The 136,483-nt window shown below is 54.5% G+C and overlaps 8 protein-coding genes and 1 long non-coding RNA gene across 11 annotated transcripts; 3 read left to right on the forward strand and 6 right to left on the reverse strand.

Annotated features, from left to right (window-relative positions):
• Nucleotides 1-4,558: 4,558 nt before the first annotated feature.
• On the reverse strand, nt 4,559-17,324 carry TGM2 (transglutaminase 2). Its single transcript, XM_017822839.1, has 13 exons — nt 17,149-17,324; nt 14,873-15,052; nt 12,354-12,596; nt 11,281-11,399; nt 10,406-10,534; nt 9,743-9,923; nt 8,641-8,776; nt 8,420-8,523; nt 8,054-8,293; nt 7,630-7,902; nt 5,897-6,057; nt 5,610-5,746; nt 4,559-5,362 (listed from the first exon to the last, which is right to left on the reverse strand). The coding sequence occupies exons 1-13, from the start codon at nt 17,156-17,158 to the stop codon at nt 5,206-5,208; spliced, it is 2,070 nt and encodes a 689-aa protein (XP_017678328.1). The 5' UTR covers nt 17,159-17,324; the 3' UTR covers nt 4,559-5,205.
• Nucleotides 17,325-24,952: 7,628 nt separating this feature from the next.
• On the reverse strand, nt 24,953-36,191 carry KIAA1755 (KIAA1755 ortholog). The gene is made up of 14 exons (XM_017822554.1): nt 36,097-36,191; nt 33,043-33,243; nt 31,298-32,597; nt 31,031-31,189; nt 30,366-30,489; nt 29,929-30,046; nt 29,663-29,749; nt 29,445-29,561; nt 29,023-29,121; nt 28,622-28,770; nt 27,687-27,825; nt 27,294-27,416; nt 26,499-26,690; nt 24,953-26,418 (listed from the first exon to the last, which is right to left on the reverse strand). Exons 1-14 carry the CDS (start codon nt 36,097-36,099, stop codon nt 25,432-25,434), a joined length of 3,798 nt encoding a protein of 1,265 aa, XP_017678043.1. The 5' UTR covers nt 36,100-36,191; the 3' UTR covers nt 24,953-25,431.
• Nucleotides 36,192-45,883: 9,692 nt separating this feature from the next.
• BPI (bactericidal/permeability-increasing protein) lies at nt 45,884-54,840 on the forward strand. Its single transcript, XM_017822556.1, has 15 exons — nt 45,884-46,031; nt 46,984-47,098; nt 47,624-47,752; nt 48,186-48,341; nt 48,729-48,792; nt 50,701-50,764; nt 51,229-51,320; nt 51,485-51,661; nt 51,885-51,944; nt 52,052-52,219; nt 52,510-52,577; nt 52,823-52,865; nt 53,226-53,289; nt 53,795-53,871; nt 54,491-54,840. The coding sequence occupies exons 1-15, from the start codon at nt 45,917-45,919 to the stop codon at nt 54,536-54,538; spliced, it is 1,440 nt and encodes a 479-aa protein (XP_017678045.1). The 5' UTR covers nt 45,884-45,916; the 3' UTR covers nt 54,539-54,840.
• A 999-nt stretch (nt 54,841-55,839) lies between these two features.
• CDK5RAP1 (CDK5 regulatory subunit associated protein 1) lies at nt 55,840-64,294 on the forward strand. Of its 2 annotated transcripts, XR_001876146.1 has the most exons (14): nt 55,840-56,066; nt 56,653-56,756; nt 57,231-57,265; nt 57,963-58,063; nt 58,201-58,411; nt 59,191-59,311; nt 59,593-59,823; nt 60,068-60,165; nt 60,277-60,332; nt 60,447-60,577; nt 61,433-61,582; nt 61,985-62,125; nt 62,238-62,385; nt 64,205-64,294. XR_001876146.1 is itself a non-coding variant. In XM_017822837.1 (13 exons), exons 1-13 carry the CDS (start codon nt 56,012-56,014, stop codon nt 62,316-62,318), a joined length of 1,515 nt encoding a protein of 504 aa, XP_017678326.1. In that variant the 5' UTR covers nt 55,840-56,011; the 3' UTR covers nt 62,319-62,393. The 2 variants fall into 2 exon arrangements, 1 of the variants encoding a protein (XP_017678326.1); XM_017822837.1 differs by lacking the exon at nt 64,205-64,294 and having other exon boundaries at nt 62,238-62,393.
• Nucleotides 64,295-69,742: 5,448 nt separating this feature from the next.
• On the reverse strand, nt 69,743-77,882 carry LOC108501059 (BPI fold-containing family B member 4-like). Of its 2 annotated transcripts, none has more exons than XM_017822592.1 (13): nt 77,760-77,882; nt 76,720-76,917; nt 75,949-76,057; nt 75,499-75,678; nt 75,000-75,405; nt 74,460-74,564; nt 73,867-74,013; nt 73,525-73,588; nt 72,855-72,915; nt 72,116-72,207; nt 71,953-71,995; nt 71,188-71,241; nt 69,743-70,392 (listed from the first exon to the last, which is right to left on the reverse strand). In XM_017822592.1, exons 3-12 carry the CDS (start codon nt 76,055-76,057, stop codon nt 71,210-71,212), a joined length of 1,239 nt encoding a protein of 412 aa, XP_017678081.1. In that variant the 5' UTR covers nt 76,720-76,917; nt 77,760-77,882; the 3' UTR covers nt 69,743-70,392; nt 71,188-71,209. The 2 variants fall into 2 exon arrangements, with proteins under 2 accessions (XP_017678081.1, XP_017678080.1); XM_017822591.1 differs by having other exon boundaries at nt 69,743-71,028.
• LOC108501049 (BPI fold-containing family B member 4-like) lies at nt 77,444-82,764 on the reverse strand. Its single transcript, XM_017822573.1, is given in 10 exon segments — nt 77,444-77,554; nt 78,794-78,847; nt 79,140-79,352; nt 79,689-79,780; nt 80,065-80,125; nt 80,658-80,718; nt 81,311-81,454; nt 81,612-81,716; nt 82,263-82,478; nt 82,613-82,764. Coding segments are annotated over 10 exon segments (1,209 nt in total).
• A 1,517-nt stretch (nt 82,765-84,281) lies between these two features.
• On the reverse strand, nt 84,282-84,804 carry LOC108501082. The gene is made up of 3 exons (XR_001876126.1): nt 84,763-84,804; nt 84,563-84,639; nt 84,282-84,314 (listed from the first exon to the last, which is right to left on the reverse strand). It is a non-coding gene; the product is annotated as an uncharacterized LOC108501082 (long non-coding RNA).
• A 14,040-nt stretch (nt 84,805-98,844) lies between these two features.
• Nucleotides 98,845-104,114, forward strand: LOC108501050 (protein TENP-like). The gene is made up of 16 exons (XM_017822574.1): nt 98,845-98,866; nt 99,471-99,587; nt 99,836-99,929; nt 100,216-100,323; nt 100,474-100,611; nt 101,027-101,072; nt 101,290-101,350; nt 101,583-101,674; nt 101,775-101,951; nt 102,262-102,303; nt 102,431-102,595; nt 102,889-102,956; nt 103,261-103,306; nt 103,529-103,592; nt 103,690-103,766; nt 104,046-104,114. The coding sequence occupies exons 1-16, from the start codon at nt 98,845-98,847 to the stop codon at nt 104,112-104,114; spliced, it is 1,386 nt and encodes a 461-aa protein (XP_017678063.1).
• A 3,580-nt stretch (nt 104,115-107,694) lies between these two features.
• On the reverse strand, nt 107,695-120,982 carry LOC108501062 (BPI fold-containing family B member 4-like). Its single transcript, XM_017822596.1, has 17 exons — nt 120,972-120,982; nt 118,748-118,872; nt 117,991-118,120; nt 117,101-117,215; nt 116,515-116,619; nt 116,113-116,268; nt 114,471-114,534; nt 114,017-114,080; nt 113,493-113,584; nt 112,302-112,475; nt 111,584-111,637; nt 110,923-111,090; nt 110,744-110,811; nt 109,602-109,644; nt 109,070-109,133; nt 108,660-108,736; nt 107,695-108,110 (listed from the first exon to the last, which is right to left on the reverse strand). Exons 3-17 carry the CDS (start codon nt 118,100-118,102, stop codon nt 108,087-108,089), a joined length of 1,380 nt encoding a protein of 459 aa, XP_017678085.1. The 5' UTR covers nt 118,103-118,120; nt 118,748-118,872; nt 120,972-120,982; the 3' UTR covers nt 107,695-108,086.
• Between the last annotated feature and the right edge of the window lie 15,501 nt (nt 120,983-136,483).

Genomic DNA, 136,483 nt, shown 5'->3' on the forward strand with positions numbered 1-136,483 from the left:
ATGTTTTATACTGATTTACAAATCTTCCCTTAAAGGAACTATATTTAGCACTGCTCTCACAAAGCCGTGCAGGGGTTGGGCACGTGGCGCTGTGGGAGCAGGAGGGAGCTGGTGCGGTTCCTCCCGGTGAAAACCACCTTTGTGTGGTGGTGTAGGAACTGGGGTGGGGTTTTCAAAGACATGAATGTGACAAGGTACTGGCTGTCCTTCCTTGCCTTTGAGAATCGAGTTTTTGTTGTTTTTTTAAGAACTGGAACAAACACCTCTGAAAATATGTGGCTGTTAATGCAGCTGTCTGTGCAGTTTAGTGCCTCAGCGCACCGGTGCGTTCCCCTCGCTGCGTGCTCAGCAGGGATTGCTGTGTAACCAAAGAGTGTTGGCTTACACACCTGCACAAGGTGAGAACTCACTCCTGGCTCACCAGCAGGTCAGTCTGTGAGATCCCAGGTTGTGATGGTCATCAGGAAGGGCTGGCAGAGCCTCAGAGTGCCGAGGGAGGTGGGAAGTTGTGCTGCCGGCATTTCGATGGGGGTGAGATGCTGTGGGCTTCATCCATCTGCTTATTTGGGCCAAATGTTGTTATGTTCCCTGGTCGGTTCCAAACTTCATGTGTGTTTATCTTTGGGATTAGATAGAAAAAGCATAAAATGTGCCTCATGCCATCTGAAAAAAAAAAATGACCTGATAAAACGCTTGGGTGAAATGTCACTGCAGACACGGCGCCGGTCTGCTGGACTGAGGCAGGGACACGTATTTGCCAGTGATTTCACTGGCTTTGGGATGTGCCACAGGCATCCACTGCCTCTGTCCTGTCTGCTGGAAGGCAACAGTAGGTAGGAATTGGTTTCTTTATTTGTATTTTCAGTAGTGTCTTTACATAACAACATTTAGCCAGAAGTTTAATAAAGGCCAGTGGCCTCACAGGCCTCTGTGGGTGCTGGAGCAGATGAAACCGTGGTTGTGCTGGTCCAGAACGTGGATCAGTGCTCCTGGCTGTGAGATACCCAGGGCAGTGGGCAGGGGGAAGGCATGGGGTGGAGGTGAGCTTCACCTGGGAGAGAGCAGCAGCACTGGGAAAGTGCCCCAAATCCTGTGCCAGGCATCCCCTTGTTACTGATCTGCCTGGTTTCTGCTGCCTGTATCAGTGAAGCAGCTGTCCCAGAGAGATCATCTATCCCACTGATGGCCACAGCAGATGACAGCCATCGACTGCTGCAGGGTTTGAGGCTTTTTGTGTGCTGTCCAGGGAATGGAAGAAAGGATGTGTTAAAACAGGACACCCAGTTGCCTCGTGTTTCCTGGGACTGAGTTAACTATGAAACATTTTTCTTCACCCTAAACTCTCTGTGTGTGTGTCTTCACAGTTTTTCTGATGTTCTTCAAGGGAAGATAAATGTTTGTCTTGGGAGACTGAGAAGCATCAAACAAGTGTGGTGTGTTCTGACCAGCCCAGCAGGAGGAAACACCCAGGATCTCCTCTAGGAAACCCCAGGAGCAGGCAGGGGATTCCAGGGACCAGCCAGCATGGGGCAGCCCCTGGATGGGGATGTTTAAAGAAAATGAGCACTTTGGGCACAGAAATGCCCCCTCAGCAGAGAGCAGCCTGAGGGGCTGGTGTTCTACATCCCATCAAGGCTGGATTCTGGGTTTGCAAATCCATGTCCCTTGTCTCAGGGATGTGATGGGTTGCAGCCTGGCTGGCTCGTGGTGGCCCAGTGTCACGCTGCTGCTGACAGAGCAAATCTGTGTGACAACTAATAGTTAATCAGAAACAGATTTAGGGTCTTGTCAGTTCTTTTTGGGAAGAGATAAGTCTTGTCCCTTCTTTCTGACAAGAGCTAAGTCTTATTTCTTCTTTCTAGGAAGAGACAAGTGGCTGACTGTCAGCATGTCGCTCTGCTGCCAGCACCCAGCTGGCTCTCACCAGTCCTTATTGGTTTGTGTGTCAGCCCAGCCTGCTGTGAGGCGCAGGATGGGGACCCCAGGGAGGGACGAGCCAGGGGCTGCTCCCCTGGGAGGCTGTGTGAAGGGAACAGGCAGGCACAGAAAGGCTCTGGGAGTTACAACTCCACAGGATGGCCATGCTGGAGGAGGCATCTCTCCGTGGTGTCTCCTGCTCATCCTGTGGCTGTGGAAAAGAGGGTGGCTTCCTGCAAGGGCAGAGTGGGACCTCCTGCCGTGTGGGGTTTATGGGTCTTTCTCTCGCTGTTTGGTGGTGCCTCAGGTGTCTCGTTGGCTCAAGGAGGGTAGAAATGTGTCCATGTGTGGGGGAGGAGGGAGACCTTTGGAGGGACAGCGGCGTTTGGAAATCCCACAGATTTGTTCCTGTGGAAGCTCTGATTTATGGGAGTTTGTTCTAGTTTTGATCCATCAGTGAAGGTAAGTTAAAGGTCCTCAAGTCTAAAATGAGTTTACAGTCAGTTCTTGGCAAGTCAGCATCTCCAGCGAGCCGAGGTGTATCCGTAACCTCCCTGACATGTGAATGCTCCTGCCTGGCTTTGGCACTTGGGCTAGTGCTGAATTACAAACCCTCCCACACAGTGGATGCTGGAAATATTTAATTCATAATTTACTGCTCGCGCAGCAAGAGTGTGAGAGGGTCTGATGGATGCAATGTGGGACCACATCAGTGACCCGGGATGAGCACAGGGAGATGAAAGCAGCACAGGACCATGTCAGTGATCCAGGATGGGCACAGGGAAGCTGACCCCAGTTCTGTGGATAATGGAGGACAAACCTGAGAGCCAACCCCCGCCGCCAAACCGTAACCACAGCGTTTGGAGTCCGTTCCGAGCTCGTTTCTCGTCGGAACAGCCTTGCTCTGCTGAGGCTCAGATGGATGGGAGTGACCTTCAGGAATAGCTGTGCTAATGTTTATTTTATCAGGACCCGGCTCTGAAGCAGTGGAGCTGCTGGTTATTTTTAACCCAGGCGCTGAGCAGCTGGAGGCCTGGCTCAGCAGAGCCCAGTAACAAATGCTCTAAAGCAGGGCCGTGCATCATCGAGGGGCTGAGGAATGTTCCTGACAGGGAAGGCAGTGCTCATTGTGCCATTAACTCCTTCGGGGTTCTTTGGAACTCCCTTTGCTCTTGGGACTGATGTCTGGAGGGTTGGTGCTGCCAGAGCTGGGGGCTGGTGTGGCCCCCACTGTTCGCCCTGCCTGCAAGAGAACCCTCATTCCCATCCCTCCTGGAACTCCTACCCTGTCCCCATGCCATGGGGTGACCGTTCTGTCCCCTGGGAGAGCTGCTCATCATTCTTCATCACTCCCTGGGCCAGACCTCCCCTCTGACCCACTGCACCCCATGGGGGTCCAAGCCCCCAGCTGCCTTTTCTCGTTGCGTTTGAGAAAAGCAGGACAGGGAGATGTGGTGGTTAAAGCTCCACAAGGTAGGGGGAAATGGATCACATGGTTCTCTGGGAGGGTTGTCTTGAAAGGTTTTGTTGGCTAAATGATGTGCTGCTGTGCATGAAGCCTGGGCCCAACAGTGCCCATCCCAGACCAGGGGTGCCCACTGCAGTCCCACACTTGGGAGCTGGGGCTGGGACAGAGCTGAGGTGGGTCTGAGCTTGGCCTCCCATGGGGGAAGCAGAGCTGGGGTGTGGGGAGTTCTGGCCATGAACCCCAGTTTGGCTCGTGGGAGCAGCGGCTACGCCTGGAGTGCTGCGTGTGGAGATTTTATCTCATCCTAAAGATAAACACAAAGGGAAGCTGGAGGACAGGCTGTCCTGGGTGGGAAATGCTCCCAGCTGCCCATGGATCATGGGCGGGATGGGAGACGCCAGGAATGTCAGGGTGACTGGGACCATTCAGTGTGAGCAGGGTCCCCTTGTCCCACAGACTGTGTCCCTGGGCTGGTGCGTCCTCTCGGCTGGGGCTGTGGGACCCTCAGCCGGAGACCACCAGTTCTGTAACGGTTTTTGTGGTGTTTGTTTACAGGAGCAGGAAGGCTCCCACCCTTTTTGTGGGGAGCAGGCTGGAGGACTGTTCTGGCATGGGAAGTGTTTATCTTCAGTGGAGCCTCGACCCCAGTTCCAGGCATGAGACAAATCCACACTCTCCTCCTGCATCCCTGTGCTTGATCCAGCTACCCCTTCAGCCACTCCAGGCTGGGTGGACAGCCCTGCCCAGAGCCTGGGTGTGCAAAACCCATTGGTTTGATTACTGTGGGTAGTAACAGGTAACCAAACAGGGATCTCTCTCCTGTTCTCTGTGCACAGTAGCAGCATGGAGCCATTCCTGATATGGGAGAAATGCCCCAGGAAGGTGTGGGGTGGCTGCCTTAGGGGCTGAATGCACCTTTACCCCACACCATCGATGCTGCCAAGTCGTGCCATGGGACCAGGAGAGCCACTGGGGTCACCCCTCTTCCTGACCCCTGAGCTGCAGAGCAGCCCAAGAACACCAGGCCAGGCCAACTCGGGGCAGAGGGGATGGCCAATGTGGGGCTGCAGTGCCAGCCATGGCAATGCCTGACTGCTGGGCACCCACTTGTGCACTGGGCAAGGAGCAGCTGGGTGCTGCTGTGGGGAGAGGAAGTGCAAGAAGAGCCGTGTCTGGCTTTAAAAGTGAAAAATAGAATTTTTATTCAGTGCTTGCATGGTTGGTTCGTGTCAAGGTAACGTCCCGTCCCTCCCTGCAGTCTCTGCAGTGCCAGGACGGTTATGGAAGCCAACGCCTGGCTGTACCCAAGCAGCAGGTTATTTGCAGTAAGTATTTATAGGTTTGTTCTGTATGTATATATGGTGTACAGACAGCTTTGTGCTCACAGTATACAATCTCTCTCTACCGAGCTGCAGTCAGAGAATTGCGACGGCGGGTGCAGTCGGGGCTGGAGGGGGTCGTTCTGCTGCTGCCTCTATGAAATGGGCTCTGGGGGCCGGGGCTGCCAGCACAGCAAAGAGGAGGGGGCTGCACTGGGGTCCCGGCTGCGCCCAGTGCTGGGGGACAGGCAGGACAGGGATGTTTCCACCCCACAGGGTGAGGGAACAGCGGTGAAGCGAGAGGCTGCCCCTGGAGCCCTGCAGTGCCACCAGCTCCTTTATCCTGTCCCTGCTCCCGGGGAGGAGCGTGGCACCGCTGCCGCTGGAGCGGGGTCAGGCTGGGCTCCGGCAGTCCTTTGGTTCCCTGGGACCATCTTGGGCTAAAGCGAGTGGGGGGCCAGCGAGGCAGGGTTTCTGCAGCTCGGGGACCACGGCAGCTGCTCACATGGGCTGAGGCGCGATGATGACGTTGCGGTAGCCCTTCACCCCCCTCAGCTGGTCGCTCTCAAAGTCCACCATCAGCTTCTGGAGCCCCGACTGGTGCGGCATCAGATCCAGACGGAACTTGGCCTCCGCCTGCGGCTCCACTGGCTCCTCACTGTGGGAGGGCAGGGGGTCAACAGGGCCCGTCACCCTCCTGGCCCCCTGTCACCCTCCCTGGACCTGGGATCCCTGAGGGGTGGCCAAGCCCCTTCCCCAGCGAGGTGTGGTGTAGGTATGCTCTGAGTCCACAGGGAACAGCCCTGACTCCTGCTGTGCCTCAGGACCACCCTCCCTGGGGATTCGAGGCACAGAAATCCACCCCACTCCCAACATTCCAGCCAGGTGAAGAGGGAAAAACTTACAGCTGCTTGACCCGCTGCCCATGGGTGAGGCCGGAGCCCTCCACCACGAACACACAGTTGCTCAGAGGCACTTCAAGGGGGTTCACCATGCTGATCTCTGCCACCAGCTTCCGATTCTGCATCGGCTCTCCTAAAATCTGCAAGTAGGAGAAGTTGGACCCCCAGCACCCACTATTCCTGGGGGCCATGGTGCTCCCCTGCCCTGGGCCTGGTGGGATGGATGCAGGTCCAAGGGGATGCAGCCCTGCCCCCCAAAACCAGCCTGGGATGGGAGACTGGACCCTCACCCTGATCTTGATTGGCGGATTCTCAACATAGACATCCCTGACAGCCACCATGACGTCGCTGGTCTGGTGATCAGTCAGGAGAGCCACCACCTTGATGAGGTTGTCCTGGGTCAGGCTGTCCTTGTACTGCTCGTACAGGATGCGCATGGGCACCCTCTTCTCTGGAAGGGGAAGCAGAGCAGGGTCAGCACCCACAGCACCCCCAGCCCGGTGCTGGCAGGCACCTTCTGCTGGGATGGTTTGGGCTCCCCAAGAGCTTCTTGAGGCTCCTTGCAAGGATGGGGGAGCTGGGGTCCCTGCAGGATTGGGACTCCAAACCCAGGTGCCAGAAGGGATGTTGAGGGTGTGAGAAGGAGCCATGTCCTAGGGCAATACCCCAGCACTGTGCCTGCACCAGGATCCCAGAGGGACTTTGCAAGCCCTTGGCAGCCAATGTGGGCAGCAGGAGACAGCCTGGCTCCCTGGCAGCTGCCTTCACTCAGCCCTTAGCTGTTGTTTATCCCAAAGTCCTTCGGGGATGGAGCTGTCTGGAGCTGAGGGGGAAGGAGGCTGAAGGGAATCAGCTGCAGAGGTGCCTTGGCAAGGAACCCTGAGCGACTGTGACCATGGAAAATGGAGCCTGCCATTCCTGGGGCAGGGCACAAACTGCCGTAGCATCAAATGAGGCCATGGGGAGAGGAACAAGCCTGGCTCCCTGCATCAGCACAGAGCATTGGGGGGCCCTAATGGATGCAGTCTGGGGAATCCTGAGGTCTGTATTCTGAGACAGCAGCTGGGGGCAGAAGCTTCAGGAGCTCATAATTAAAGCTTCAGAGAAAATGACGTCCTTTTGGACAGGAACGTTAAGGACCCCAGAGGCCAGCAGTGCTCCTCTAGAGCAGGGTGGGCACACGTGGCCCCCCCGTCCCCATCCAGCCCTACAAAAGGCTCTGAGCAGGCGCTGGTACCTGCTGGTGCCTCTGCCAGCACGAGCAGGGGCACGTCCCACTCCCCTCCACAGTGTTGAGAGCCAGCACATTCCTCATTCCTGTAGCACTGCTCAACACCTGGCAGAACGCCGAGCTCTGCGTGTGCTACGGGCCGGTGAGGAGCAGGGCTTGGCACAGGGTAAACATCTGGCTGTTCCAGGACAGCAGATGTGTGGCCTTTCCAAGCCCCGAAGGGTCTCTGGCAAGTTCACATAAACCCAAACTCATGTTTAATGAGCAGATGATGATGTTCATGTGTGACAAGGGCGAGGGAAGTTCGGGGGGCCATGCCAGGACAGCTCCGTGGCTGAGTGCTGGGGGACATCGCGCCCACCCAGCGAGACACCGAGAACTTCAGCGCTGCTGGCCAGTAAACCCAGTGCCTCCCACTTCCTCCAACCTGGGAGTGTGTGCTTGGGGCTGACCCAGGCCAGTCCCACTCTCCCTGCAGTGGGAGCCCAGCCTAGCCTTGAGGTGTGTGTGGGGAAGCAGGAGGGATGCAGACGAGTGCCATGGAGTGCCCTGGGGGTGCGCCCAGCTCGCTCCCTCAGCATGACAGCGGCAGTGGCTTGTCCAGTTCCAAATGCATTTTCAGCCTCTGCCTAAGCAATTTCCTCATCCTCTCATAAAGATTAAAAATCCACAGTGGTAGATAGCTAAGGAGGATGTCCCCGAGGGGCACTGCCCACTGAGCAGCTGAACATGGGCATTCTGCTGACCCCACACGCAGCAGAGCAGCCCCCTCTCCACCAGTGGGTCCCTTACCTGACCAGGGCTCGAGGTCAATGTCGATCAAGTCCGTGAGGCCGCACTGGGGCCCGGTGGTGCCGTTGTAGCTGGTGGTGCGGGCACACAGCCTGACACTGCAGACACGTTCCACATCTGTGTTGTTGTTGATGACAGCAAAGACATCGAAGTCACAGCCCTTGTTTGCACCCTCTGACACCTTGATCCTGAGGTGCAGCGCCTCATCCTCCTCTGGGACGGACTTCTTCTCATGCTCTGCCTTCGCAAACACCCTCCGCTCCTCCTCAGACCCTGCAGTGCATGAAATTCCCATGATTCTCAGGGATATGGGAAGGGAATGGTCCAGGCTGTTCTGCCCTGAACCTTGGAGCCCTCCTGCTGCAGTTGTTTCCCAACAGCCACATCCCCCTCCGGGTGTCTCTGCCCCTGCAGCTCCCCGTACCCTCCGGATATTTGTAGTTGTGGGTGATGTCCTCCCGGCTGTCCTTTCCCACGCTCTTGGTGCTGATGTTCTTCCCCACCACTGAGGATTGGATGCTCTGCTTCTCCATCCCATCGCCCTGCACCACCCAGTACACCACATCGGCGTTCACCTCCGCGAAGATGAAGGGGATGTCGTACTTCAGCTGCATGTCGCCCTCTTTGATGGCTTTGACAGGGGCCGGCCCGCAGCAGAAAACTCCTGCAGGGAGCAGAGCCACTGTCACCACCCCCAGGGTTCAGCCACTGCAGTGGTAAGAGGTGGCTGTGGTGGGGTGACCCTGCCGTGTCACAGCACGAGGTGGATGCAGTGTGGTGCACGTTGTACCTTCGCTCTTCTCCTGGGGCGTCGGATCCAGCACCTGCCACCCGTCATAGTCACCTGCCAGGTCTGGACGGGCCATCCAGGACTCCACCCAGCAGTGGAAGTTCCTGCAAGGGAAGCCAGGATGCAGAAGCCTCAGCCTCCTCCAGCACCCACCAGGCTCCGGGCCAGGGGCAGAGGCAGCCCTGGGGATGGGCAGGCTGTGGTCCCGCCGTGCTGCTCACCAGATCTTGTCCCAGGACTGCCGCTCCTGCCCCCCCTTCTCGTTGAGGTAGCGGTCGATGGTCAGGTTGGCATTTGTGTCGTGGGCTGAGTTGTAGTTGGTCACCACCCGGGTGGGGATTCCCAGGCACCGCATGACTGTGGGGAGTAGGGCAGGGTGAGACAGGGGCCCGGATTTGCACCACTCCCGTCCCACAGAGCCTCAGGTTTGCACAGTCCTGTCCTGTGGATCCCCAGTCCTGCATGACTCCTGCCCTTCCCGTTCCCTGGCAAAGGGGTGCCCAGGGACTGATGCCCTGGGAGGGGCTGGTTCCCACACCTGCTGTGCACGGGCGAGCTGGGTGGCACACGGCTCTGACAGTCTGACAGGTTTGATATTGCAGCAGAAAAAAGGCACAAAAGCGTCTGCGAGAGCTTTGGAGGGAGAGTGCGGGCAGCCGTGCTGAACCCTGGATTTCATCTCCCAGCTGTCTTTCACTGCTCACGGAGCTCCCTGGGGAGCAGGGAGGCAGTTACAGCGCTTCAAAAGAAGGCTATAAAACTCTGCGAGTCACTGAATATCTACTTTAGTTTTCTCCTATTTCTCTCCTCTAAAAAGGGTCTCGTCTGTCTGTGAAACATCAATGCATGCACAGAGGCAGCACTTTTTCTTGAGGCAAAGCTGCACGAGCATGTGTGAGTGTTTCCCAGCAGCAGCCAGCCTGGAATTTTTCTCCTCTTTTTCCCCAGCCTGACTGCCCCGGTGGCTGTGACATTAATTTGATCTTGGTGGATTCGTGACTTTATTGCAAACTTGGCCTTAAGGCCACTTCCCTCCCCCTATCCTGCCCTGGCCCCTCCCTTGCTGCCTGGCCAGGCAGGCAGCGCTGATGGAAAAACCAGAGCCCTTTTCTATAATTTTTTCCCTCTATTTGCCGACAAATTAGAATAACAGAGAGCTAATTGCAAAGGAATCATTGCAGGCTGATTGCAGCCAGCCCCAGCTCTTCCCTCTGGCCACAGCACCAGGACTGGGTGGAGGGCAGGGGGCCGGGCTGGGACATGGCGAGGACACAGGTGACCCCATCCTGTGGGGAAGGGGAGGCCAGAGACATCTGCTCTCACCAGTACATTGCACAGCAGCAAAGACCCAGCACTGGCCGTACTTGACTGGCTGGCACCCAAAATCCTTCCACCTCTTGAGAATATCCACACTCCCAATCCAGGACATGGGGTTTGTCCCATCGTCGTAGGGGTCGTGCCACCGCCCTGCCAGCACCCCCCGGTCCTCGTCATTACAGTTCACCTGTGGCAGGAGAAGAGAGGATGGATGGATGGATGGATGGATGGATGGATGGATAGATGGATGGATACGCATGAGCAGGCCGGGGAGGGAGGGGAAGAGCTTTTGCCCCATTCACATGTGCTGTTGCCCACATTAGCATCCTGCATCCATGCAAGAGCTCACTGGGATGCAGTGCTAATCAGGGATGAATTTTAGAAACAAGTCCTCCAGCCTGGGAATTTGAGTGTGATTATCCCAAAGCTGCTCATGGGATGGTCTATGACTACCCCTGCCATTCCTCTCCTCTTAAAGGGCTCTTACACATATAGGAGCAATAACAGGAAAGAATGTAAAGGGGAGAAGAAACACCACAGAGAAGGAAAATGGCCTAAGTGGGGGGGTGGCAAATGCCACCTCTCTGTCACAGCTGTAGCTGGGAGGTGTTTACACCCCAGGGAACGTGGGGTGCTGGGGACACCCTGCCAGGGGCACCCCAGACTCACCATGGCGCTCACCACCCTGCCGATGTACACGGGGTCATTGCGGCGGGAGCAATCCCGGTTCTGGTCCCTCAGGTGTTTGGGGTTTATGTCCAGCATGTTGAGGCAGATGGATAAAATGTCATCCTCGAACTGGTGGAGAGCAGGGAGAAAAGGCATGTGAGGTCCCCACAGGGGCTCTGGCACCTCTCTCTTCCGTCCCTGGCTCACCAGGATGCCCCTGCAAGCAGAACTGCTGGGGCCAGGGGCTCACACCTTTCCAGGGTCCCCTCCCTGGCCATCACCCACTGAGTGACGTCCCCACTCAGCCTGCAAAGCCCACAGATGAGCTCCCGCCCTTGCTCTGGGGCTGGATCCAGCTTCCTGCAGCCGCCCAGGGGTCATGCATGGAGCTGACCTCTGTGAAAAACTACCTATTTCCCATCACAGCTGAGTCACAGCCCTTCCTTGAATTGAGGCATGGATCCTGTGGGGGCCACAGGATCCATGTCCTCACTCAGGGAGGGTGGCTGAGCCCCCCAGTGCAGGCACTGCCTTATCAGCACCCCCAGCACGGCACCGGGGAGCGCGTTATCAGGCAACAGCTCCTTGGCACAGCAGGGCCACCCTGACTAGGGGCACGTAGCTGTGGGGCCCCCAGAAGCCATGTGGAAAACCTTCCCTCGCCCTGCCATGCTTTGAAGTCAGCACATTCCCTCTCGGAAATGAGATTCCAGTTTCTTTGACCCACATCTGCACCCTGAGGTGCTGACGGCATCTGGGGGGCATGTTTGGGGGGCACACACATGACACCAGTCCCTGTGCCCTGCAGCACCGGGGCTGCACAGGCTGGGGTCAGCTGGGAGTCCTGAGGGTCCCGGGGGGCCATGCCCACTCACCTGGCCAAAGTTCCAGGGGACGGAGAAGATGTAGTCGCAGGTGCCCTGGTAGATGAGCCCCTGCTGGGACAGCACATACTCGCGGCGCTCGTTCTCGTCACGGAGGAAAACCGTGTCCTCTGTGGGGACAGCAAGTGATGGGGACAGGGCTCTGCCCCGTGCCACCAGCCCCCTGACCCCCTCAGGGCTACCCTTCCCCGGAGATGCATCCGGTGGGAAATGAGGCAACAGGGACTGGAACTGCTCCTGCCTGAAAAAACTGCTGAAGAATTTCAGCCTAGTTTGATTTGAGCTGATGGGAAACTTTCAGCGAGTTTGCGGTTTTCTCTTCATTCTTTCTCATTTCTCTGTCTTTCCTTCCTTTTATTTGATGGAGTTGGGTCTTTTCCCAGAAGGGGAGACCTCCCTCCCTCCCCTGAGGGAGCAGTGAGCAGTGGGAGCGGGTGAGCCAAAGCCATTTCACTCACAGCAGCTACTGCTGTGAAAATCAGTATTTATTGGAAATGTTTGCAGAAGGAAACCCCAGACGTCCATCCCCAGTGCTTGGCACAGCCCAGGTTGAGCAGAGCTTCCTACAGCTCCTTATCTCTGTGGACCCAGTATGGAGCATTTGAGATCCAGGAAACCACTCGGTCCAGGGGCAGGGGAGGGACGTGACAAGAGGAAAATCCCACGGCTGTTAAACCTTGCAGCACTGAGTTGAGCCTCCCCTCTGGGTTCAGCTGCCCAAATTTTACCAACAGAGTGACGTCCCTGTCACTGGAGACCACAGCTGGGTGCCTGGGTGGGAATGGGCCAGATGGGGGCAATTAGGGACAAATGGGGGCAAGTAGAGACAACTAGGGGTAACTAAGCGTGTGTCCTAGGGTGGGAGACAACTTACTGCAGGGATTGAGTGGAAATGGAAGTAAAGTGGGAATTTCTGGTTAGACCTGAGCTCAGGGCAGGGCTCGGGGCACCTGGAGTCTGCAGTGGGGTGAGATCTGTGGTGACATGCAGCCCCTCAGTGCTGGGGAGCAGCTCGTGCTTGCCTGAACCCAGGAACCCCTGGGCTCAGGAAGGTAAAGCCTCACCTGGGTGCCAGGCGTTGAAGAGCAGGATGAAGTGGCCGATGTGGAAGCTGGAGCCCTGGTACCCGGTGCAGGTCTCCAGTGTCAGGGTGTAGCGGCCGATGCGGGCGCTGGGAGGGGAGCAGAGCGAGACAGAAAGGGACTCCCCGTCCTGCTGCTGCATCACAGCACTCCAGGATGACTCCTCCGGGCAGTCAGTCATGGCAAAGTGGGACCTGGTTCCTGATGTCTCACTGGGGCAGGGCCCTGCCAGGAAGGAGGAGGTCAGCTCTCTCAGTGCTCTGGGGACCCTGGGAGCTCCCGGCACGGGGGCTGCACCAAGGAGACCTGCCTCAAACCCCCTGTTCTGTGGCAGCTGCCTGAACCTTGGCTGGCACAACCTGGGAGCATTCACTGTGTGGTTTTTCAGGTACTGGGAACACAGGGTAGCCCAGCTGTGGGGGGCTCAGGCATGTCTCTCACTGTTTGGGGCAGGACAGACTCACTCCACAGGCACCCCTGGGCCAGCAGAGCACAGGAGGTGCATGTCCTGGTGCCCAACCCAGGGCCAGGTCTCTCCTCTCAGCTGCACCCCCTCCTCTGCTCCAAGCAGAGCTGCCGAGTCCCTATGCCCACACAGCCCGGTCCTGCTGCAGCCCAGGGTGTGGGGGCTGGCAGAGCCCAGCCATGAACCCCAGACCCCTGTCACTGGGAGCCCCACTCCATGTGTGCAGCCTGAGGCGTTGCTGCAAACATCCCAGGATTAGAGATGACCTCAGTGGCCAAAACGCCGAGCCCAGGACAGCATGATCCCTGCTGGCCCTTCCAAGTGCAGCCATGGCCAAGCCACCTGCACTGAGCCAGCTCCAGACCTGCTCCCTGGAGCAGTGACACCCAGCCCAGCCCAGCAGCTCCCTGGCCCTGGCTGGCAGCCAGGGCAGTGGTGCCACTGCCATCCACTCTCCTCCACCGCAGCACAGCCCTGGCTGGTCCCCAGCCAGCCCTCGCCCACAGTGTGGGCAGGGCATCAGACCAGTCACCAAAAATACTCATGAACTCATAAGAGTGACACAGTTTCTCCTCCCGGGGAGGCTGGGCTGAGCTCACAGTGTCCTTTTGGCATGGGCCAGCCTGGCGCTGCTGTAGGGTGGGCAGCCATGGGAGCCTGCCTCCTCCTCCTTGTTCTCCTCCTCCTCCTCTTCCTCCTCCTTGTTCTCTTCTTGCCTCCACAGCCCACAGCATCCCCCCGGGCTCCAGCAGAGCAGGCTCTGCTTACACAGCTGCTGCAAAAATACAGCTCTATTCTCACTCTGTTCCTCATCCTCTCTTTCTAGTGGGAGGTGGCACACAGCCTCGGTGGCTCTGCTGTCCCAGGGTGGGGGGACAGGTCTGGCAGTCCCTGCCTTGACAGGGCTGCGGGTCCCAGGTGAGGAATGTGCCGGGGCCATTGCCGGTGGGGTGGCACTGCCACATGCCTCTGCAAGCATCAGAGCACCTTTGCCCTCTTTCTTCAAGAGCTGGGGCTCGGCTGCAGCCCAGAGGAGCCTCTGCCAGCCTGAGCTTTGGCCTGGGAGGCTGCACCCAGGGCTGCTCCTCCAGAAAAACCACTCTGGGACTGCCTGGCTGTAGCACGGCCTGAAGAAACTTGGAGAGTGGGAGTGGGTTGGCAGCCCCTGTGGGACTGCCAGGGCATGGGGGGAGCTGCTGGTTTAGGCTGAAGCCGAGATATTCCAGGTTTGGGTTTGCCACCAGAGTATTCGGTGTAGAAAAGAAGAGAGTCTGCAAGGAAACCTGGGTGCAGTTGTACTTTGAGTTCTAGACGGGTTGACTCAGCAGGACGTTGCAGACTCAAAATAGCTCTTTCCTGAGAAAGAGTTTCCTCTCCCTTTGCTCTGAGCTGGCGGGGCTGAGCCCCTGCCCGGCAGCTGCACTCAGCCCTGGCAGCTGGAGCAGTGGCCACATCCCTGGTCTTGCTTGGGGGCTGTGCTGGGGTTGCTGTATGGGAACATTTTTTACTCCAGTGTTTGCATTTCCCAAGCAACTCTCTCTCTGGGGAATGTCTGAGAGGCAGCAGGGCTGGGTGTAAAGCCCATCAGCAGAACTGCTGTGATACCCCTGGCTGAAAAGATTCACTTTGCTGATGTTTCTTGGAGGGGCAAGAGGGTTGGGCAGGTTCCCAGCCACAGCCAAGGCACTTTCAGGTGAGCTGGCAGTTCCAGTGTGCCCCAAGTCTGGCTTGGCCATGGGAGGAGGAGGAGGAGGAGGAGGAACAGGTGGTGGTGGCCCCTTGTTTTATTTCTTCATTGCTTCCCTTCCACTCCCATTAAGGAGATGAGTTTCTACCTATTTGTCTTCTCGTGACACAAAAGCTGTGCACAGTGCTGGCCTCTGCCAGGCAGGAACAGGAGGACAGGGACTGTATGAGATGAGTTAGGTCCCCTTGGCACAGCCCTCGTGGGAGCACAGGGGTGCCCTGGGGCAGGGGCAGAGAGTGGTTACACTTGCACAGCCCTCTCTCGTGGCACAAATGTGGGGGCACTCACCTGTGTCTACGTTGAAGGCAAGTTTGTCCACCCCCTCCTCGTAGCCCCGGCCCGAGAAGCGCAGGGTGATGGTGAAAGGCTGCCCCCGCCGCACCACCAGCTGCTTACACCCCATGTCTGCCGTCCGGTGCTCCCGCCCATTGCGCTCCAAGTGCAGGTCCCACGTGTCCAGCACCAGATCTGCGAAGGCAGTGGCATGTACAGCTCTGACCCTGGCACCAGCTGAGCCATGACACACAGCCCCTGGGGGCCGTAGACCATCCTGAGCCCTGGGTTGGCACTTTGGAGAGGGATCTGAGCCTCCCCTGCCCACACTGCCCTGTCCTGCCCGGTGTGCCCGGTGCAGCCTTGGGCACTGTGGTTGTGCTGAGCTCTGAGCTCCTTCCAGGAAGGCTCTGCAGGCTGGGCTTGCATCGTGTGCTGCAAGAGGGGCACAGCTTTGGCAGCCAAGCTGACAGCAACGTTCTGCCTTCCTGACCCGGCTTTGTGCTGTGTTTGTGTGCCATGGGGCTGCCTCCGTGCTATCACCATGGAGGAGGGGCACCCTATGCTGCCAGGGCTGTGCCAGGCCCATGGCTCAGGGCACCCAGCACAGGAGCAAAGCCCAATGTTCAGCTCTGCACTCGGAGGGGCTGTCACCGGGGCTGCTGTCTGTGTGCCCCCATCCCAGTCACACGCTGCTGAGCCCAGGAATGCCTGGGATGTTCCTGTGCCTCAGCCTGGCCTCCAGCAGCTTTACTGTGCTGTTACCGCTGACAAATTGGTGAGAGCAAGTGTAAGTTCAGTGACAGAGGTGTGTGATGCCCCAGATGCTGCTCTGCTCTGATCCCAGCCCAGGCAGGGCCACGTCCCCACTGCCCTGGGCGCTGCTCAGGAGCGATGAGATATCGCTCATCATCGCTTGAGGCCAGTGACCCCTGACTGCTCTGCAGTGACGCGTTAATCACTAGAATAAACAAAAGCATTCCATGCAGGAGAGCACACAGCAAGCTCAGCCTGCCTGGGGAGGCTCAGTGGGCGATGCTCAGCTTGCAGCCCCGTGCCACAGCTCTCCCTGGCCATGCCCTTCCCTGGTAGTCACAGAGCCCTCCTGGAACCACTGTGAAATGGAAACAGTTGCCCATGAGTTCGCTGTTCCCAGAGCTAAATGAAAGCACTGCTCCTGGCTCTCTGGACAAGGGGACTCTGCAGTAAGTGCCCCGTGGAGGGCAGTGGGCTTGTCAGCATCCCCACCACACTGCTAGAGCTGCTGGGACTGTCCATAACTAAGGGCAAGGTCCCTGCAGCCAGTCCATGGGGACCTTGGAGTGTAGATAGAGCACAGAGAGGTCCTTTCCCTCACTGCCTCCCCCTCTGTGAGCAGCACAGCCCTGTGCTACAGCACATGGACCACACGAGTGGAACCTCACTGACACGGACCCAAAGTCATTGTGAGTAAGTGTGTTCAGAGAGCAGAACCAGGACTCCTCCTTGTCCCAGTCACCCCAGGGTTATCATCCTCAGCACATTTAGCAAAGAGCAGATTTCTCAAAGCACAGGTGCCTCTACCTCAAACCAATGGGTGCCAAGAGATGTGCAGGGAGGGGGCTGCGGTGCTGCAAGCAGAAGGGAGGTTCCAGGCACCCAGGAGCAGGAGCTGCCCAGTGTGTTGGTATTGCTGCAGTGGTGCTGGGAGCCGGGACAGCCTGCGGCACTGTGGAACAGCAGGACACAGTGATGCCGTCTCACCCAGAGGGCCCCGTGCCCGTGAGAATCACACGGCCCTATCTCCTGGGACTCTGGGGGCAGCTCTGTGGAAGGCGGGGGCTCTCTCTGCCCTGAAGGGCCACGCATGAAGGATTCCCGAAGACTGGAAGCTTTATTTATGCCTGAGCCTCCAGAAATCCCCATAACCTGTCAGGACGTGGGCACACGCTCCTGGCCCAGCTGTCAACTTTCCTTTCCCGGCAAAGCTTTAAATAGCACCAAACTTCACTCCTACGGGTACTGGCGTCACCCGGGCCAGCGGAAAGTCGAGAGGGAGGGAACGGCGCAGACCCACGCGGACCCCGCACGGACCCCGCTGGGCTTGTTGCCGTCGCCCCGCTTTAGTCTTTCCCGTTCCCCATCGCCGTGACTTTGTCGGAGGGTCAGGGACCGGCTCCTGCACCGAGCGAGCAGGGAGCGGCGGGATGGCACCGAGCGCCGGCCGGAGCGGAGGGGGCGCGGCCGGTCGGGACTTCCCGCGGAGCGGGAGCGATCCCGACACGTGCGGGGGGATCGCCCCGCGGTCCTACCTTCGGCCATGGTGCCGGCGCGGGGGGTGCGGGTGCTGCCGGTGCCGCTGCCGCCGGTGCTCGCTCGGTCCCGGTACCTGTCCTGTGCCACCCGCAGCGCTGCTCGTGCCGCTCCTTGTCCTGGTCCCGACGCCGGCGGAGCTGCCCCTCACTACCCGCCGACCGGCCCCACCGCCCGTCCCATTTATCCCGCCCGCCCCCCGCGCCCCCCCGCGCGGCCGGGCCGGCGGAGGGAAGAAAGGGAAAACAAAGTTTCCAGGAAACGCGGCGGTTTTAGGTCCCACCTATTGAAAATAACCACTCCAGAAAAAAAAAAAAAGGGGGGGAGGAAAGCCGCTGGCCCCGAAGCCCCCCGGGCTGGCTGCCCCCGGAGTCCCCCGGGACCCCACAGCCCCCAGTCTGGAGCTGGCCCTACTGCCGATCAAGAGGAGGGGAGAACAAGGGGGCGGAGAGGGGCCGCCTGACTCCCAGTGAGGTGCCAGGACTCGGGAGTGTTTTCTCCTTATAAAGTTCTCTCCCTCCTCTGGCCCCATCTCCACCCTGGCCAGTCCTGGTGGGATGCCTCTGTCGGGAATCGCATCCCCTTTCCGCAACTGCATCCCTGACAGATGGAGTCTGGAGGGAAAATGTGTTGAAAACTTTGCTGCTGGACAGCAGATATGTTGGAAACGGAGCTGTTAGCTCTGGGATATGAGTGTACATGTGGCAGCGACCTGCACATTCCCTGGCAGTCCCTGCCCCACGCACTGGCCATCCCTCTCCTGCCTGGGGCTCCCTGCCCCATTATCTTGCCAGTGGTACTGCCTGGGGCTGCTTGGCCTGGCCTGGCCCTCCCTGTGTGTCCCAGGGGTCAGCCAACACACTAGAAACCACTTGTCAAGAGCAGAGGGCTGAGACCCCACATCTCCATGGGTTCTTGGAGTTTGGGAGTTCACCCGTACCTGAGCATGGCTTGTTACGAACAAGGTCTTGAGAAGTTTCTGGACCTCTGGAGTGAGTTTGTTCAGTTACTGGTTTTCCTTTATGTGAGTTAAGCTGCCAAAGGCCAGGAGCCAGGATGGGGGGTGTTCCTGGGAGAGCCCTGCACTGACCCTCCTTGTTTGGCCCTTGGACTGGTGTGGGACACTGCAGCCCCTGCACTGGAGGTATCTGAACACTGGGAACCCTCCTCAGCCTGACAGGTATCCTCCTGTTCCCACAGTCCTATCACCCTCTTCCCCTCCCAGGTTTGGTGGTTTGTGCGTCACTCCAGGGCTGCTGTGGGTGATGGGACCTTCTTGTGGCTGGTGATGTCCTGCAACTGGTTGGGGTCCATTGCTTGATGTACTCAGGATCACCTCACAAGGCCCCCACACAGGTTGTGCCCTATCCCAATGTGCCCTGTCACCCAAGCACGTGGTGCAGCTGAAACTGCTCTCCCCACACTTGGGGTGGTCCTGGCAAGGGGTCCCCACAAGTGGGCGATGCTTTCTGCTCAGGCATGCTGGGGTACTGTGTTGGGAGGGTCTGCAATGAGACAGACACCTCCTCCAGCTCTACAAAGGGGTTTTTGGTACCAACAGACTTGGTAAGGTCAGAGCACACCAAGGGCAGAGACAAGGAGAAGCCCCATGAGCGGGGGGCTCCTGGTGTGTCCCACTCTGAAGGCACAGGGCTGGTTTTGCAACAGCACTGGCCTGCAATGCAGCCATGGCCGGGGGGAGCCCCCTCTTCTTTCACCATCCTTGAGGGAGGCAGGGAGAGAGGTTGGAGTGAGAGCAGCAAATCCTTGCTGAGAGAAAGCTCGGGACAGCTGCTTTCAATGGAAACAACTCATGTGCTGCTCCACCATGTACGTGCACGGGCTGGGGGTGTGCAGGTGGTGGAGGGGGGGCCTTCGCTCATCTCACATGCCCTGAGTTGGCCCTGCTTCCAGGGCTGCTTCCTGGGCAGAGGAGCCTCTGCCACCGGTGTTGACAAGTGCCAATGTGTCCGGGCTCGTGCTGGGGGGTGCTGGGTCCAGCTCTGCCTGCACAGGCCCGCTCTTCCTCCTGTACCTAGCGCGAACTCTGGATGAACTCCACAGTGGAGGAGCCGCGTTGGAATGCGTCGTTTGCTTTAGTTAATGTGTGACAAACAGCGAGGACACTGTTGGATGTGGAGCAGCAGGAAATGGCCATTTCTCACTCGGCTGGGAAGCAGAGCAGTTTGTTGCAGGGAAGGGTGTTGGGCTGTGTGGGACGTGTGGGACCAGGCAAGCCAGGGGGCCTGGCACTGGGCAGGCTGTTGGGACTATCTTCTGTCTGGCTTCTTGGCCAAGCAGAGCAGGAACGACTGACAGTGCCTATCCTTGCTCTGGCACCTCGGGCAGAAGTGGCAGGAGACAAGTGCCTGGCTGTCCCCAGGGGCTGTCCCCCAGTGCTGTGTTCTGGGGCTGTCCCCCAGGGTTATCTCTCTAAGTCTGTCCACTCAGGGCTATCCTTTAGGGGCTATCCAGACTTGGTCCCAGCATGAGGAAACCTCCCTTGTTTTCAGTTTTAGTGCCCACTTCACTCACACCACATATCGCAGAGGCATCTGTCTGCCCAGGCACTGGAAAATGTTGCCCACGCCACACTGCTGGTATTTTTACTCTCCTTACTAAGACAAGGTTGCATTAAGAGGGTGTTTGCACTGCTGAAGCCCAGAATAACTCCTCATTTGCTCAAGGTGTTCAGTGCAGGACTGCGACTTCCCTTGCCCTCGCCCCGCTCCTGGAGCTGCTTCAAAGCGTGCCGGTCCCTGCCGTGCTGTCCCGCACAGGCAGAGCCGCTGTTTGCTCTCCTGGGTGTGTGCTGGGGAGGCTGCAGCCCCTCCAGTGCCCGCACGTCCTGAGTCAGTCCCTTGTGCAGGCAGATAAACAACCCTTGAAAAGGGACAGTGTCTGCTCTGAGTCGCCCCGTTAAGTCGTCAACTGACTTCAACAGCTCTGCCCATCTCCTGCGGTGCCTCCCGCCCCGCCCTCAGCAGAGCCGCTGCTCCTGCAGCTCCCTGAAGCCAGGGAACCTGTGTTCTCCTCGGTGGAGAGCTCGGCATCATACCCCCTCCGTAAGGGGGTCGGCAGGGCTGGGATGTGACTTTGGGAAAAGGTTAAAGGGTGAGACAATGTCTTGTGCCCATGATGACTGGAGCATTTGGGGCTGGGGCTGGGGATCCTGGCATCGAAGATGCTGCAATTGCCCCTCTCATGCCAGAGCTCTGATGTCTGACCATGGAGAAATATTTCCAAGCTGGGGGGGAAAGACCTGTAGCTGCTCCATTTGTGGTCGGCTGAGCCAAAGTGCTGGGCAGCAGCCACAGACAGGGTCTGTAAGGGCACTGCAGCCTGGGGTGAGGGAGGGTGGGGCTGGTGATGGCATCACGGGCATTTTGGGCCAGGTGAGCCGCTGGCTTGGTGCTGGCATTGCTCCAGGTTTGGAACTTCAGTTGCCACAGACAGCTCTGGCACTGGGCCAGCAACTTGAGCAAGATGACTCGGTGCTGTGCAGGGTTCCTGGGATGGAGGGGTTTGGAGCCGGCATAAAGGGGGGCTTGTTCCCAGCCCTAGGCAGCTGCCTGCCAGGCCAGGCGGTGCAGGGAATGGGCAGCCTCTCCTCTGGGAGGAGAAGTGGCTTTTTAAGGAAAAGCAGACTGTTTTTCCACCTGGCCCCACAGGAAGGCCCGGTGTGCTCTGATGTTGCAGCCACAGGGTAGACACAGCCCTGTGAGGTTGAGGCATCCTCTGTTCATGGGGCAGGGGGAGGGATGTTCCAGCGGTGTCGGACACAGTCCCAGGCTCTGGCTCACTGCTCACAGCACATGCCGAGCCAGAGGCTGTTCCCGAAAAGTGCAGAGCCTGGACCAGCATGGCCTGAAGGGACAGGCCAGCAGCTGATAACCAGCTTCTCTGGGGAGTCCTGGGGCAAGGTATCCCATCCCTCTTCTAGGGGGCGTTCAGGAGGAATTTGTTATGTCACAATCTTTGTTCTTGGGCCAAGTCTGTGTTTTTATTCAAAAGAAACGAGAAAGAAAGAAGCTCTCGAAAGTCTCTTGGTTCATTTGGTGTCCAAGCTCAATGGGGGCAGGAGGGCTGGGGGCTTCCCTTGCAGGGCTCCCCAGAAAGCCCCTGGAAAATGGGTCCTGTGTCAGACAGCAGTGATATCTTCTGGGGAGTTGGATTCTCAGTTGTGCCAAGTCTTTCCCTGCTGGTGGCCCCTGGATGGCCACATGGCCAGTCCTCCTGCAGCAGGGTCCCACAGTGGTCATGGGTGGGCTGCAGTGCTGCAGGATGGGCTTGTGTCCAGTGCCAGGGCAGCCACGAGCCAAACACAATGTTTTGCAAACTGGTCTGGTGGTACCTGGTGCGAGCTGAATTCCAGCCTCTGGCTGTCATTTCCCAGCAGTTTGTTGGAACCCCCCCAGCCCTTCCTCCTCAGGGTGCCTCTTCCCCCAGGGCTCCACTCCCCGGTAATCCCTCACCACCTTCAGAGTGTGCAGGCTCCAACAGGTCTGCAGGGGGAAACAAGAGGGGTCTGTGCTCCCCAGTTGGTGCATAGCATGTTTGTGCTCCTCCATGAGTACACAGGTCCAGATTTCATGCCTGAAGCTGACGATTCCCCCAGGACTCACACGTGAGCCACACGTGGCCCCCGCTCAGGTCGCCTGTGCCCAGCTCTCCTGTCAGCAGCTTCCCAGGGGTGGGTGTCTGCCAAGCCCCTGGGCAAGCACTGGCACACTTTTATTTTCCATCCATCCCTTGGGATGCAGCACAGCTGGGATTTTGGAAAGCAGCTGGGTTGGCCTTGTCCTGGCCAGCTCAGATCAGGCTGAGTTACGTCCAGCCCTTGGAGTTTGACCCTTTGGCGTTACCCTTCAGCCTTCCTGTTTTCCTCTGGTATTGCTGGCTTCTTTGGTTTCCCATTTCTTACAGCAGTCCTGCAGCTCCCCAGAGCACCAGCAACCTTGGCTCAGTGATGGGTGAGACCTCTGTTTGCTCTGCAGGATCAGATAACAAAGGGGATAAAAAAGTGGACATCTCTCCTCGCAGTCACTTCCCAAAGCCAGGACAGAGCTGGTGGCTTTGTGCCACAGCTCAGCTCCCTCCTGCACCCAGGGCTGCCTTTATATTTACTTCCTGAAACCAGAACCGCTGCCCTGGCTGCCACCCGGGAGGACAAATCCAGGCATGATGGCATTCCTGCTGTGGCAGGGGCCAAATCCCTGTCCCGTGCTTCCAAACTCCAGTGGCTGTTTGAGGCCGAGCCCTGATGCCAGGGGCTGCCCGGACAGGAATGGACCCACAGCAGCTCCACTGGCAACCAGAGCTGCCGGGGGGCCCATATGGGGGGCTTTGGGATGTCCCACATGCTGTTGTCACTGCTTCTTTGCCTCATCACCCATCAGCCACGTTTCCTCCTTGCCTGGGACAGGGCACAGCTGTGGCACACTGTGGGAGTGTGGCAGCCCCAGTGACTCTTGCTCTTCCTATTCTTTCCTTCCTCTTTCCTCTGTCTCTCAGTTGAGCCCAGTGACCCTCCAGCCCCCGTAGTCTGTAGGGAAGGGCTTGATGGGAATCTGGCAGTGAGGAGGAGGAGGAGGAAGAGGAGGAGGAGGAGGAGGAGGAGGAGGAGGGGGAAGAAGAGTGCAGTGGATCGGAGCTCCTGGCTCAGTGCCAGCCTGGGTACCAGCTGCTCTGCTGGAGCAGGGTGTGAGGAGCCATGGGGGGATGGTTGCCCCAGGAACTGCCATGGGAATAAGAGGGTTGTCCCTGGGGCTGGGGTCTGTGCCTGACTCATGGGCCCTCCCCTTCTCCAGGCTTTTTCATCTTCTGCATCCATCATTTATGAACTTCTTTCCTTTGGAAAAAAGTATTCCTCGGGGCCTTGCAGGAGCTCCCCTCCAAGGCTTGCCTGACCACCATGCCCTGAGCCCCAGCACTGCTGGACCCCCACCAACCTGGACCCCTGCCAGCCCCTGACAAATGATTTTGCCATTTCATGGGGGGAAGGAGACATTGATTAACTCCTGTACTTGCCTTTCTGGAAAGGTTATGGTTTAATTGGTCAAACTTGGAGTCGTAAATCATGTGCTGAAGGATCAGCAGAGATAAGAAAATTTCTGCAGAATGTTGCAAAACACTTTTTGGTAGGCAGAATCCAGCTGTGCCCACCCAGCTGTGGGGGCTGAGAACAGCCAGTGTGCAGGGCTCTTCCATGAAAATGATTCACCCTCCAGCCAGGGGCCGGAAATTCCCCCTGTGTTATCAATTAATCTCAGGACTTGCAAAATATCCTTTTTTATTTTACTTTTGTAAAAAGAAAACAATAGGAAAGCCAGTGTTTGCTTTATTCAGAAGAATCATAATTCCATCTGGTTTGAAGAATGATTCAGCTTCTTACTGGGAAGTGCTATTCCCCCAACCTAAAAACTGTAATGGGGTTGGGATGCAGCAGATCAGCTCTCAGCAGAGCAGAAAATCCAGCGAGGGAACTGTCAGGCCTGTCTTAGAGTGATGCTGGAGGGAAAAGAGATTTTTGGCTCTTGTGATGTGCTGTGTGCCATCCAGGTGGGCATGGCTTGCACTGGCCACATGTGTGGGGATGGGGAGCGGGCATGTAAGGCTGGCACAGGGATGGGGACCAGGGACACGTCATAACAGGAAGAGCTGAAATGTCCTGGCTGGGTGACCCTGGTGCCATTCAGGACATGGCATTATTGGAGAATGGGACAAAGACTGCTGGCTCATCCAGGACATGCAGACGTGTTCAGGGTGTCTAAGACAATGACTTTCAAGCCAAAAAAGAATGGGGTGGACTCAGCAACCAGGATTTCAGTGGAGGAGGGACAGAAGTGCCAGTAGTGAAATCAGGGTTGAGCTGGGGAAGATGGAGTTCAAAAGAACTGAAAGAAGTAGTAAAGGGCAGACAATGGGCAGGACTGGGAGTGGTGACAGGCAGGAAGTTCTGTGACGGTGCAGGGCTGGGGTCGACCTTCCGACGGTTAATGATGCGTTAATGACCCAGACAGGAGGAGCACAGTGCCGCAGCCTCCAGAGAGGAGCTCAGCGGGGCTCGGCTTCGGGATCTGGCAAAAACAAGACTGAGGGGGGTATGAGTGATGCTCAGCCGGACTGGGATGGGCGAGTGCCCTTTGCCGAGGAGCAGCATCCTGCAGGGCGCGAGCCATGACCACACCGGGCTGGGAGGAGGAGAGTGTTTTTCTGGAACAGCCTCCACGGGAGAGATTGCTTCTCCTCCGATGTCTCTTGATTAGCTCATGCTGCCGCTGCCCAGGGGGCGGCCGGTCAGCTCCTGGCCCCGACAGCCGGGGTCCCGCCTGCCTTTGCCCGCTCCTGGGTGCCCAAACAGGCGGTGCATGGCAGGGGGGACGCGCCCACGGGGATGGGATCTCTGGGGAACCCAGGCTGCTTTGGACTGGGATCAGCAAGGTCGCACCCAGCTCGAATGGGTCCCCAAGGCTCCAGGGCAGTGCATTCCCAAAACAGAGTAGGGAGGCTGGGCAGGATGACACCATCCTCGACGTACTGGGAGGGGGAACCAGAGACTGAGGCACTTAACCCTTACAAAAGGGTCCTTTGAGCAGGAACAGGGTGCTGGCAGCAAGCAGGAGAGCCAGGCTGTGGGTGCAGCCCATGTTGGGGGCACAGGGGGCCTTCGTGGTGGCACTGGCTGCCTGTGGGCACTGGGCTGGGACGGTGGGAGCAGCTGGAGCCCAGGTGAGCAGCCCAGCACCTGGCTCTCAGCAGGACATGACTTCTTGCTCTTCTCCACGAGGAGCACCCCAGGTATTTCTCTTCAGGTTTATTAATGTTAATGGCATTAGTCCTGTGTTAATGAGCACACAAACACATCGATGGGGATCAGCTGGTGCAGGGGATGGTAAAACCACCCGGAGGAGTGGGGAGCACAGTCAATGGCAGGAACACCTCGGCACAGGTCTGCACTCCCCTGGGATGCTCCAGGCACAGCTGCTGACTGTGGGAACCTTCCCTGCTGCCCAAGATGAGGCTGGCACTGGTAAGGATAAAGGCACTTTATGGGAAGATTGCTACATGCCTGGTAGATTATTAACAAATCTCATGAGCTGCTGATGGGGTTACTGCCAATCCACAGCAGGGAGAGCACTAAGTATAGGGAACCAAAGATTCTGGGACTGAAGGTTGGGTAAGAGTCCCCAGCATCCCACTTCTGAGTGTGGGAAGTCCCATCCAGTTGGTGATTGAGACTTCCACAGCTGGACAGGAAGAGCCTCAACTGGAGGGACTGGTTACTTGGCATTTGCTTTAGCTAGACTCTCAGTGTGGTGGTTCTCCAGGTAAACAATCTGAGGGGGCTTTTCAGAGGGGCAGGGTGGTCTGGGACTCTGAAGATCCCGGGGCAAAGCCGAGCTCACTGCTGGGGATTCTTCCACGGAGTTCTGTGAGTCTGAGTCCTCAGAGGAGAAACTGCTCTGGCTGGAAACCTGAAAGTACTGGGCAGCTTCTGCTTGTGGCCCTGGTGGTGGGCCAGGTGTGCTGGGATCCGAGGCAGTCCCATGGGGCACAGCAGTGGGATGTGCCTGGTCAGCACCTGGAAAGCGCATCCAGGGAGGCAGCGTGAAGGGACGCCTCCGAGGGGGCTGGCTGCGCTCCGGGGTGAGGTGTCCTGCGGCTCCCAGGCTGGCTCCACTCTCGGGTTTGGGCAGGGGGGTGTCAGCAGAGACACGGTGGTGAGAGGTGCGGGCACCCTCAGGCCCCAGCTGACAGCAGGGCTGTGGGGAACTCGGCTCTGCACCCAGTGTGGGGCCAGGAGCGGAGTTGGCCCAGAGCTGTCCTGGCCCCTGGCGCTGTCCTGGCCCCTCAGGGCTGGGTTGTGGCTGCTCTGCCACCCCCTGACCCCCCAGCACTACTGGCTCGGGGCTGGCGGCTGCTTTGCAGACGGGGGCTTCTGTGTGAGGGGCTGCAGACTCTGGGCTGGGGGGGCTGGAGGAGCCTCCCTGCCTGTCGGCTTGCACTCCCCAGGCCTCCTGCAGCTCCGCCAGCATCTCCTCCAGGACCTGCCGGGTCTCCTGGTACCTGTGCCGTGCCTCTGTCCAGGCTGCCAACCCTTGGCTGCTCTGCATCCTGCGCACCTGAGCTTTCATCTCCTGCAGCTTCTCCAGGCCAAACTCCATCGAGAGCTTCTGGAAGGATCTCTGCAGGCACCTCAGTGCCTGGCCCTCCCCACGCTGTGCCTGGGCCGAGCACTGCCGGCAGTCCAGCTTCAGCCCCGTGACCTACAACAGGAGGTGAGAGCAGCTGGTTTTGTTTCCACCAGCAGCACCAGGTCCTGCAGGGGAAGACCCGCTGCACCCACCTTGTTGGAGAACTGGGCAAGCTCCTGCAGCAGCTCCCATTCTGCCTGCCGCCGCTCCAGCTGCTTGGAGAAGCTCATCAGCTTCGTCTGGAAAAGGGCTGCAGCCACCTGGAAGGCATCTGCCTCGGGAAATGTTGCGTCTCGGACCTCAGCCACTTCCCGGCACAGGGTCAGGCCGTGCTGGTAGCGAGCCTGCAGGGATGGCAGGAAGGAACAAGCTCCACATTTGGGAATGGTGCTGGCCTGGGATGTGTGTCCAGGGTGAGGCGCTGCAGGTCAGCACTCAGCATCACCATCACAGCTGGATGGGAAACACTTCTGGGCAAGTGAGAAGAAACAAAGGGAACAGAGATTCTCCAAACTTCTGCTCTGCCCTGGCTTGGCTCAAAATGCATTAAATGCACCTCCTGTTCCAGGTGGGATCACTGTGCCTTGTTCTCCCTGCGGTGTGTGTGACTAAAGGGCCTCCACACCCAGGGGAGTGGGAAGAACAGATCCTCATCACCATGTTATTTGTTGTCTGATAGATGCCCAGGCTCTGCAGGACAAGGGAGCTGCATACATGGAGTACAGCAGGGACTGGGGACAGCAGTCCCAGCCTAGCACACACTAAGGAATAGTGCAGGCACTCTCTCACTGGAGCAGGGCTGCCTAGAATCCCTGCAGTGTTAGGCTTGACAACTGCAGCTTGACAACTTCAGTGTGACCCGACAGCACAGGGACACCCACTTCTGCCCAGAAGCCTCATTCCGAACCCAGGGAACGTGTGTTACGGAAAAGCCTCTCCAAGCATACCGTGGCCTGGGCCAGGAACTCATTGAAGTGCTTGGCAGACCCCTGGCAGCTGTCGGGGCTCCACTCCTCGGTGCCCATCTCCTGCAGCCGCGCTGCTGCCTCCCCGTCCAGCCAGCACCCGAGCTGTGAGACAGTGGGACAGGGGTCAGGGGGTCAGGCAGGACTGGCCACGGCAGCAGTGTGGCCACGGCACCTCCCCTTCCTGCCCGGGCATCCCAGCCCAGGCACACCCACGCACAGTCACTCATAATGAACATCAAAGCTCAGGCTATCCTGCTGTTCTCCAGGCTTCCGTCATCATCGGAAACAAAGGAAACACGCCCAGAACACTCAGCCACGGAACACCAGAGAGGACAACTACAACTTGCAGCACTCCAGGAACGCCCAGCTCACCTTGCTAAACTCGGTCTCGAGTTCCCGGACCTTTCGGAGGAACTCCAGGCGCTCCAGGCAGCTGTTGGATTGGGACACCAGGTCATGAAGCTCTTCCTCCAGCTGACTGTACAGCCCCTCAGCCAACTCCATGCCAGTCCTGGTGGTTGGGAGGAGAGGGGCTGTCAGTGCTGGGTGCTGCTGGGTGGGCTCAGGGATGTGTGGGGTGGAGGGGAGCAGGTCTCTCAGTCAGCTCCTGACTCTGGTCCTGCACACATCTGGACAACTCCCCATCCCATGGAGCAATACAGAAGGCAGGGACCACAGGATGGGAAAGCATCATCTGTCAGTGCAGCCCAGCCCCGCGGAGGGAAGGGAGCAGGAGGGAGCAGTGGGATTAGTGCTGCCACTATGCACGGACAATAGACCAGTGTGGAATGGCTGGACCAGTGTGGCATCACCAGATGAGTCTCACCAGCAGCATCACCCGACAAGTGCGACATCACTGGATGAGTATGGAATGACCCGACTGTGGCACGGCTGGATGAGTAAGAGCATGGCTGGATTACGGCATCGCTGGATGAGTATGGCACGGCCAGACAAGTGCGACATCACCGGACGAGCACGGCATGGCCGGCCGAGTGCAGCACGGCCGGGACTTGGCCCCATCTAGTGGCTCTTCACAAGCCCAGCCCGAGGCATCGCAGCGCAGAGACGGATCCGTTCTGGCCTGAAGCAGGAGACCCTCCCAGGGATCTGGCACCTTCCCCAGTCAGGATGGGGGCCATACTGCTGTGCCAGATGCGTGCTCTGGTCTTGCAGAGCAGGAGGGAGCACGGCAACAGCTTGTGCTCATAGGGACTGAGCTGACCCTGGGGAGGTGGCTCTGTCAGCTGGCAGAAGCTGGGGGTCCCCACCACTGGCACCCCTGGACCAGTGAAGCCGCCCCCTCCTACCTGACGTGGTCGGAGGCACAGAGGCGGGCGGCCTCCCTGCGCAGCCTGGCCAGCACGAAGCCCCCCTCACGCTGCACCCGCACCAGCTGTGGGTCGCTCAGCACCTTCTGCATCAGCTCCTGGTGCCTCCTGATGCCCGCAGCTGCATCCTGCGGACAGAGGGTTGGACAGATGTCTTACCCGAGACCTCACCTGAGGCCTCAGCCAGCACAGGAGGGGTACCTGGGGCTGCATCCCAGGGATGAGCAGAGGGGACAGGGAACAGCCCCATGGCCAGGAGCAGCCAGTCTGGGAGTGGTCATGCCAAGTTTTGGGCAACCAGGGTGAAAAGTCGCTGTGGCTGCACTCCAGACAGGAACCTTGGAAATGTCCCCAAGCTGCGGTGCCACCATCCCTCTTACCCGTGTCCCTGCCAGTGTGTCGGTGCTCCGCAGTTCCTGGATGCAGCGCTGCAGCAACTCTGATGCCTGCCTGAGGCTGGCCGTGAAGGGATGCAGCTTCTGGGGGGGGGACACACAGTGGGTCAGTGGGAAAAGCTGCCCATGAGGAGGAAGAGGAGGAACAGTGCCAGGACAGAGCAGGGAATACTGTGAGGCACTGGGTTAAAGCTGAGGGGGAAGGGAGTGTGGAGACAGATGGGCAGCTGCAGGCAGGAGCAGGCAGCAAGGAGCTGCCCTCCTGTGCTCAGAGCTCTCCTTTTCCTTCCCCTCTCCCAGACCTTCCTGTTGCTTTTCCAGGGGTGTGTGTGGGACATGTAAGACGCGGTGGGGACAGAGGGGCATGGGGGAGGTGAGGCGATGGCTAATGGCGTGGTGACAGACACCTGGAAGAATTGAACCCACTCGCCGTGGCAGTAGGGGAAGGCACCATCCAGCTCCGGGGGCAGCTGGGAGCTGTCGACATGGCGGCCCAGAGCCTTCAGCGACGTCAGGGTCTCCACCTGCAGGCACAGGGCTCATGAGGCTGGTCCCTCCCCAGGCACATCCTGGAGTAGGGAATAACCCCCTCCTGCCCCAGCCCACGGGGCAGGGACAGGCTCACCAGCACCCCGGGCAGCCTCTCACGGTGGGCGACCAGCTCCTTCTCAGCCAGCAGCAGCACACTGTGGATGCAGCCCGGTGAGACGCTCTGTGGGAGGCAGGGAAGAGTCACCAGGGCAAACCCCACACTCAGCCCTCGGACTCGCTGTGGAGCCCATTTCCCAGTGAGCTCAGGCAACAGGCATTGGGAAATGGGCTCCACAGTGACAGCCCATTTTTCTGGCAGGGACACCTGCCCCAGGCACAGGCACGCAGAGCCCAGTGTACCTGGATGGAGCGGAGGGCCGAGAACAAGACGGGAGCGGGCGGCTGCTTCCTGGCATCCACCACGACCGTCAGCCCCACGTCCTTCGGTTCTCGCCTCTCGCCATTCCTCACTTCTCGCCTAGCGAGGGGAAACACAGCAGGAGCAGATGGCACTTGAAGTGTGGGTCCTCCCCTGGGGCAGGACCTGCTCAAAGCCCCCTCCCACACTCTGCACCCCCAGGCAGGCAGGAGCCCACAGCCACAAGTGGTGATCTTGTCCCTGTGGGATGCCCCAGCCAAAGGCTCAGAGCATGTGCCTCTGACAGGGGCACGGCCCAGGGTCCCTGGGGATCCGCCTAAACCAGAGTTTGAGGGATGTTGGGCATTCATCTACTTGGCCAAGGAGCCCCGAGCCAGGCAGTATCTAGGGATCACTGGTAGGTCCTGCTGGCCCTTACCTGGGGAGGGAGCAGAGGTAGAGTATGAGCCTCGCCAGCTCAGCAGTTGAGCACCACGCAGCCCCCCAGGCGCTGCCACTGGTGGTCACCAGAAGGAGGGCCCTGCCCAACCTGTCCGAGCTCCCTGCAGGAAAAGGGTGAGTGACCCCTCCGGCAGCCACCTGCCAGCCCTGAGCAACCCACAAGGGGCCAGGGCACCCACTGGTGCTGCCCCAGTTCAGCTCGGGGGCCTGCCATAGTGCAGCCCCTCTGGTCCTTCCAGAGGGGCAGAGCCAGCCTGGGGGGGCTCTGGACATGAACGCCTGGCATTCCAGAGTTTCAGGGGACGTTTTTCCTGAGAAAAAGGTGGAGTTTGTTACTGTTTTTTGGTTCTTGGGAAAAGGAAGGAGCCAAATGTTTAGTGTTTGGCAGCTAAAACTGAACAGCTTCACTAGAGAGGAATGGTGTGGGAGGGTTCGGGGCGGCTGGGACCAGGGCAGCTGCTCTGCTGCCTGCATTTATGTTTTTAATATTTTTGCCAAGCTGAAAGGAAATTTTCTGCTTGGGGGATTTCTGGCCTCCAGCAAAGCCCTGAAACCTTCCTCCAGAACACCCTCTCCAGCAGCCCGCCGTTTCCCTCTGGAGGCCTCTCCCGCCATCCCCTGGGATCGAGGTGCCGGCAGTACCTGGCAGGCAGACGATGCCAGAGCGGAGCAGCCCCGCGTGCAGGTCCAGCCAGGTCAGTGGCTCCCAGCCAGCAGGGCTGGTGCCAGGCACAGGAGGACCATTCTTACAGCTGGTGCTTTCCAGGGAGCGTTCCTCCACGGGGGCAGCGGCATTTGTACCTGTGCACAGGGATGGAGGAGGGAGGAGCTGGTGACATGCAATGAGGCAAAGGAATGCCAAAGCCCCAGCAGTGCCTGATCAAGTGCAGCAGCCCCACGGGACGGTACCTTTCCCAGCTGCCCTGGCTCTGCCCATCCTGGGTGAGTAGATGGCTGACATCTTCTTCCAGGCCCCCTCATGCTGGCTGGTGGCTCTTTCATCTGCAGGGGCTGCCCCGAGCCGAGCACCCTTCAGGAAGGAGAACTTGTGGCTGGAGCCTGAGGGGAGCCGGGGGCTGCCCCGCTGCGCCAACGCCTCCGCTGGCACCCTGGGAGTTGCTTGGCGGGGCTGGTGGCTGAGGAGCGTGGGGTTGCTGGCCCCCTTCCCATGCTGTGCAGAGGTCTCACAGTGGGCAGCAGGGGGCAAGTCGGGGCTGTAGCCATCTGGCTCCTCCAGGATGGCTGCCATCAGCCCGGGGCCGAAGCTCACCGGGTTCTGCAGTGCAGCCAGGTAGGAGTCACGGTGGCGGCACCTCGGGCCATGCAGCCCTGGCTCCTGGCTCAGCTTCCTCCCCAGGCATGGGCTGCAGGGACTCTCCTCTGAGCTCAGTGCCCCCCCACAGGGCCAGGCATCCGCCCCCAGTCCCCCATTTCCCCAGGGGAGCATCACCTCAGCCGCAGCCCCCATTGTCCCTGGTGGGCAGGTGGGCAGCAGGGGCCTGGTTAGGACATGCAGCTGCTCCTGGGATTGCTCCAGCAGGTTCACGTACTCCCCCTCCAGGTTCTGGCTGATGATCTCGCAGAGGCTGGGCACGGCCAGCATGGATGGCTTCTTCTGCAGCCCAGCCTGCTCCACCTTGATCAGTCCCGGGTATCGTCCCTGGCTCGACTTCCAAGAGGTGGCCTTGCAGCCTGGGATGGTGCCTGCAATGTTGCCATAGGGCACAGGGACATTTGCCGTGCTGTGGGGCACGGGCGTGCCGGGTCCTGCTGGCTCGGGTGCAGTCTGAGGAGCAGGTTCATGCCGGGCACCTGCGGGCACACCATCGGCTCCAGCCCTGGGCTTGTTGACGAACTCTGGCGTGGCAATCCGGCTCCACGGCAGTGGGGTAACGCCGTTCTCGGTGGCCACCAGGCAGGTGTGCAGGGGGTCCCCAGCCCAGCTGCTGTTCACCTCCTCCAGCCACGCCTCAGTGAAGAGCAGTGCGTGGGCGGCCTCGGGGACCGGCGTCTCCTCCACCGAGCGCAGGTCCAGGGAGAGGTGCTTGACGGTGACGCGCGCCGAGTGTTCCTCGCAGGGCTCCGCTTGCAGGTAGAAGTCCCCGGGGCGCAGCAGGAGGGGGTTGAGTGGTGCCAGGTGCACGACCACCTTCTCGTGCAGGCACAAGGGCCAGCCTTCATGGAGAAAGATGCGGTTAAAGTAGGGAGCCTGGGAGGGAGGAAGAACACAGCGCGTGAGCGAGCCCTGCCAGCCCCACGCCCTCCCAGCCGCCCCACGCGCTCTCGCTGCCCAGCTCTGCGCTTCCCGCTGTAGCGACAAGGGATCCCAGTGGCACAATGGATGTCCCTCAGCCAAGTCACCACAGCAGAGCTGTGCAAGCCCACCCTTATCCATGGCTATTCCCAGGGTGTGGAGTCTCCCCACGTACTTACGGGGGGAAAACCCCTGCTTGAGCCTCTCTAGGAACAAGACAAGGTGACCCCAGAGGGACTGTGTGTGCTGGTGCATTCCCAGGGAGCTGGGTGTGCATGGTCCCCTCTGTGGGGAGGGGATGGGACAGGGAGGGAGCCATGCAGGCAGGATGCATTAGGGCAAATTTCCCATGTCCAGGAGCAGGACTCAGGGGCACTGCAGTGGGGGCACAGGGGCTTACACAGGCTGCCTGCCGCAGGCGCTCGAAGAGCCGCTTGGCCGGGATGAGGAACTGGAGCAGGCAGCAGAGCCCATCACCCTGGTAGCTGGTCTCCAGCAGCCGAAACACCTGGCCCAGGACAGTCGGGGCTGTGGCTTCAAAGGGTGGGTAGAGGGCCTGGAGAGCACTCTGCACCGCTGCATCCAGCGACCTGGCATCCTGCTGCAGGGAGGAAAGTGTCACTGGTGGGAGAGCAGCCCCGCAGCAGGGATGCCATCCCCCCCCAACCTGGTGCCTCTGCCCACCATCCCACACTGCACTACACTGCTGCCAAGGCCCTGGGATGCCCACGCTAGCAATGCTGATGAGCTTAGGGGGCTGCAAACCTTCTTGGGCTGGAAATGGGAGGAACTGGGAGTGGAGCATAGTGAGCACAGCACAGGCGGGGTGTGCAGCATGGCAGGTCCATTTCCCAGTGATTAAGGAGCCCAGGATGAGCTCCCAAAGGCTGCCAGCCACCTTGCTCGGCCATCAGCCACGTGGAGGTGGAGGAGCCACAGCAGCCGAGGGGTTAAGCGGAGTCAGACCAGACAGAGCTTGGGGATGTGCTGGGCTCCTAAGTTCGCTGCAGGAATGCAGCAGATGGGAGGAAGGACAAACATCTGAAGATGGATAGGGTGTTTTGGTCCAGACTCATTGCTGAATTCGCCAAACTTGAAATTACTCCTGCAAGCATTTTCTGGGAAGCGTTCTGCTGTGTTGCAGCCCCCTGAGCTGCCCCAGACTGGGTGAGGACACTGGGTCTGTGCCACACGTGAACCAGCGGTTCCCAGTTCATTCTCCCAGTGCTGCAGGAGCTCTCGGCTGCTTGGACCCAGCTGGCACCGCTGCTACATGAGGGGAAGCCATCCCATGGCTCCTGTGATGCCCTGGCTGTGCTCCAGGCAGTATGAGGGTGACTCTGGCACACTTGCCAAAGGGACCCCATTGGTGAGTTGGGAAGAGGAGCATCCTCCAAGCATCTGGGTCCGGCACTTCAAGCAGCTGCAGTTCGCCATCAACCCTGTGCTCCTGTGAGGGCACCTGGGAAGTCCGGTGGAATTAGCTGAAGGTGGGATTAGCTCAAGGTGAGCATTAGTTTCAGGCAACTAATCCCTGGTTCAGGAGCCCATGCAGAGACAAAGGGGCCCTGGCTAATTCAGCTTAATTAGCTTTAATACGTTTTAGCTAAAGCACTTTGCAGTCATGCTTGGTTAATTCTTCTTGACTTTTTCTCCGTGTCTCCACGCAGGAATCTCTGCCCTTGCACCTGACAGGAGAAGCCACAGAGCCAGGCAGAGCAGGAGGAGAGCCAGTCTCTTCTCAGGGCCCTGATCTATTAGTGTGTTCCCTATCCAGGCTTTCTGCCACTGGACCTTTCTCCTCACGCTTGGTCTTACTATGCACAGTTCCCAGAAGGGACTGGAGACCTTTCTCTGGAAAATCTCTGCTGCAGGGCAAAGCACCCCACTCCATGTTGCTCCAGTGGAACCCTGGTGCAGCCACCTGATCCCCTGTGCCAAGCCCAACCAGGCACCCACCACCCCTCTGTCCAGCACTGCTGAGCTCAGCTTCTTCCCCATCCCAACACCGAGGTGAGGAGCCACCATCTGCAACAGCACAGGGGCATCCATCCACCTCCAAATGCTGCCATGAGAAATGAGCCAGCACTGCCCACCCTGCCTTCGACAGTCTTTTAAATCCTTCCAGGGATGGTGATGACTCCACCAGCGCCTGGGCAGTCTTTGCCAGAGCTTGACAGCCCTTTCAGTGAAGAAGTTTTTCCTAGTATCCAATCTAAACCTCCCCTGGCGCCACTTGAGGCTGTTTCCTTTCCCCCTATCACCCAGGACTTCATCCAGCGGCAGGGACCGTGTGAGCCAATGTCAGGAGAGAACCAGGGACTGATGGAGGCACCAGACACAGGACGGGTTGTGCTGGGGAATATTTTGGCCTGGAATGACTGACTAAAAATGTTTTCATGGAATGTCACAAAGCACTTTGTCACTGGGGGAGGCTTTTGGGGTAACCATGGTGCAGCAGCTCTGCGTTCGTGGGCGAAGCCGCATCCGGGCCGGACAGGAGCCCGTAGGAATCCAAAAGCAGCCAGTTATCCCAGTCCCTCCACCCGCTGCGAGGGAGCGGAGCTGGAACAAAGGCATTAGGGAGCATAAGGAGATTTACATTTGCAAAGCTATTTCCATTTTAATAAGCCAAAGTGCTGTTAAATAGAGATTGATATTTCTCCCCAAATACCCATATTTTTAAAGTGGTTTACATCAACAAGTCAGGCTGGGCTTTGGGGTTTTGGTGCGGTGAAGTTGTTTAACCCGTGCCCAAAGCCACAGGGTGACTCAGCTCCAGCTCCTTTCTCCCCCCTGCTCAGGAAGGAGCGAGGTTTGAGCCTGGGACCAGTCCTGAATACCAATTCCTCTCTCTCTCCAGCAGCTCTTGCTGTCACCGACTTTGGCAGGACGAGATGCAAGCGCCCAGCCCGGCCTGGCAGAGCGGGATCTCTCTCAGCACATAGCCCGGGGCAACGGCACGTGCCGGCTGCGGTGACGAGCCAGTCGGCCCCGGGAGAGTCTGCTGAGCGTCCCCCCCACTGGCACAACTCACGCAGCAGCACCCACTCGCTGCACTCCACCCCCCGACAAACTTTGCAGGGAAGTTAAACATCGCGGGATGCAGCCCCGCACACACCTGCCCAAGGGGCCACGGCCACGGCCACCTCCACACCTGATCTCCAACCTCGCACTGATCTCCAGCCTCGCACTGACCTTCATCTTTGCACGCACCTCCACCTTCACACCCACCTCCCTCCACCTTCACACCCACTCACCTCCACCTTCACACTTGCCTTCGCACCCACCTTCACCTTCACATCCACCTCTGCCTTTGCACCTCCTCCCACCTTCGCTCCCGACCTCCCTCAGCTGTCGCTCCCGGTGCCCACCCCGTGCCCCCCCGGTGCCCGCGGGGCCGGCAGCCACGGGGAGGGGCAGCGGCAGGGAGAGGGATGCCCCAGGAAATTACCATGTTTCCTAGGAAGTGGCGGAGGGGCCGGGGGCCGCGGCACCGGCCGTCCCGTCCCTCCTCCTCCTCGCCGGGGCTCTCCGGCCCGGGGCTCCCGGCCGGTCCCCGCTCCGCGGGCGGCTCTTCCCGGCGCCGGCGCCTCCGGAGCCGCGGGCGGGGGCGGGCAGCCCCGGCCCCCCCGGCCCCCTCCGCCCGCCGCGCCTCTTCTGGGGGAAAAAAAGAAGAAAAAAAAAAAAAAGAAGGATAAAGAAAGAAAAGACTAAGAAAGAGCGAGCGGGGCGGGGCGGGGGAGGGGAGGGAGGGGGCTGGCGAGGACGGCCCGGGGAGGGCGGNGTCCTGCTGGCTCGGGTGCAGTCTGAGGAGCAGGTTCATGCCGGGCACCTGCGGGCACACCATCGGCTCCAGCCCTGGGCTTGTTGACGAACTCTGGCGTGGCAATCCGGCTCCACGGCAGTGGGGTAACGCCGTTCTCGGTGGCCACCAGGCAGGTGTGCAGGGGGTCCCCAGCCCAGCTGCTGTTCACCTCCTCCAGCCACGCCTCAGTGAAGAGCAGTGCGTGGGCGGCCTCGGGGACCGGCGTCTCCTCCACCGAGCGCAGGTCCAGGGAGAGGTGCTTGACGGTGACGCGCGCCGAGTGTTCCTCGCAGGGCTCCGCTTGCAGGTAGAAGTCCCCGGGGCGCAGCAGGAGGGGGTTGAGTGGTGCCAGGTGCACGACCACCTTCTCGTGCAGGCACAAGGGCCAGCCTTCATGGAGAAAGATGCGGTTAAAGTAGGGAGCCTGGGAGGGAGGAAGAACACAGCGCGTGAGCGAGCCCTGCCAGCCCCACGCCCTCCCAGCCGCCCCACGCGCTCTCGCTGCCCAGCTCTGCGCTTCCCGCTGTAGCGACAAGGGATCCCAGTGGCACAATGGATGTCCCTCAGCCAAGTCACCACAGCAGAGCTGTGCAAGCCCACCCTTATCCATGGCTATTCCCAGGGTGTGGAGTCTCCCCACGTACTTACGGGGGGAAAACCCCTGCTTGAGCCTCTCTAGGAACAAGACAAGGTGACCCCAGAGGGACTGTGTGTGCTGGTGCATTCCCAGGGAGCTGGGTGTGCATGGTCCCCTCTGTGGGGAGGGGATGGGACAGGGAGGGAGCCATGCAGGCAGGATGCATTAGGGCAAATTTCCCATGTCCAGGAGCAGGACTCAGGGGCACTGCAGTGGGGGCACAGGGGCTTACACAGGCTGCCTGCCGCAGGCGCTCGAAGAGCCGCTTGGCCGGGATGAGGAACTGGAGCAGGCAGCAGAGCCCATCACCCTGGTAGCTGGTCTCCAGCAGCCGAAACACCTGGCCCAGGACAGTCGGGGCTGTGGCTTCAAAGGGTGGGTAGAGGGCCTGGAGAGCACTCTGCACCGCTGCATCCAGCGACCTGGCATCCTGCTGCAGGGAGGAAAGTGTCACTGGTGGGAGAGCAGCCCCGCAGCAGGGATGCCATCCCCCCCCAACCTGGTGCCTCTGCCCACCATCCCACACTGCACTACACTGCTGCCAAGGCCCTGGGATGCCCACGCTAGCAATGCTGATGAGCTTAGGGGGCTGCAAACCTTCTTGGGCTGGAAATGGGAGGAACTGGGAGTGGAGCATAGTGAGCACAGCACAGGCGGGGTGTGCAGCATGGCAGGTCCATTTCCCAGTGATTAAGGAGCCCAGGATGAGCTCCCAAAGGCTGCCAGCCACCTTGCTCGGCCATCAGCCACGTGGAGGTGGAGGAGCCACAGCAGCCGAGGGGTTAAGCGGAGTCAGACCAGACAGAGCTTGGGGATGTGCTGGGCTCCTAAGTTCGCTGCAGGAATGCAGCAGATGGGAGGAAGGACAAACATCTGAAGATGGATAGGGTGTTTTGGTCCAGACTCATTGCTGAATTCGCCAAACTTGAAATTACTCCTGCAAGCATTTTCTGGGAAGCGTTCTGCTGTGTTGCAGCCCCCTGAGCTGCCCCAGACTGGGTGAGGACACTGGGTCTGTGCCACACGTGAACCAGCGGTTCCCAGTTCATTCTCCCAGTGCTGCAGGAGCTCTCGGCTGCTTGGACCCAGCTGGCACCGCTGCTACATGAGGGGAAGCCATCCCATGGCTCCTGTGATGCCCTGGCTGTGCTCCAGGCAGTATGAGGGTGACTCTGGCACACTTGCCAAAGGGACCCCATTGGTGAGTTGGGAAGAGGAGCATCCTCCAAGCATCTGGGTCCGGCACTTCAAGCAGCTGCAGTTCGCCATCAACCCTGTGCTCCTGTGAGGGCACCTGGGAAGTCCGGTGGAATTAGCTGAAGGTGGGATTAGCTCAAGGTGAGCATTAGTTTCAGGCAACTAATCCCTGGTTCAGGAGCCCATGCAGAGACAAAGGGGCCCTGGCTAATTCAGCTTAATTAGCTTTAATACGTTTTAGCTAAAGCACTTTGCAGTCATGCTTGGTTAATTCTTCTTGACTTTTTCTCCGTGTCTCCACGCAGGAATCTCTGCCCTTGCACCTGACAGGAGAAGCCACAGAGCCAGGCAGAGCAGGAGGAGAGCCAGTCTCTTCTCAGGGCCCTGATCTATTAGTGTGTTCCCTATCCAGGCTTTCTGCCACTGGACCTTTCTCCTCACGCTTGGTCTTACTATGCACAGTTCCCAGAAGGGACTGGAGACCTTTCTCTGGAAAATCTCTGCTGCAGGGCAAAGCACCCCACTCCATGTTGCTCCAGTGGAACCCTGGTGCAGCCACCTGATCCCCTGTGCCAAGCCCAACCAGGCACCCACCACCCCTCTGTCCAGCACTGCTGAGCTCAGCTTCTTCCCCATCCCAACACCGAGGTGAGGAGCCACCATCTGCAACAGCACAGGGGGATCCATCCACCTCCAAATGCTGCCATGAGAAATGAGCCAGCACTGCCCACCCTGCCTTCGACAGTCTTTTAAATCCTTCCAGGGATGGTGATGACTCCACCAGCGCCTGGGCAGTCTTTGCCAGAGCTTGACAGCCCTTTCAGTGAAGAAGTTTTTCCTAGTATCCAATCTAAACCTCCCCTGGCGCCACTTGAGGCTGTTTCCTTTCCCCCTATCACCCAGGACTTCATCCAGCGGCAGGGACCGTGTGAGCCAATGTCAGGAGAGAACCAGGGACTGATGGAGGCACCAGACACAGGACGGGTTGTGCTGGGGAATATTTTGGCCTGGAATGACTGACTAAAAATGTTTTCATGGAATGTCACAAAGCACTTTGTCACTGGGGGAGGCTTTTGGGGTAACCATGGTGCAGCAGCTCTGCGTTCGTGGGCGAAGCCGCATCCGGGCCGGACAGGAGCCCGTAGGAATCCAAAAGCAGCCAGTTATCCCAGTCCCTCCACCCGCTGCGAGGGAGCGGAGCTGGAACAAAGGCATTAGGGAGCATAAGGAGATTTACATTTGCAAAGCTATTTCCATTTTAATAAGCCAAAGTGCTGTTAAATAGAGATTGATATTTCTCCCCAAATACCCATATTTTTAAAGTGGTTTACATCAACAAGTCAGGCTGGGCTTTGGGGTTTTGGTGCGGTGAAGTTGTTTAACCCGTGCCCAAAGCCACAGGGTGACTCAGCTCCAGCTCCTTTCTCCCCCCTGCTCAGGAAGGAGCGAGGTTTGAGCCTGGGACCAGTCCTGAATACCAATTCCTCTCTCTCTCCAGCAGCTCTTGCTGTCACCGACTTTGGCAGGACGAGATGCAAGCGCCCAGCCCGGCCTGGCAGAGCGGGATCTCTCTCAGCACATAGCCCGGGGCAACGGCACGTGCCGGCTGCGGTGACGAGCCAGTCGGCCCCGGGAGAGTCTGCTGAGCGTCCCCCCCACTGGCACAACTCACGCAGCAGCACCCACTCGCTGCACTCCACCCCCCCGACAAACTTTGCAGGGAAGTTAAACATCGCGGGATGCAGCCCCGCACACACCTGCCCAGGGGGCCACGGCCACGGCCACGGCCACCTCCACACCTGATCTCCAACCTCGCACTGACCTTCATCTTTGCACGCACCTCCACCTTCACACCCACCTCCCTCCACCTTCACACCCACTCACCTCCACCTTCACACTTGCCTTCGCACCCACCTTCACCTTCACATCCACCTCTGCCTTTGCACCTCCTCCCACCTTCGCTCCCGACCTCCCTCAGCTGTCGCTCCCGGTGCCCACCCCGTGCCCCCCCGGTGCCCGCGGGGCCGGCAGCCACGGGGAGGGGCAGCGGCAGGGAGAGGGATGCCCCAGGAAATTACCATGTTTCCTAGGAAGTGGCGGAGGGGCCGGGGGCCGCGGCACCGGCCGTCCCGTCCCTCCTCCTCCTCGCCGGGGCTCTCCGGCCCGGGGCTCCCGGCCGGTCCCCGCTCCGCGGGCGGCTCTTCCCGGCGCCGGCGCCTCCGGAGCCGCGGGCGGGGGCGGGCAGCCCCGGCCCCCCCGGCCCCCTCCGCCCGCCGCGCCTCTTCTGGGGGAAAAAAAGAAGAAAAAAAAAAAAAAGAAGGATAAAGAAAGAAAAGACTAAGAAAGAGCGAGCGGGGCGGGGCGGGGGAGGGGAGGGAGGGGGCTGGCGAGGACGGCCCGGGGAGGGCGGGGGGGCCGGGGGCCCGCTTCCCTGTGCCCGCCGACGGGAGCCCCCCGTGCGCTCCCGAGTTGCGGATCCCCCGGGGGTCTCCCTGCGTGCCCCCGCCGGCGGGTGGGAGCGGCCCCTGGCAGGATGGGATGGGATGGCGTAGTGTAGGGAGCGTAAGACCCCCGGAGAAAGAAGCCCTGGGGGGTGGCAGGAGGGGCTGCACTGGGGGTCCTCCCACAACCCCTGCAGTCCCCTGGCCCCCGAGCAGCTCCAGACAGGGCATCCTGGAATACACCAGGAACATGCAGAGCTGCATGTGCATGTGTGTATATAAGTGTGCAGATGTGTTCATACATGTAATGTCTGGGGCCATTTCCTTCTTTTCCAGTCCACCCCAGTCAGGCAGAGTTGGTGTGATCCCCAGCACTGGTCTGCGTCCTGGATGGATCCTGTGGCTCCCAGTTCCCATTCCTGAGTTGCCCCAAAAGTGCAGCAGCAGCACAGTGAGTGTCTCTCGGGGGACTTTGAGCTGTTCCAATGATGGGAAGGACCTACTGAGGAACAGGATCGTGGGATTCAGATCCTGCTGAAGTACAGAACTGTACAAAAACAACCAGCGTAAGAGCCAAAGCCACAGATTTGGTGTCTCCTCAGGCAAAGTGCTGCTCTGCACAGCTCTGCCAGTTTTGGACACAGACAGCTCTCCCAGCCCCAGGCATGGTGGGCACAGACAACTGTCCCATCCTCAGGCACAGTGGGCTCAGGGTTCCCAGCTCTGCCAGCCCCGTTCACGGTGTCCAGCACTCTTAAACCCTCTTACTCAGGCTGGAGTCATTTCCACTGTCATGTTCGTGGGAATGGGCTTGAGGCCGGGGCCAGGGCTGGGAAAGGAGACAGGACTAGGGCGGGTGGGGCGGCCCCGGCGTGGGCCGCAGGCTGCCGGGGCAGTCTCGCTAACGAACATTTGTCCAGGGATCAGTGAGCGGCCAAAGGACAGGCTGTGAAAACAAGCCGAGACGGGAGGAGGTGCAGCTGGGCTGCTGGCGTGTGGGAGGGAGGACGGCGCCAGCGAGGCCTTCGCGTTTGCTTCCCATTTCCTTGGGAGCTGGCGAGAGCCCTCCCGTCACCCACATGGATCACGAGTGCTGCGAGGGCTCAGGCACCAGGGGTTGTGCAGGTGGGCAGAGGCTTGGCCGTGGGGACCGGGCTGGGTCGCTGGGCTGAACTCACACACAGCTCCCTGCAGGGCTGGCCCTTGGCTTCCAGCGTCCTACCCGGGATCCCCAATGCCAACTGGGGCCAACTGGGCAGCTCCTCCTCCCCACCAGCAACCGATTCCTCCTGTAATTGTGTTAGTTCGCTTACCAGCTTCAGGCTTTTTGTGGTTCCTCTGAGAGCAGGGGAGCGTGAGCTCAGGGCTGTGACCTTCTTTAATTGTGTAGTCACCTCTGAAATGAGCCCAAGAACTTGCTTTGGCTCTCGTGCCTCCTGACGGGCACCAGGCTGAGGGCAGGGAGGAAGGCAGTGTGACTGACCGGGTCCTGGCACCAGCACAGTGGATCAATCCCTCTGTGGCACTGGCAAGCAGGAGGGGACAGATGTGGAGCTGAGCCCAGAGGGACCCCATCACCTTGGCACCGAGAGCAGCAGCTCCCCACCTGCACCATGGGGTGCCTTTTGCCAGCTGTGCTGAGCTGGGCCACCCTATGAGGGCACTGAGCATGGCTGGGTCCAGCCCTGCATCCCCCAAAGCATCTCCCCATCCCCTCCTGCCAGCCTCAGACAGTAAGGCTCAGAGCTGGGAGTCAGGCTGTTGCGGAGCAAGCCCACCCAGTAAAAGGCAGAGCTCTTTGGGGCCTCATGGGTGCCCCTTCCACCCTGGGGCCCCTGACCCCATGAGGTCACCCTGCTCTGCTGCTCCTGTTCTCCATGTCCTGTTTGTCCCGAGCAGCTGTTGGGACAGGCTTCATGTGGCCTCCTGCCCTGTCCCTCTGCCGGCACAGAGCCACCATTCAGATCCCCCCCGGGCTCTGCCCGAGGTCACCATTCCTGCATTTTTATTTTTACTTTTCTGCAAAATCAACCCCCTTGGCTCTCTGCATCCCCCCTTGTCTCCCACGAGGCTCCCAGACCCTGTGTCATGAGCTGGCATGCTGCGAGAGGAGCCCGCCTGTCTGGGGGAAGGCAACCCTTGGCGGGGGGAGAGACACTGACTGCAGTGTCGGTCCCAGGGGTCCCCTGGGATGTCACTGGGATGTTGGGCTGGAGGGAGGGTAAGGGCGGTGAGCCCAGCATCAGGGTTGGTCTCTGTGGCTGGGCTCCTGGTGGACCCTATGTCCCCACACCCAGGGTCCTTGCCTGCTGCTGGCCATGCCCTGCAGGGGCTGTGTGAGCTCTGGGGTCCCCGGGTGTCCCCGCTGACTCTGTTTGATGAAGTGGTCAGGGCTGGCGTCAGCAGCGACCCCATGCTGGCCTGGAGCCCTCCCAGCTTCAGGAACAGCTGTGGCTGGGTCACGCTGAGCCTGCAGCTGGGAAAACAACCATGGAGGAGCCCCCACATGTCCCCCAGATGTATTTTTAGATGCTGCTGGGTCAGAGGCTGTCAGGGACATGCAGGTGACAGTGGGCAGCATCAGGCTGGCAGCAGCACCACACATGAGGCAGTGGGCAGGAGCTGCAGCTCCCCACACCTCGATGTTGACAGTGTTTCTCTGAGCTCTAATGAAGTGCCTGCTGGTCTAGGGATGACCACAGTGGCCACAGGTCCTGGTCACAGCCCAGTTCTGTTGGTGACAGTGAACTCGTCCTGGCTGGAAATGGATGTGGGAGGTTTTATTTTGAGCTGTTGACTTTTCTTTCCAAGTTCCCTCCAAACCCATCCGGGCTGCTCTCGCTTTCCTTGCCGAGTCCCCGGGTTTTCCCCGGTGTTTCCCCAGCCCACATGCGCCTGCTGGTGAGCAGCTGGTGAGCAGCAGCAGTGCTGCCTCTGGCACCGGCACACGCCGTCGGGGGAATTCCCGGGGTGATTGTGGCACCGCGGGACACAGGTGTGTCCGGATTTCCTTGCAGATGGAAAACGTGCCTGGATGTCCTTGCTCACCGAAGCAGCACTGCCCCAGCCCAGCCCCTGTGTTCCCTGGGGAATCCTAGCACGTGGCTGCAGGGTGGTTTGGGCCATTGTATCATGGGAGAGATGTGGAAAGAGCTGGGACAGGATGGGGAACCGCCTGCACGTGCCGAGGAGTGTGTGGGGCCACAGGGAACTCTGGCCTGGGGAGCAAGGGGTGTCATGGGGACAGCGGGGAGCGGTGTCCTGATCTGAGCAGGGGACAGTGGCAGCATAGGAAAGAGAATTCCTGCAAGTCCTTGCCCTCCTGGGCTACTGGCTCCCATCTGACCATTCCTTCTGCAGCAGCCAGGGGGGACTGGCCTCTCCCCAGCAGAGGAGCCCTCATGCTCCTGGAATGGGCAGAGAAGCTCAGCAGGAGAAGCCTCTTCCCATCTGAAAGGCTGGGTCAAACAGGGCAGGATTTCACGCTCAGTTCCTTCTGTCATCCCTTGCAGGAAGCACTCCTGGGAGCATCCTGTGTGTCAAACTTTAGATGTGGTTTTGGCTGTTCCTTGCCAAACACGGGAGTGTTTGGTTAGGGTTCGGCTCTTTGCAGGCTTTTTTCAGTTCAACCTCAAAATTTGCTCAATTCCAGGAGGAAGACTTCCTGGTTTTGCTTCCTATCTGTGCTGCTCCCTATAAAATTTCATTTCTCCTCATGGAAGATGTTCTGATTCCTCAGTGCTCCTCCTGAATGTCTTGACTGCTGGTCTGAAGTAGCCCTGTTGAGGTGGGGTGTCACCATGGGAGATTTGGGTGCTCATCCTCTGAAACAAGCCAGACTCAGCAAAGAGCTGGTGATGGGTGACAGGAAGGATCATGGTGCTGTGGACGATGTGAGTGGGGATTTGGCCTTTCACCCTTCAATTCTGCCCTTGCCTGCTTCTTTCTGGGCAAAAGGAGCTCTGGCCAAAAGGAGCTCTGCCCATGGGCTCCTGGCTCCCAGGGATAGATTGGGTTGGCACTGAGGATCACAGCCTGTGGATGGTGGTGGGTGCCTGTGGAACATGGCTCTGCCCAGGACGGTTTGTCCCTCTCTGAAGGCGCCATCCTTGCCATGTCCCTGTTTCCCTGCCCTGGGTCTCAGAGCTGACAGTGACTGCAGTGCCACTTTCCAAAGCTGTAGCCACTCATACAGGCCTGGTGGGCATTTGCTGGGCATCTGCCAGGCAGCCTGCAAGTGACCTCACCAAAAGCTCATGGGAAGAAAGGCAGAGGGGAACCGAGTGCGCTGGTCTCTCCATCCCTGCTCTCCACATGCCGGGTTTCTCCAGCACAGACACTCAGTGCCCTGTGGCCCCATCCCTTGGGGTCTCCTGGGGCTGCAGCACTGGGGGATGGCCGTGCCATGCCAGGGGCTGTGCTTGAGCAATAGCTGCATTTCACAACATCCTTGCTTGGCTCAGGGATGTTGCCTCTGGCAGCCAGGACTTCCCTGGATCCAGCATGAGATCTGCCTGCATCAGCAGCTGCGGGTTTCCTGTGCCTGGACCCCAACAGGAAATGAAAGTAACTGAATCATTTCTTCTTCCCTCACCTCTGTCCTGCAAGGAGAGATCAGCCAGCCCAGCTCTCCCAGCTGAGGGCCACGGGGTTGCTCCCCCCTTGCCCCTACCTGCCTGCACCCAGCTCCTGCTCCTGTCTCCAGCCATTGTGATGAGAGCTATGACCTGTCAGGGCCCCAGAAGTGTTGTCTTTGGGGCTTGATCCTGGAGTGGTGGATGTCTCCTCTTGTGCATGGCTGCTCTGTGCTGGAGCCCTGTGCCAGAGCCTTGGGGTGCAGGAACGTGTCTCTGTCAGGCTCTGCTGCCAAACCCAGCTATGCTCCACTGAGCACCTGCTGCTGCTGCATGCAGGGATTGCTGGCACTGACAGAGAGCTGGAAACTGGGCTGTTGCCTCTCAGTTTCCACTGCCCCTTCCCTGCCTTTGATGAGAGGCACCAGCTGTGCCTCTGGGTACAGGTGCCACGGTGCCAGTGGCACAGAGGAGCAGGGCGGTGGCCGAGCAGGAAGCCCTGTGGATCTGGGGACGCCCCGTCTGGCTCCACACACCTCCCTCTCCAGAGGTTCCCGTTTTGGCAGGGATATAAAGGTGGCGTGGGCAGGGAGAGCACAGCACTGCGGGAAGCCAGGATGGGACTGCAGAGCCTGGCAGTGGCTTGTGGGGCACTGGCCTTATGCCTGGCACTCACCACAGCCACCAACCCCGGCTTTGTGGTGAGGATCACCCAGGCAGGCTTGGACTACGGTGGGTTCTGCTTCTGATTTCTCTCCTTGCAGATGTGCTGGTGGCAGAGGGGTAGAGCTGGGCCCCCTGTGAGAAGTGCAGGGTCCTGGGGCAGGATGGGGCTTCTCAGCCATGGGTGCCCCTGTGGAGAGCACAGGGTCCTGGGTCAGGATGGGAGAATCCTTGGATGGGGTGCCGAATGCGCCATCGCCCAGGGCTTCCCCTTTTACATCCATCTGCCCCCCTCACCCCCCAGCTTGATGGAGCCTCTGCAGAGGGGACTAGATCTGTGGGGTCTTGGAGAGCTGCACGCAGGTGTTGAGGGAGGGGCTGGTCCCATGGCACATGTCTGGGCAGCTGAGCCATGAGCCCTGGAGGAGTGAGCTGTGGAGGAGAGAGGAGGTGGGGAGCTGCAGGGTAGGGAAGTGACAGAGATGGATGGGCCTTGTGCTGGTTTTATGGAGGCAGGCAGAGCCCTGGCTCCAGCAGAGCACAGTTATGGATTGAAATACACTGTGTGAGAAACAGCTCATTTAGCTGGCAGCTCTGCCAGCCGTGCGGGAGAGGACGTGACTCCCCTTCCCAGACAGAGGCAGGGAGGCATCAGCACCCACTGATGCTGTGCTACTCCTTAGGACACAGGCTCCATCCAGCTTTTCCTGCTGGCACTGAGCATGGAGCAGCCTGGAGCCTGGGACCTCCCATGTTCCTCACACAATGCACAGCCTGGAGAGCGAGGACTGGGACCTCTTTCTCCTTTCTGTGGCCACCACCTTGCCCTGGGGCTTGCAAGCAGGACACCAGACAACCTCATCTGGGTGCTCACAGGGCTGACTCTGTAGAAGGAGACTAACTTTAAAGCCCACCTGAGAGGTGGAAAGCATCACCTGGATGATCCTTCCTCTGCATGCCCAAAGTGCGCTCCAGCTCCTGTGGCAGCGGTGGCAGTGATGCTCTCCCCGTGTCCCTGCAGCCCATCAGCATGGAATTGCGATGCTGGAGAAGAAGCTGGCTGAGCTGACGCTGCCAGACATGTCGGGTGACTTTCGTGTCTTGCGTGTGGGAAAGGTGCACTATGAGCTCTCCAGGTGAGCCCTGCCAGCGCCCAACCCAGGTGATGGGCAAGGGGGAGGTGGTGGTGGCAGAGACCTCCTGGAGCAGCAAGGAGCATCCTGTCACCTCCACAGCTCCCTGAGATGTTGGCCCTGTCCCTGGTACAGGCAGAGATGTTCCTGCTTCACCCTCTGCCCGAAGGGAAAAGGGAACTGGGGTGATGGTACTCTGGGTGCGGGTGGAGTTTGTGAAATCGAAATCCTGGTGGTGGAGGTGGCCTTGCCTGTAGGACTAGGGCCCCTCATCTCCACACAGAGGAGGAGCCCAGCCCCTGTGGATATCCCAGCTCCCTGCTGCCTCCACTCCTGCTACACAGGTTTTGGAGCTGCTGCCTGGGTGGCTGCAAGGACCACGTTCCTAAAGGCACCGCTCTGCTCTGTGTGTCCCTGCCAGGCATAGCTTTGCTGCAGCAGAACTGGAGCTGGGGCACTGCAGTGACTCCCCAGCCATGTGCTCCCACCACTGTAACATGACTTTTCTTTTTATTCATTTATTTTTAGACTGCGCCTTCGCAGTTTCCACCTGCCCTACTCACGGATTTCCCCCGTCCCCAACGTGGGCCTGCAGGTTGCCATCTCCAACGCCTTCGCCGAGCTGGATGGGGACTGGCGGGTGAAGATGCTCTTCATGTGCGTGCCCAGCTCCTCCCCTCCCTGCTTGGGTGCTCACTCCGTGTCTCCCTCTCTGGATCTGGACAGGTTTTTCCTCCTCTCCCTCTCCCGTGTGTTTTGGGCAGCTGTCACTTTGCTGCCCCAGATATGACAGATAAAACAGGGTGGGAGGCAGGAACGGGACACATGATGGCAGAGCTGCGCATGGACTCTCAGGTCTCTTTTCCACCTCCCCTACTTGCTCTCACTCTCCTCTATTTAAATGTTACCTCTCCTACTTTATGTGCCAGTGAAATTTGTTTTCTCTGAGTTTAACAACTTTCCCGGTCTCCTCTGGATGCACCATACAAGGAGTCCGAGTTAGATTGATCCATCCCAGAGCTGATTTGAGGTCCCTTCACCAGGCCTTGGCATTGAGAAACATCCCTTTCTCATCCTCCTCTCCCTGCAGCCGGGACCACGGCTCATTTGACCTGAAGGTAGAGAATGTCTACATCAAAATCAGCCTGAGGCTGGGCAGTGACGCCACTGGGAAACCCACCATCAGCACCTCAGACTGCAGCACCCGCATCTCCAAAGTCCGGGTGCTTTTTTCGGGCAAATTTGGGTACGTAACTTCACTGGGAGATCTGGAAGCACTGTGTGTTGGCCCATTTGCTGTGGGAATGTAGCCCTGCCATTGGAATGTGGCCCTGGTGCAAGGAGTAAGACGTTGGCATATCTGAGCTTGCCTGGTCTTAAATCTGGCCTGAATTTCTCCTGCTGTGGCTGCACATTTAAGGGGGTTAGGGGCGGTTAAGGCAGATACCAGACTTTTGTGGTTTACCAGCAGGTCTGTTTGCAAATGTAAACCCTGAGGCAAAGCCAGAAGTCATATTGGTGTGGGAATGATATTCCCAAGGTCCCACATCTCTAGGGTCTCCCTTTTATGGGCACACACTTCTGCAGCAGTCCCTGAGCTAGAGACAGAGCTCCTCTCTGTGTTTCTCTGCAGGTGGCTTTACAACCTCTTCCACAGTGCTATTGAGTCCAAGTTCAAGAAGATTTTGGAGAGTAAGGTATGTGAGCAGTGTAGGGCAGGGCTCTGCGTTTTTCTGATGGTCTTTATCCCTCACTTGTAGCTGATGTGCTGGAAGGATCGAAGCAGATGCAGGGATGTAACTAGAACCAGAGCACAGGACTGTGTTGCCAATTTGGTGAAAACGGGCATTGCAGGCTCCATAGCATCATGTGTCTCAGGCTGAATTTGAAACCTGCAGCCTTTGCCAAAGCCCAATGTAATTGGTTCCTAATTAACAAAGACTTTTCTTTCCATGTGGTCAGTTAATTAGATCTTATGCCTCAGCCAAACTCATTGTAACAGAGGGAACCTGATCAGAGCTGTCCTTTAACCAGCTGTGCTCTGGAGGGCTTTGGGGAGCACTGGGGGGGAAACTCTCATTCCTGGATTTCAGAGACTTGCTGTTTTGTTTTACGGAGGGGGGGTCAGGGAGCCCTGATACCGCCGCCTGGTACAGACACTGACATGCAGGAGACCTGCAACAAGACATGGAAACAAGCTGTTAGCAATAATTACTACAAGGATAACTGGCATGAGTTACAGCCTCCCTGGATGTGAACCTTGTTCAGGAAGGAGGCAGTTGGAGAACAGGCAAATCCCACTCCTGAGGCAGATCCCATCCTGCCCGGGCACTATTCCCAATACCATGCAGTGCCTTTCCCAAGGCCCCTGGGGGCTGGGACAGCAGATGGCCTGGCAGCAGGAGCCACACTGGGACTCAGAGGCCTTTTCTGCTGTTTTGCCCCCTCGAAGGAGGGCAGCTCTGGGACTGTGAGGGGACTCTGCTGCCCTCTCTGCCTCCTCTGGGCACTCTCTGCCCCACACACATTCCTTCGTGTCTTTGTGTGAGTGATGGTGCGAGGGGTGAGGGGCTGGAGAGGGAGTGCACTGCCCTGGAACCCACCCCCCCCGCACAGCTTGGTCCCAACCCAGCCTGGGCAGCCTGTGTCTGCCTCCTGCTCTCACTGCACATACTTGGACACTCCTCGTGCCCACTCCTCGTGCCCCCAATGGTGAGGTACCATTCCCAGGGAGATCCAGCTCACAGGGAAATCCAGGTCTTGGGGAAATCCAGGTCACAGGGAAATCTGGGTTGCAGGGAAATCCTGGTCACTGGGACCAGGGCTGTGTTTGCCTGTTTGCAGCAACGAACGTCCTTGCAGGAAGCAATGGGGCTTTTCCAGCACAGACAAACAAATATCGCTGGGCACAGGGAAGAGCAGCAACCTGCTGTCTCTAAAGCCATGCCCAAGGCTCTGTCCCTCCTCCTCCCTGGCACTGCCCAGCCAGCAGCTTCATCACTGTCAGTGTGGTCACTGCCCCTCCGCAGTGCTGCATCTCGCCATCAGCTCTGTGGGCTCCATGCCTGGTCAGAGATGATGGCTGGATCCTGCTGGTAGTTTCTGTGATAATACAGCAAAAGCACTGGAAGGAGCTTTGCAGATTTTCTCAGCCACCTGCAGGACTGTGCCCCACAGTAAATTTCCTGGATTAAATCCCCACTAATGCCAGGGCTTCAGCTGGGTATGACAGCAGCAAAGGGATGTGCTCTTCTGTCCTGGCACACGGTTGTAGGAGCTCAGGAAAGCTCAGCTACAGTGCAATCAGTGCTTCTGCCCCTGTAGGGTAGGTTAACCCCTTCAGTTGCTCTGCTTTGGCCAAGTCCTGGCAGCTCACGGTTCATTCCTGCACCAGGGAATGGTATAAACCCTGCTTGTATCTTGGACACTTAATTTGCTGTCTGATGAATGGAGACAATCATCACTGTGTACTCTTTTATTTAAGCAGGCTTTGTTAAGGAATAAACCCAGCAGCAGGCAGCAGAGCAGGGAGTGTGGCCTCGGCTCTGAGTGGGGGCTGTGACCTGGCTGCCCCTGCTCAGCTCCGTGGCCTTTCCCTCACACAGGTCTGTGACAGCGTGGCCGAATCTGTGCACAATGAGCTCCAGACATACGTCCGGACCCTGCCAGGTACCAGGGGGCTGCATGGGGGTTTAGGACCAGTTTTTCTTAGCCTTTCCCAGCCATGAGAACAGCATTTTACCTTGTGCCCACTCCCCACCTCCTCGTATTCCTGCATCCAAGCTGGGAGCTGGGGAGGACCTCATCAGCAAAGACATGTCACTGTGCACTTTGTCTGGCTGCGGAGACGCCTCCAGGAGCTGTGCCCCAGGACTGGCAGGGGCTTGGGCTGCCTTAGCTGGGGTACCCAAGCCATTTCTCAGGTCCAGGAGTCCGTTTGCATGGCTGAGAAACAGCCAGGAGGAAAATGGGATTTTTTGCTTCTAAACAGAAGCAAGCACATGTGCAGCTGGTACTGAGCTGATGCACCAGGAAGCCCAGATGCAGCACTGCCTGAATGCCAGTCAGGGTGATCTGCTCTCAGATTTCCCAGCCATCTCCCTCTCGCTCACCTCTCTGCCTTGTGTTCACAGTCACGGCCAAGATAGACGCCAGGACTGGGATTGATTACTCCTTTGTGGCACCCCCACTTGCTACTGCCCAGTCCCTGGACACAGGCCTGAAGGTGAGAGGCTGCCCTGGGGACACTTGATTTGGCCGATGCTGTTGCCACAGGCGGGTGGGTAATGAGGTTTCGGTACCTGCTGCAAACATTGTTTGCCAGCCCGGGTCAGCAGCTGAGCCCCACCACTATTTACCCTCCTTCTCCAACTCTCTCCCTTCTCCCAGGGTGAATTCTACTCCCTGGCCCACCGTTCCACTGTCCCCTTCTCACCACTGCCGCTGTCCTTGCCCTCGGATCACGATCGCATGGTTTACTTCGGGGCCTCCAGCTACTTCTTCAACACAGCCAGCTTCGCCTACCACACGTCCGGGGCACTGGTCTTCGAAATCACGGATGCCATGGTGAGTGGTGCAGGAGGGATAGGGCTGGCCCCAAGCCCCTGGCAGGGATTCCATTTGCTGAGGAGCTCTGGTGGCAGCCAGAGGTCTTGGAGGACCCCCAGTGGAAGAGCTGGGGCTGTGGGATGAGGCCGGGCTGTTGAGCACGGCAGCGCGTGGGGACGGGTGGGCTTGCCAGGGGCTCTGCTGTGCCACATTGCCCCAGCGTGACAGTCTCTCCCTGCAGATCCCGAAGGATGTTGATTTCCACTTGAACACCTCCACCTTCTCAGCCTTTGTTCCTCAGGTGAGCAGTCCAGCCCTGCCTCCCCAGAGCACCTGTACACAGAGGTGTTCTCCCCCAGCAGCTCACGTTTGTGCCACTGTCCCCACTCTCTCCCTGCTTCCATGCAGCTGGAGCAGATGTACCCAAACATGCCAATGAAGCTCAGGCTGTCCACCCCCACTGCCCCGTTCCTGAATGTTGGACCAGGAGGAATATCACTCAAGCCCGTTGTGGATGTCCAGGCTTATGCCATCCTTCCCAACTCCAGCCTGGCTCCTCTCTTCGTCCTCAGCCTGGTGAGTTCATGAACAACCTGCAAATAGTGAGGTAAAGACAGAGTTTGAGTTGTGCTCAGTTCTGTTGCCCAGCTCCTGCCAGGGGAGGTGCCATGTGCTGTCCAGTGCAGTGGGGGTCCCCAACAGAAAAATACCCAAACTGACAAATGCCACATTTAATGCTGGGTGCAAACATGCCCCCGGATGGGCAGCGGTCCCGCTGTGTTTCAGCTGGTCAGAGCTGTTTCCTGGGTGTCTGGTTTGGGGTGAGGTGGGATGGTCACTGCTGGAGCTCTGTGCTCTCTCCCCAGACAGGGAACGTGTCTGCTGTCATCGACGTGAGGTCTGGCCACATAGTTGGGAGCCTGAATGTGGGCAGGTACAGAGGGGAGCGGCCACTGCTGGGCAGGGGGTGACTGGGGGTGTTTCTGTTCTGGGCTCCCAGGGACAGAGAGTGGGTTGGGGAGGTCCCAGGGATGTGAACCTGGTGTGGAGGGAATGAGCTGAGGCTGGAGGGAGCAGGATCTGCATGGCCATCAGTGGGTGGAACTGCTCCCTCCACTGGGACATCCCTGCTCCCTCCTCTGGGACATCCTCCACAGCACCAATTCTGTCCCTGTGCAGGATCAAGCTCTCTCTAAAGGACTCTGTTGTCGGCACTTTCCAGGTAAGTTATCCTTGAGCATGACCAGAGCCCCCAGTATGGAGTTGAGAGCCTGCTAGGGGCCAAGGAGAGAGCTCATTGCCCCTGCCCCACAACACGGGACCTGGGGGTGCACTCAGGACCCCACACTGTTCCTGCCTCAGCCTGCAAGGCTGGGAGAGGATGCAGAGCCAGATCCATTGCTGCTCTCACCCCCGCACTTCCTACCCTGCCAGTGTGGCCAGACAAGGCTGCTGGTCTCTGGCAAAGTGTGTGCTCATCCCGACTCCTCATCCCTTTTTCTTTTCCTAATTATCCTCCAGTGCTTGCACATCTCTTGTCCTGCAGGCTAAAGCTTTTCCTCCCCCTCTCCTCGCTCCCCAGGTGCGACTGCTGCAGTCCATAATGAACATCTTTGCTTCCGATATCCTGCTCCCCCGTCTTAATGGTAAGAACCTGCTGGGGGGAATGGGGGTGCTGGAGCAGCCTCCAGTCCGGTTGCTCCATTCAAGCGGTCCCAGCTCACTAATTAAATCCCTGTTGCCAAGGCTGATCCAGGGGTAAAGCCCACAGAGCGTGCAGGAGGTGGCTGTGAAGCAGCGGGATCCTCTTGCCACTGTGACATGCTCCCAGCAGCACACGCAATGGAAAAAATGAGCCCTATGCATATCTTAATGCTTTCCAGACCCTCTCCCCCACTCCCTGTTTCTCCTGCCTCTCCAGCAATTCGGACCAGAGCGGGGCTGGCGGCTGGAGGGGCCCAGGGGGCTGTCATGGCACAACACACAGCCCCCAGCCCTGCCGTGGAGCTTGGGAGGAATTTCCTTTGCCTGCCCTGCGAGCAGCAGAGGCAAGGAAGGGGCTGGGGGAGGAGGTGGCTGCCTTCTCTTCACGGCCAGTGCTCCCTTCACTCCCCTTCCCATCCCAATGCAGCTATGTGTTGTCTTTTCCAGCCCGGTTAGATGAGGGTTTCCCTCTGCCACTGCCCGACAGGATACGGCTCCTCAATACCTTCGTAAGGTTCCACCAGGTGAGTGAGGGGGAGCACCTGGGCCCAGCTGGGGACCATCCTGCCACCCCTGAGCCCCTGCCAGCCATCACAGCCTCCAAATCCAGTTCCCACAGCCATGCTGGGAGGGAGCAGGCAGGAGGGTGATCCCAACAGCCCAGTGGCAAACCAGAGCCACGCTTTTTCCATCTGCACGGTGGATGCCTGGGCCAGCACCACATCCTTGTCCAGTTCTTGAACCCGGGGTTTCAATTTCCCACGACACTTTTTATAGCATCTTTAGCAGCAGTGTCAGCCCCCAGCCCCCTCCCTGCCCCATGAGCAATGTCTGTTGGGATGCTGTGAGGTGGGACACAGCTGCTCCCTGCAGGGCATGGGAGCCTGTCAGCCCCTGTGGAAGGAGCTGTGCCGGGTCCTGGGGAGCGGAGAGAGCCCCTGTGGTGGGGAGCCTTAGGGAGACCCCAGAGGGGTGTCACCACAGTGGCTGTGAAATGCCTCCAGAGCCTGCCAGGGTGAAAATTAGGCACAGGGGCTGGCAGAGCCATGTGCCAATCCCGTCTCTCTCCTGGAGTATGATGGGTGCTGGGGAGTACAGCTGCCAGGGCTGGTGTCAGTCCAGCACTTTCTCTCTTTTTCCCAGAATTTCCTGCTGCTCGGAGCAGACGTTCATTTCCAACCTAAGGCATGAAGAGAAGGCCATGAGGGAACTCCAGCACCGAAAATACCCCCTTGACTCCTTCACCTTTCCCTGCCCCTGGCCCTGCTGCAGGAGACAAGCACCACTGATCCTGCCAGTGTCCTGCATCACTGCCCTGGCCTGGACTGTGGCCAGGGGCAGCAGCACCCCCAGGGCTGAACCCCCCGTCCCCTCACTGGGGCCTTACCCAGTGCTACTGAGAGCTGAGGGTCCCTTACCCCCAGCCATCCCCTCCCCTCCCTCCCTCCTCATCCCAGGGCCTCTCAGCAGCAATAAAGGCGCTGGCGCCGGGGCCGTGGTGTCAATGTCACTGTCTGTGCTCGGGGCCACAACGGGCTCTCTGCACTGGGCCAGGCGGGAGTGGGAGTGGGAGCGGGACCACTGGGCTCATCTGTTCCCATTGTCACAACCGTGTTGAGGCCCCATGGAATGCCTGTGTCCTGCCATCCTGTCCCTTTGCTACAGTGAAGATCCAGCGGAGAAGGACCTGAGGGTGCTGATCAACAGCAGCTGAACATGAGCCAGTGTGTGCCCAGACAGCCAAGGCCAGTGGCATTTTGGCTTGTATCAGGAATAGTGTGGCCAGCAGGACCAGGGCAGTGATTGCCTCCCTGTAGTGGGCACTGGTGAGGCCACACCTCGAGTGCAGTGTCCAGCCCCTCATTTCAAGAAGGACATTGAGGGGCTGGAGCATGTCCAGAGAAGAGCAATGGAGCTGGTGAAGGGTCTGGAGCACAGGTGCTGTGAGGAGTAGCTGAGGCAACTAGAGGGGGTTAGCCTGGAGAAAAGGAGGCTCAGGAGAGACCTTCTCACCCTCTACAGCTCCCTGAAAGGAGGTCATAGCCAGGTGGGGATAGACCCTTTCTCCCAGTCAAGCAGCAATAGGATGAGAAGACCTAGTCTTAAGCTGCTCCAAGGGAGGTTTAGGTTGGACATCGGGAAGAATTTCTTTGCAGAAAGGGTGATTACATATTGGAATGGGCTGCCCATGGAGGTGATGGAGTCACGAGTCTGGAGCGCTTAAGAAAAGACTGGACATGGCACTCAGTGCCACATGGTGGTGTTCCGTCATAGGTTGGACTTGATGATCTCAGATGATCTCGATGACCTTTTCCAACCTAAATCATTCCGTAATTCCGCGATTTCCGTGGCGGCGCCGCGCAGCAGCGGGGCGGGCCCGGAACGGCGGCGGGGCGGAACGCGGCGCCGAGGGGCGGGGAGCGGCGGCCGGGCCGCTTTGTCGGCCCACCCGGCCGGTCCGTCCCCCAAAGCGCCCCCCCAGCCGCGGCCATGCTGCCCGGGACTCGAGCGCTGCGGGCGGCGGGGCTGCTGCGCCCGCCCAGGGCCGGGCCCCGCACCGGGGCCGCCCGCAGAGCGCACTGCGGGCCGGGACAGCGGCCGGAGGGGCGCGGGGCCGCGCTGCCCGCGGGGCCCGACCTGCGGCACTTTCTGAGGGCAGCGGCCATGAGGGAGACGGGGCCACCGCCCGAGACGGGCTCTGCCCCTGGGGCCCCGAAAGGTCTGTGGGTCTGCAGGTCCGCGGGGTTCGTGGGGTCAGCCGAGCGGGGGGGAAGCCGGTTGTTTGGGAGCTTTTGGGGCCCTGAGGGAGTTTTGGCACTAGAAGGAATTTAGTCCTTGGCTCCGCACTGGTGTGTCTCCCCCGCCGTGGAGCTGGGCAGGGAGTGGGTTGTGTGCCCCCCGTCACGGATCTGGGCGGGGAGCAGGCTCTGTGTGTGTGTCCCCACCACGGAGCTGGGCAGGGAGGGCGTTCCTCTGGCACCTGCCCGCGGTGTGCGCTGGGCTGTCAGCGGGGCTGTGGCAGAGCCCTGGCTGCGGCGCCCTGGGGAGGGGACGGTTTTCATTGCACTGAGAGTTGTATCTCAGTAAGGACACAGCAGTTCCACGGCCCAGACCTGTCGCGTTGCAGAGACATGCTCTGAGCACATGGGCTTCCTGGAGTGTGTCCTTCAGTTATCCTTTGTGGGCTGCAGGTGAAGGCAACTGCTTCTCTAACTCCAGTGGTGGGATTGAAGGCTTCTTCCTATAGAGAAGGTCACAGAACAGGCTGTGGATGGGAGCTGAGCAGGTCCCTGCCTGTGTTGCAGTTTACCTGGAGACCTACGGCTGCCAGATGAACGTCAACGACACGGAGATCGCCTGGGCCATCCTGCAGAGGAATGGCTATGCCAGGACAAAGGAGCTGGATGAGGTAAGGCAGCACCTTGGCAACTCTCCTGGAGCGCAGGGCTGCGGGGGCCTCGTGCCCTGGCTGTGCCTGCAAGTCCCAGCTTTCCTCTGGAGTGCAGTCCTGCAGGATGTTGTGATTTTTGCAGTCTGAGTTCTGCGGAGTGGAGGAAACTACCTAACAAGTGTGGTAGAAAGCTGTGGGTTGTCTTTTTTCTTTAAACTGCTGGGCTCCCTCTCAGTTGGAGAGGGATTGGACACAGCAGGGTCCTCCTGACTCATCTTTGAGTTTAATTCTGTCATTTAGTGGAAGACTCTACTTGTCTTCTCTTACTTTCTTGCACCTCTGTTTGTTGAAACCCACTGTGTGCTCAGGTAGGTCTTTTTCCCTGACTTAAGTGAGTTTTATAGTCTGCCTCTTCAGGTTACCCAGGCAGGGCATGAGAAACTTATCATTTGGCTTTTATGAATTCTTCCTTTTTTGTTGCTTTCAATTTAGGCAGATGTGGTTCTCCTTGTCACCTGTTCCGTGAGGTAAGGAAACTTTTATCACTGCTGGTTTTGGACAGTTTTTAAGGAATTTCCATTTGAAAACCAAAGCAATACATGTGTTGTGTGAGGAAAAGAGTGTGCAGGTGTGAAAGTGACTATTTAGTTGAGGGTAGAGCTGGCTGATGCCATGATTTACAACATTATTTGTGCTATAAATTGCTTTTTTATGTAGTGAGAAGTGTTTGGTAGTGCAAGCTCTGTGTATATGCCATGAGCAGTGAGAGACCTGCACAGTCAGTGCTTTAATGATTTTATTTTTTAATACTCTGTTTTCTCTTGAAGTGGGTGTTTAGTACAGGGTGTCTAGTACTTCAGAAGTGTGAGAAATATAGTTAAGGTCAATTTGATATAAATACAAAGGGAACTTTGCTTGGTTTTTTTTGAATGGGGAAGATCCTGAATGCTCATTGTCACTTGCAGTGTAGCTCATACTGTGGCTACGGTACTTTTTCTCCCCAAGAGCTTAGTCTGTTTTTTCTGCAGCATAGATGCTTCCAAGCAAGTAAAGTGATAATAGATAAGATAGAGTTAAGACATAATCCCCACAACACAAATGGCTTGCCATCGGGTCCATCAGGTGGATGATTCCCTCCCTTTAGCTGAATTCTCAGAAAGTGCTTCAGGCTGGGGCAATTTTAAAGTGCAACAGCTAGAACAACCAGTTTTCCTGGCTCCCCAGGGAGAAGGCAGAGCAGGCCATCTGGAACCGGCTGCAGCACCTCAAGGCGCTGAAGGCCCGTCGGCAGCAGGCTCGTGCACCCCTGCGCATCGGGATCCTGGGTACCACCAGACTGCATTCACTGTTCCCCTCTGGCTGCACCCGCCTTTTCCGTGGGGTGGAAGCAGCTGGGAAGGGCTGTGGAGCTGTAACAGGTGGTGGGCACTGCCTCACAAGGACCGTTCTCCTTTTGTTGCAGGATGCATGGCTGAGAGGCTTAAGGAGGAGATTCTGCACAGGGAGAAGCTGGTCGATGTCGTGGCAGGCCCTGATGCCTATCGCGACCTACCCCGGCTGCTGGCTGTGGCAGAGTCTGGCCAGCAAGCTGCCAATGTCCTGCTGTCCCTAGATGAGACTTATGCAGACATTCTGCCTGTCCAGACTAGTGCAGGTGGCACGACAGCGTTTGTGTAAGTACCTTCTCCCAGTGCTTGTTTCTGTGGCTCTGGTTTGGAAATCTGCTGTGCAGAGCAGACGTGCCGGTGACAGCAGCGGCCAGGAGATGCAGTGCCTGGCTGCACTCGCTCCCGGCAGCCCAGAGACATGAATTTACCAGAATGTGTGTTTGCTGCTGCTTCACTGTGTGACTGAGTCCTGGAGAGCCTACCCCAAGCTCTGGCTGTCATGGACTTCTCTCCCTCACCTTTGGGAATGCTGGCTGCCTCAGCCTGATGCTGTGCTGAGTGATTTCTGTCCCACTGACGTCTGTGCCTCTCTCATCCCCTGCTTTCTGTGATGCTCTGCCCTACATTCTGTTATTTATTCTTCTAGTCCCCCACACATTGTAACTTCTGTTGATTTTATTTCTGTTTGTTTAGTTTTGATAATAACACTCCCAAACATGAAACCTCACTCTGCTCTGTGTGGCCATAGCATATGGCAGTATTGCTCTCTGCAGGAGAGTGGGAAGGACCTTTGGTCACTGCCAGGCTGCAGTGGAAGTCTGTGCCTTGTTCTTTTCAACTTTCTTGGGAATGTGCACAAAGAATCAGGAGGTGTTAGCTCAGGGCAAGCCAAAGGCAGGGTGGGTGGAGGAGAGTGTGAGGTAAACTGCAGAGCTGCGCCCAGAGCTGGTCTGTGTGCAGAGCTGGCTGGAGGCAGCAGTGCTGGGCACAAAGCAGGGCAGGATGCAGCATGGATGGTTCTTGCAGAGCAGTCGTGGTGTGACCTGTGCTTTACGTCTGGGCAGGTCCATCATGCGGGGCTGTGACAACATGTGCACCTATTGCATCGTGCCCTTCACCCGAGGCCGGGAAAGGAGCCGCCCCATCGCATCCATCCTGCAGGAAGTGAGGATGCTCTCGGATCAGGTGAGGCAGAGCCTCCTCCCACCTGTCCCAAGCCATGGGAGGAAGGGTGGGTTTTGGTAGCAGTGTTTTCAGTGATACATTTAACCATCTCTGCCTTTATCTGTGGAGGTAAGGTTACTCTGGGGTTCCACCACTGGTTTTTTGATTCCTCTTGTAATACTCCATGATAGACAGGGAAAGGAGGGCTTCCTTGGAAAATCCTTCGAGTAAAACCATGGCTGCCCTTGCAGCTTGTCCATCCTGCTCAGGTTATATTTTTTCTTCTCTTGTTTATTTTGTAGGGAGTGAAAGAAGTGACCCTCTTGGGTCAGAACGTCAACAGCTATAGAGACCTGTCTGAGGTGCAGTTCCAGTCAGCAGCTGCCCCGGGCCTCAGCCGTGGCTTTAGCACAGTCTACAAAGCCAAACAGGGAGGTTTGCGCTTTGCACACCTGCTGGACCAGGTCTCTAGGATTGATCCAGAAATGAGGATCCGTTTCACCTCTCCACACCCCAAGGATTTTCCTGATGAGGCAAGTGTAAAATAAACACCTGGACCTCTGCTTGCAGGCAGGGAGGCAGCTCTAAATTGTGAGATGTGGACTGTGCTGTCTTCCCAAAGGGAACGTGGAATCCCAGACTGGAAACAGCAGCTCCTGGGACAGGGATGTTGGGGCTGAAGCTTGCAGATTTGCAGCTTGCTGGCTTTTACCCAGGCATTCTTGGGACCCTGGTAGAGTTGAGCCATCTGGGACATTTCCTGGTCACTTATCACAGGTCCTGCAGCTCATCCAGGAACGACACAACATCTGCAAACAGCTGCACCTCCCAGCCCAGAGTGGGAGCACACGAGTGCTGGAGGCCATGCGGCGAGGGTGGGTCACCCCGCAGGGAGCCCTGTGCCCTGCCCTCTGATTTGGGGTGCTGGTTTCTCCTCACCAATTCGTGGGTTTCCAGTGAGCAAATCCATGTGCTGTTCATTGCAGATACACAAGAGAAGCGTATTTAGATCTTGTGCACCACGTGCGTGACTCCATCCCAGGTGGGCATTCCCTTTGGCTTCATCTGAGCTCAGCACAGCTGTATCTCACTGTCCTTTCCTGAATGAAGCATTCCCCTCTTCCATGAGGGAAGTGTACAGCCGTGTCTCTTACAGGAGTGAGCTTAAGCAGCGATTTCATCGCTGGGTTCTGTGGGGAGACAGAGGAAGATCACCAGCAGACCATGTCCTTGCTGAGGGAAGTCCGCTACAACATTGGCTTCCTGTTTGCCTACAGCATGAGACAGGTGAGTGCAGGACCTGGTGGAGAAGTCTATTATCTCTGGACATCTCACCTAACTACTCAGTGCTATTTCTCACAATAACACAGTTTTTGAAAGCTATTGAAAATCATACCCAAAGACTTGGTATAGTGGTAGATTTTTTTTTGTCGCAGGCAGGACTTGTAGGGTGTGTGGTTCTGCAAGGGCTGTTGTTGTGCCTGGGAGGCTTCCAGCTCCTCTGTGGAGTGTCAGGGTTGGTTACTGCTTGGTGACCTGGCTCTGCAGATGCTCCAGAGCGATTGCAGGGAAGCAACTCTGTCTGCAGAGACCCCGCTGCTGGTGCTTTATTTGCTCATGAGGACTGTGCTGAGGGAGCTGGGCTGGAGCCTAGCTATAGGGACTGTCAGTTGAGTTAGAAGGTATTTCCATGAGAAGAGTGGATAGTTGATAAATCCCCATTAGAATGCTCTCCAGGGTATATGATGCTGACGGGGAAGAGGACAGGAGGTTGGGAAACATAAGGAAGCAAAGGAATACAGAGCACGTTTCAGCACATGGGACTAGAACTAGAAGAATCCATTGCCTGTCCTTGTGGACAGACAGGCACAGGCACATCCCACACAGGAGCTGCAAAACTGTTTCACAGCCACTGATACTCAGTGCCCTACATCAAACCTTCTGCCTAAAAGGTGGAGCAGAAAGATGTGAGGAACTTGAGGACGCGGCTGGTGCTGAGCACCCGGAATAATTCCTTTGTGAATAAGAATTTAAGCACGTGGGAAGCCGTTGCTGGAAGAGCATCAGAGCTGGCTGGGGTCAGACAAAGCTCTGAGCTCAGGATGGGTGTTGAGGGGCCGCACTGGCTTGGTGTGTTTGCAGAAGACCCGGGCGTATCACCGGCTGCAGGACGATGTGCCCGCGGACGTGAAGAGGCGGCGGCTGGAGGAGCTCATCGCCGCCTTCCGAGAGGAGGCTGCCAGGGCCAACGTGGCGCTGGTGGGGCAGGACCAGCTGGTGCTGGTCGAGGGGGTGAGTGCCTGAAACCAAGTTGTCCTCTTCCCCTCTTGCTGGCCCTGTGCAGAGCAGTCACCACTTCTGCCCTCCCTTCTCACTTTCCCCATGTAATCCCAGGACTCCCCAAGAGTGTTTCTTCACCCTTAAGCAGACAGCTTGGTTTTTCCAGAGCGCTGAGCTGAGCACAAAGGATGGGATCAGTTAGGGATGTGTCTCTGGCCAAGCACAGAATTAGTGCTTTTGGTGTGTGTGTCACCCAGGAGCTCTGGCCACAGGGCTCTGTTCCAGGGGTTGCTTAACAGCATGGAATGTGGGTTTAACACTGTCAATAGCGCTCAATTAATTCCCGAAGCAATAAAGCCCAGCAGTGAATCAGAGTGATTGCCATGCAGGTAATGTTCCCTGTCCTCCTTCCAGCCCAGCAAGCGCTCTGCCTCGGAGCTGTGTGGGAGGAACGACGGCAACATCAAGGTGATCTTCCCTGATGCCGAGCTGGAGGATGCTGCGGACTGCGGGGCTCCGGGCAGAGCCCGGCCGGGGGACTACGTGGTGGTGAAGGTGACCTGCCTGCAGTGCTGTTCTCTAGAGCAGCTGCTGCCAGAAGAGCCTAAAATTAGAGTGGATCCTCCCCAGCCTTTCCATACCTGAAGACCTGTGTTGTTTCTTTCAGGTGACCTCTGCCAGCTCACAGACCCTGAGGGGAGTTCCACTCTGCCGGACAACCCTGTCCCGTGCTGCTGCCTGTCTCTGAGGGTCCCTGCTGCCCGTGGATGGAAGCAGCACATTTTCTCCAGGAAAAAACAAGAAAGTGTTGTCAGGTGGAGATGTATGTATATTAAAATTTATTTGTGAAATAATAAAATACATATATATTTCTGCTTTGGCTACAACGTACCCCTCGTAGATGCGTGCAAGTTCATAGGCAAAAGGAGTGGAAGGTGTGTGTGAACTTGCCAAACACAATTCCTGTGAGATCGTGTGTTTTGACTTGATCTGAGGCTTGGCCCACCCTGGCAGTGCTGCAGGTCTGTCCTCTGACTGCGACCACATCTTCTAACACAGCCCAGCCTGAGAGATGCCTGTGCAGAGCAGGTCCTTCCTACAAGCTCAGCTGAATATAGGAGCTGCAAAAGCTGGTAGTGCCTGAAAAATAGAGCTCCATTTAGCTGCTGGAGAATGGTAGGGGTACTGCCAAGGGGGACAAAGAACTGAAAGAAGAGGAGAACATTGATGAATATTTTCCAAATATTGGCAAAATGCTTGGAAAGTGGAGGCAAGAACTCGCACCGTGTTCGTGTGTTGGAATGTCACGGTGGACTGTGGAATGTAAAATGGTGTTTAGCGTGCACCAGTGAATCTGTTGTGTCTAAGGGTGAGGGAGTGCAGCCTTGCCCTCCTACTGGGGAAGATTGGATCTCAGCTACAGAGGTTTTCCTTATCTCCAGGCCTGGGGGATGCCTGGTAAGATCTGGCTACCAGCCAAGGGTCAGCTCTGGCCTCTTAAAACTTGGGGTGCAGCTTTGTAATCCAAACATGCCTTTGCTCACTGAAGAAGTGGTTGTACTGATTTAAATGGCCAGTAAGTTCTATAAGTGCCTCTGACAGTTCCTTGTTTTCATCAGCCTGCAGCTGACCCCAGCTGCACCGTGTCACATTCCAGCCTGCTCTGCAAAATTCAAACAAGGACCTGTGACCTGCACTTATGAGTAAACTGAGATGTGAGAAAGGATCACCCCCTTTCATACAGATAATCATGTCATTAGAAAAAAATCTTGTAAAAGGCTCTATCCAGTGACCAGTTTTGAAGGAACAGCTGGTAACAGAGCAGTCTTACGTGACTTTGCAGAATTTTTAAATAAACATGAAAGGGTTTTGCTCGAAAGCCTTCTCTCCTGCTCAGCTCTTTCTGGGCTATAATTGTATCTCTTTGAAAACAGCATGGTTCACTGAATATTCATTAGACTTCAAGAAACAAATACATTTTGCTTATTATCTCAGTGCTGAGTTCCTTTTCCTAGAAGTGAATCTGCACAGTCAGCATGGTCCCTGAGGGCTCTGAGGTGCTGACAGGCACATGGGAAGGTGTCTTCTGCCCAAGTTCACAAACCAGGGCCTGGTCCTCTGCTGCCCAGTGCGGGTGAACCTTTGGCATGGAAGGTTTTTCAGGAAGAGGCAGCAGTTTCGGTTGAAATCCCAAAGGCAGCAGCAGGATGTATAAGCATCACCCCTCAGAAGCGACCCATGCTGAGGCCAAGGTTTGTGTGGCTAATTAACCCTGCCAGGTAGTGGCCCAGTTTAACTGCCCTGTGGCAGCTCTTCAGCTCATGTTTCCCGGGCATTTTGGGACCGTGGCCCAAGCCAGCACCCCTGCAAAAGGGCTGTCACTCACCTTTCCCTGCTTGTTTTGACCTTCTCCCCACGAGCACCTCTTTCAAGTGGGAAATGCAGACCACGGTGTGCCCTCCCCCCTCCATCCTGCTATGAGGCCATCTGCAACCGTTTTACAATCATTATTTTAAGAGCGGGAGACTAATGAGGAGGAGAGCTGGGTTTTACATTTTGATGAGGAGGTGATAATGCTCAGTGCACGGCCTCCCCAGGGAGCCATAGCACTCACCATTTGCTTTGCCTTTTTAGTTTTTATAGGCCTCGGGAATGAAGACTGAGGTTTTAAGGCAGCAAAGCATCCATTAGGAAGTGCTTACGGTGACCTTGGAGACTGAGTCAGTTCTTTGGCGCTGCCTGAAAGCAGGAATGTGTTGTTTTTCTTGAAGGCTGGAGGTAGGATGCAGTTTCTGTGTCTCTTGTCAGATTTGCTCCCTGAATCCGGCTGTTGGGAAAGCTGAGCTCGCACCTCGTGCTGATTCTTGCGCGTTTCTGTTCCCAAGGGACGAGAGCCCTGAACTCCCCTGGACCTCACATTTCCCACGCTGATGTTCACCTGTGCCTTCTGCAGGTGCAAGTGTTGCCTTCCCAGCCAGTCGTGCCCTGGTTACACCCATGGGCAAACACCTAAGGAGGCATTTGGTGGATCAGGTTTCCCAGCACAGACCTGAAGTGCTGGGATGACATTTACTTTCCAAGCAGACGTGCCCTGAGGCACCTCCTGACACTGGGATTTCGTAAGGCACAGCCTGTGCTTTCCTTTATGCTGGCGGGGTGTGTAGGCAAGGCTGGACATCCCCCTCACACAAAAATAGCTTCACCTGGCAGAAAGGTCGCTGTCAGGGAGAAAAAGAGCCTGTTTGTTCCCCGGAGCCCCCTCACAGAACGAATCTCTTTGTGCTCGGGGAGCGGAGGCACAAACTGCAGTAGGCACTCGCAGCCTGTCTTCACTGCTCATCACTGGAATTTTTGGCCCAAGGACAGTCTCAAAACTGATGCCCATCGTTGCCTACACGCCCCTGCCCAACCTTCTTCCTTTCTCTAAGGCTCTCAAAGCAGCTTGGGCAGAGCACTGGGCTTTTCCCAGCGTCAGAGCTGGCCAGGGTGTGTCACGTCCTTCCCCAGAACCCCCAGAGCTCTGTAGTCTGTTTTCCCTCTTCATGTCATGGTGACGGTGGAGGGAAGGACGGGTGTTTTCCCTGATGGCAGCCTTGCAAGCACAGTTTGCTTCAGGTCGGCCACAGCCTCGCTCTGCTGTGGCAGGTGACAAGGAATTGCCTCTGAGCGATGCCAGCAGCCTGCCAGGCAGTGCCGGAGGGAATGCTTTCCTCCACTTCTCTCATGGGTTTTCATTTCAGCAGACAGGCTCCATGTGCCTTCCAGCCCATTCCCCCAGGCCTCCTCCTCCTCCTCCTCCTTGCTGCACCACGAATGTTTGTGGGCTGGGGATCCAGAGAGGTTTCCTTCGGTGGCTTTTCATCACCATTTCTGAAGCCAGCTCTTGGCACAGAGCTTAGGGATTTAATGCAACATAAAGAGCTTTCAAAAATGTTTTCCAGTTCTAGAATCAGATCTGTCTTTAGTTCACTCCATTCTGGAACTGGCAGCAGTTGGGTTCCAGCAGGACAGGTACAGCTGCTCCTACAGGTTCCTCTACAGCCAACAGCAAACTCCGTGCTCTGCTGGAAATGCGTCAGGCTCTCCATTGCCACTGCCTGATGCACTCCTAGACCAGCCCCAGGCTGCCCTGCAGCCCCCCCAGGGTGGCATTGTCATCTGTCCCCAGACTCCTTCCATGTGCCTGCGCCTTCCTGGAGCACTGTGGGGCTGTGACCTGCATGGCAATGACAGAGGCACCAGTGGTGAGTGGCTGCTCTGAGTCCTTGGGGTTTGTGAATTCAGAGGCTATCTCACAGTCTGTCACAGGCTCTGCTACTCTCTAGGGCCTGGGAGTCCTGTGGCTTTCCCTCCTCCCTTGTGAGCAATTTATTTCCTTTACTGACAGGCAGCTATTGACTTCTCATTCTCCTGAAGATGAGATGTCTTGTCTCATCAGGTTTAAATTAGTTTTATCTTTAGCCTTTCCTATTAATAGGCTCTCATCGTGGTGTCATTACTTGATATCTATTTTCTGATGTTTTTCATTAATGGCTCTATATCTTCCAGATATTTTTTCAAGTATTTTTTCCCCTGCTGCTGAGTTATTTAACAGTCAGGCATAGATCAGAAACATGAAGATGGGCTGATGCTGGTCAGAGACAGTGTGGAATGGCCCAGTGACTTTTGGTTGTGTAGGGCAGGGCTCTTGGGCTGTGGTGGGGCTGCACTGGGGCTGTCAGGGACCACCACTCACTCCCTCCCTGTCTCTCTGCCTCCCTCTGATCCCAGGCTGAGCTCTGACACACCTGGGGCTCTCAAGAGCACGAGTCAGTAGAGTAATTAAAATGAGGCATGAGGCAAAGGTGCTGCAAATCCTTTGGACAGCTGTATCTGTGAAAAACAGAGGACTGCTTTCCATGCTTTGTGTGCCTGGCAGGGGCTCTTCCCCATGAGCAGAACTTCCGCTAGGAAATGTAAAAGGGAATTATTTCACATTGTTTCAAGGTGGCCCCTGACTGGGGTCTCTGTTCCTGCTGGGTCAGAGCCACCTTCCCAGGCAGCCGGAGTGGGGAAGCTGCCACTGCCACCAGGAACATGGAGCAGGCAGTGCTGCCAGCACAGGCACAGGAAGGGCTGCCAGCCTGGGGACAAGCAGGGTGGCCAGCCCGGGGACAGGCAGGGTGGCCAACCCAGCCGAGTGCCTTTGTCTGTGGGGGGTTTTCTCATTGTGTCTTCAACGGTGTCAAGAGCAAAGCCCGTCAGTGTTGAAGGCACCCAGATCTCCTCAGTCTCAGTAAGACCGGGTATATTTTTTCCTTGGGCTTCATTCCCAGGAGTTGCTTGCACAGGTGAGGAGGGATGTGGGGCCAGGTCGGCCGCGTGGGGAGAGGATTAATGCAGGAACCAACCTCGTTGCCCTACATTTATTTTCTCACATTAACGAGGAGGAGAAAGGTGCCCAGTTCCTTGAGAGCAAACCCAGGGATGATGACAGCCTGATGCACAGTGACATGTTCAATAGAGCTGTCAGGGTGCTCAGGGATGCTGCTTGGGGGGGTGTTTGCTACCTGCAGAGCAGGTCACTGTGGGGATCCCACATGTCCCACATGTGGGAATTACAGAGAGGCTGCAGGACCAGTGATTTGCAGCAGCGCCTCCAGCACAGGACTGAGGGTGATTAATATTCAGTGCACTGCCATGAAAATGAACAGCCAGACAGGACTGTCCTCCTCCCCTTCCTGCATCCATGAGGACAGCAAGGGGAATGTCTGGAGCACAGGAACAGAGACAAGATTTGCTTTTGGTTGGGCTGATACAGGATTTTGAGACTAAACAAGATGCTTCATTCTCTTTTGCATTATTTAGTGTCTTTCAATCTGTTTCTTCCTTTTTTATGTCATCTTTCTGTTATTTAATTACAGGAAGTTTAAAAAATAATAGTAGGAGGCCTTGTTTGAAGCTATGAGAACCAAACAGGAAGCATTTGCAAAAACAGTTTCTCTTTAAAAAGGGGAAGTGTTCTGGTTTTCATTAAAAAAATTCTTCACATAATTTCTTATCAAAATTCTGGTGAAAAACCCTTTTACTGTTGGCAGGAAAGCTTTTCCCATCCCATGTTCAGCGTGGCAGAAGCAGTGGCAACACTAACAGCACCCAGGATGCTCTGGACAGTGGACAGATGCCCCAGGACTTGGAGGATAAAACTCCCACAGCTGGTGACATCCATCCTCAGTGCTCGTCCTGCCCCACCACTGCTCCTTACCTGGCATCTGCCCTGCCCGGGGATGGCTCCTCCATCTTCCACTGTCTTCCTGGGGCTCCTTTCTTCCCGTGTTGGGTGGAGAAGTTTGGAATAGGCTCAGACCAGCTGATCCTGTGTCCTTCCAGCAGTGGGCTGAGCTGGGGCTAGGTGCTCTCATCCACCAAAGCAGCTGACAACAGAGAAAAGCGGAGCCACAGGCATGGCCAAGGCCACTGTTTGCCTTCAGGGTTTTGGTTCTGCACTGACCTGGGCCAAGGCAAACCCTGGCTGGTGGCCCCAACCCTCAGGTTGTTGTTCTGTTGTGCAACCAGCAGCAGGGAGCTTGGGGTGGCTGCTGCAAAATGATCCCTGTGGGCAAACACAGCTTGGGGTGCTCTGGGCAGGAGAGCTGGCACCACTCGGAGCTCTGCTTGCACAGGCACTACCAGCCCCAAGCCAGGCTCCTGCCACGGGGCTCTGTCACAGGTCCCTGCAACATCCATTCCACCAGCCCTTCCACATATCCCAGCCACTGCAGGGGAACCTAGTGGGCTTAAAGGAACCTCCAGGTGCCCCCAGCCCCAGAAAAAAACCCCATCTCTGCCCTTGCAACCAGGACTTGCAGAGATCTGGGGTGTTCCAGAGTCACCTGTCCTGGCACACTGGGGCCAGGCAGTGCCAGCAACAGGGACATCTCCTGTTGCAGGCACCATTTGTTATTAATGTTGGTGGGTCAGGCTGGTGTGGGTGCTGCCACTGGCTCTGCAGGTCTCACCATGACTGTTGGCTGCTCAGCCCTCGCTCTGTGGCAGCGGAGGTGGGATCCAGCCCAATGGCACAGCAGCACCTGGAAGGGTTTGGTGTTTGGCATTTTGTCTCTAAGGTTACTGAGGGAACATTTACACCTCTCTTTGCAATCATTCACAGCCAGTAAGCCTGGGATGGGAGTTGGCACGTTCCTTAATCCTCCTCCTTCTGTTTCCTTAGGAACTGGAAACCAAAGGTGCCCAACGATGCCTTACGGATTCAATTGCTTGGGCCAAGGCACTGCCACCCCTTCTCTCCTCGCTCTCACAGCCATCAAAGGGCACCCAGAATCTGCTCTTCATCTTTGTGCTCTGAGCACATGCAGCTCACTGGCATCAAGATCCATTTCCTGGAGTCCCCAGCGTGTTGTGTTGGTGTTACTGCAGCCAGAGTGAAAGGCAGGGGGGATGCAACAGGTGCAGCCCAGACATGCCTAATGACCACATCTGCTAATGACCACATCTCCTAATGACCACATCTCCTAATGACCACATCTCCTAATGACCACATCTCAGTAGTGTTGCCACCTCTGTGATTAACTGGCAGGGCGGGGCTGACGTCGGGCTGGTTGGGGTATCAGGGTATCTCTTGCTCACAGGCTGCCATGGTGAGGTAAAGGGAGTGAGGAGCAGCAGGAGAGGCTGGGCCGAGGTTCCAGAGCACTGGTGACACCTCAGTCACCCCATCACCTTGGGAAAAGAGTGGTGGGAACCTCCAAGGTTTTTAGAGGAACGTTTAGCTGCAAGCAGGAGCCCTGGCCATGGCATTGAGGCACCAGGGAGGTGCAAACGGCATCAGGACTCCCCTGTGCCCATGAGATGGGGGTTTGGGCAGGACCATGATGGGCAGAGGCAGAGAAGGGTGTTGGTGCTGCCCACCAGGGACGCCCAGAAGGGCCAGTGTGGGCGCTGGGAAGTGACTGGTCACACATGGTTCTGTGCCAGCGGATCCAGAGGCTGCAGGGCTCAGGAATCTGGCCCTGGCCCCACCAGCTCTCGCCGTGCAGCCATTCTGCTCTGGGGCTGCGGCACAGCCAGCCCCAGGATGAGGTTTGATGCCACTGCAGCTGGAGGTTAGCTCCTGTGCCTGAGAGCTTGCAGGCTACTGCCACCTGCTCACCCCGGGGTCCTGGGGGTCCCAGCCCCAGCCTGGCAGGGACCTGCCTCGATGGGGCACCAGGGATGTGTTTGTTCATGTTGAACAGCTCCCAGCTCTCTGGCAACAGGTGGGAGCAAGAACAGGCATTGAAAGTACCAGCAGCTCAGGGACAGGGGCAGAATAAATCTGCATAAATACAAATGAGGGGAATATTATTTCCCACATTGACCACATTTCTGTAGCTACTTTAAGCTGTGAGAGGGGCCTGAGCAGCCTGAGCAGGGCTTGGGCTCAACTCAGGCCTGGCTCTGGGACTGAAGCTGCTTGTGATTCCCCACCTTCCCAGCAGACTCACCTATTCAATATTCCTCACATGCGAGTTACTCCTGTAGCTGATGGGAGAGATAAATAACAAAACCCTCACAAATGCAAAAATCCTTTGGCAGTTTGGAAAGGAACCAAGTCACGTGCTGAATGCAGACGAAGAAAAATCCTTTTTATTGTAAGGAGTAACAGAAGGGTGTGAATCAGCCTCAAATCCACCTCACCCACAATACAGCACATCCAAATCCACTCGGAGATTACAAGGCAGGATAGCGCTCGCTCTGATCAGTTCAAAGCGTCGCTGTTTGGGAACAAATCGGCTGAGTGTGCACCTGGATTAGACTGGGGGCCTTTTTGCCTCTTGAAATCACTGGAAGCAGCAAAATTCCCTTTTGAAATGGTAAGCTAATCAAGAAGCAGAAGGAGAGCAAAGACAAAGGATTTACAGCTTTTGGGTTCGGGTTCATCCCTTTTCTCCCTTCCCTTCTCAGGGGTTTGGTGCAGTTGGTGCAAAATCCTGAAATTCCTGAGGGGCGGCTGTGAGGGTACCAAACCCCTGCCTTCAGCCCAGCTGTCTGCTTCCAGCACCTGGAATATCCCCTTTGTGCTGAGCCATTACCTGGCCCAAACTCCAGCCCCAGTGAAGCTGAGGTGGGCGTGAGGAAGAAACAAGGGGTGAAGGTGTTCCCTTCGTCAGTGAGTGCCATAACAAGTGGCTTGTGGCCGTGAGAACCAGGAGAGCACAGAGGCAAGATCTGGGGTTCCTGCCTCTGTAGTCACCAGCATGGCTAACCACCCACACAGCTAACCACTGACATGGCTGATCATTGGCACAGATAACCCTGGGCTGTAAAAAGACACCAAAGTCTGAGAAGTCTGAAATATAGAGCAGAGGAAAATGCGAGGTTTTGCTGGGTTTTCTCCATTTTCATGTCTATTCTTCACGTATCGAGTCATCTTCCTCCCTTCCCTCCTCCTCCTCCTCAGGAATCGCCTGTGGAGGCACCTGGAGGGATGAGGTTTTTAGACAGCCCTGTGCTCTCCCCGTCACCTCCTGCTAGCAGGCAGCAGGGTCAGGACTCATCCCACCCAGACCAGGCACCGGCGCTGGCACAACTGGCAGCAGAGCCCTGAGCCAGGTCCCCAGGCAGCAAATCCTCCTTACCCCACGTACTTCCAGCCTGTGGCTACGGATTGCTCCCGGGATCGACACCTGTGACTGGGGGAGAGACACCCAGGTCAGTGCACTCCCTCCTCCAGGGCCCCCCAGCCCCACGGTCCCCTGGCAGCCCCCACTGCTGGGCCGGGCTTGGCAGTGTCCCATGTGCCAGTGGCCCGAGAGCCCCCGGCTTTATGGGCAGAGATGATTTAGTGCCCTGAGGAATATGGCTCTGGAGAAGCTGGGACGGCTTCCAACTCTTCCTTCCCTCCCCTGTATATTAACTTTCCATGCATATGAAACTGAAAGCTCTTCCAATCACCTCTGCAAATATTAATTAATCCTCGCAGCATCCTGAGGACCATTATTCACTCCTATTAAGCAAATATTATTAAATCCTTTTATAAGAGGTGAAGTGACTTTTCTAGGGCTGTGCAGGGCATAAGTAGGAGCGCACAGACTTTCTCTCTCTGTGTCGGAGCCACTGCTGCAGAATGGCAAAGCTGCTCCCACCTGAGCTGGGGGGATGTCTCTGAGGACCAGACACTCCAACCACCCCCAGCACTGCTGTGCCATGCGGGGTACAAGTGCTCTGTGGGACTCTTCTGGGATGAGTTGGCAGCTCTGGCAGCTCTGGCTGCACCCCAGAACCATGAGGACCCCCTTCTCACTCTTAGCCACTACCCAGGATGGTGTCCCCCTTTCAGCTGCCCTGTTCTGGCTCACAGACACCACTGGGGATCCCCACAGTGGCACTGGAGACAGACTCACTCTGGAGGAGCCAGTCGATGAAGGTGCTTGGGAATGGGGAATTCTGCAAAGAACAAGGAGGCGTTAGAATGTGTGAATGTGGAGGGAGGGCAGCAGTGCAGGGACATGGGATGGGACACGGGATGGGACACGGGATGGGACACGGGATGGGACACGGCTGTACCTGCAGATCCAGCTCCACAAAATGCCCAGATGTCACCGGCAGTTTGGAGAGGGCAGAGTAGATTTTCCCCAGGAGCCCGAAGGAGACGACGCCTGGGGACAGGGAGAGGCCATCAGGGCTGGGCAAAGCTGGCTGTGGGTCCCAGAGCCTGCCGGCGCCCTCTGCCCCCAGCGTCTGGCAGAGGCTGGGAGAATATCGTCCTGCCCATCAAGGAGTAAAACCCCTCGTCCTTCCTGTGGATCTCAGACCTCCCAGGGTTCAAAGGTTCCCATGAAAGCTGCTGCCCAGGAACTTCCAGATGCATTCCCATCACAAGGGAAATGTGATGGCACATCACATTTACAATGGGAGTAAATGGGGACAGCTCTGCTTGCAGTGAAGCAGCAATCATGTCTGTGTGAGATGTGACATGAACAGATCCCGGGAAGGAAAACCCCACAGGTTCTGCAGGGCTGCAGTGGAGGGTCCTGGCAGAGCCACCTCTTGGCAGCAGCTTGAGTCTGTCCCTGGTGGGACAAACACCCATGAGAAGAGCAGGACTGTGGTGCCTGGCAGTGGTGGTGAGCCAGGACTGTGCCACCCGCAGTGGCTTTGCTGGTGGAGCAAAGCTGCTCCTGCTCCATGCAGAGAGACTCCTGCTCCCGTGAATTCAGCTCTCCTCGGGACTCCTGCTGCCCGTGGAGGTGGTTGGACACACAAAACCCAAGTGTCACTCAATATAGAAAAGAAAATGACTTACGGTTGAGGAATTGTAGTTTCATGTTGATGATGCTGACCCAGATGTTCACTAACGGGCAGAGCTGCAACGACAAGTGGCACAGCCCTGGTGAGAACACTGTGGGTGCAGCAGCATGTTCCCCAACATGGCTTGAGTTTCACAGACTTAATCAGGATGGAACAACAGGCTCCTAGAGCACAGTTCCTCCATGGAAAAAGAGCCATATGACTTGTTCAGCCCTCTTCTTAAAACAGCACAGGTTCTACTGAACAGGACAAGAGATTCTCTAACAGAACCCTTTGCTCTAAGTGGGGCTGTCGCTTCTGCTCATCTCCCCCCAGGGAGCAGCTGAGTACAAATTATCCCATAACATTGCATGATGGAATTGAAATTACTCCTAATAAATAAATTCTGACTGTAAGGAAGATCAAGGAATTTTGTGGAATTCAAGTATGGGCTGCAGGCATAAATATATATTGTATATATATTGTGTATATATATCATCCCTGACCATGGGAGGGGGGTTGGAATAACTGATCTTTAAGGTCCTTTCCAACCCAAGCTGTTCTGTGATCCTCTGTGTGTGTATGTGTGTGTGTGTGTATGTGTGTAAATCTTCCAGAGAGTTCTGGCAGGAGCACTGATTGCAGCTGAGATGCATCTTCACAGCAAAGAACATTCAGACACTCACCAGCGCAGGGACAAGGGTCTTGAGAGTAGAGTTCAGCATGCTGCTCACCAGGTTGGTGAGGAGGCTGGGGAGGGAAAGGACACACAAAAATTACCAGGGAAGTTGTCAAAACCTAGGACTTGACATCAAGACAAAACAGCGGCTGTGGAGGAGCCCCTCTCCTCTTGTGTCCTCTTATATTAAAAGATGCCGCAAGCCCACAGCTCCCCCAGGCTTTAGCAGGAATTGCAGATGCTCAGGACTTGGTTATCTGAATCCCATAATCTGGTTGTTATGGTGTCAGTCTGTGACACTGAAGTTCCGCCCCGCTGCAAACTTGCAGGAGCTCACCCACACACTCACCCCTTCCGCAGGTTGACGCTGAAGCCGCCAAGCAGGTTCTTGCAATCCTTAATCACCAGCTTGAGGTCCCCGGGGGTGTCCTGGGTCACGGCGATGTGTGACGTGATGTTCGTTTCTACCGAGGATTCACTCAGAAAGCTAAAAATCCTGGAAAAAAGGGGAGTAGCGTGGAGGGTTATGGGGGGAACAGAAGCAGCGCAGGAGCTGCAACACAGGCTTGGCTGGTACAGTGCTTTAGTCTTGGGACTTCTGCCAGGTTCCTGGTCCTGTAGCAGATCACAGAATCATAGAATCATTAAGGTTGGAAAACACCTCTGGATCACCAAGTCCAACCATCAACCCAGCACCACCAGAATGTTCACCACTAAATATGTCCTCTAGTGCCATATCCACAGGTTTTTTGAACACTTCAGGCAACAGTTTGGAGTAAGGACAGCTGGAAATGGCTGCAGGGAGAGGCAGCAGTACAGCCCAGAGCTTTCCTCACCAGCCCATTTGCTCAGCACGTGGGGATGTTTCTCCAGCAGCAGGGAGTGTCCCATCCTCCCCAGTGCCCTCAGGCCCCCGAGGCCTCACTCCCCAGCCCTGCTCACCCTGGAAAGCGGAGCACCAGCTTCGAGTACAGGTTCAGCACCAGCTCAGTCCCACGAAGGACCTTCCATGACACTCGGGCGTTCTCGAGGTTCAGCACCTTCAACCTGGGGGTCAACACCGAATCAAACCCACCTTGAGATGGCAGGATCAGCAGGAGCAGATCCTACAGTCCCATCTCTTCCCGCTCATTGTTTGACCTGTTACCCATTTGGATATTCTCAGGTAAAAGTGAAGGTGAGGAAGGAGCAACCCCTGCTCCAAGAAAAGCCAATCTCAAAGCAGGGTCAGGTTTCTCAGGGCTGTGTCCTGCTTGCTCTCAACCACCTCCGAGGACGGAGATTCCCCCACCTCCCAGACTGCCCATTGCAGTGTCACAGCACTCCGATGGGGAAGACTTTTCCCATTTCTGGTTGGAATTTCCCCTGTCACAGATCCTCGTGTGAGCCCAGGACTGGCGGTTTGTATGACAGGGAGGGTCTGATCCCCTGGACACTATTGGTCACCCTGCAGTGAGCCCCACCATGGGGCTTCTGACTCACCAGGCGTAGCGTGATATCTTCTGAGAGGTTCTACCACCCAGCAGGCCTCCTGCACCCAGAAGTCCTCCTGCTTCACCCAGAAGACCATCAAGACCAAGTAGACTTCCGTTGCCTAGGAGACCTCCTTTCCCAAGCAGCCCTGTGCCAAGCAGACCTTTATCTCCAAGAAGGCTGTTATTGCCGAGGAGACCATTGCCAAGGCCTTCCCCACCAAGAATGCCTGTGCCAAGTCCTTCCCCACCAAGGATGCCTGTGCCAAGTCCTTCCCCACCAAGGATGCCTGTGCCAAGTCCTTCTCCACCAAGGATGCCCGTGCCAAGTCCTTCTCCACCAAGGATGCCTGTGCCAAGGCCTTTCCCACCGAGGATGCCTGTGCCAGGCAGACTGCTGCTGCCAGGTTGTCCTCCTGCAACAGTCAGAACTCTGTTACTGTCCTGGCCATCACTGCCCAGAAACCCTCCTCTCCCAAGCACGCCCGTGCCAAGCAGATCTTCCTCACCTAGGAGGCCTGTGCCAAGGACCCCAGATCTGCTGGGTTCACTTCCTGCTTCAAGGGGACCTCCGCTTTCTGCTTCACTTGCACTTCCCTTGCCCAGGAGGCCGGTGCCAAGCAGCCCACCTTCACCAGGAACACCAGTGCCAAGCAATCCGCCTTTTCCACCAAGGAGACCAAGCAGACCTGCACCAAGGGAGTCCCAGTTACTAATCAGACTTCCACCATTGGGAAGATTCCTTTGACAAGAAAGTTTGATTTGGCTACGTTAGGTTGCTCTGCTGGTGAGGTCTCATAGGGATCCCTGAGCATCCTTGAACAAAGCTGGGTTCCCCACAGAGATGATCCTGCCAGGAAGCATCTCCCTGATGACCAGAGGGACACGCCATGAGCCTAAAATGGCACAGGACTGTGCCATGTCCCTCCCCTGGAAACACAGAAAATATCTGAACTCACCACCTGCGGCTTGCTTTGGGTTCAGCAGGTTGAGGAAGCCCTGGGAGGAGGGCAGGAGGCCCACGAAAAGGATGAGACACCAGAAGTGTGGCATCTCCTGACCCAGCATCTGTGGAAAGAGCCACATCAGCCCATGCACCAGTTCCTGCACATGGGTACAGGCAGCTTGGGTACTGGTACAGCTCCCCATTCTTCACATGCACTGTCCTGGGGTGATGGGGGAGGTTCCCCCTGGACATTCAGCTTCCAGAAACCACACCCCCACACCCCCCCCAGATCCCAGGGGATCAGTCCAGGCCTGCAGCACCTTCTTCCCACCCAGAAAGGTTGAACCACTACTGGTTAGCAGAGAGTAGCTGGAGCCCAGTGCTGCACTGCTCCAGAACCATCAATGTCTGGGCTCCCACACTGCAGACTTGGGCGCCTGATACTGCAGGGAAGCGAAAATGCCATTTTAAGAGAGGAAGAGGGATGGAGATGAGGGAGGAGGACCTTGTACTGAGAGAGATAGATGGCTTCCCACCGCTCTGAAATGGTCCTGAAAGTGGAACTCTCAGAGGGGCACGGCCGGATAAAAAATGATGAGCATCTCAGCAGTGTCCTTCTGCCCACTGTGAAGAGCACCCTGAGTTATTAAAGCCCAAAGCACAGCCAGAATCAGACTCACTTTCCTGTGGGTAGATTGTTTGTTTTTCTCATCTTGCTTCACTCAGGCAGTCAGAAGAGCCCGTTTTCCCCGTGTTTGATCTGCCCCAAGCCAAAAGAACGCACCTTCAAGGACCTTCTGTTCCTGCCCAAACTCGGCTTCTCGGGGTGACAATGCAGGCTGGGAAGTGTTTGTTTATGCACAGAAAGGTGTTTGCAAAGAAAGGAGAGGAGGCTCCTGCTGCAGTATTGCCGTGGGTCCCAGCTCCAGGAGCACCTGCCTTCACAGCCTGTGTCCCAGATGGAAACCCCGGCTCGTCCCTCCTGAGAAAAAAAAAGGTACGAGGTGCAGATTGCAGAGGTTCAGCATTGAGAAATAACATTATTTAGGTCAGACTGAACAACTCCTTTGTTTCTTCCAGATACTTTCAAAAAATCCCTCTATGACAGTTCTAGGCACAATTAAATTAGACTTTAATTCACTCGACTGTCTTTTACATTTTCCCTTTGATCAGCACGTAATGATGCACAGCTCCTGTAGCCACGATTATTGAACAGGAGAGAAGGAGAGAGGCTCGAGCAGCTTCTATTGAAAATCGTGTCAAATAAAATCAGTGGGATTTGTTGGAGGGGCTCTGTGAGACGTGCACAGCATTGAAAAAGGGTGCCAAAATGGATGTCAGGGCTCTTAGAAGAGCTCTTAGAGAGAATACGTGACCAAGCAGGCAGCTATCTCTGCGGTTATTAGAAATATCTATCGGGGTGCTGCTCCTTGGTCACACACATTTCAGCGAGCTGAGCATCTTGCACATGCAAAAGGCACGTCTGGCTTTGCAGATAAACACTTATTTTACACCAGCCGAGACGAGGTCTGGAAAGCTGAAAATTGCTCTGAATTCTGGTCACCGAGATCATGAAAAAACTCCCAGTCCTTTTCTGCCAGCTTAGTCATTATCACAAACTTAACAACAACAGGAATAAACGTGGAGTTTAACAAGGAAGATCTCTGCTAGCTTTAAAAATTAATTTTCATAAATGATTAAATGCTGCTACAGAAATCAAAGGAAAACATCATTAAAATTCCTGCTTTTCAAGCCGAGTTACACTGAGCTGTGGGTTGCCTGATGGAGCTGGCACGGTGGCCACGGTCCTTCAGTGCCACTTACCTGGACCCTTTGATGTCACAGTGGAGCTGCCCACGGTCACAGCTGCTGGCAGTGGCTTTTATATACCCGACGTGAGGAATGAGGAAAGCCCAGGGAAGGATGGAGCAGGGACATTTCCTCTTTGCTGGCTGTGAAGTGTGACTCCTGCACCAGCCTGACCCCGAGTGCTGCATGTAGCAGTGCCAGGCTGTGGTCAGCAGCACCCAGCCAGCCTGGCAGCTCAGCCCCTCATCTGGGGCTGGGCGTAGTGCCCACTGGATCTCCAGGCTCACTACCATCCTGCTCCAAGGGCTCCTCCCGTCCCACACCCTGTGCATGCCTGGGGAGATGTGCCAGGACTGAGGGTGAAGCCAGGCAACCCCCTGCCAGCCCTGAGTGCTGGGCAGGGGCTCATATCCCTGGGCCGGGGATGCTCTGGGTCAGGCCCCATCCAGCCCAGTGCCATGTGGTTCCTCAACATGGCCCTGGCTGTGGCCAGGGCATGGGCTGTGGCTCAAGAGGCTGCTCACAGATACACATGTTCTCTCTCAATTTGCTCTCCCAACCTGACCCAGAGCAGAGCAGGAGCATGCTGGCACACGACAACCCCCAACAACAAATCTTCCTGCACACCCAGCCCCACTGCAGTTCCCCCTGAGGGCAGTCACCAGGGCCAGGAGTGTCTCAGGTGCTGGTGTGGCCATGGCCATGGTGTGGATGGTGATGGGCTCTGCCAACAGCACCTGTGCCAGCCCAGGGCAGCCAGGCAGAGGTAGAGATCTGTGACTCCTCTTTCTCCCCCCCTCTCCTCCCTGCAGACCCCAGAGCATCCCCTGAGCATTGTGGTAACTGTGAGCCAGCCCCAGAGCAGCTGTCTGTACCTCAGCTGGCTGGGGTGAACTCATGTTGGCTGTGAGCTCAGACCCAGGGATGCTCTGAGCCCTGTGGAGAGCACCTTGTCCTGGCTGAGGGAACACAAACAGCCAGCCCCACACCAAGGTGATGCTGTTTCTCTTACCAGGTTATTTGCAGTGTGGGTGGCACCCAGGACTCACCACAAGAACCAGAGCTCAAAGTGTCCACGTCGTCAGTGGTGGGAGCTCAGGAAACTGGGACAGAGAAGAGAGAGATTGGTGTGACTCAACGACCTTGGAGGTCTTTTCCAACCTTAATGATCCTGTGACTGTGAAACACTGCACGTGTGTATGGTGGGTTTCAGCAGCAGCTGTTTTTGCTAATGATACTTTAGCCACATGGTCTCACTCGCACATTTGCCCAAGGTAGCAGAGACCCTGACACATGGTTCAGAGGTCCTACAGCATCACTCAGTGGGACAAGCCCTCACCTTGCCTGTCTGACAGCCCCCGGTCCTTCCAGATCTGGGCAGTGCTCCCCTCTCACCATGCCAGTGAAGATGTCCAGGTCCAGGGCACCCTCCACCTGCAGGACAGCCAGCACTGAGCTGAGGAAGTTCACTGAGAGGCCCAGTTGGGAGGAGCTCGTGTCTGCCATGGGTGGCAAGGGTGGTATGGGGACCCATGGGGGTTTGGAGACAGTCTCTGGCTTTCCCAGCAGATAGTCCACCAGGCCTCCAGCTGCTCCCCCAACAACAGTCTGGAATCACAGGGAAAGGAAACACAGGTCAAAATGTTTGCAATATTTGCTGTTACAGTTAACTTCATATTCCCTCAGTGTGAGATGGCTGCATGCATGGCCTTGCCAAGTCAGGCCCGTGACACTTCCTTCTCCAGAACTCATGAAACCCAAACCCTGCTGCGCTCTCCCATGACAGTGGTGAGAGCAGGGCACAGAGCCAGGACCTCTGCCAACTTCCACAGCTCACCTTGGAGTCCCCTGTTCAGGGGTACACAGCCCAAGGAGTCCCTCCTGAACCCAAGGGAAATATCCCAACCCCTGTGCATAGATGGAAGGAGAAGATGCAGGACTCACATTCAAGTCCACCTCAAGGAACTGGCCTGTTAGCAGGGGAAGGCTGAACACAGTGTACTGGATGCTGCCCAGCAAACCCAGGGGCACCAGTGCTGGGGACAGAGGAAGGGAGTGTCTGTGTTTCCCTGTTGGACTCAGCTGCAAATCCTCCCTTCATTGCCCGGCAGCTCCTTTTTTTCCAGAAGAGCCAGGGAGCTGCTGGAGGTCCCTGCTCCTGGCATGGGGCAGATCTGGGGTCAGGGTGAAGTGAGGGGTTTGCTCTTTCCCCCCAAGGTGCAGTGGCAGAGCAAAGGGTGTCCCAGTCCTCCCACAGCTGAAGCGGAGGTGACACGTGGTGCAGGGCAGTGATGAGACGTGGGACCCATCATGTCCTTACAGTTCACAAGTTCCAGCTGGTCATTGACAAGTCTCAGGGTGATGTCGACCACCAGGCAGAGCTACAGGAGTCAGGATGGGCTGGTGAGAACCCGTGTTCAGAGCCAGACAAGGACACGCAGCCCCACCTGGCTCTGCAGGGCTTTCCCTGGGCGTGGGAGCACCGGGCACATGGGATGGCAGCCCCAACAGGGACTCCACCAGCTTTGGGTGTGTCCCTGGGCACCTTGCCCTCCCTCAGAGAAGTGGGGTTGGGACTGGGGCCCAGGACTCCGTGGGGGATGGCTAGAAAGACTCTGTGGCTTTCAGGTGGGAGGAGAGACTCCATTAGTCTGTAACATGGTCCAGAGCACCGTTAGGAACTCCCAGCACTTGGTCAGACCTTGTGTTGAGAAGGAGGGAAAAGCTTCTCCCAAGCTGCTGGAGACATGGTATGTGTCCCCCACTAATCCCAAGCCACTGGGTGGGTGGATGCAGCAGCCCTGGAACACTGACTGTGCTCCTGCTCTGAGCAACAGCGATGCCATGGGGAGCTGCACTGCAGCTTTTCAAACTCATCACTCCTTCCCAGAACAGGGTTTTTTTCTGATTTACCAGATTAGGAAGAAGTCTGTTCAGGACGCTTGCCAATAAATTATCCACAATTGGGAGCAGGCTGTGGAAAAATAAAGGAGCACCATGAAAACAACCTGCTGCAAAGTAAATGGGTCTTGTTAAACAATTCCCTATGAATAGCGCCGAGCATAGACCTCCCGGAGCAAGGCAATTGCAGCAGCAAAGTGAATCGTTTCTGCTTGGATTTTGCATGAGATAACTGTAATTTGCATCCCAAAATAGCCAGTGGGAAATTTATTGCTGCCTTTTATCTACTAGTGCATAGTCTCCTTAAATGAGCAGAAACAACCTCAGCCCGAGTGGCTCCTACAATGTACACACCACGTGCTCACATCTCAGGAGACCCCACACCATGTCAGTTAAAATGACCTGTGTACGTGGCACACGGGACAGAACTGCCCCACAGGACTTCTGGGAGAGCACATCTGTTCTCTGTGGCTGTGTGAGGGGCACACAGAGACCATCACCACCAGCCCGTTGTTCAACCCCGTGACACGGCCAGTGAGTGGCCGTCACCTGCAGGGATGGTGGGATGGAGATGTATAACAAGGAAATGCCTTCATGTGTTTGCCATTCTCAGGGTGGGGCTGGCAGAGCTCGTGGTGGCAGAGGAGGACACCACTGTCACTCACCTGCTCAGGAGTCTGATTTTAATGCCACTGAGGAGCGTGTCACATCTCTCTGTCACCAGTTCGGGGTAGCCCATGCCATCCATGGTCAGCCTGACCCTTGCTGTGATGTTCACCTCCACGGTGATGTCGAGCAAACTCGAGAGGCTACACAGGGAGAAGGGAGTGACCTTCAGAGCAACAGCCTCTTCTCGAGGGACAGGAACAGTGTTCCCCCCTGAGACACCCTCCGGGAAGGTTCTTCCCCTGGTCCCAGCACATGGCTGGCACTGCCACCAGCAGCTCCACCCCCAGCCCGACCCACCTCTTACCATTGAGGGCCACCCGGGTGTAGAGGTTCAGGTTGGCACCAGTGCCAGGCAGGAGCCTCAGGGACACCCTGGGCAGCATCTCCTCCACGATCCTCAGCCTCCAGGGACAGCGAGGGGGACACTGCAAGTGACAGCCCTGAGCCCGGCACAAACCAGCCCGGCTCCACTGCTCACACGCAGCCACGCTGAGGAGGTGGGCGAGTCAGAGACCAGTTAGACCAGAAACGGCAAAAGACACCGAGTTTTCTCAGTTATTTCCCTGGTTTAGTTATTTTCCAGTTTTATTGGAAGCTTGGTTCTTTTGCTTTATCATTTTTTTCTGCTTCTGCTGGGCTTCAAAGCAGAGTTAATCGTGTGGGCTGCAGACGGGAGTGTTGGCTCGGCAGCAGCCACCAGCGCGCAGCTCGTGCACCCTCTATGGGCAAACACCTCCGTGCTGCCGCCTCCTCTGCCCTTCCCTGGGCAGCTCAGGAGGCTCCTTTGCGATGCAAAACCTGCAGGATTCCCAGGCAGCTTTTATCTCGTTTTTCTCAAAGCATCAGCTCCAAACCAGACCTGAGCATCTACCGAAGCACCACCATTGCTCCCCCAAAGCAGCACTGAGATGTTCCCTCTGCAAGGCACCCGGACAGTGCTGTCCTTACCCGGTGAGCCCCTGGATGGTGCTGAGCAAGCCACCTTCCCCGAGGACGCCGAGCAGGCCGCTGCCTCCCAGCAGCCCTCCATTTCCCAGGAGCCCTGCTCTGCCAAGAAGGCCACCAGAGCCACTGAAGATCCCCGCTGTGCCGAGGAGACCTCCGTTGCCAAGCAGACCTCCTTGTCCCTGTGCTCTTCCAGCAACCCCCACAGGGCTGCCATCCCTGGGGACATTGCCACCAGCTGCTGGCCAGCCTCTGGGAGGGTTTCTGGGACCCCCACCATAAGCACCTCCACCACCCCCTGCACCCAGCAAGCCACCAGCAGCATCACTCCCTCCACCAATCAGGCCTCCAGCCAGTCCTCCCAGCAGCCCTTCACCACCACCACCACCACCACCCAGCAGACCACCAGTAATACCACCAAGCAGACCACCACCACCACCACTAAGGACACCTCCTCTGAGGCCACCCAGCAGGTCCCCACTTCCATCAGTGCTGAGATATCCATTTTGGAGTGGCACCCCTCCCAGGACACCTCAGAGGACTTGTTCTTGACCGAGGGAGCCTGTAAGAGCTGGACACATCACTTGCCATCAGACCCTGCACAGAGCTTTCTCCTTTTAGGGGTCTGGCCAGTTGAAATTTTAATTACATGATTTTCACATATTACATAAGTTTCATACATTCCAATATAAGTAAAGATTTTTAAGCCAGGGAAAAGCATTGAGCAACAGGTTATTGGACACCCAGTATCAGGCAGCACTGTTACCCCAGAGTCCAGGGCTAAAGGGAAGGAAAAGGAGCCCAAGATTCTGTGGCTGTAACAGTGAGGCTGCGTTGATCTGAAAGAGCCATGCTGGGAAATCAGCTTATTCCAGAGAAATCCCTGCTGGCACTTGCACACCAGCTGGCACACACAGGTTACCGTATCGGGGGAATTTTTTAATTTTCCAGCAAGCACATGAGGAGCCTTCGGAAAAGTGTCAGGAGATTTTTCTCTCCTTTAGTGCTTGAGGAACCTCGAGGAGTGGTTCCTGAGGATTGCCCCACCCACCCTGCAGCTGCCAGCTCCTTCCCAGCAGACAGTATTTCCACAGCCTCCAAAAAGTCCCTGTGCTGGGACACCTCCCCTGCCACTCCAGGCTATAAGGGCCCTTTTGTCCAGGTGCCCTCAACACTTAATACCTTTGTGAGATCAAATGTGCTTTTTTGGGCAACCTAGTGCATCTTACACAACCAGGGGATAGTATGCCTCTAAACAAAGGAGGTGTGAGCTTAGGTTATCCATGCCTGGTTCCGGACAGAGCCTTGCACAACAAGCACCATCCCACCATGTGGGATCTGCTGCCAGCAAGCCGCTGGCCAGGAACTGCTCCCTGCAGTGGCTGGAGCAAAGGCTCCAAGGGAGTGGGAGATGTCAGCAGGAGCTTTGCTATATCTGTGCCAGTGCTGCATGGCAAGCCCCTCTCTGCCCTCCATCAGTCGGGCACAAGATGGGCTGCAGCAGGGCCCCAACCACCACCAAACCCAGCGGCCCTGTGAGTGGCTGTTTCACACCTGGTGTCACAGGCTGAGCTTCAGAAACGCTCTCTGAAGGTACCAGTTCTTGGCTGTAGGTGCAGCCTCCTCACCTTGCTGTGCCACCCCTCCGTGGGCCGTGTGGCAGAGGGACACAGTGCAAACGGGTGCTGGCAGCCAGAACTCGTATAAATAAATATCCAGAAAGGGAAATACTGAGGCAATGAGAGATTTTTATTGAAAGAGCAATACAAGAGTAATCTTTCTGCCTAAGGAATAGCTGTGGATGTTAAAAGGGGCCCCAGAAACACCCTAACATCCACCAGCAGAGCAGCTTTCCCACCCCGATGTCAGCCAGAGGCAATCGCCGGCCTTGCTCAGGCCACAGCCACAGCACAGGGCAGTGCTTGAGGGAAAGGAAGAGGGAGAGAGTGGAGCAAGGCTTGGGGTGCACGGTGTGCTGCCTCAGAAAGGGAGCAGCATCGAGGCTCCTCCCGAGCAGTATCTTTCAAGAGTGGTCTGGCCGGGAAGCTCGTCCGCCTGGAAGACGCAGCACAAAAACTACTCAGTTTTCTCATTCAAACTTTCACCTGTGTTTTCCTATATCCCCAGGTGAGGTTTTTCTGTGGGTCCACACCAGCAGAGGGACCTCCTGGACACTGGGAGCAGCCCATGGGAAATGGGGTTGGCCGGGGTGGTGTGGGGCTGTGGGATCTACAGGTCCCAAACCCCAGGTGAGCACATCCCCACTCCCCGGGACACGGCGTGGTGGGAAATGCAATCCTTACGTCAGTGATGGTGACTTCAGCGTTCCTGAGGTTGGTGTTGAGGACGTTGGGCAGAGGGACCGACACATGGAAGGCGTCTGCAAAAATAAGTGGAAGCATCTTGTCACAGGGAGGAAACCCTGAACACAGGCAGCAAGGGGACGGGCAGAGCCCCAAATCTGTCTGAGTCTGAGATAAGAGGGGACCCCACCCCGCCGTACCATTAACACCAGGTACATATGTAGCCGTGAGGATCTGTTTGAGCCATTCTGTGAGTGAGGGGACCTGCAGGGAAGAAGATGTGTCAGTAGCACAAGAGAGCAATGGTTATTGAGGTTAGGGTTATCAATTGAGTTCTACTCAGTTTGCTATGGAACACAGATGCTGGGAAGCTTCCTTCAGTGAAACCCCTCCAGGACTGAGGTGGGATCTGCAGGGACATGCTTTTGGGGTAATTTCTTCTTGGTTATTCCTCTCCCTTTCCCAGCACCCCCACTGTGCTGCCACAAAGTGAAGAGAGACACGCAAGTGTCATCGCTGTAGGGCACGGGGGATTGGCAGGGCAGAGAGTAATTGGCCTCTACCAGAGGAAGAAGAAAGGTGAAGACTGAAGAAGAATTGGCTTTTGGGTTTTCCTCTCATACACAGACTCCCTGGCCATTGCATCAATCCCTGCAGCACCTCGATCCAGTGCAAGCACTTACGGCGGAAGGGTTGAGTGACGGGGGGGACCGTGTCACCTTGATGCTACAAAAGATAAAAACAAGGCAGAGTTGGGGTGCATCAGCTGCAGCCTCCTCCTCCAGACCCTTTCTTGGTCTGGAATTTGTCTCACCCTCATAAAGATACAGGATTTTGAAAATAGAGTAACTTTTTTACAACTGTCTCATGACTTCAGCCATGCACTTGGTCTGAGTTTGGGGCTGAGAGGCAGCAGGAAGGCTCTGGCAGCCTAACATGGCATCTCTACCACATCTGCATCACAGTCCCCCATCACTGCCACCAGCCCCATTTGTTAGTCCCCAGGCAGAGCCCTGCCACCTGCAGAGCTTGTCTCTACCTGTCAAGAGCCAGGGAGGTTTGCAGTTTGCCATCAGAGACCGATGGGGTGATGTTCAGAACAATGTCCTGAAAATGGAACAATGAAAGAAATGAGGTTATTCCCCTGCACAGCTCCCAAGACTGAAAAGTGTATTTGTAAATTACTCATTCTAAGAAAAAACACTTGTCTGTGCCTAGAAGCCACATTTTTGTGACGGATGGCATCATGTGTCTCTCTCCCCAGGGTTCACCTTCCTGTCTTTATATTGAGTTGTTCCTGAAACATTTTACTTACACTTTGTGCTTGGTTACGAGCGTGTTTAAAGGACTGAGCACCACCGTTTTGATGATGCAGTAAATTCAAAAGTACAAATACTGCAGAGCCAAGGGCAGGACAAGCCAAGGGGATGCCAGCGGGCAGCCAACCTCAGCCATTGCCCTGTTCCGGGGATCTCATCCCCCCAGAGCTCACTCACCGTGTCAACGGAGAAGAGGAGCCCCTGGGAGGTCTGCAGGGCAGGAACGTGGACGTCAACAGAGGCTTTGAGGGTGACGGTGGCTCTTCCATCCCTCACGGCCACCACTGGCTCATCTCTCATCCGGACACGCAGCTCCAGTGGCAGAGAGCCAGGGAGGGACCGGGCAAGCTGCAGGGGCAGAGAAGGTCAGGGAAAGGGGGTATTTGCATGGCTGGGGTGGGTGGAGGGTTTGGAATCAATGCACATGGAGGAGGTGACTGACCTGGGGGATGAATGGGAAAAGGGCAGACACGGACAGCGAGGTGCTCTCGGGAACCTGTGGGAACAGCACCAGTGACATCGTTGGCCAGGAGGGTTTGTGCCAAGCCCACGCTGGGCTCAGCTGAACCCCACAAACACAAACAGGCAGCAGCGAGCACATTTGGGTCACCCAAGAGCAACCAGGACACTGACCTGGCCTTGCAGAGGGGATTGGCTGCTCATCAGCGAGTTGGTGATGCTGAGGTTGAGGGCTCCCTGCCCCTGGACCTGCTCCAGCAGGGTGCTGAGGGTGTCCTGGGAGAGGCTGAGCTGTGGTGGGCGGCCAGTGGCCAGCAGCAGGGTGGCGGCGAGTGGCAGTTGCTGAGTGGGGGCCACTGTGCCACCCTTGGCATTCTCAGGGAGGAGCTGTACGGGACAGAGTGGACAGGGATGTTGGTGGTGCTCAGAGGGTTGCACAGGGCACCCTGCCCACCTATGGACCTTGAGGAGAGGCTCACACAGGGTTTGTTGGCACTTTAATGAACATAGGGCTGCTCCAGGCTGCTCTGGCACAGATAAGGCTGCATCTGCTACCCCTTCCCCATTAAAATGCTGCCATATCTCCCAACTGGAAAAACACACTGCTGATATTTTGGGCCTGATTACGGTCCCTATCAATTTCCAGACTTTGACAAACCACTTATAAATAGAACACGCCTGTGAGCAGTGACTGCTGCTCCTGCATGAAATTAAACTTTTCTAATTAACAACTATGAGAGTGCTACAATTATGTTTAACTAATAGCTAAGTAGCATGAAGCCGTTCTGGCTCATGCCACCATCAAGGATTAACAGGTAAAAAAATCAAGTAGAGACACAGCAGTGGCATAAGCAGGGATGTGGCTGGGGCAGACTCATCAGACTCTTCCAAAGAACACGTGCCTGAAGGCAGCTGGAATCCAAGGAGCCTTTGACAAACAGCCATCACATTCCGGTGAACCACCCAAACTCACATCAGAGGTTTTGGGACCAGGGAACACGGTGGCACTTACGTTCAGATCCAGCTGGATTGAGTCACTACCAAGGATGGAGAAGGGGGGCAGGTCCCCCAGAGCCCCAAGTGGGAGCATCTCTGTGGACACAGGGAAGAAAACTCTTCAGCTGCAATGGCAGGGGGTGCTCCCAAATCCCATGGTCCCAAGAGTTATTGGAACCAATGGCAGTTCCTGCTCACTGAGTTCCCAGCTGGAAAAGCTGCTAGAAAACTCTATTTCGTAGCAAAAAAATGTTGTTTCTAGAAGCAACAGTTCCTGCAGTGGGTTTCTGCAGGAAGAGCTGGCTACTGCTGCAGGGGTAGGGAATCTTAATGCTGGGCTTGACCTGAGAGTTGTGTTTTTAGAAAATTGCTAAAATATGTGTATTTACCCAGTGTGAAAAAACAAGCCATGCTAAGTGCAGGGATCCCCGGGAGCAGAGGGAAAGGAGGTGCCAGCACTTACGGTTCCTGGAGCCAAGCAGAGAGTTCACCACGTTGAGCTTGGCATTGATGATGTTGCAGCCCTGGGGAGGAAGAGGGAAGTGAGAGGGTCCTGCTGCAGCAGTGGGTGACATGGCACCAACAGTGACAGCAGGCTCTGCTGGGTTGCACATGTGGGCAGAGCCACTGTGGGCAGTGCTGGGTGGGACATCCTGTCACACAGAGCTCAGCATCGGGTGGGTGAGTGGCCCCTCTGGCCCAGCGTGGGTCTCACCTGGGTTAGTGGCTGCTAAGCCAGCACCTGCCTCAGAAATCTGTTTGCCAGCAGAGTCTGGCACAGATGATGGTGCTGGTGTCTTTCAGCAGGGAGGACAGGCTGACCGCCCCAGCTGAGCCCACAGCTGTGCAAACAGCCACATCCATGGGGCAGCCTGGCCCACTGCCTGCCCTGCCTGCACTGCCCATGCTGCCCGTGCTGCCTGTTCTGCCTGCCCACCCAGCACTGCGCTGGTGGCTGGTGTGAAGATGGCTGTGCAGACTCACCAGATCACTCAGGACATCACTAAGGAGGCGTTTCAAAGGCTCATCCAGAATTGGCACTCTGGGACTGGTAGCAAGAAAATAGGAATTAACAAGTGACTTAGGTTGGTACTGGAAAGTAGAAGTGTTTCACACAAGAGAAACATGAGGGCTCACTTGAATTGTCCATATTCAGAGCAAAAATATTACCAAACCCAAGCCCTTTGAATCCCACCCAGGGCTAGGTTCCCAGCACCCCGAAATGATCTTTTCTTAGCCCAAATTTTAAAAAAAGGATGGCAGTTTCCCTCCAAGCCTTTCAGCCAGGTAGTTCACCCTCCAAGGTGTCAGATAGGAAAGCGTTGCCATCGACAGCCAACAGCGCCAAGGTGTCCCACTGCCACAGGAGCCACGGGCAGCCCACTCACAGAGGTGTTACCTCACACCGGATTCCTACCTCACATGGGTGTTTATGTCAACAGTCTTGCAGTTCATGTTGCTCTGGTGAGCCGTCCACGTGTCCTGGACCAGCATGGTCACGTCCACCTCCACCTGCTCGCAGAGCGGCTGGCCCGGCACACTGCCCGGGGGGAGCACAGCATGCAGGTCAGGAAACTTGCTGACCATCTACTTTCCAAAGAGACGGTGACCCCCCCACCCTGAGCCATGTCCCAGATGGACATGCCATACCTGCTCTCTACCAGCAGCTGGGTGTTGAAGTCCACCTGGTGGCCAAAGCCTGGTAGGGAGCGCAGGCTTATTTTGGGGAGTGTGTTGTTCACAATTCTCAGCCTGGATGGTTGAAATGAGGAAAAGGCAATGCAGAGCACATTTGTGCAGTGGGTGCCCTGTCCCCTCAGCCCCCAGCACTGTGGCCAATTTTAGACCCATGCTCTTGGGGTCCTCTCCACCCTGGGTCATCAGGGATCCCCAGCAGCCGGGAGCAGCATGTAGCCCATACAAGGCACCCTGGCATGGCAGGCATAGGCAGAAACTCCCAACAGATGAACCTCCACTTAGAAACCTGCCCCATGAGGGGAAAGAGGGGGCCCTGTGTGTGCAGACAGCAGGCACCAGACTAGAGCCTCCTTTCCCAAGGATGGTCCAGACACACTGGGCTGCTCAGGGCCACTCATCTCCCACTCTCACTCACCCCACGAGTTCTTCACCATTTCTCCCAAGAAGGCTGCCAACGAGACCATTTTTGCCGAGGAGACCATTTTTGCCAATGAGAAGCTCAAGGACAGTATCAAGGAGGGTATCAACAAGACCATCTTTGCCAAGGAGACCATCAACGACACCATCTTTGCCAAGGATACCACCAAGGACACCATCCCTGTCAAGGAGACCACCAAGGAGACCATCTCCACCAAGGAGACCACCTAGGAGACCATCTCCACCAAGGAGACCATCTCCACCAAGGAGACCACCAAGGAGACCATCTCCACCAAGGAGACCACCAACAGCACCATCTCCACCAAGGAGACCACCAAGGAGACCGTCCCCACCAAGGAGACCACCATCTTTGCCAAGGAGACTGCCAACAGCACCATCTTTGCCAAGGAGACCTCCAACAACTCCTTCTTTTCCAAGGAGATTGCCAACAGCACCGTCTTTGCCAAGGAGACCTCCAACAACTCCTTCTTTTCCAAGGAGACTACCTACGGCACCACCTTTTCCAAGGAGACCACCGAGCAGATTGCCACCAAGGAGACCACCTTGAGGCTTCTGGGGAACACCTCTGGCTGGTGAGCCTTTAAAACCTGAAAAATAGGATGGGAGGTCACTGTGAGCTACGTGGACTCAGCACAGAAGTTGTGCCAGCCTGGCTGTTCCTTCCCCTCCACTGTCCTTCTTCATGTAAATGACATGGTGGCACCAGCCACTGTGAAGTATCTGAAGAGACATCTGCAAAGTGCTTTATAAATGCAAATTACCAGCATTAGCACTACTGCTGAGTGGATCTGGACCAGCTTCTGATTTTCTGAGCATGATCAAGAGACAAAAAGAGCCAAAGAAAGGATAAATCCTGTCTCTTACATTCACTTACCATCTGTATCTCCTCTGGCAACTAAGGGTACAAGTCCGAATCCTTGTGAAGGGGCCAGCAGACTGCTGAGGAGGACAACAGTCCAGAATGCCGACATCTTCAGTCCTGATAACTGTGGGAAGTGATTGCCATCAGTGCAGGGCTGGGAGAGTGAGCACCAGCCCATGGCAGGAGGAAAGAGGAGGAGGAAAGATTGTAAAAAGCAGAAAATAATTTTTAAAGTTTCAGTGTCATTGAAATGTTTCTGTGTGACCTGAAACTTGAAGTAGCTTTTTCTTCTTTTTTTTTCAAAGAACCAAAACGAACTTCATTGCCCCAAATCTATTTAAATGTAAATAGCTCATCAAAAAGGGATCAAAACAAGTGTGAGAGGTCTAATTCCCCTTAGCTAGAAATCTATTTCAGATAATAGAGTTATACCAAAGATAATTTAAGTGATAATTGTTTATGAAAACCCTGAAATACCCTTTCTTCTGCAAGGACTGCAAATCCAGTGAACACTCACATCTGTTCTTGAGAGACTCACAGTGAAAGGCGCTGCACATTTTACTTGCTGGAGCATAATTCAAGCAGGTAGGAGGCAAGAATAACAATTTTTGCTAAAAAGCCAACACTCTCAAAGGAACATTGAGGGTTTGCAGCAGCAAGGAGCACACTTTTTGAGGAGTAAGTTTGCTCTTACCTGACCAAGCTCTGGAGGACGAGGCTCTCTCCAGCCAATGTCCCTGTCTTCTGAGGATGACCTGCATCAAGGATTGTCATATATAGAGCTTCACAACAGGAAAAGGGCAAGTGATATCATTTAGGACATACAGAATAATTGGTGGGTAGCAAAACAAACAATATTTGGTTTCTGGTAACTTCCACTGCAAATATTTCCATGGAGATGTTAGGAGTTAGGTAAATCATTGAGCAATGATCTGTATGCACAGACTCAGCCAGCTCTGGGTGCCTGGTTTGGTACATCATCCTTTCAGCCTGTCAAGGTGTGGACATGGCTGAGATGTCATGCCTTGATAAAATACCTTTTTTTTTTTCAAATAAAATTGAGATTTTGACTAAAAAATGTGTCAAAACACTGGCCACCTCTGCCTGTTAAGTACTTCTGCAGTTTTTGGGGCTGCAGTACTGAGCATTAAGCCCACGAGTGGGGATGTGCCACATATTATGGGTGATAAATGAAGGACCAGGCAGCACCTTTCTCAATGTAAAGACAGGTAGAGATAGTAACACAGACAGGTATTTGCTGTCCAGGCCAGCAGGACATGCCCAGCACTCCCATTAAACTTGCCTCCAGCCTGTGACTGAACCCAACATTTATTAAAGCCAACAGCCCTGTCCAGGGACTGGAATAGCTCATGATCCTTTTGATAACTGAGGAGAAGGGGTTATTGAGTTGGGAAGGAATAGTGACACCATGACAAGGTGCATTGATCAGGTGTCATGGCCTAGCAGACACCCTGAGCTGACAGACTCTTCAATGACTGGAAAATGCTGCCCTGTTCTAACTGGCATGGCAAAGCTTCCCGGTCCATCACCTCTGCTCAGGGCACTCCAGAGGACTGGAGCTGGGATGCTTTCATGGGTTGAGAGGCTGATGACACTGCCCACAGAGCCAGGGAACTCCCAGGCCAGAGCTGGCTGATTTGGGGTTTTTTTGAAGTTCCGGAAGGATTGTTGATCCCTTGGGCACACCAAGAGAGGCACCTCCCTGCCACAGCACCCCACGCAACAGATGTCCTGCAGCTGCCCAGGGTCTTCTGCCTCCTCCCCACAGCTCTCTTCAGTCCCCTGCCCTGATTGCTGCCCAGGATACACAGAGCCACTGCACCAGAGCAGCAGCTCTTTGGGGCAAGGAAAAGAAACCTTCCCCTGGGGACCCAAGAGCAAATGTGGTTTCTGTGTGTGGGGCACATTCCAACCTGCACAGCAAAAGCTGCATGTGCTGGAGGGACAATGCACTGGCCAAAGGGGACAGAGGTGAACTGTTCACTCCCCAGTGCCCTCACTGATGACAGGGGTGGATGGGAATGGCTGCTCCCCAGCTCCGATGAAAACAATCCAGAAAAACACGTGCTCGGAGTTAATACTTTCTGCAAACTTGGAAATAAATATTTCCAGCAGATTAGCCAGCTTTCGTCACACATTATTACCAGCTTTAAAAAAACACCTTAAATAAAAATACCTCGGCTACTTAAAGACCAAGGAAGGGGTGGCAAAGGTGTCAAAACAATGAAGGAGTTGTCACTCTCCTTGCAACCTGATCAGCCAGGAGCACAAAGCCCCATGACATGGCAAGATCATGACATCTGATAAGATGGAAGAGAGCATTAACAAGGTGGTATTATGTTATCATCCATCGTGAATCACTTTATGCTCTGGGCAACCACTGTCCGAAACCTGAATTATCATAAAGACAGCCTTGATACTGGTCAGTGCACAGGGAAGGGGCAGGGTGGCATCACCAGGAATAGCTCCTGTGCAGTGACCTTTCAGGCACGACAGTAACTTGGCCTCTCCCCAGCAGCTGCTGAATGAAGAGGTCTCTGACCACTCACTGTTTTGGAGAACCCGAGGTGGATTCCAACAAAGACAATGACATGCTGATGTCCAGGTCTCGCTAAAGTGACTTTAAAAGCCCCAAGGACACAAAGCCAAATCACTGAGTGAGGACAGAAACATGGAGTAAACCAGAACGGATTTGGTCAAAGGGAGAAGAATAGGAGTGATGTGAACAGACAGGTTCACATCAGTTCTCCCTGCTTGGATCACCTGCAATGGAGAGATCAGGCAAACAGTAAGGGGCACGTAACCCCCAGAAGCATCCAAGACCTTGACATTAGCAGGAGGTCAGCAAGCTCTGACCAGGACAGGCTGAGTGAAATGTCTTAGCCATGGTTGGAAAATGAGATGGATCTGCTCTGCTCTCCCATTGATAGCATCGTTCCAACATGGTCTCTCTGCCTTAGGAAACAGCCTCTGTGGGGATCTATGAGCCAGCACAAGCTGGATTTGCCCTGTCATCCCTCTGGGACCACTGAGGTACATCACTGATGCGGCAGGATCAGGGCTGCTGGGTCTGTGTAGGGTTCCAGGAGACAGCACTGGATAAGGCTGCATCTCCAGTAAGTGCTGCAGGGCACCAAATACCAGTTATGTGATGGTGGAGTTGTTCCATGAAAAATTAACTAGGTACTCGCCAAGATTCTCAGCCTTAATTTCCCTAGGAGGGCTGTGTACAGATATTTGGATTCATTTTTTGTTCTTCTCAAGGGAATTGAGACTCAATCTGTTCAACTGTCTCTTAGCTAATGCAAGAACAATTAGGGAAATCTCTCTAAAATATGCACTGGGCGCTGCCCATGTTTGCAGCAACAAGAAGAGAGGCACCATAAACCCCAGTTTTCATGGGGAGCTGGTTTTACAGCTCCTTCCTCACTTCTGAGGACTCCCAAGGAGAATGATTCCTTACACATGGTGCAGAACAAATCCCCGTGGGTCTGGCAGCACACAGAGAGAGCAGACAGGATTCTCAGAGTCTGCCTCCCCAAAGGGTTTTTGTCAGGGCAATTTCTTAAAAATACAATTTCTTAAAAATTTCCAAAGGCATCCTCAATTCCGCACCGGCTCCCTGTCAGTAGGAAAAGGTGTTCAAATCCTGTCAGCTCGATGAAAGCAGGATCGAAGCTGTTTATTGACTTACTAATGACAAGGAATTATCCAGCAGTCAGTGAGCTACAGGTTCGGGATCAATATCTGCGAAGCAGCTGATAAACCCCGACACCAGCCCAAATCTAACTCATTCTGTGAGTCCTGACTTGTTCTGAGGTCCTTAATCCCCACACACAGCTGCAGACACACTCCCTACCCCTCACAGCACATGCACCCTGCAGAGCAGGGGGTCCCCTTCTTGTGCCTCCCTCCTCCAGGAGGTGAGGACGTTGCATCCTTATGATGCAAATGTGTTTTGTTTAGAGATCAGTTCTTTCAGGACACGTGGCCTCTGCCCAGCCATGCCCAGCTGGTTCTGACAGTGCATGGCAGGACAGCCTCACCAAGGAGTGACGGGGTCTTTTTGTTTCAGCTTGTGGATTCAAACTTTTGAAAAGCCAAGGAAAGAGGAAGAAGCACCCAGGGAAGCCCAGCACGCTGCTGCTCCCTCACCCACCCATCCCCACTGGGTCCTGGCCACAGCGTGGGTCACAGCCACACGTCCCCATCCCTCAGGTCTCTGCGACAGGCACGTCCAGCACCAGCATGTTCTGTGGATTTAACAACAAAAAAGCACATGGGTGGGATTTAACAGGTGCTTCTGTGCTCAGGTGTGATGGACTAATGGCACAAAGTCCAGGGGTGACCCAGGGGACAGCAAAGCCACCACAGTGGTGTCCCTACCTCGCCCCTGCTGATGTTTGCTTGCTGGTAGGTGTGTGTGTGCTGTAGAAATCCACCTGCAGACTGAAAGATCCAACAGTGCTGTCACCTGCCCCTTAGGAATTGTCAGTCCTGGCACACCAGTGATGTGTCCTTTGGGATGTACCTGCTGGGGAGGTTGGCTCTAATGCTGATGAGGGTGATGTGGCAGTTTCTGGGGCTTAACCAGGGGGTGTCTGTGGTGTCCTGCCCCAGCCACCCTCTGGCCATCAGGTTTGCAGCCAGAGCAATTTCCATGTCTCCTCCTATAAAGCTGCTCAGAGCAAAGCTTGGTCAGCACAGGACAAACCCAGGGAGTGAACAAGTCCCCCAGCCCTGCTGGCACCAGCTTCCACTCACCTTTTCCCAGTCCTGATCATTTGGACTAAGACAGCCATGAAGAGCCCTGAGCCTGGGGAGAGCACCACTGAGATCACCGGGGGACAGAAACCTCTCGCCTCCAGCCTGTGGGAAAAACAGAGGAGAAGAGCTGGGAAAAGGGAGCTGTCAGAGCCTTATGCCTGGGCTTAGATGCTTACAGCAAAGTGACATCTCACTGATATTATCACCTCTTCTCTTCCCCTTCTTGTTTAAACTTTCCATTTAAAACTACTTTTAAATTTCAAAACAAGTTTCTTCCCAGCTAAAAGGCCACAAAGTTCAGTTTTGAAAAAAAAAAACAGAAAAAAGATGTTACGGCATTCAAAGAGTCTCCATACCCCCACCCAGCATGGATCTGGGGGCTGGAGGGCCAGCTCTGATCCTCCAGAAATTCTGGGGTTCCCTCAGGACATCGTGGACAAAAGCTGGGCACCCCAGCTTTGAGAGCCAACCCCCAGTGCTGCAGAGCCACGACATCCACCCCAGACGGTGCTGAGGCAGGAGCCGACGAGCTTTGTTGCCTTTAAGTTATAGTTTCTCCGTGTGTTTGTAGACACAACCATGCAGAAAATCACCAGCTTTAATATCCCTCTTGTTAGTGGGGAGTGATTCGTGGCTGCCTCCAGGCTGACACTTCCCAACCTCCTACTTTTATTTGCTCGTCCCCGGTTCCGGTGCGAGGCTGCGGCTCATCACTCACCCCGAGATGCCTTTGATGGGTTTGACGTTGGGCTTTTTTTTTTTTTGCAGCTTCCTCTGCCATTTTCTGCAGAACATCACTCCCATTCAGAGCAGCAGAGACTGCTGGAGAGTTTGGACAATACAGGGAATACAGCACAACCCCCCCAGGGAGGAGCCTGTGCCAGAGGGTGAGGGGTTGTGGTGCTCCCACCGCACTGTATAAAATATCACTTTTAACATATTCCCATCCCAACACAGCCAGGACCCAGCAGGACTCCTTGGGCGTTGTGAATTACGATTGCAGCCATCTCTGCCATCCTTGGGTGGTGATGGGAGCTTGGCAGGTTCATTTTAGATGTGAAGCATGGGGCATGGACAGGTGGAATCACGTCCACACATGGACACTAATGTGTCTGAGTGCTTACCGTGGTCAGTCGTTCCAAGGTCAATCCTGATGACAGCTTCTGGGGCAGCAGCTCCTCCTGACCATGCCAGCCACCCACCAAAGAACAGAAGGAACCAAAGCCTTGACACCTTCTGATCTGGACTGGCTGCTCACAGAACTCCAGAGACAGCAGAGCCTTATGGGAGAGTGTGGGCTTCAATGGACAGAGAGAGACAATGAGTTGGAGACAAATGGCACATCAGCAGCTAAACACTGCACTGGAGGAAAGCTCTGCTCTGGCTGGCCATGCTGCTGCTGTCACTGAGGCTGCCCCTGAGGTTAGTGGTCACCACTGTGCCCTCACCCAGTCCCTTCCTGGGTATCCCACCCAGCAGGACCTGGCTCTGAGAGCTCCCTCCCATACGGTACTGCAGCACCAAGTAATTTATTTCCTCTATTCACTTCTGTATAAAACGTGTGGTGATGTTTAATCTGTCATTACCTCCCTCCCAGTGCCATGCTCGGTGGCCCACTGCTAAGCCCAGACAGGGAGATTTACATCTTATCTAGCAGGAGTGTAAGATTTATGGATAACTCCCAACAAGGAGCACATCGTGCTAGAAAGACACTTTTGTGCTAGTAACTTGATCAGTCATTATGCTGTGAGTTGACACCTAATTAAGCCTCCACAGGCATCATCAGGTCCAGAACAGCTCTTCAGGAGGAGAAAATCCACCTCTAAGCACCATGGTGGCAGCTTATCCCCAACCCTTGCACTGCTGGAAGTGATAATAATGCTCCCCAGAAAATCCCCAGTCTCAGGGAGAGCTGCTGATACCACTTGTGCTGGAACAAGGAATCACAGGGGCAAATTCCCAACTGCTGCTCTAAAACACAGCAAAGACTCATTTCTCAGAGAGTTTTTTAGGCTGTGTCCAAGTCCCTACCAAAGTCAGATCCTGTGAAACACCTTCCATGGCCCCAAGGGATTCATCTGGGGGTTACAACCTTCTCAATGGATTTACTTTTCTGAACACATTTCTTGCCTCTCAATGGGTTGTGCACATCAGCGTAGAACTGTAAATCCTGCTCTCCCTTGGCAGGCTGCTCTATCTCCATATTTTCTCTTGACACTGCTCTCTGGATGCCTTCAATGGAAATGCACAATGTGGCTGGAATTCTGCTTTTCTTGGCATTTTTCTGTCATGCTGAGTAGAAAGGCAACACAGTGCTGGGGAGAGCCAAGGGCTCTGAATGTGTCAAGATGCACCTGGAACCAGCACCCAGTACCTCAAGTCACCAGTGCACAAAGGACAATGGTTGCTGCCCAGGCAGCAGGTGTTTCAACAAGCACTGAACACCTCACCCTTCTGCCAAGAGAGTCAGACTAAAATGGGCAGCTCAACCCTCTCTGGAAGACTGGTCGTGCCTCAAAGTTGAGATCACAAATATCAGGGAGGCATGGGAGGTCACAACACAGAGCACAAAGGAGAGCTGGTGAGACCATGGAGGATGTGTATACATGGTGTTTGCAGGTGGTCCATGCTCTATCCTCCAGGCCCAAAGGAAGCCAGGAGAACACAATGGACTCAACACAGGAAGGAGAGGAACTCTGATTCCTCTCCATGAATGCTTTCAGTGCTCGTAGGGATATTATCGAAGAGAGTGGATGTCACCCATCCTTTTTAATACCAGTTATAATAAATATTGCCAGTGGCTTTTGGTTAGTAATGGGTTAAAGAGATGAAGGAATTATTGCACATGGGCCATTCCATATTTCTATCTGCTCTAAAACTTGCTGAACCCAACAGAAACACTCCCATTACCTTCAACAGGCTTACCCAGGCCTGATGGAAATGGAGGACATCCTTGATGAACTGTCAAGACCTCCTTCAGCACAACACATGCAGGTCTCATCCCTTCTGGTCTGATACCTTCCACTATCCCAGGTTGCTCCAAGCCCCACTCCTGGCCTTGAACACTTCCAGGGATGAGGCAGCCACAGCTTCTCTGGGTAACCTGTGCCAGAGGCTCACCACCCTCACAGGGAAGAACTTCTTCCTAATCTGCAATCTAACCCTGCCCTCTGTCAGTGGGAAGCCATTCTCCCTCGACCTGTCACTCCACATCCTTGTCCAAAGTCCCCCTCCAACTCCCTTGGAACCCCTTTAGGAAGGGGCTCTAAGGTCTCCCCAGAGCCTTCTCTTCTCCAGGCTGGACAATCCCAACTCTCAGCCTGTCTCCATAGCAGAGGTGGACATGGAGTTGTCTGTCATTGTGGTGTTCAGGAGAAAGCACAGCTGCAGAGCAAAGACACCCACATTTGCTTTCTAACAATGTTTGATTTCTTGGCACCCTTCACCCAGAGGCCTTTCTTTGTGCTCCTCAGGAACACCACAGTGAAGACAAGCTGCCCCAGCACCTGCTGTTCAATACTTCACCTCGCCAGGTCAACAGCCAGTGTAATCAAGTCTATGGGGAAACAATTAAAATGGTACAGAAATCAAAGCGTCCCCACAGTGTCCGTGTTCCCAGCCCTCTTTGCCAATTCCTACTCCATCAGCCTGGATTAGAAGGATATATAAACCAGCAGAATTCCTCAGTGGGGCCACGGCAAGACACGGACTGAGTCAGAAGAATGGGAAGACCGGCCAGGAGAGGTAAAGATGCATTTGCAAACTGATTAGCTTGATACAGGCATGGCACCTACTTACTTTTGTGTGTCTCCATAAGGGTCAGCACTCACCAGAAGTCCACTTTCTTCAAAGACTGAGATAAATATGTATGTTTCCTGCAGGTTAAACTTTCTGAATTTCTTGTTTTCTTAATATTATAAGAGCGTTACATACATTATAAACGATTCCCAAATGTATTTCAGAGACAGATAATACTTTCACCTTTTCATTTGACTTTAGCCTCCTCCATAACTTCCATTCCTTCCTCTATTAATTTTACCTCCTGTTTATTTGGTGGTTTTATACCAGTTGTGGCTGTTCTGTGCCCTTCAGCAGGTGTGATATCGCTGCAGGCACCTTTCTTGCTTACAGGCACAGGGTTTCTTCAAGGTTGAGCATCTGTCAGTGCTTTTAAAGCAGAACACAAGAGCTCTGGGTTGTTATTGCACCAAAGCTGACAAGCTCCACACCACAAGCCCCATCCAGGAGTGGATCTGTGGCTCTGTACCTCAGTGGCCAGCCCAGGGCCACGCTGCTCTCTGTGGGTGCCCTCCTCCTCCTCTTCCTCCTCCTCCTCCTTCTCCCCCAGGTGCTGGCATGGCAATGCTCCACACCCTGAGCATCCTCCTGAGCCTCCTGGTCCCAGCTCACACCATCAAGTCACCCGACTGTGGTGGCATCCTCACCCCCTCAGGACTGAAATACCGTAAGTAGAGACCCACATCTCCCACACCAGCAGTGGGGAGGGGAGGCAGTGGCATCTTCAGTGATTAAACACCAAACTCCAGCACCAGAATCTTGTGGCACTACTCGGCTCACCTGCATCACTCCCTGCCTACTGCTAACAGCAGGGCGTTAGTAAGGGATGGAAGTGTGTCACCTGGGTGGGTTTCAGTCCTTCCATCAGGACACAAGCTCCAGAGGGTTTCATGAAACATCTGTCCTATTCCACAGTTGCTGAAGTTTCAAAGCCACATGCAGAGTCGGTCCTCAGGCAGGACCTCATGGCCTCGCCAACCCCAGACCCGTCTCCCACCTCCCCAAGCAGGTGAGTTGCCCTCTCTTGCCCAGGCTTTGCTGCCATACCCCTAGTTTATGCCAGCGTTTGAGTATTGTCACAAAAGGCATTTTGCCAGCAAGGGCAAAATTCCTCCTGGAGACCAGGAGATTTAGAAATGGTCTCCTGGCTCCTCCATTGGGGTGCAAGGGTAGCAGACCCCATGCTGGCCTAGGAGCATGGATTTACCTGTGCAGAATCTCACAGACTTCTGGTGCTTCTCAGGGACTGCACATCAGTCTGTGCTGGTCTCCCCACACCTTCATTTCTGCTCCAGCAGGAACCAAATTAACTCCGTCAAAGTTGACGAGTTTTCCCTGACGCTCGTCCCCGACACCGGGATGCGGCTGAGCATCGATGTGGACCTTGGCATCACATCTGCCCCGTGAGTGCTGGGACTGCACGGGCTGGAACCAGCCTGAGCTCCTGGCTGGAGCGACAAGGATCCAGCATCTGCAGGAGCAAGGATTGCCTGGGGCAAGCACAGCCAGGAGCACGCCCTGGCTCCAGCCTCCTCCTCTCCTCCCCGGCACAGCTCGACCACCAAGGAGATGCAACTGTCCATCCTGGCAGACCTCCATGTGGAGATGAACCCCGAAGGGAACCTGGAGCTGGTGACCTCTGCCTGCAAACCCACCCTGGAGGAGCTGCAGAGCACTGAGGAGATGGACAGGTCGGCCCCACGGTTTTCCTCCTTGTGGGATCTGGGTAGTGGGGGAAAGAAGAAATTGAGGCACAAGCATTTCTAGTCAGGAAGGTGATCAGGTTACAATCTGTTCACTGAAAGCTAACAAAGGCCTACACAAAAGTTTTATCTTCGTGGGAGGAATTTTGATCTGCTTTTTTGGGGGGTTTCCCATTTGGAGAGAGTTTCAGTCTCTCATAAGGGAGCAGCACTTTCAGAATTGTGCAACAGGAGTGCTTTTAGTTCAAGTCCAGTGGCAATTCTGAATTGTAATCACAGCTTAACAGATGATAGAAAATAATGGTAATTGTCTCTGGATGCCTTTTGGGTCAGATAAAATACACTTACCCCCCCTTGGCTGGGCTGGTTCTTGCCTAACTTCTGCTCTGTTGTTTTTACCCAGCACATCCTCAGGATCAGATGTGGACAAGCAGATCAATGTTGAAAAGGTAAGATAAGGTTTGTAAAGGCACGAGACAACGTTGTACAGTTCTGTAAGAATTAGAGCACTTTAAGTCTACCTGGTGCTTTTCCAGCTCTGCCCCGCAATTCCATGCTCACTGGACACTGCCATTGTCCCCTGGCTCCTGGCTGCATTCCAGGATACCCAATGCCAGCAGACTCCAATGTTCATCTATCACCTCTCTTTTTGTTCTTATTCCATAGATTTGCCTGGAAGTCTCCAAACTTCTGCTTTTCCCAAATGAACGTCTGATGTCTCTGGCAGGTGAGCACTTGGCTTTCAGTTCTGTTATGGACTGAGGGCTTCAGGGATCATTTTGGAGCAGGTTGTGAGGTGGGACGGGCTCCTACCCTACCCTGCAGCAGCAGTGACTGCTGCCATCATCTCCCAAGGGACCTGCTCCCTCTGCCAGGCTCTTTCCCTGTATGCTTCCCAGAGCCAATCCCCTGCCACTGCTGCCCTCCTCTTCCTGAGCACCCCTCTGCTCCATTTGCAGCTCCTTTCCCCATCACACCAAGCTGTCAGGTCCAGTATGTGCCCCTGGCTGCCCCCATGTACTCTGAGCAGGGAATCATCATCTCCTTGCAAGTAAGTCCTCGCTTTCCAGCTCCCAAAGCTGCTTCCTTTCCAGTGCTACAACGCCCTGAGACACCTCAAACTCATTTTGTCCTTGTCTGTGTCCCTGCAGACAACTTTCCAGGTGTCAGGGACAGCGATCCCCCTGCCAGTCAGCCCTGTGCCCTTCAGCATGCCTGAGCCAGCAAGTTCCACCCCTTCCCACCTCACCCTGGCTTTCTCCGAGCACTTCTACACCAGCCTCTTCTTTGCCCTGGAAATGTCTGGGGCCTTCAACACGACCATCCTGGTGAGTGGAGCAAGCAAGAAAGGAAGCAGCAGGAGATATGCACTTGAAGGGACAGCCCTCCCCTGGGAACAGCTTGGAGGAGACACGTGCCTTGCACAGAAATTAATTAGAGTGTGTCTGAGCGCCCACAGGAGTCACCCTCACTCTCCCAAAAATATTATTGGTCTAATGGAGTTTGCCACGAAGGATAACATGTACACTGCTCCTGGCATGAGAAGGGCTCCATGCAGAGCCTGCATGGCCACACTGGACACAACCCCCGGAGCAGCAGCCACATTAATCTGATCATGAGCTGTGTTTTGTCTTTCAGAGCCCACTGACCACTGCCACCCTGGGGGGGAAGATCACTCAGGTGTGTTGCTGTCACTGTCACCCCGAGGCACAGCCCCAGCTCGGACAGTGACCCCCAGCTGCCCACCCACCACCCTGGGGGTGCAGGGGTGCCTCCATGCCCAGAAATAACCCCGTTCCTTCATCAGATGGGCTCCCTCTTCCAAGAGGACCTACCAGTGGTGCTGCAAGTTGCGACCCGGAGTTCGCCTCGCGTGGTGCTGGAGGAAGGCAAAGCAATCCTGAAGCTCTTCCTGACTGCCCAGATCGGAGCAGTATCATCAGTTTTCCAGAGCTTCCTGAGTGTGAACGTGGTGAGTGTGCCCTGCAAGCACACTGAGCTCGGGGAGTGTGCGCTGCAAGCCTGCCCATGCTGCCCACGGGCACTGCCCTTTGCTCTGAGCCCTGGTCTGACTGCAGCCAAACAGGGGCTGATTCAGCCTTTTCCCATCAAGGTGCTCCCAGGTCTCCAGCAGCATTTGCCCATGTGGCATCACGCAGGGAGCACGTTGTGGGTGGCAACACATGGATGAGTTCATCACATCCCACTGTTCAAAGCCAAAGCGGGGCCATTTCCTTGCTGATCTGCCCTCTGTTCTCTCCACAGGACGTGTCTGCAAGGCTCCACATCAGCGTCACGGACACAAGGATGATAATCTCTGCAGCAGCGATAGAGTAATGAACACAGCTGTGCTCTGGGTGCCTGAAGGGGACACATCCCAGCCACAGCAGGGAGAGGAGAGGCAAAGGGGTCCTGGGAAGTTCTTAGCTTTTAGAGTTTGGGCATTGCAGAGGTAGCTCCTTCCTCAGGGAAACAGTGAGATTCCAGAAACATGGTTATGGAGAAAAGTGGGAATTGCACCTTCCACCCCCTGCATTGTTCCCAATTGAGCCCAGCTAAGGGATTTGGGGAAACAGGGAAGTCAATGCTTGTTACAGCTCAGCACCAGCAGCTCCTGTGCTGCTCTTTGTTTTCCAGGGATATTGAGCTCAGCCTGGCTGCCTCTGACGTGGGTCCTGTGCTGGTAGGTGCTGCTGGCCACAGCCCTTCCAGCCATCCTGGGCAGTGGGTGCCAGCAGGGAAATACTGAAATACTGACTTTGAGTCCTCGTTGCACCTGGTGAAAGGGAGAGTTGGGTCCTTGTGGGATGGGGAGAGGTGCAGTGAACATCAGGACCCTCTCTCATGGGTCTCTGCCTCCTGCTTTAGTCCCACACCGTGAGCTGACCCTGGCTTTCCCCCACAGGCTGCCTTGCTGGAGGAGTTATTCTTGCCCACGATCCGTGAGGAGGTGCCGATCCAGATTAACGGTGAGGACATGGAAGCTCTGCAGGTGCTGCCTCACGGGATGCTCAACACAGACCCAGGCAGCACCCAGCTGGCAACTGTCCCTCTTTCTTTTCCTAGTGGTCCTGAGAGGAGGTGTTTTCCTGCCCCACATCGCCAGTTTCACCTACACCGATGTCAATGTCACAATTCACAGGGTAAGAAACAAAACCTTTAAACTGCTCCCTGCTGTGTTTGATTTAAAGGGAGCATGGGAGCAATGCTAACCTCCCAACTTCGGAATAAATCAGGCTGCTCCTCCAGCTCTGGTAAGGTGTGAATCCAAGTTTTGTTGCTTTAAATAGGCCCAGCCCCTCTTTAGCCCCAGGGACACAGGCCCTGGCTGTGTCAGAGGGGCTGTGGGTGGTGGTGAGCCCCGTGAGGGCTGATGGAACCACACAGGCACCACGCTCAGCCCTCCTTCCTCCCCTGCTCAGGACTACGTCTTGATCCCCTGCGACCTCCAGCTAGAGGCGAGGACTGGTGAGGCAACCACCCTGAGCTGAAGTCTGGCATCTGGAGTAAAAGAGTGGCAAAAGCATTCTGTCGACTCTCACATCACACTCCGTGGCTTGTCACTGCTTGAAATGTTGAAAATCTTCATTCTTGCCCTACTAAAACATCATGGTGTCGTATTCTGGATAATAACAGCGTTCCACTAGCACCTTTCTCTTCCAGCCCTACCCCTGGCACTTCCGTTGCACAGAAGATGGATTGTAATAATCTTCCGTGCTTTAATTAAACATTTCTCTTTAACTCTGCATTTTCTAGTGTGCCTGTTGACATTTTTCCCCCTCAGCAATTTGTACCTATAAACAGATGAATTTTGCCTTGCTAAGAACTGGTACCAATACAGATGTCCAGACATTTAATTAAGGGAGCATGAAGATTCCACTCATTTACAAGCATGCAAAGCAGCCTCCTGCCTTCTCAGCTGCAGGACGACACAGCCCCTACAACGAGAGATCTTTCATCTGCTTTTCCTCCATGTCTCGTGTTACTATGGGAACACTACGGCTGTTGGGCTTCCTGGGTCAGAAAGAAGAAGAGGGGGAGGAAATCAGTCTGCAGAATGGTTTCTAATTTTAGACATGAAGGCAGTTATATTTTCAACACTTCGCTGCTGAGAAAGCTCATCACAGAGAAAGTGCTGAATGAGAGGTGACTGCAGGCATCAGACTGCGCAGCCGTTGGCATTGGGATGCTCTTTCCTACTGACCAGATGTGTCTCCAGGTTGTTCATGAGATGAAAGGGGGGGAAAAAAACATCTACAAGAGACAAGAGCATCCAAAAGGGAAGGGTGGGTGGTACCAAAGCTCCAAAAGCTGTCCCAGTAGCACAGTGACTGGGTGTTGCTAGCAACTGCCCTGGCCAGGGCAAGCACGTGGCTGATGCCCAGGAGGAGCATCCTGAACCCTGGCTGTGCAGCCCAGAAGGAGCATCCTTATCCCTGACCATGCAGCTCCAACCTCAGCTCTCCCATGGTGATGTTTCATGTAACACCCCAGCCATAAAACCATATTAATTACATCTACATCTGCTTTCGCTTGCCACAGCTACAGCCATCATTTCCAGCCCCTGAAGCTGCTGAAAAACACTTCAAAACCTCATATTTCAGAGGCTCAGAAATAGGAAAGCAAACAAAACAAGCCAGGCTGATTTACTACAAAGAGTAAGGAACCCTGAAGGTTTATGTGCCCAGCGAGGGGACCTGACTAATGATGTTAATGCCCAAAGTTGGCCATAGTGGGAACTGCTCCTGATAAAAGTTTCCTAGTAGAGCTGCAACCATTATTCTTTGACTAATATATCTTAAACCACTTTCCCAGAAGGAATAAGCTACAGTAGTAAAGAGATGTATTTCTTTGCCAGGGGATATTCTGGCTCTAGGCTTCACTGCATGGCTCTGCCTCTCCAGTGCAGGGCTGGGGTCTCAGGAGCTGCACCCCCCAACCCCCAGCCCCACATCCCACCTGAAAGCAGCCACAGGCTTGGAGCAGAGCTGGTTTATGCTGGAGAATGGGGGTCTTCTGCTTCTCCCTCCAGTCACCTCATTTGCTGAGTCCCCTCAGCACAGCTGGGCCTTCAGCAGACAGGCAGTGCTGTCCCCAGCTGCCACTTTGGGTTAGCCTGGGAAAAGAAATGCTGAAAAAAGTGTTTGCATTATCATCTTTGGCATACACAAGATCCATCACTTCCTGGGCAGTCCTGCAGAAAGTGCTGCCTGGTGATATTTGGCTTCCTTTGCCAGTGGCACATCGAGCAGGATGCACAGAATGGTTCAAATGCTGATACAGTGGGGACAAGCCCATTCTCCAGCCCCCACAGAGCAGGGGATGAAGCTTTGCCAGGGGCATTCCTGGAGCAAGAGCTGGAGAACCCCAATCCCATGCACTGCCAGCAGCACAGCCAGCCCCTTGCACCCCTCTTGCTGCTCATCCAGCAAAGGATTTTCCAGCCTGTCATGGTTCCAGTGTTAATGAAATTTTCCTGGACAGGATTGTCCCAGCTCTTATTGATTCTGAATTGCAGTTTCCTGCTCTGGATATACTCCTGAGCTTGCTAGAAATTCAGAGCCTTAGATGCACAAATTGCATAAGTAAGGAGTTACACTGAGAAGGTGCTGCCCTTTCCTTTGGAAAAGGCTCCTCTGCTTTTTCCCACTCAGCCTCGTGGGATGATTGGCATGATGGAGACCAAATTCCAGGGGGAAAAGCCATTTCCAGGGGCATGAGATGAGTTTTCCACTCTTCTGTGACCCTGAGCTCGCAGCCCTGCCCTGGCTCCATGCAGCAGTGAGTTCTCATCACATGCTCCCCACTGCCTTTTCTTTCCCAGGTTAAGGAGCGCCCTGGGACAGTGACAGATCACAGAGTGCTCTGTAACATGCCAGCGAAATGAATCTCCCCCAGCTGGGCAGAATGCACACAGAAGTGATGGCCAAAAGAGTGTGAGAAGAGAGGCTAAACTTTACTTACTGTCCAGAAGGTGTTTGCCCAGGAACCAGAACAAAACCTTGTGCAAACACAGCCTGTTCTGCCAACCCATGGGCAGAAAGGATGGATGGAAACAACGAGCCCCAGCAGTGCGGGAACCCTGAGGTGGCACAAAGCAGCTGCCAGCACAGGATAGCTGGGGCTGCTCATCCTGCCCTCTGGGTAAAAGGGTCACAAAGACACCTCTGCCAGCTCCATGGGCATGCTGGTGTCAGAGAACATGAGCAATGGGATCTGAACTCCCTGCTCCTGGATCCTGAGCCCAGCCTGATGCTCCACAGCGTTCACACTTGTTGGCACCTCGCTCTGCAGAGACCCCTCACTGCAGGGTTCTGGCACTGAGGCTGTACCCAGCCCGCTGCTTAAACGTGGAGCCCTGTCCCCTTCAGGCAGAAATGTAGAGTGGAACATTGCCCCACCCCTCACCTGGTCAGTGCCAGACCCATTCTGGAGCAGTGACATTCCATCACTACCTCTTGGGACACCAGTAGAAAATAACACGCTCACAATCATATCCAGTGCTTGGCAAAACAGGTGTTGGAGAGGCCATGTAAAACCTCAGGTTTATTTTTTCTTTTTTTTAACCAGAACAATTTGTTTTTCTGAAATCTGAAATGCTGTGATTCTTGTCCCTGTGATGTGCAGGTACTAACAGATTGTGACATCAGCCTAAGCAGATGTGGCTCTGGCAGGCAGACGGGTGTGCTCCAGGGCTATCAGACCTCTCATTTCTCTGGTAACAAAGTTTCCCTTCAGATTCTATCAGGAAATGCTTCGTGACCTTTGAAAATTCGATTTAATTATGATTTCTGCTTGTGGATTAGCATTTGGTCAGGAGGTTACCAAGCCAGGAGGAGCCACTGAAAATCCAAGTATTTTCTTTCCTCAGGAAGTTCGAGTCGGAAGAGTTTTTAAACCCAAAACCAAAATATCGTTTGTCACTAAGGAACCAGACCCCAGAGTGGGGGCAGGACAGAAGCTCTCCCTGAGAAGCATCAGAAACCAGAACCTCATTCTGAGCACTAAAAAAGTAGGAACATTTATTAAAAGAGTTACATGACAAATGTATCCTGAGCTCCCACTCGGCACTTCACACCCTCCCAAACCTGGATGGGGATATTCGCTTCGGAAGCCACATGCAACAAGTTCACTTCTTTTTTCCATCAGGAAGAGTTTGACCTCAGAACAAATTTCCCAATTCCACTGCAGCATCACACGCAGCTGCTGTGACTGTGACCCCAAAATCACACCAACTTCTCTAAATAAATATTTGTACACAGAGCGGCCAATCGGGTTTGGCTTATGCAAGTGTCGCTGTACTCACACGAGCCAATTTACTTTAGAGTGTCTTAAATATTATCAATAATCTTGAATCAAGTTTAGGAAAGAAAAGCAGATAATGCTGGCCCTGGTGTTCTGTCCTCGCTGGTCTCTTGCTCTCTCTGTCCCCGCAGACCCCTCTGTGCCTTGCACTCCCCAGCTCACACCAGAAGCACGATCAGGCCCTGAAGGGGAGCAGGGAGAGACACAACCACGTTAACTCTCAACTTAGAGGGGTGCTGGTTTCACAACACAAACCAAAGAGAAAACCCTCCTGCAAGAATCTTCATGTCCGGTTTGTAATAAGGAGGGCACAGAACCCTTTGGGAAGTGTCGGAGAACATCCTGGTTCTTCTGGGACACCTCCAGGGTGCACAGGGCTGGAATTCAAGACACTTTGAAAGTGCCACTGAAAAGGGCTTGCATGACCCCCCAGATCCACACCAGAGCTGCTTCCATCAAGTTCTCCAGAAAGGAAAGAAGGGACAGGGAACCAGGAACTGCCCCGGGGTCTGAGCACTGCTCATGACACACTTGGGTCCATGTGTGGGCATCACATCCTCAGGCAGCATTCCCTGATCTGAGGGAAGCCAGATAGAGCAGCTCTTTTGGCCTTTCAGGGGTTAAAATCTATGGCTCTGGTACACACCACCAGCACTGGCAGGGTCCTATAAACATCCCCAGTGGCCTGTGCCAGTTCCCTACAGGAGAGAACAGCCCATCTGAACACTCACCGCTAATATGTGCACATCCACCTTTATTAAGGGAATGCCCAGCACGTTTGGCAGTGGGATCCCGATGCTCAGGGCACCTGCAGGAGACAGACAGGTCCTTGTACACCACCAAGGGGTGACCCAGCTCATGCCCCATGACAGAGCTGTTCAGGGGCACTGACTGCAGCACCACCATGCACTTGGCTTTCTTTACATTCTGTGCCACTGACTGTTGCCAGGACTGATGCTGGGGTGGGATGGTGCAAGAATAAGGTTGGATATTTAACTCCAGCCTCAGAATGGGGATCAAAGAGCTTTGATGGCTTCTGCTCTCCTGCCAGAGCTTCCAAACATACATACACATTCCCTTCTTCCCTCCTTCCCCAGAAACCCAAACACTCCCAACATTACAGCCACCCTGGGCACCTTACCATTCATCACAGGCAGTAATGTTTCCATGAGCAGACTGCTGCAGTGGGGCTTCAGGATCGAGATCTGAGCCAGAGAAGGAACAAGCACATGAGGGGCACTGCCCTGCCCTTGACAGCAGAGACCCCATCCTGCACTGACACAGCAAAAGAAACAACAGTCCCTCTTCTCTTTAAAGCAAATCTACTTTTATTCCTCAATTTGTATTCAGTGCTTCCTTTGGGAAAACCTCTACCTGGTGACACTCGTGCTGCAGGTCTGTGTGAGCTTTGCCTGAGCAGGGGTGAATGAACAAACAGATTTCAGCCTTACCTTTGCGTTATTAGAAAAGGCAGAAGGGAAAAAAGAACAGCAAAAGAAGAATTGCTACAACCTACACCACAGAGCAGCTAACAGCTATGACCATCAGCAGGAGCAATCCATCACAGCATCCCACAGGCATGGCCTGGCTCCCTTCCCTCCTGAAGCTACAGGGCATCATGCTCAGCTGGCTCTGCCTGCCCAGTAAAGCCCAGACTGGTATCAGAGACTTACATTACTGATGCCAACATCGGAAGACTCCAAGGAGAGGGAGGTGCTGCAGGCAAAGGAGAGCAAACAGCAGGTCAGACACAAGGCACTGGCCAGAGCTCAAGCTCACAGCCACCTCCAAGCACAAGGTTCCTCAGCCCATGGGCAGGGACCCCTGTGTGGCATCACCCACTAAGGGGTCCCTCCACTGTAACACAAAAAGCAGGGACTGCCAGACTTGCAAGAGAGAAAATAAAATAGGAAAATAAAAACTTAACCTAATTTTTATTTGCTTGTCAAGGAAGCAGCACTGCAGCAGGGCACACACGGCTCCTGGCTGCCCCTTCCCTCTCCCTGCACAGGTTATTCACCTTCAGAGAGGAGTCAGCTCCTGACAGCTGAGAGCAGAGCTTCTAGAACCCTGTAGCAGGGGGTAGGAACCAGGTGATCTTTAAGGTCCCCTCTAACCCAAACCATCCTGTAATTCTATGTAAAAACACCCAGTCTGGATTTAAGGACCTGGAGAATTTGCTACAGCTCCTCATGTATCACTGCAATCACACCACTACTCGTACCTAAAATGGATGCTCTATTTCCATTTCAATTTCTCTTTTCTACTGCTATTGAATCTTGTTATACCTTTGTCTATTGAATTAAAAGCCTTTTGATGCATTTCTATTCCCTATATCACTGCATACAAGCTATGCCAATTTTGCTTCTAAATCCAGCTCTTTGACAAGCTAAATAGCCCAAAATCCTCAAACCTCCTGCTATAAGGAATGCTCTCCAATCTTTAATCATACCTTGACTGGCATTAATGACAGCACTTTCCTTTACTCCTTTATCACTCATGTCCAATATCAGGCATTTTTAACCACTGCCCAGGATCAAAGTCAAGCTGACAGTCTTACAATTATTCAGGTTACCTCATTCCTCCTTGTTATAAAACTGACACACTTTTCCCCCAAGCCTCCTAAAACTTTCCAGCTGCTGTAATCCTTCCTGAACCACCCTGTCCATCCACCTCGTGCCATCAGCCAGGTATGAAATCCCCGGATTCAGAAAATTAAAAGTCTGGCTTACAGAAATGGAAAACGTTTCAAGTCAGCAGACCCAGAGCTATAGTTGCAACACAGAGAATGTCTACGTGCCCAGGGCCAGCCTACCTGCGCAGGGCCAGCCGCAGCACCAGCCTGCCTCCCACAATCGACACGCGGACGTTTAGACCAAGGTCCTGCCAGCAGAGAGGCAGAAGATCAACACATGGAAACATCCCTATCCCACACACCAGTCACCCAGCTGGCTGCACGCTGCACCCCTTGGAGGTGACTCCATCCACACTTACGGCCTTCAGCAGCAGGAGGTTGAGGACGGATCCATCTAAACGGTTAAGGAACACCTGGACCAAGACGGAAAGCTTGACACTGGCTTTGTTTTCTTCCAAGAGGATGAGTGGGTTCCCACCCAAGGTCAGCCTGATGTTCACAGGGCTGGTCCCACGGCAGGTGGAGCACTGTGGGAATTGGAAACACATGGAGGTGGCTACTGGCACTGCACACACTGGCCAAGCAGGGGATCAGCAGTCCTGGTGCACACTCTCACAGCCCCACAGCTCCACGGAGCCTCCTCCAAGGTCACACACAGGGTGTCCAGGAAATGGGAGATACCAGACATTTACCAGCTCTCTATGTCAGCTATCTGTGCCTCTGTGTCAGACATTTATCAGCTGTCTAGGTCTCTATGAGCTGTGGGTGAAGACTTTCCCCAGCTCAGGGAGCGGGAGAAGGGCAGGGGCTGCTGAGGCTGAGCAAACCCGCAGTCCCTTTGCCCGCTCCCATCAGCTGGTCAGGCAGCAGGGCAGGCTCAGGCCATGCTGGTGCAAGAGGAGGGCAGCAGAAGGCTGGGGACCTTTGGCAGCAGCACGCTGGCACCTCCAGCTGCATCCCTTGGATGGCTCAGACCTGGCGAGGTTTTCACAAACCCTCGGGCCTGAACCAGTCACTCACCCCAGCAGGAGCGATGGTCCACAAGGTCTCGTGCAGACGGTTGGCACCAGAGAACTGTGGGAACAGAAGCACCAGCAGCCCTGATGAGCACTCCAGCTGACTAAAACAACACCCATCCTGCCAGGGCCACCCCATTGCACAGCACCCTGAGCTGCCCACCCTCTCCACTGTTCCCTAGCTGTTTGGGTGATTCCTGGTCAGCTGTTAAGGTGAGAGCACCTGGCTGTGGAAGGTGATGTCCTCCAAAGGCTTTCAACACCTGATAGTGTGTGGACCCCTAACATTTCCCACTGGTAGTACACATTGGAGGCACAGGAGGTGGAAACACCCAGGTAATGGCACTGCACACACACAGTGGCTTTTCTCAGTGACATTTTGCAGATTCCTTTAAAGGGATCACAGTCTGCAGGAGTCCATGGCACAATCAGTACACAACTGGTCTCAACAGGTGTCCCTGGGGTGCCCATACAGAAACAGGCACAGCTGAGCAGTGCAGGTGCTATTACAGCTTTCTGAGAAGAGCAGGAAGGAGGCAGCACTGGGGATTGAGCCTCTGCCAGCGAGCACATGCACAGGGACATGCACAGGGACATGCACACACAGCACCAGCAGCACCAGGGACACCTCAAACAGCCCTCCCCAAGCAGACCCGAGGCCAGGCTGATGCCTGTCCCTTTTCACCCACTCTGGCATGAAATACAGGTGCTGCTGCACTCACAATATCTGGTGTGCAGGGGAAGGTCTGTGGCGGCATCCGGAGCAGGAGGGTCAGCATGGCATTGACGAAGCTCTGGCGCATCACCATGAGCAGGAGCCTGTCCATCAGTGGAGGCAAAGCGGAGGGGGATGAGTCGTGGGGGATGGTGATGCCTCCCACCTGCTTCACTGCACCCTGCAGGGAGAGGTGACACGGACATCAATCCCATCCTCAGAGCCATGAGGCCCAGATCCTTGAGACGGGAGTGCGGGGCCAGTGCCAGCTGAACAGCCCTCCTCTCGCCAGAGCTCCGGGAAAGCACTGGGCTTGGAACAGTTCCCTCTGTGTTCCAGAGATGACAGGAGCTGATAAAGGCACGTGTGCGTAACTGAGGCCTTCTCATATAACAACGTGCTTTGTCCAAATCACAACTCACTGCTTCAGTTCATCCCTGAGGTCTCACTCCAGGGACAAACAAGGGGTGACGGTGCAGCTCCCAGCAGCCCCAGCCCTCCCACACCCATCCAGGCATCAGCCACCCTGCAACTCCACAGAGTCCCACACTGACACCATCTACTTGCTAAGGAGACCAACTCTGACCATCCAGGGGTCTTGGGGGGACAAAGACTCATCCCTACAAAGTGACTGCTCCAAAGCCAGAGCAGCAGCAGGGTTTCAGAGGCTGCAGTGTTTGCTGTCAGCAGTTGCTCCTCTTTAGTGCTCACCAGCCACTTGCTTTTATTTAAGCTCTCCTGTTTGAAAGTAGTTTGCTTTTTGCTGCCTTCTCCCCCCCCCAGTAAGACAGAAGTGAAAAATACATCCATTAGCCTGGTTTAGCATTCACCCACCACAGAAGCTGAACAGCAAAGGCAAAAAGTACTAACACCAGGTCTGCACGGCAGGAGAGAGGAGGAAAATTGCTCATCCCAAGAGAAGGAGAGCTGCTCATCCCAGCAGCTGCATCCAACAAACACACAGTCTTGGGCAGACTCAGGGTAAGTTTGAAAACAGAGCAAATTTGAAGAAAAGTACACACAGTTGCTTAGTGGTGACTTGGATCAAGATCCAAATACTTAGGAGCTTGCATTTCCAGGACAAGTCATTAGCTCAGCTCCTCCACAGGATTCTACAGCTCCCGTGGGATGAGGTGAGCAGACTGAAAGGCAACACACAGCCACACTCCCAGGGTCCTGCTGCCCAGCATTAACTTACATCTAAATCCAGGCCAAGGAACTTGCCAGAGGTATAGGGGATGCTGGCCAGCTGGTAGTGGATCGTTCCTGCCGTGCCAACTGGGATGACAGCTACACACAGGAAAAGGATCATTACAACACCAGGAAATAAGTAGCAACACAACCTCCTCCCCTGACCCCTCAGACCACCAACCCCCACACCCACAAACAGTCTGAGATTCACTGCTGCAGGGTGCTTGCTGCTACTCCAAATGGCCAAAACATCCCCAAATTCTGCTTGGTGGTATCAGCCTTTAGGATATAGCCCAAAAAGAGCATCAAAGAAAATAAAGCCAAATCCAAGGGCGACACATAAAACTGATATAAGGAGGGCCAAGGTGGGAGCAGTTCACTTGGAGTGCTGGGGTGTGAATTCAAGGTTCAACAGCAGCCCTGCAGAAGGGTTGGACTTCTATTGATGCACTGATGGATTTGACATGGGAACAGCCCTTCCCACTGTGGGGAACGTGGAGAAGCAGCACCTCACCCCCACAAGAAACGCACCATTGAGAGTGCCCAGGAGCTGGATGTTCACGAGGTTCATCACGATGTCAACCACAGGACAGAGCTGCAACACAAACCAGAAATGTGATTGCTCAACCCCCTTCACCACTGTCACCCGCAGCCTGCCCAGACCCCCTCCTTTCCATCTAAATCCCCATGGAACAAGTGCTGCTGGGATGCTGTGAAAGACCTGGGGGCAGGGGAGAAACCCCAGAGCCGTGGGACCAACACCAAAGGGGAACACTTTGGTTTGGGGAATATCTCAGACATTGTCCCGCTGGCCACAGCCCTCTGGAGCTGCCAGGCTGCCCACAAACTTTCCTGCCTCATGGCACATGCCAGGCATGTGGGAGAGCAGCACAGAGAGATGGTGCAGCTGGCTGTGACCTCGTAACATATTTTTCCCAGTATCTCTGTGTTTCAGCTGTGAAAGGAGGGCAATCCTCAGCCATACCAAAGCAGGCAGAGTTGCTGTCAGCTGACGAAGCACCATCTCATTCACTGACAGGGTGAGCAAGCTGGAAAGGTCAGAAAAAAAATCCCAATCAGTACAAAAAAAGCTCCAGGACAGGAGACCAAAGGATCTCCAGCCTTCATTTTACACTATGCTAGGTCCTTAGTCATCCCTTCAGGGCCACTGCTGTGGCTGCCACTGGCCAGAGCAGGGGCTGGACAGAGGGCTGGGGGGGCAAAGGGGTCACTCGCCCCACTGAGGGCTGAGAATCTCATTGCTGAGAATCACAGCACCATTAAAGTTGGAAAACACCTCTAAGATCACCAAGTCCAACCATCAACTGAGCACCACCACCACGTTCACCCCTAAACCATGTCCTCAAGTGCCATAACCACATGCTTTTCTAACACTTCCAGGGATTGTGTCTCTACCACTTCCCTGGGCAGCCTGCTCCAATGTTTGACAACCCTTTCTGTGAAGAAATTTTTCCTTCAGCAATTAGAGGGCACAGATATCACTGCACAAAAGGAGCGAGCCTCTCACAGAGTAACCTGTGTTTTGTGTCTCCCTCTGGTATTTAAATCAGTGCTGTAGTTAAGGGAAGAGAGAGCTGTTAGGAAATAGCCTCATGTTCGTTACTGGGAACAAACAATTTGCATCTGGAATAACAAGAGGAGAAATCTGCTGTGTGACATTTCCACACTGCTGCTGAACAGCTCACTCGGGACGTGCAATGCCTGCAGCAGCACAAAGCCAGTTACGTCTCATAATCAATATATTTCTGGACTGTTGAGTTGGCAAGCCACAGACAGCAGGAATTCATAGAGCATCTTGTTATTTATGCCAAAATTCTGCCTACAGATGCATCTGAGGAGTGGCCATGAAGTCAATCATGTACATCCACACTTCCTTTACCCCCCTGGGAACTCAATTCCCGCACACCATCACTGTAATCCTGCTAAAACTTAAAACATGACCCCCGAGAGCAGGTGAGCCATGTTCTTCTGTTCACTCGCACAGCATTTTTCAAAGCAGCTGCTGCACTGATTGAAATATATAATGCATAATGCAAAAAATAATTAGGAGAAATTCAATGAACCTGAAAAGTGAGCAATTCAAAAGCAATAAAAGAAAATATTTCCCATGATCAATTTACTGCTGCGTTCATCAATACACAAAGTCAGCAAATTCTTGCTGTCAAGAATTTAATAAGACTGAGCAAGAGATGGGACATTTGCAAGGAATTACCCACATCCACAGCAATCAGAGGGAAACTCCACATGCCCAGCATTCACCTGGAACAGCAGCCAAAGGCAGAATGTAAAACCAGGGCAAGCAATGGTGCTGTTTTCCTAGAACTCTCCCTGCCCTATTACTTGTACCCTTTGGATATCAATTCACTAGCTAAGTCTAGAGAAAGTCATGCTTCAGATCTTAAAATTTCCACAGATAAACAGAGGAAATTAAACCTCATTCCATTTCCACTGAAGCAACTGGCTTTGGCATTAGGAAAGAAATTCCATCCCTGAGGCCTGGCTCTGTATCAGCTGAGCACTGCCTGTGTCCTGGCAGACTGTCCATATTGTTGGATAAAGAGAAGAGGACTGCATGCAATGGAAAACATAAATCCATAGGCACTTACCCAGAAAGGACCTTGATCTTTATGGCCCCAAGAATGCAGAGGCAGTCTTCAGTGACAACCTGGACTGTGCCAGATTCAAAATTCGTGCATTTAATGTTTGCGGTAATGTTCACATCCACTAAGATATCAATTAGTTCTGAGAGCAGGCCAACCAAGCTGCAAAAGAGAAAATGGGATGATTTCATCTCTCAGCCTCTACCTAGAGAAACTCAGCAAAGCCAGAAGGAGCAGACTGCACCTCCTTCTCCTTCAGACCATTACCAATGTCAAGAGCCATCTTCTGCTGCCTGTTTTGCTCTGTAACTTTATTATAAGGTACGAAACAGCCCCAAATCCATAAAAGATGCAAAATATGGCAGAGTAGGGGTTCCCCTCATCAGCCACCACGAATTCCCTGCTCACCATTTGCCGCTGAGCTGCAGCTTTGCCCCGATGGTCAGCTGGACCCCGATCCCTGGCAGCAGCACCACCGACAGCCTGGGCAGCCGGACCTGGACGAGGTGCAGGCTGTGAACAACAGCAAAGGCTGGCACAAATTAAAAACATCTTCCAGCAGCTGAGCAGCTGTAGCCATGAGGAACCTGCAGCACCCACAGCACCACAGCCACCTCCAGCCAGAGGCATGAGGATAAGGGACAGCTGAAAGCCAAAAGAAGGCAGCCTAGAACAAGACTGGGGTGGAAGGCGAGTTTGTAGAGCTGTCAGCTTTTTCCCTTCTGTGGTCCCTTTCCCCTCTCTCAGTGCTGTCAAGCATCTCAGACATCAACAGCCACCACCAGAGCTGTCATTCTGCACCCACACCCATAACCTGCAGTGCACCTTGTCACCTGCACTGCTACCACACAGACAACTTCAGTTGGGTCAGAATTTCAGTATCATGATAAAATGAGGATAACGGCCTGGGCCAACCACACCACCCACCACCAGCAGCTCAGCTTGTCTTGCTTCAGAACTGATGGTGAAGGTGCACTCACAGCCAAGCACTTACCCTGTGATGCTGGTGGGAGAGTTCAGCAGACCCCCTTCACCCATGATGTTGGGGAGCACGAGGCCCTGCAGGTGCTGCTGGAGAAGCCCATTATGAATTATGGCATCTGAGAGAACTGGAAAACATCTGTGTGTGAGGACCAGCAGCGACCTCTCCCCAGTCAGTCAGATCCAACCTGATTCTGTGATTCTGTCCTGGCAAAGATGGGGCACAGCAAAGCCCTTTTGCTCCCCAGAACTCCTCTTGGAGCTACCAGTTGTCTCCATGCAGTCTAAATACAAAGGGATGCTATTTTGCAACGTGCACTAAACCAAAGCTCCCCGTGGTGAGTTAACATCCCAGACCCCCAGTTTGGAGGGCACATGATGGCTGTGCACTGCCAGGAACACCAGCAACCCCACTCAGAGCCTGGACTTCCACTCACAACTCATTTTCCATTTGTCAGGGGTTTTGTTTGTTGATTTTTGCCTGTTTGTTTTTGCTTTCGGGTTTTTTTGTTTGTTTTTGCTTTCGGTTTTTTTGTTTGTTTGTTTTCAGTAGAAACAACTTGAAACAAGCCGGAACATTGCAAATATTATGGTGGCTGCTACTTCACAGCAGCTGTTTGTCAAATATCAGCTACTCCAATATGGAAATGAGACATAAAGAGGAAATAACCCAGATCTAGCCCTGAAATTCTATGTGGTTGCTTGGTACTGAAACACGTCCCAGTTGTGGAGCAGAGATTTCCCTGACCTGCGAACCCAGCAATGGCTCTCAGGGGCTCTGAGCAAAGTCTGCAGACCTGAGGAACTATAAAATAAGGATAAAGACACTCGGGAGGTTTTATTCTCCTTCATGATCCCACAGAGCTTTCAAAACAAACACAATTCATGCTTTTTTGTAGTTACCATTCTGCATGGCCCTCGGACTGACAGCGCAGGACAGGCCAGACAAGACTTCCTGAGAGGGCGAGAGGAGGCCACAGAAAAAGATGATTCCAAAAAGCTTCAATACCGTCATCTCCAGAAGATTCCCCTGCTGGCAAGGGAGACATCGGAGGGAACAGTGGGGAAAAATCCTATCAGAAGAGATCCCAGTGTCTTTAGGAGGAAAGAAGTCAAGAAAGAAATCCCTCCTTTACTCTTTATCCAGCTCAAGTCAGACTCCCGAGTCCAGAGCAGCAGGACCTTCTTCATGTCCATACATATGGACAGACTCCACACATGAGTCAATAAAAGCCCTTTCCTGGTCCCTTGTGACTGGCCCAAAATATTCACTCAAAAGAAGCAAAACTGCTTTCCCCCAAACTGATGTTTAAATTATTTCTGTATCCCTGTGGTGAGCAGTTGCAGGTGTTTCAGTGAGGGGCTTTGCCAAGAGAAGCATCTGAGGACCATCCTTGCTCTTTCTAACTTTCAAAAGCAATAAACTGAAGCATAAGCGATAAAAAAAAAGCTAGCTAAAAGTTATAATTTAATAATTATCAACATAAATTTAATTACGAAATGGCAGACACAGGCTGGTGATGGGGAGCTTGGTGCCCAGCACAATCTCCAAATAAAGCAGCCGAGCACCAGGCACACTGCACGTGTCTTTCCAGAGCAAGGACCCTGCCACCACACCTGTCACCCTGCCACCACACAACCAGTGAACAGAGGATGTTACCTGAATCAGCCACAGCCAGCTGAGACAGGGTCTTGGCTCCACTCAAGCTCCTCTGGGCTCCTCAAGGCTCTGCGACGTTCCTTCTTCCCCGCAGCTGAGATGAAAGAGTCACCCTTATATAAAACCTGCAGCCAAGCAGACACACCTTCTCCTCACAGCCTACCCTGGCCCATGAGCAGCCATCCCTCTGCTCCTGCTCCTTGCAAGCAACACCCAGCTGCCACCTCTCTTGATTTATACACGGCAACGTCACCACTGCCCTGACGGGCTGCCATTTCCCTCTGTGGCCTGGATCACTCGGATGCCGCTTTTTCCTCCCCCAGTCTGTCTTAGAAAGGATGCTCTGCAACCATGGCAGGGATCCCCACGCTTTGAGGAAACCAACTTATTTAGGATACCATCAGTTATTAAAGCATCTGAACCTGACAGGAGGCTGATGGGGCTGGCTGTGGAGGAAGGCAGCACGCAGAGCATATGAGCAGGGGTTCAAGGAGGCTTAAAGTAGGAAACTATCTGCTTTTGCCAATCCCTGAGGAGCTGTGGGACTTACAATGCTCATTTCTGTTTCAAGTGCAGCCCTGAAAAAGATTTTCTTGAGAAAAAGCGACGTGGAGAGGTTGCAGAGAACTGACAAGTGTTGGCTTTTTTTGAGACCAAGCTTCAAATTGATTTCAGTTGGATCTGTCACGTGTCACAAATTGATCGTAAAAAAATGAAATGGTATCAAAATGTACAGAGACAACAATAAATACAATTTTGAACAAGCAGCACTTATGGTAGCTGAGCGAGCTGAGGGCAGCAGGAACACAGATCTCAAGGGAAAATCTCATCCCGCAGGAACGAGAATCTCACCCCTCAGCAGATGCCTTGGCCGGGCTTCACGGAAGTTTCCATTGTGCAGGGCCCCAGGGAGATCTTATCTGGGGACTTTGTTCGGGTCTGGTCACCCATGTTCAACAGGGACACACTTGGGGGGAATCTGGGCAGCAAAGGGCTGCTGGGGGAACAGCGGGGGAACCGGAGAGGGGCCGGTGTGCTCGGCCTCACGGAACACAGAGCAGCAGAGATATGATCATTCTCCACAAATGTGGGAGAGGAGAAGGAGAGAAGGGGGAGAGGAGGCCTGCCCAGGCTCAGGGACAGCGTTGGCACAGGAACAAACACAAGCCAATACGTTCATGTTGAAGTTGGGAGAAAGCTGCTACCACCACAGTGAGTTTAGGGCTCTCTGTCCCATGGGAATACAGAAGGCTGCAAAAATAGCCTTAGGATGCTCTTGAGTACTGCACAAGGTGCTCTCTCTCGCAGCAGCAAAGTGCTTCCCTCGAGTCCCTCAGCATGTGCTGTTGTGAGCTCAGGCTCAGTGGAGCAGCCCCGTCACAGAAACGCTGTAGGAGCTCCTGTTTTACTTAACACACACTCATCCTGGACTACATTTGATGTGCTAGTGACAGTCTAGTCCCAAAACCAGGAGTTGGATTAGACCTTTAAAGGTCCCTTCCAACCCAAACCAATCTATGATCCTATGAATAACGTTAGCCCCTCTGAGGAGACCAGAGTAGCAGAGTGAAGTAAAAAAACCATCTCCCCTGGATGGTGCAACCCAGCTGCCTGCCAAGACGGTGACTGCAGAGAAGAGACACGGATCAGCACTACAGCTCACCCCAGGTCCCTCATGGAATGCACAGTTTGGAGACACACAAGCAGGTCCTTCCACAGTCGGCCCCTCTCCAGTCCATCCCACTCCCACATCCCACCACCAGCTCCCATCCCACCTTCCCCATTTTCTCCCCAGGTGACTCAGGATGATTTACACTCACTGTTTTTATTTCTGCCTCTGCTGTTTGCCCCAGTGTGCTTTTATTGCCTGGGGCAACCATTTTTTAATCCCTTTCAAAGAGCCTCATCCAAATGTACAGAGCGAGCGGTCGCCACGAACACCCACAGTGAAGCTCTGGCCTTGTACAGGCTGCAGGAACACTGCTGCTGGCAAAAGCCAGCTGCTGAGCATGTACAAAGGTGGATTTCCAGCTGTTTTCAGAGATGCCACTGCATTTGTAATAAATATCTGAGTCATCATGCACATGCACTCACACAGCACGGCCGCACACTCACATTGGATCATCTCACCATTCCATGGCAAGAAGCAGAAATCTGTGTCCACACACGCATGTCCTGTATCACAGCAGTGAGCAGGAGCTGAGGAACACACCATTTTACACACCCTGTCCATATTTCTTCTTGCTCTGTGAGTTTTTCTTCCTCGGCCATATCCTTTGCCTCCCTCTCACGTGCCCATATTTCATCCTCTCCTTGCAGCAGTGATTTAGACATCACTTACCAGGAGGCTGGATTCAGTCCTGCAGTGACAAGGGAAGATATATTGAAATAAAGCATTGCAAGAAATTCAGGAAGAGATTATCTCAACACAAATGCTGGAAAGTGGAAGGGCTTACAGGAAGACCAACACCCACAGAGGAGAGATGCTCCAGAGCAGCTTCTGGCATCCTGCACCGACTTGAACTTGTGGTTCTGTAAGATTGCAGGTTAAACAGCAACAGGATTTCTGGAAGAGTAATATTAAAGTATATAAATATAATAATTCATTAAATAGGCTTAAATTAATGGATTATTTTTCTCTAATGTTCAGAACCATGAAAGAGTAACCTCAGACTGTAAAACTTCTTTAATGAGTAAATAGTAACTCCTTATTAAGAATATAGATAAACTGAATCCCATCTCTTGAGGTGAAAAACCTAAGTCTGGTGGCAGGACTTGCAGCCTGTGATGGAGCTGCTTTGTACAGATGTTCAGCCTGTTCCCTTGCAGGGACACTTCGTAGGAGTCAGTGACTGCTTCCAAATGGATGCTGTGAACATTAATGAACTGCTCAGCTCAAACGTCGATGGAAAGTAACTCTCTGATGCCAACAAGAAGGCAGCAGCTTGAGGGGAAGGAGAGAGCACTCAGGGAGGAAAATGACACAGCAAACTTCCAACTGCCTTGGGCTGCTAGAACAGAAACTGGGGAAGGAAGGGGGGGAAACAAAACAGGTTTTAAGCACTGACTGTACCTGGGCTGTGAACTCCCAGATTGGTCTCCAAAGAGCTGGAGTTCAGGTGATGGACTGTTCTCCCCACCCAGCACTTGACTGGGGAATATGGAGAATGGGGAATATGGAGACTGGGGAATATGGCAACACAGCTGGATCTGCCCTGGAAGGAGGTCGGGCACATCAGCCAGTGGCAGCTCAGGTCAGAGCCTGGAAAAGAAATGCACAGAAAAGTATCACTCACTGCTGTGTTTCTTCTGCCTCACTGCAAGCAGGTTTACTCAGGGGAGATTTTTCCCATTCTTATTAATTAAATTGTTCAGGGAAGTGGAAAGAGGGAGTTCTCTCTGAGCTCCCCAGTGCAGTGTAACATGCTGAATTCAGCACCAGGACCACAGTGTTAGTGCAGCACCTGTCCCCGTAGGGTTACCTGTGTTCTGGTTGGTTTGGGATGGATGAATCCTCCCCGAGCCAGGCTCCAAAACTAATTTCTAGCAACAGAATTTGCCAAAACATGAATTAAAGTCTCCTAGAAAGGAGCCGGAGGGCTTTAGCAAGAACTGAAGGAATCAAACCCTTCTCAAGTTTTGAGACTGAACTTTAGCCCAGGATTGACAGGAACCCACAAACCCCAGGGCCAGATTTACAGCTGATTTAGCAGCTTCCATTGTCAGCAGCCCAGGAGGGCAGAGCAGCTTAATTAATACCCATCACTCCCGTAACACAGCAGGCAGTGCCAAGCCGAGCCCAGGCTCACTCTGACCCAGGGCTCCCGCTTCGTGCACATACCCAGGACTCACGGCACGGTGTGCGTGGGCAGACGTCAGAACCCTCCTTTCCAGCTGTACCCGTGTCTGATCACCCGTGCAGTTTCCTACACTGGGAACTTGGGAAACAGAAACATAATCTCAGGGGAGGGCCACACAGAGAGCCCAGGCAGGGAAAACAAGGAGAAGGACACAGACACACGGGCAGCAGCTCCCAGGAGTTGCCTGTCAGGAGAAGGGAGAGCAGCAGCATTGATTTCTGGAAGCATCCGCAATGCCAAGCACAAACAGCAAGGCCAAGTAAAATCATTGCCATGAGATAACCACAAATCGATGTCTCCAGGAATTTTATAGGCAGGGAACTTTCTTCTTCTGAGATGGGAACGGAAGCAGGAGGAGCATAATGTTATCAAGCCCCCAAAAAGGGACAAACTTCATTAGTCAGAGGCAGCCTGATGAGCTGCAGTGCAAAAACGAGGCACTTGTGCAGATGTGTCTTCAGACCTTACCCTGAGCTCCCTAATGAAACACTGACAGCAGCACAGGTTGGAGGGCTCTCAGGGGCATCAAGGCATGACAGAGAAGCCTGGGCAGCCCAAATCCCTCCCCAGCTGCTTTGGACAGGCACTGGCTTCACTGAGTTTTGGAATATTTTGTCTGTGTCTGTCATTGCCAAACTGAGGTGAAGTCAAAGTGCTGCCCTGAGCACCTTTCTGGGTGGGTATCTTGTCTCTTTTAGTTCTGGCCCAATCCAGGTTTCCCTGGGGCATCCTTTCTCATCTGGCCCCACACAAGGCACACTTGGTGTCCAAACCTGGTGTCAGGTGAGCAGAAGAGGCCGTGACCTTCCTGCAGAGCTGCCAGAAGCCTCCACTGACAGACCATGAGACACACCCTGGCTCTCTGCCCCATGTTTGGGGTGCCTGGACAGAGCCATCCCCATGATCTGCTGACCTGCACCAGCACACCTCCATCCTTCCCTCCCTCCCTGCTGCTGCCCAGCTCCCACCAGGCAGAGCCACAGCAGCCTGGGTTCCTCAGTGATGCAACATGCACCTCAAAGTCAATTCCAGTCCTATATTTTAAACAAATGAATCCCTCTCCTGCCTTCTTCCCATCACTTCCAATCACTCACACTGCGAGCTCTGTGAATGCCTCAATTCCTCCTCACTCTTCATTCTTCCAATCTATTTTTTGCCTTGCTTCCAGCCTGGAAAATGGATTTCTGTCCATTTTGTTGTCTCGGAAAGTGTCGGCACTGTGGTGCCAGCACAGACTTTTTAAATAAAGACAGCTAATTCCATTTGACTGAAGGAGAGCGACACAGACTCAAAGCCATGTTTCTGCCTTGCTTCAGGTTTGGGGAAGCTTCACTTTACAAAAAGAAAAGCAGTATTGAGTGAAATTGTCCTTGATAGTCTCCATTAATCCCTGGGAAGAATTAGCAGCAGCTTTATATTACATTCATACATCTTCTGGAAGTGAAGATTTCAGGCTTTCTGTCTTATTCTCAGCTTTTAATAGAGACTTGACACGATCTCTTTGGACACATCATCAGCACAGGTGGCAGAATTAGTGCCCTGCTTTGTCCGGATGCTCCTCGGGGGATAAATTACAGTCCTGCAGGCAGGCAGGGTTTGGAGTCAGCATTATGGAAATAAATGCTTATATCCAGGAAGACACCAACTGCTCTAAAGAAAACGCAGCTGAAACCAGAGAGCTCATGTTAAACAAACCTTGCTGATGAGTTAATTATCCTGAGAGCGGTTCTGGGTCTAATTCAGCCATGTGGCATTTCCCTTCCATGATCAGTCCGGTCTCAGTGTGTGGGTCCTCTCTCGGGCAGAAGCATCAAAACACCGGGGTGATGCTGAAAGGAGACAAAGAGGCATTAAAGAAAAAGTCTGGAGCAGGCTGGAGGGTGAAGAACAGGGTCACGCCAGTCAGGCAGGCAGCCGTCCTGCCTCTGACCCTGCCGGGCTCAGCATCCCAGTTCACACCTACAGCTGGTGCAGATAATTGTGAGCACCCATCTCCTGTCCTGGGCACCGGGGAGACACCAGTGCAGGCAAGTGCTGGGGGCCCAGAGCTAACCTGGGGCCAGGCCTGGCGGGTTGTCCCCTTGGGCTGGTGAAATACAACCATGTACCGCAGAGGAGCACAAAGGAGAGGCCTCCGGGAACACGTCGGGCGCAGGGAGCAGAACGACCCTGCGGACACACCCAGCGCGGGACTCGAACCCGCGGCCCCCGGAGCTCAGGGAGCGGCTTGGGCTGTACCGCCCCCTGCTGGCGGCGGGCGGGACCGCCCGGGGACCCGGAGCCCGAGCCGGGACCGGGACCGGGACCGGGACCGGGACCGGGACCCCCCCACGGGCCCCGGTGGCGATGGGAAGGGGCGCACGGGGTCAGGGCAGGGCGGCAGGAGGGCTCTGCTGAAGCAGTCGGGGTTTTTGGAGCTGGAACGGAAAACGCACTGGTTGGGAAGGTTCCACAGAAAATCAAAGGCACGCAGGGGATAATGCTCCTTCAAGCGACTCTTGGTGTGGGCAGATCCGTTCCTTTGCAACAAATACAATAGAGACAAAATAGAGAGGGAACATCTAATTCCCCTTTCACTCTGAAGAGTGATTTGACACGTACCTGACATGTGTCAAGGAATGCAGACTCAGCCCAGCAGCCAGGGCCAAGTACTTCACGCTGCAGAGTGACAGAACATGCTCAGAGTGATGGGGACAGACTTTTTAGCAGGACCTGTTGCAATAGGACAAGGGGTAATAGCTTTAAACCAAAAGAGGGAAGATTTAGACTAGAGATAAGGAAGAAGGTTTTTACAACGAGGTTGGTAAGACACTGGCACAGGTTGACCAGAGAAGATGTGCCTGCCCCATCCCTGAAAGTGTTCAAGGCCAGGGTAGAGTCAAAAACGTCCCTGCCCATGGCAGGGGGGTTGGACTAGATGACTTCAAAAGGTCCCTTCCAACCCAAACTGTTCTATGATTCTAAGTTATAAAAAAAACAAAAAAAAACCAAAAAACAAAAAAATTGGTTCAAGGGCAATTTCACTCATTGACACAGTGAAAACAAGACTTTGATAGCACAGATTGATCCATTAACAACATCCACTAATGAGCTCCTCAGCAGAGCTCCTCACATGCACAATGGGATGCACTCACCAGCACAGACATGCCAAAGGGCCTGGACACCTGCGAGCGCTGCAGGAAAGCACCTCACACCCCTCCCTTGCACAGCAGCAAAAAATGAGTCAGGGTTTAAAAACTCACTGCAATACCAATTAAAACCTCAACAAGGTTCCACGCTTGCTTTTGGCATCCCATCATTGAAAAAGAGAGACCCTTTGCAAACATTTGAGGGCACAGGGGCTTTACAACTGGAATTTGCACATGAAATCGCCGCCTGCTCTGCCGAGGTGTTTTATCTGGATTGCCCCAATACCCAAACACCGAACCACAGCATCCTCCCAAATGAAGAATGGGATTATTCAAGGCACCACCAGGCTCTGGTAATTTCCAGAGGCCTCTCCTGACTGGGGATGCTCAGACCGTAAATAATCACTGCACAGTTTTGCTGCCACCGATATTTTCTTGCCCGAGGCAGCCACTCTCCATCCTGCCTCCGAGATAAGGCTGGGGAGTTTCACAGTGTTTGGGTGCTTTGAGTGGAATCTTCTCAACATCAAAGTCCCAGTAGGGTTTTTAGTGAGGCTTTAGAACCAAGTTGAGGATTTTTAACGTGCCATACAGCACCCAGCATCAAAGCGACAGCGTCTGCAGGGACCTGCTGTTAACAAAGTCACCGACAGCATGGAAATACAGCTGAACTAAACAGCTTTATCACCAGCATTTTGAGCAACTTTTATGTACAGGAGATGAGCACCCTGGAGGTTTACTCCGAGCAGAGAGTCTGAATAAAAAAACTGACTTCCCTATTTGCCATGTAAAATTAGCCAGATAGAAATGAGGACTTGAGAATCTTCGAGCTTGTGCTGCGCAGCTCGGTATAAATATTCTCATTGAATTATGACACTTTGCAGCCCTCACACACAGAATCAAGGTCATTGCCAGCAGTTGGCAGGAGAGCTCTGCTATTTCAGGATACAATTGGTTTTTCTTTTCCAGCAGAAGTTATTGTAAGCAGGGGCTAGCAGGGCTGTCAGGGGAGGGGCCGTGTTCGACATGGCCACGGGCAACAGCAGCACTGCTGCATGGAAAACACGGCTGTGCTGCTCAGGAAACAAACCCGTGCTGCTCAGGCTCGGCCTCTGGTAACACCAGCAACCTGCAAATCCTTCTCTCCTGTGGCTCATTCCTTCCCAGGAGCCAGAGCACCCTGTTTCTCGCACCAAATTCTCCACGTGCCCCCCACAGCCGGCTCATGGTGGAACCCCAACACCAGGGTGATGGTGCTGCCTTGGCTGAGTGATGGCGATGGGGAGGGCAGCGACTGCACCTCCACCACAGCCAAGAGCACGGGTTTGGCAGCCAAACCCAGCTCCCACAGAGGAGTCCAGCCCTGCTCCTGCAGTGTGAGCTGGAACACTCTCCACAGCACAAGCCGCTTTTCTGAGAGCTGGAGCAAATACACCTTTTCTGTCAGTTACCTCTGTTTTTTAGAAAATAAGGAAGACAAGCAAGGGCAAAGCAACGTGGCTGTGACAGAGCGGGATCCACGGCTCCCCTCTGCAGCACTCCACACCAAACAGAGGTGAAACACCTGCTGCCTCACCCAGGTGAGTGGGGATCAAGGACATAACACAGCAATACAGTGACAGCTTCAAAGCCACAGGATTCTAATCCATTTTTGCCAAGCCCTGATGCAAGGAGGAGATAAGACATCTTGAGACTAAATTTTCTGAGGAGAAAAGCAGAATCCCGATTAGATGCTTGTCCCTGTCAAAGAAAACACATGCCCAGCCCCACACTGCAATGCTCTGCCTTCCCACCCCTTTGCCTATTTTCTTTCTTATTTTTAAAGTAACAGCCTCCAGCATCTTTTCAGAGCAGCAGGCACCTTCCCTGCACATGCTGTGACCCCACTGCTGAATGTTACACTGATTCCATTTGTGCAAAGCAGCAGGTCTGAATTCAAACACTTTGGGCAGCCTCTCACCAGCCACCCTGCTTGGCCAACACCAGATATCTGCTGTACACCAGGGCTGGGCGGGCACAGGGCTCCCAGCTGCCACACAGATGAGAAAATCAAGCTAATATTATTAAGTTAATGCCAGCCCTGGGTGCCTCCACCAGCGATCAAAGCCACCTTTGGATTCACCGGCACGCAGTGACTTGTAAAAGGCTGAGCTGAAACAGTATTTCATGGCTTGAATTGCTTCAAATCCCCCAGGAACAAGTGTCAGGGCTTTCAATAGCTATAGTGCTAATAATAAAACAGGGACCTCTTCCAGTATCACAGCACAAACAGTAGTTATTTCTCTCTCAAAGCTTTGATTCCTAAAACCCTTCTTACATTCAGTTTGACATCAAAACACCCATCTCATTCACTCAGGCTGTCACAGGAGAGTTGTGTGCCGCTATTAGAAATAGCCCTGAGGTGAATTAAGAACAGCCTGTAATGATGTTCCTACTACAGCAACTTTATTTCTACCAAACCAAATAAATGAGCAATATTTTATCTGATGTGCTTTGGCTCGGCAGAGAGCGGCAGCTGCTCCCCATATGATTTATTGAATGGATGTTTTCTAAATAGCCAAAGCCGGGCTCTGAAGCCAGCCACAAAATTTCACATTCCCTAATAGCCGAGCAGAGATAGAAGAGGGACATTCAGGTTCTGGATAGTGGCAAGTTTGGGCATGAACCATTTTATTTGCAATTTTCCCCCCTATAAACAGAATGTGCGTGCAAGAAGCTGTATAAAAAAAAAAAAAACAACTATAAATATGGATGCTCAACAACTGGCAGCAATGATACAGGGCACAGACAAACCTCTCACTCTACAGCTGCAGAAGCAACACAGTCCAGCACAGTCAGGGGAGCTTTGGCTGTTCAGAGGCACCGAGTGCTGCCAGGAGAATGGGACAGAGGTAAGGAAAGGGTAGAGGGGGCAAGGAAAGATGGACCTTGGTGTGTCTTTGGGAGTGGTACAAGCAGCACATCCCAGCACTGCAGCCACACTGGGGTAAGGCACCATCACCCCAGAGCAGCAGCCCTGGCACTGCAGTGAGGTGAGCAGAGAGAGAAAGGAAATAAAGAAATCACATAAGCACCAGCAAGCAGGACTGCAGCAGACACAGCTAAAGTGGGATCTGGGGCTTCTGGAGAACTGGCAAGAGGAAATGGATGTTCACATCAGCAATTAAAATGTGGGGTGTTCTGCCAAAGGACATCTCCAAAGCCAAGAAGTTAATGAGATGCAAAACAGGTTGGGACACTCACACTAAGGATACAGGGAGTAACACACTTCATGGATAACACACTTCATGGATAACACACTTCATGGATAACACACTTCAATGGGCTCTGACTCCAGCTCCCAGAGACTCCAACAACAGAAGAGTGAGGGCAGGCAGGTGGGTGCTTTTACATGCCCTGCAAAGTGCTGGTGCCTCTGAAGGGCCTGACAGCAAGAGCTGCCAGCAAGGAGCAACAGTCCCAATGGATGGAGGTGATCTAATCAGGGTATTTTAATTCTTTTAATGCCAGAGCCAAAGGAAAAGCTGACAAGGGCAGAGCAAAATCCTGACTGGGCAGCAAGTGCCCGGCATGGGCAGTGCTGGGATTCCTGTCCTGAGAGAGGAAAAGCACCCCAATATTTATAGCCTGAGGAATGCCAAGCACTCGATTCCACACTCTGAATGTTTGCTCTGGGAGCAGAACTGGGAGCGAGGGATGAGGGAGTGAAGGGCCTGCCAGGGTGATGGAGTGAGGGGCCCCCCAGACCATGGTGAAGAGACACCAGTCTCAGGAGTTCCCATCTGTGGAACTGCTGGTTAAACACACCCAGGCTGGGGGAAAGCTCCAGAGCTCTGCATTGTTGGTGTTAGTCAGCACGTCAGCCCTGTCTGATGAAACGTCAGGGAAGCCTTAAGGGAAAACAGATTAAAACCTTCACAAAAAGCTCACAAAGGCTTGTCCTGATGCCAGTTCAAGCTCCTGTCAGCAGATTCCCAAACCAAAGCAGCCTTTGATGCCAGCTGGGCACACATTCCCCACAATATTTCACTCCAAGGCTATAAAAACAACAACAAAAAGAATTTCTCTGATACTTTGCCCTTGACTAATGTGCACTTACTGAAATAAATAACCACCTGGTCTTGCCATTGAAGAGCAGCACAAACATTGCCACAAGCAGATTATTGACCAGAAGTACAGAAGCCAAGTTATAAACAGGTTCATAATTCAATAAACAGAACTGTAAAGCATTTCCAAACAGACCATGCAAACCTCACTCTACCTGCACTCCAACAAAGGAAGTCAAATACCTATTTATGAGATTCTAACTCCCTATTTTCTATGCCATTCAACACAAAGAAGGAAAAGAATCAAGATAAAGAGAAGGCATATTTTAGCTGTTCAGGATTTATTCGTTCAATTTACATTTGAATCAATTATCCAGGCGAAGCCCGAACGCTGCCAGCCGTGATTTAGGTGGCTGAACACACATCATAAATAGTGCAGCATTCAAGTCATATAATCCATGCCTGGCGTTCCTGGATCACTCCATGAGCAGGAAGAATATCCCGACCCGCAGCGTGCCGTTATTTCCGAGTAGCAGTGTGTGCCTGGCTCCAGCTCAGAACAGAGCCTCCGAAACCTCTCAAACAAAGCCCTGGCTGACATCCAGCCCGGTGGATTAGGGATAAACCCCTGGAAGGTTGGGCCAAGCCCCCAGCTCGGACAGCTCTGAGCACCAGCTGGAGGGACAGGAGGGCAGGGTAGGAACCCGCCTGGCTGAGCTGGACATTTGTCCCCCACTCAAGGAGCAACGAGGTCATTGATGGCTCCCGGGGTGGGAGAGCCCCTCGCTCGTGCCTGTGCCCACAGCAAACAGCACAGGGCACAGCTGCCTCTTTTGGGTTGTGACAACTCACCCTGTGCCTCAGGATTTCCTTTTCCTGGTGGTTGTCACAGCACACAGTGCATCTCTCTCTGAAAAAAAAAAAAAAGAAAAAAACAGATGAAAAAAAACTTCAACTAATTTCACAGCCACAGAGCGAATCCTCTCCCCTGCTCAGCTTTTCTCTAGTAGAACATATCTACGCTGCACTAGAGTTTAGCCTTGAACCAATTCAGGAAGGGAGACAAAGAATTATGGAGCCATGTATCCCATTAGCATCCAAATGCAGCTGTGGAGGCAAGGGGTTTTTCCAGAGATAAGGTGTTTTTGAAACAGTACCAGGAGGAGGAAAAATTTCTTTTATGAAACACATTTTTCACAGACCTGAAATCCGCAGCGCGTTATAAAACTGAATTTGTTGATGTTGTTTTTGCTTTACAGCATTAATCACTAAAGGCTTGCTTGGGTGGGCAGGAAAAATCCATTTCCCATTGTATTAACTTCACATCATTTTAGAAGCCTTTCAAGGCCCACATAAACGCAAGTAAACACCCCCAATTCTGGTTGATCCTGCACTGGCTGGGAGCACTGGCCAGACAAGGAAGCACTTAAATTCTGACAGCTCCATCACCCAATACTTGGTTTAAATGAGCATTCCCTGGACACTGTTTTCTCTGGGACAGAGAACAAGATGAGATTCACCCTTTGTCCCAGAGGATTACCTGTGCAGGGGGGCAGCAAATGCCTGTGTGTGTCAGTCCTGGGATCCTGAGCATTGGGATTTTTCCAGGTTTGAGATTCCACAAATCAACAAAGACCTCACACCCTTGGCCTGCCCTGTCTCCCCATTAAGGTTTCATGAGAACCAGTACACAAGGTGAAGGGAAGTGCCAGGAAGGTTCAGTGCAGATATTTAACAAATCTCTTTTGTATTTGCTAAAGCAGATGTGCAGTTACAACACAGGATTGTTACCCCAGTGACAACATGCTCCTTTCAGTCAGTTCTTAGTAAAATTACCTTATTTCAGTGTGAAGGAACAGATGGATTTGGTGCATAATCTGGAGATAAACAGACCCAGGTCAGGTGTAGGCAGAAACACAATTCAGAGCTTTGGAATTTTACTGTTCGGTCCCCCAGACAACCACATCTTCATACAATATATATATAAATATTGCTTTGGCACATGAACAGCACAGCCTAGGAGCCAAACTGATGGTTGTGGATATGTGAGGTTTGTTATGCCCAGTTTGCCTTTTAGGAATCAAAACAAATGCAGTGTGCAATTGCTCCAGCAAAAACAGGCACTTGGACTGTTCCAGAAGGGGGAGAAAACACAAAAACCAACCCAACCAAAAAAACAACAAGAACAAAAGAAACAAAACAAAACAAACAAACAAAACCAAAACAAAACCACAAAACCCCAAAACCAAACTAACAAACAAAAAAACCCAACAAAAAATAGCCAAAAAACCCCCAACTCTTGGCTTGTATAATTTGGATTTTGAGTAAGGAGCAATCAGGAAAGAAAACATCCCCGTGGACTTGCAGCTGATTTCCAGAACAAAAGCTCCCAAGGGACCCTGAAGGAGGTTCATCTGAAAAACAGAAGATGACCTTCTAGGACAGTCACGAGAACACATTGCTGCAATCCTGCCCCCTGTCATCTAGCAGGAAAGGGATTTCTGCTAGGAAGGCTTTGCACATCATTGCCACGTTAGCAGGAGCTGGTGTGAAAGCTGTTCTGGCGCTGTCACAGCTCTGCCCCAGCCGATCTCACGCAGCTGCTGCAGAAACTGTCAAGAAACTGTTGTGAAACTTCAGCCTGGCGACAGACACTGAGCTCACATTTACCTCCCGAGGCATTTCAGAGGAGTAATTACGGGTGGCTCGGGCACACGTGCCTTTCCCTTTCTCAAATGCAATTACAGCTGCAGAGAAACAGAAGGAGATTTATGGAGGAAACACCAGCAGAATCAATATATCAGCCCAGGTGGAAGAGCGTGATTTTGAGCTGCTGCTGAACTACACTAAACCACCTAAATTAACTTAATTAGGTGTCAAAACAAGTTTACCTGATATATAAAAGACATTTGTTTAAAAAAAAAAAAATCTCAGTACAATTTAAAAAAAGCAGGCTTGGCTCCCAATCAACACAGCTCCTCTCCTGAACTTTTAAAGACTTCACGTGTCATGAGGCACAAGCCACCTCTTAGAGCATTTTACAGCTCATCTCCAATTTATATTTACATAACTGAGATCAGCAATTTACAGACAAAAACAAATCAGAAACAACAGCCAACAACTGACTGTAGAGAAAACAGGGAGACAGTTTAGGATGAAAGCTGCTAACCTTTACATGCCTAAGCTTCAGTACTGCCACAATTAGCTGTTCACACATTTGACTGGAGACAGCCACGGCAGAAGACATTTTATATATATATATATTTATTTTTTTTTTTAAAGCTTTGTCCATGCCCTCCTTCGTCCTTTCCCATAAATTTTTCACTTTCCATACATTTAGGGCAGCATTTAAAAACAGAGTAATTTCTCCAAATAATCAGTGAACACTCCCACCATGGTATGCTCTGTCCTGAAGCTTTTCACAGATGTGTGTGCAGCTGGAGCAGGCACACTGCAAAGGGGATACCCACAGGGTTACAGCCCATAACAAACACCCAACAGATCGGGAAAGCACCAGGGCACCTCCCCACCAGCATCATCAGGGGCACAAGGACACTGAGAAGGAGCATCACTTAGAATTTCTATGGTACAGCAACTCCTATGCCCAGTGGAGAAGCAGCCTGAAACATGAGAATGTTATTGCATTCCAGGCTCAGAGATTTAAGCTTAAGTCAGGGAAAAAAACAGGCCTAATTGTTTTTCCTTTAGAGGTGGCAGGTTCTTACCCCTGCTGTCACACATCGTTTCAGAGATGCTGTTGTTCATTAGCAGAGCAGGACCGAGCAGAGATCTCCTCCTCCTGCAGAGCAGGAGGGCACAGAGGGGAACACAGACTGCTCGGGAGGGTTCAAGGTGTGATGCACCTACAACTCACCCTGTTTCCACAGGGACCTGCCTGCTGCAGCCCCGGGGAGGTGACAAGCTCACGGCCAAGGAGGCAAACCAGGCTCCTGCCCTGTTTCAGCAGCGGGGCTTTGCAAAAGGAAGACGTGCTCCACGTCAACATCATGGAGCTGAGCGAGAAAAATCCCTTTTTCCCGTCCTCGTGGCCCCAGGGAAAGGCATTAGAAATGAGCTGTGCCTTGGTTTGTAACTCGAACGGGATGATGTTGTTGCTTAACGTGCTTCCACACTTGCATCAGTACTGCTGCAGACAAAATGAAACTACTGTGGAACAAAACAAACCATTAGCAGACAAGAGCAATTAGAGAAATAAGAGAGCAGATCATCAGGAGACGACTGGAACCCAATTTAATGTTTTTAAGTGCTGCCTCAGGAGAGGGCAGCCTCAGCAAGCACATGGACCCTACTCTTCCCCCATGAGTAGGGAGCACACAAACCACAACAAACTCCATTTCAAGGCTCTCCTGACCAGCCAAGATCACAGGCAAAGGCTGGTCCAAACCCTTGCCAAGAGCCTGCTGCCAAACCCAGGGTCCAGACCCGAGGAAATCCCAGCTGCCAGCCTCACCACCAGCACTGCCAGTGCATGTTCCTCCTAAGGTCCATGCACAAGAGCTGGATCCCAGCTTTTCTCTAGAATAATCCACCCAACATTAGTGATTTCAGGGACTGAAACAGTTTACAAGGCCATTCCAAGTTGCTGTTTGAAGTACAATTTTAAGCAGCATGAGTCTTTATTTTTTTACCTAACACGCTCAGGTCTGTACAGGGAACACTCCCTCATGGAGGGTGGAAGCCAGAGGTCCTTCCCCCAGGCACCTACTGCAAAATGCAGCCCTGGCAGGAGCTGCTCACACAGCAGCCACTCCACAGATATTCCGGGTGTGCCTCATAAAACCCACCCACCCTGCTCCTCTGGGCGGTTGTTACTTCATGTGCTGCTATGATCCTCGGTTCCCCAAATCACGAAGGAAAGATCATTATGTACAAAACATTCATAATAAACACAGCCGACGCTGTAAAATACTAAGGACCTTGCCCTGCTGCTTTACTCTTACCTCTAATGATGAGAAAAGTGTGCTCAGGGAAGAGAAGGGGAATGATGAGACCTGTACAAAAACACCCCCACAACAAAAAAGCTGAGGAATGCAAGAGATCAGGAAAATGCCCCAAAATGTTAGGAAAAGTAGAATGCAAGGCCCATGAATTAATGGATTAATGCACCTTCCCAGAGGCATCTCTTGGGCCCCTCTTCCTCCAGGCAAACGAGGTCACCTGCAGATCTCCCTGGCTGCACCACCAAGCCAAAGTCCTGCCTTGTCCCAGTAAAATGAGCAAATAAGGATGAATTAATAAAACACCAAGGCACACTGTACAGTACACAGCATTGTTCCACCACTTGTGTTTACCTTCGTGTTCAACACACGCAGTAAAGCTCAGCCTTAGATTAGAAAAAGCAACATCAATGTCTTCTTAAAAGCATTTACGGTCATGCCTTTATTTCCTCACTACCACACAGGCGAGCTGGACTCCCAGGGTGACACCTGCCCACCCAAAAGCTGTCCCTCTGTGCCTTGCTGGGAAGCTGCTCCCCTTTCCCCTGCACTGCCCCTTTTCAAGCTGCAATCCAAGCCTTGCTGGTGATGGAGTGGAAGCTGCCACATGTTTTAGCTTTCCTAATTGTCCCCTACGGTCTACTAAGTGTAATTACCAAATAATGTCTGTGAACACGACTGTGTCCTTGGCAATTAGGGCCACCAGCCCCCGGTGTCTCCTGCTGCAGGTCCCTGGCCACCCACCCTCATCATCTCACAGGCGTGAGCAGAACAGCACCAAACACTCCACCTTCCTCTAACCAGAGCTGGTGACAGGCAGCTGCCCAGGATTTTAGGCAATAAAAGTAACAAACTGTCGGTGTTCTAAGGATCAAGTGCTCAGAGGAAGGATGATGAGCCTGTACAATGGTGTGTTTGCACTTCACACCAGCTGCTGTCCTGTACAAATGTGTCTGGCCAGATCTGCTCCCCACTGTCCTGAGTCTTACCTGTGGCCCCATCCTGCTCCAGGGCCAGTGGCACAGGATGGAGCTGTGGCAGAACCGCTCTCAACACCTGCAATGCCACAGGACCAAAAAGGAGGGGCAGAAAGCCAGAGAAGACTATAAAGGAGACATTTTAGCCATTGATAAAAATAACAAAGCTCATGCATCCTTTTCTTGCTCTCACATCCCTGCTCTTTCCGTCAATCCTGTGCCTGCCCCCAACAGATTTCCCTCTCAGACTGGGGGCACTGACATGTCCACACAGTCTGTCAGCTCTGAGCAACCTGCTCAGCCAGTTCTCCATGAGCTCAGTTTTCATCCTTGGTGTTTTTAAATGATCTATTTCAAGAAACTTCTCTGCTTTCACTGGCAGTCTGGGCACACCCACACCAGGCACCTGAAAACCCAGCCAAGACAGGGCAAGGCTGGTGTGGCTCCTGCCCGATGGTTCTGGCATCCTGCAAGGGGAACACCCTCTGGGAATGGTCTGCTGGTGATGGGAGCTCCAGAAACCTGCCCCACCTGGGCTCGGGAGCCAGGGCAGGGTACATTCACCAACAGTTACAATGATTGTAAACACAAAGATTGGCTTTAAATACCCCTGGTCAAAAATGACAACATGAGGTAACAAGAATTACAGCATTTTCACACTGATTTTAATTGTATTTTGGCCAGGCCGAAGTTAATTTTTACTTGCTATAACTCCAAAATTTAAGTGTCTGACCCTAAAATTATGCTGAACACAAGATTTGTTTGCT

This window comes from Lepidothrix coronata, unplaced genomic scaffold (genome assembly GCF_001604755.1).
Source record: "Lepidothrix coronata isolate B3197 unplaced genomic scaffold, Lepidothrix_coronata-1.0 Scaffold99, whole genome shotgun sequence".
NCBI lineage: Eukaryota > Metazoa > Chordata > Aves > Passeriformes > Pipridae > Lepidothrix > Lepidothrix coronata.

What these genes read in the sequence shown, in the direction of transcription:
- TGM2 (XM_017822839.1), bottom strand. An exon ending in GCAGGGTGGTGAGCGCCATG is followed by an intron (nt 9,924 to 10,405) that starts GTGAGTCTGGGG and finishes CTCCTGCCACAG; the next exon opens with GTGAACTGTAATGACGAGGA. An exon ending in TGACCTCGAGCCCTGGTCAG is followed by an intron (nt 6,058 to 7,629) that starts GTAAGGGACCCA and finishes TTCCCCTTCCAG; the next exon opens with AGAAGAGGGTGCCCATGCGC.
- BPI (XM_017822556.1), top strand. Translation starts at nt 45,917, where the DNA reads ATGGGACTGCAGAGCCTGGCAGTGGCTTGTGGGGCACTGGCCTTATGC. An exon ending in CTTTTTTCGGGCAAATTTGG is followed by an intron (nt 48,342 to 48,728) that starts GTACGTAACTTC and finishes GTTTCTCTGCAG; the next exon opens with GTGGCTTTACAACCTCTTCC. An exon ending in TCGAAATCACGGATGCCATG is followed by an intron (nt 51,662 to 51,884) that starts GTGAGTGGTGCA and finishes CTCTCCCTGCAG; the next exon opens with ATCCCGAAGGATGTTGATTT.
- LOC108501062 (XM_017822596.1), bottom strand. Translation starts at nt 118,102, where the DNA reads ATGACGGTATTGAAGCTTTTTGGAATCATCTTTTTCTGTGGCCTCCTC. An exon ending in GCTCCTGGGCACTCTCAATG is followed by an intron (nt 113,585 to 114,016) that starts GTGCGTTTCTTG and finishes TCCTGTGTGTAG; the next exon opens with CTGTCATCCCAGTTGGCACG. An exon ending in TGGATGTGCACATATTAGCG is followed by an intron (nt 108,111 to 108,659) that starts GTGAGTGTTCAG and finishes GCTCCCCTTCAG; the next exon opens with GGCCTGATCGTGCTTCTGGT.
- KIAA1755 (XM_017822554.1), bottom strand. An exon ending in CGGCCCTCCGCTCCATCCAG is followed by an intron (nt 29,750 to 29,928) that starts GTACACTGGGCT and finishes TGCCTCCCACAG; the next exon opens with AGCGTCTCACCGGGCTGCAT. An exon ending in ACACACTGGCAGGGACACGG is followed by an intron (nt 28,771 to 29,022) that starts GTAAGAGGGATG and finishes CTCTGTCCGCAG; the next exon opens with GATGCAGCTGCGGGCATCAG.
- LOC108501050 (XM_017822574.1), top strand. Translation starts at nt 98,845, where the DNA reads ATGGGAAGACCGGCCAGGAGAG. An exon ending in AGCACTGAGGAGATGGACAG is followed by an intron (nt 100,612 to 101,026) that starts GTCGGCCCCACG and finishes GTTTTTACCCAG; the next exon opens with CACATCCTCAGGATCAGATG. An exon ending in CCTTCAACACGACCATCCTG is followed by an intron (nt 101,952 to 102,261) that starts GTGAGTGGAGCA and finishes TTTGTCTTTCAG; the next exon opens with AGCCCACTGACCACTGCCAC.
- CDK5RAP1 (XM_017822837.1), top strand. Translation starts at nt 56,012, where the DNA reads ATGAGGGAGACGGGGCCACCGCCCGAGACGGGCTCTGCCCCTGGGGCC. An exon ending in AGCTGGTGCTGGTCGAGGGG is followed by an intron (nt 61,583 to 61,984) that starts GTGAGTGCCTGA and finishes TCCTCCTTCCAG; the next exon opens with CCCAGCAAGCGCTCTGCCTC. An exon ending in GGGACTACGTGGTGGTGAAG is followed by an intron (nt 62,126 to 62,237) that starts GTGACCTGCCTG and finishes TGTTTCTTTCAG; the next exon opens with GTGACCTCTGCCAGCTCACA.
- LOC108501059 (XM_017822592.1), bottom strand. Translation starts at nt 76,057, where the DNA reads ATGCTGGGTCAGGAGATGCCACACTTCTGGTGTCTCATCCTTTTCGTG. An exon ending in AGCGTCAACCTGCGGAAGGG is followed by an intron (nt 73,589 to 73,866) that starts GTGAGTGTGTGG and finishes TTCCCTCCCCAG; the next exon opens with CCTCCTCACCAACCTGGTGA. An exon ending in GAAACTACAATTCCTCAACC is followed by an intron (nt 72,208 to 72,854) that starts GTAAGTCATTTT and finishes CCCTGTCCCCAG; the next exon opens with GCGTCGTCTCCTTCGGGCTC.